General features: G+C 40.7%; 5 protein-coding genes and 3 long non-coding RNA genes across 19 annotated transcripts in view; 4 read left to right on the top strand and 4 right to left on the bottom strand.

The window, feature by feature from the left end:
* Window positions 1-317: 317 nt before the first annotated feature.
* LOC109203029 (uncharacterized) lies at window positions 318-6,173 on the bottom strand. Of its 2 annotated transcripts, XR_003220784.1 has the most exons (4): window positions 5,878-6,173; window positions 3,354-4,533; window positions 3,195-3,246; window positions 318-2,907 (listed from the first exon to the last, which is right to left on the bottom strand). It is a non-coding gene; the product is annotated as an uncharacterized LOC109203029 (long non-coding RNA). The 2 variants fall into 2 exon arrangements; XR_002062997.2 differs by having other exon boundaries at window positions 3,195-4,533.
* Window positions 6,174-7,376: 1,203 nt separating this feature from the next.
* On the bottom strand, window positions 7,377-32,410 carry mrrf (mitochondrial ribosome recycling factor). Its single transcript, XM_003444333.4, has 7 exons — window positions 32,264-32,410; window positions 27,606-27,782; window positions 27,318-27,470; window positions 18,032-18,150; window positions 10,308-10,399; window positions 8,849-9,008; window positions 7,377-8,160 (listed from the first exon to the last, which is right to left on the bottom strand). Exons 2-7 carry the CDS (start codon window positions 27,778-27,780, stop codon window positions 8,083-8,085), a joined length of 777 nt encoding a protein of 258 aa, XP_003444381.1. The 5' UTR covers window positions 27,781-27,782; window positions 32,264-32,410; the 3' UTR covers window positions 7,377-8,082.
* A 97-nt stretch (window positions 32,411-32,507) lies between these two features.
* rbm18 (RNA binding motif protein 18) lies at window positions 32,508-48,108 on the top strand. Of its 6 annotated transcripts, none has more exons than XM_025908646.1 (7): window positions 32,514-32,722; window positions 33,684-33,797; window positions 38,156-38,282; window positions 39,063-39,143; window positions 42,770-42,882; window positions 43,426-43,526; window positions 46,291-48,108. In XM_025908646.1, the coding sequence occupies exons 2-6, from the start codon at window positions 33,691-33,693 to the stop codon at window positions 43,508-43,510; spliced, it is 513 nt and encodes a 170-aa protein (XP_025764431.1). In that variant the 5' UTR covers window positions 32,514-32,722; window positions 33,684-33,690; the 3' UTR covers window positions 43,511-43,526; window positions 46,291-48,108. The 6 variants fall into 6 exon arrangements, 4 of the variants coding, with proteins under 4 accessions (XP_025764431.1, XP_025764430.1, XP_005451385.1 ...); XM_025908645.1 differs by having other exon boundaries at window positions 32,515-32,722; window positions 39,063-39,149; XR_003220783.1 differs by having other exon boundaries at window positions 32,508-32,722; window positions 42,770-43,526; window positions 46,291-46,339.
* On the bottom strand, window positions 36,864-75,223 carry morn5 (MORN repeat containing 5). 2 transcript variants are annotated; one of them, XM_025908647.1, is made up of 6 exons: window positions 75,029-75,223; window positions 74,759-74,906; window positions 71,781-71,892; window positions 71,338-71,469; window positions 63,658-63,750; window positions 36,864-36,937 (listed from the first exon to the last, which is right to left on the bottom strand). In XM_025908647.1, exons 1-6 carry the CDS (start codon window positions 75,073-75,075, stop codon window positions 36,879-36,881), a joined length of 591 nt encoding a protein of 196 aa, XP_025764432.1. In that variant the 5' UTR covers window positions 75,076-75,223; the 3' UTR covers window positions 36,864-36,878. The 2 variants fall into 2 exon arrangements, with proteins under 2 accessions (XP_025764432.1, XP_003444439.2); XM_003444391.5 differs by lacking the exon at window positions 36,864-36,937 and adding an exon at window positions 60,902-61,171.
* On the top strand, window positions 49,120-62,921 carry lhx6a (LIM homeobox 6a). 5 transcript variants are annotated; one of them, XM_005451325.4, is made up of 9 exons: window positions 49,125-49,686; window positions 50,531-50,602; window positions 50,892-51,074; window positions 52,862-52,983; window positions 59,566-59,783; window positions 60,175-60,275; window positions 60,370-60,465; window positions 60,633-60,807; window positions 60,953-62,921. In XM_005451325.4, the coding sequence occupies exons 1-9, from the start codon at window positions 49,609-49,611 to the stop codon at window positions 61,030-61,032; spliced, it is 1,125 nt and encodes a 374-aa protein (XP_005451382.1). In that variant the 5' UTR covers window positions 49,125-49,608; the 3' UTR covers window positions 61,033-62,921. The 5 variants fall into 5 exon arrangements, with proteins under 5 accessions (XP_013126280.1, XP_005451382.1, XP_003444380.1 ...); XM_003444332.5 differs by having other exon boundaries at window positions 49,126-49,686; window positions 59,563-59,783; XM_013270826.3 differs by lacking the exon at window positions 60,953-62,921 and having other exon boundaries at window positions 49,120-49,686; window positions 59,563-59,783; window positions 60,653-60,792.
* Window positions 64,300-68,119, top strand: LOC106098164 (uncharacterized). Its single transcript, XR_001224308.3, has 2 exons — window positions 64,300-64,546; window positions 65,573-68,119. It is a non-coding gene; the product is annotated as an uncharacterized LOC106098164 (long non-coding RNA).
* Window positions 75,224-75,357: 134 nt separating the features above from the next.
* On the top strand, window positions 75,358-83,236 carry ndufa8 (NADH:ubiquinone oxidoreductase subunit A8). The gene is made up of 4 exons (XM_003444331.4): window positions 75,358-75,575; window positions 77,677-77,840; window positions 81,645-81,810; window positions 82,765-83,236. The coding sequence occupies exons 1-4, from the start codon at window positions 75,525-75,527 to the stop codon at window positions 82,900-82,902; spliced, it is 519 nt and encodes a 172-aa protein (XP_003444379.1). The 5' UTR covers window positions 75,358-75,524; the 3' UTR covers window positions 82,903-83,236.
* A 19,814-nt stretch (window positions 83,237-103,050) lies between these two features.
* LOC109202812 (uncharacterized) overlaps window positions 103,051-106,166 on the bottom strand; it is a 13,718-nt gene continuing 10,602 nt past the window's right edge. The window contains exons 2-3 of the long non-coding RNA XR_002062753.2: window positions 104,692-104,798; window positions 103,051-103,228 (exon numbers count right to left, since the gene is read on the bottom strand). This is a non-coding gene — a long non-coding RNA (uncharacterized LOC109202812). The remainder of the gene's footprint in view (window positions 103,229-104,691; window positions 104,799-106,166) is intronic.

The raw sequence follows: 106,166 nt of genomic DNA, 5'->3' as shown, positions 1-106,166 counted from the left end.
GTGAATGGTGTGTTAAAACCAAAAATGTGCTTCCACAAAGAATTTGTTTAACCTCCTAGGACCTGGTGTCCACATATGTGGACATCATATTTTGGATTGTCTCGACCACTATACTAAATTTTGCTCTACAAGGGCCTGATATCCACTTATGAGAACATTATACTGCCACCGTTTTATCGAAATTTAAAACAAATGTCCTCATATGTGGATCTCACTTTTGTCAAAAACAAAAATCTGGTAATTCTTTGTTTTTACATTCATCAGGTCTCAATCAGCCCAAATACCAAAGAGAAATTAAAAATGCATGCCATGAAAGAGTTCGGGTCTTAGGAGGTTAAGGGTGTACATATTTATTTACCAACCAGGTAAAGGATTTCAGTTTTCAGTTGAGTGAAGTTACAGGTCACGATAAAGGTGGAAAAAGTTCTGAACTTACTGATCTTGTTCTCACTTTTTATGCACACACACAAAAACAGACACTTTCTTTAGCCACTGTACACGAGGGCTCCACTAGATGGCGCTATTGCACTTCTCATGCAGGCTCACAGTGAGAGCTGTGGACTTGGTCTGCTACTCAATCCATGAAATTTGATTTACTTGTGTGGCTAATCTGGATTTCAAAAAAAGAAAACGTGAACAAAAGCCAAACAAGCAATATTTGCTGTGATTCTCTCATTGGGAAGGATTTTATAGCTTCCTTTCTTCTGTCTTATCTTCAAAGTGATTTATCCCCTAAGAAACCCCGATGTTTGCCAAAAACGTGCAGAAAGTGAATCAGTTAAAGTCATTGATCAAACCGTTGTCACTGTAAATGTAATAGTCCTGTACTGAACTTCATTTAACAAGGAAAACAGCACATAAAATATCAAAACAGTGGCCAAAAGAGCACATAAATATTACAGTACAGTAACTATTAGACATCTGGTTTTATGCCTTTTTGTTCTAATTGAAAAAAACTTTCTTTGAAATCAAGGTAAAACTATTGATAAGTGATCACTCGCCAGTAATAGTAAAGATCCACTGCTTCATCCAGTTGTCCCAGAAAATTCTCATCACCCGTTCAAAAAAGCCAAACCTTTCCCTGAAACCCAACTCAGCCGCTCTATGCTCCACATCACAACCTCCCTCCACACAACAGACCCACAAACCGCACACACTCAAAACGAGAGTTAACCCCCATCAAAAAGTACGATCTCCTTCATGTGTGCCCCCCTCCCGCACTTCCTCCCTCAGTGTCAACCTCTCAGACCAACAAAGCTTCATCATTTGGTAATTAATATTCTAGGAAAGAGGGGAGCATCAGGAAACAATTATTCAATAATGTATGAATGTAAATGCACACTCCCTCCACACAAAAACACACACATATGCACAAGGGCATATACATCACTGTGATCGAGTCTTCCTCTATTCCAAGATCAGATTACCTTCATACATTTAATACAACTGGAGTGAAAGCAATGAATGTGCTGGCTTGCACACAAACGCTCAGAGATTCAGCTGTGATGGGTGTTCTCGTGCAAAAATCCAGCGCGGAGCACCACGGTTTTAGAAGCTCTCGCAAGCTGATCGGCTTTGTTTGCGAACGTGCATCTTCGTTTATCACAGTAAAGCAGGTCAGTGTACTCAGCACGGTGCGTTCATTCAGACTGTGTACTTTAAATATCAATGCAAACACTGTGAGGAGGTTATAGAATTAAAATCTCATTAAAAGTTTCTCGTGACAATATATTACATGCATGCAGCTCATGAAAGGAATTGATATGAAACACCCCCACGACAGCTCATAGCAGCAAATTATGGGAACGCACAATACACTACTACAGCTTATGCAAGGTTCTGGACAGCAGGGAAGACCAAAGAGCAGATACAAAAAATGGATTGAAAACAAATAATTTAGAAATAGTCTTGAAGTGGTTTGATGTTGCATTTTGTCACACAATCAAATCTCTTTTAAATAGTAGATTCAGTAAAAGATGAGTTTGGAGAACAGTGAAAGGGGTCAACCAGGACACCAGAGCTCAAGTATCAAATTTCTTGGCAGCTAAATGGATGGAGAGGTGGCACTGTGGGTTCAGTCTCATTGCAAATAGGTCACAGGTTTGATCGAGACCTCAGATTTTAAGCCCCGGACGGTTAACCGACACGTACAAGGTCACTTGAGGGATTATTTTTTGCTTCGATTACAGTAGTGGACAGTGACAGGCCTGATGGAGCGAGGTGTGAGTGCTGCTCTCTGATGTGCCGAAAAGCTTTAAAAAGACAAAAAGAAAAGAAAGAAATGAAGATGCCACTGGGGTTGTTGAGGTCCATTCTGAATCCTCACTGGAGTCTGGTCACACAACTCCAGTTAATATCCACACTCTCTGTGCTGGCACTGACCCAGTCTGTTTGGTAATTGGGATCAGATGAGTGGCAGCAAAAGCGAAGCGTCCTGGGTTCCTCCAGGACCCGCGGTAACCTGGAAGCATTTATTTTATGGAAAAGATGTTTAGTTAAAGTGCAGCGCAGCAGCCTACAGCCCGGCCCCTCTAATGACCCTCCAGCTCTCTTGCCCAGGCCTGGAGACAGAGCCCTGTGATGGATATGACTGGTGAAACAGGCGCGCACACACACACACACACGCACACATATGCTTCCAACACTGCGCTATGTGATGGATATGACTGGTGAAAGCTCTGAACACTGCTTCCTGAGTCCTTCACTTCCTTCCTCGCAGGCCTCGGTCAGCCAAGCTGAGCCAGGTTTCACTAGACTAGGGCTGGATTGAGTTGCAGATTAACAGGCTTCCTGTCCAGTCCGTTGGCTGCGTTCATCTGCTTTCCTACCGGTCACTTTTATTGATGACCGAGCAGTGACGTTATTGAGGATGAATGGGTCTCTTCAGGATGGATGAAATGCTGGAGACTGGCCGGGAGTGTGGAGAAAACAGTGTTACCAGCATCTGTTACACTTACACTTTTCCTTTTATCAGCTATTGTCCCTTATCATGAGGATTTACAGAGTACAAACTGGGTTACATTTAGGTAATCAGTAAAATACAGACTAAAATATGTTTTGCAGTTCATTGCAACAGGATTTTTTACTTCTTAAAAATGTCTTAAAACTGCTGAAAAAAATGACAAAATGTAACTTAATGGTCTTAATGACAGATGAGCTACTAAAATAGAGCCTTTTCCAAAGGGATATTTTACCTGCTGTGGATGTAGTACAATATGTTGTTGTACCACAGCTGGCTCTATTAATCTTTAGATTTGAAAATGGAAGAAAAAAAAAAGAGGAAAAAATTATTTATTATAACAGCATTGCTCAAAAAGACGTTTTTTTTCATGCTTTCTATTAAATAAACTGACATATCTAGAAACCAAGTCCATTGCCATTCCCTCCACCATCTCATCACTCCAAGCCTCCAGCACCACCCACCCCACACCTCTCATCCTCTCTCCTTCCCTCTCCCTCTCTCCTGCTGGCAGCCGTTGATTACTCTTGTCTCCTGGGGGAAGGCTTAAACTCCTCAGAGATAGTAATATCGAGGGCACTACTGGCTAGTCACTTCAGATCAGGGCGGGGGGAGGAAATGGCGACGGACATAAAGCTAAATATATAATTCCTCCCATGCCGGTAATCACGATGTCCAGACGATTTGAAATGACAGTTTAACCACTTTAGACTGAGGCACGCTTTGTTCAGATTTGAGAACCGGGAGGTGTGTGTGCGCGCGCAAGTGTGTGTGTGCTGGAACGTCTGGTTGGTCCCTGTGATGGTTGGGGAGCCTCCTCGTGGGTGTAGTAGCTATCCAAAGAGGCCCCGTGTGGTCCTCTCTAAACGCACCGAGGGGGTGGGGCGGCGGCCGTTCCATTGAGTTAAAATGGCTCGCAGACCAGACAGGAGCAATTCTGTGAATGACTGACGTGCCAACAGCTCCGGAAGGAAACACTCTCAATACCCAGTATTGGTTTACGTGATTATTAGGATATCCAGCTTCCTCCTAAAATGGTCGATCATTTCCCTGTTAGAGGCAGCAAGAGCGCCCACCTGGATTAAGCCTGAACGGGGTCCACATGCCACCAGGCGCAACCAGGCCTCACGCCACGCAGCCCACCAATTACACACATAAATATTAATAGGCTAATCTGCGCGGATTCTTTTCCTCAGAGCCTGTTAGTACATCCCTGAAAGGGTCAGAGACACTCTAATTCATTTAAATTTTAAGTTCAATTTGCATATGCAGAGATTTTTTTTTCTTCCAAACAGGCTCTCGTTTCCCCCATCATCACATCGCAAGAGGAGCCTGCATTTTGTATTCATGCTCTGATTGGATCCTTGATGAGATCTTCAGGGTGGCTTCTCACACTCTGGTGCTCTTCACACTCCAGAGGAGATGAGAAGAGAGAGAGAGGAGAAGGAGGAGATGAGAGGTGTGTATGTGGGATCAATCCAATTCTGACTACGTTGAAGTGGTCCGCTCCGTCATCGCCCAACTCCACGTCCTCCTCGTCGGTTTCAGCTGCAGCAGGAGCGCCGCGGCTCGGGCTGTAATCAGAGGCGGCACAGAAGGAAGAGAGCAGGCAGAGAGCCTCCATAGACTCCTGCTCCTTTTTCGAGACATACACGGGCTACACAACACAACAGAATTCATATTACGCTATTGTCACAAGATTCCCTCAACGTGTATGAATAATGCAGGAGACAAATCTGCATGAAAGGTGAGAGAGAAAGAGCACAAGTGTGAGCGCAGGCGAGTCCACACCAAAGCATTTCACATGCACTTCTCAGTCACGCACGCTGGCTTAGCTTTACTTGCACTATATGTGTTTTAAGTCCATGCCCAAGTGCAGTTTAATGCTTCAGGTCCATTTTCCTGTGATTAAAGTAATTGTGTGTTTGGGCTACGAGTTCTGCCAAATGCGAGTGACCTAAAGCTCAATACTGGGCCTGAACACTTCCTGTGTAGACACAGACGGTGGACTGAAGCTGCTGTTCTCGTGCTACGCCAAGAGACTAGAATATATATATTTTTAAAAACAACCTGAAAGTTTTCCCTGCTAATAAACACTTTGACTACTAAAATGCACTTTTAGTTTAATTTGACGCCATTTTGAAATGCCTTTGGGCACGTCGTTAATTTGAAGCATTGTCTACATAAACATTGATTTCATTGGTCACACAGATGCTTGATGTCCAGTCAAATGTCACAAAAATGCTCAAAAACTTCAAGCATTTTGAGACTCTAGATAAGTTTAGTTACAAAAACAAACAGTTTTTCCTCTTGCTAATGAAAGTGTTTAGGTTTTTTTGAATGTCGTGACTCAATCTTATATAATGTCTGTGTAAATGCATGAAACTGTTAGTTAAACATAGTGAATAACTATTAAAATACAGAAGCTAGCTAACATTAGCATAATCACAACTTTTTTTAAAGTATTACTAGCAGCTAAACTTTTAGCTAACAATATATTAAAACTAATTCAGTAAATATAGTGAATACCTGCTGAAATACACAGACGCTGGCTAAGATTATATCTAAAATTATTAATATTATTTTTTTTAAGCAACTAAAATAGCAAGAAAAGAAACATCACTAAAATTGTTAGTCTGCAGTACAAACCTTTCAACCTTTTTACAACTTTCATTCTTTACACAGGAATTCATGAAAGCTAGATTCCAAAAAAATAATAATTTTGCCATCTGTAAGTCAAAAACTCAACTTACATACCAACTAAAACTTAGATTGAAATATCAAAAATTTAACTTTGCGTGGCAAAGTTTTTTTTTGTTTTTTTGTAAATGCAGAAACAATGCTTCCATTGGTTAAAGCAGTAAGCTAATACTCATGGACAGCAGAGACATTTAACAAACAGCACTTGAGAGACTTACAGTAGTATAGATCCGATTATCAGTTTGAATATGAGCGGCCTGTTTTTAGTCCATCAACAGGGCTGTGAGGGTGCAAGAGTTGCAAATAGCTTAGCACCTACAGGCTAACTGTATGTTAGCAAACCTCACGCTTTCTATTATCTGTCATAAAGGCTGTTCATGGATTTTAACTCCTCTGCTGCAGAAATTATTCTTATTTCAGTTGGTTTTGGTCGTTGTTCTTGAAAACCTGTTTTTAATAGTAGACATTTTTAAAAAATGATTTATTTCGGTAAAATGACATTTTTATAAAGGGCGTTGTGAGTAAAAGCAGTGATTTTTGGGTGTGTGTCTGGTTATCTTCGGCACACCAGCCTGGGATAAAAGCCTCGGCTATCAAATCAAACGTTTACTGAACTAATTTAGACTTGTATATTTTTGTGAGGAATCGCCAAAGGACACACCAAAGACACAAAGACAAACCTCCGCCGCTCTCTCGCTCGCACACGAGCGCAGTCTCAAGCACATGCACGCACGTCAAAAGGCGGTGCTAGTAGTGGTAGTAAACATTTGAAAGGAACAGGGGTAATTCACTTGATAAATGTCAACCAAAATGAAGCTATCAGCTGAAAGCAATTTCCTTGTGCTTGCCTGTGTTCTGCGCCAGGGACTTGGGAGATTTTCACCCCTCCATCGATCATGAAGCCTCTGTTTTAGGCCAAGGTACACAATACCCTCAAATTGCTGACATATGGACCTAGAATCACCACAAAAACCTGCCATTTCCACCCCACCCCTCCTCTGTCCCAACCCAGCCACTCCTCTGCTAAACTCTTGTTTATCCAGTGACTCTGGACTGTTTAGGCCATTAAAGAAAAGCCATCGAAGGAGACAGAGCAAATATAATAACATAAAAAAGTCACAACCTCTAACCAGAAACACAGCGTGGCTACCAAAAATGGTTTGTTACCGTTTCTCAATTCATTTTTAATAAGTCTGAAGGCACTCTGATTAAAATGTAACTAGCTGATGCAAAATTGGAGCTCTGTGGTCTCCAATCAACTGTGTAGCTGTAGGACCAAGTGTGTGGGCAAACTTAAAATAAAACCTGTCTGACTTGTGGGCCGCCTGTGACCAGTAGCGGAAGAAGCAAAACAAATCGTGATAAAGATGATGACACCGACCACATAATGGCACGGAAAGCCTGTAGCTGGTGTAAACAGCACATACATGAAAGCAGGGTTTGTGTGTGTGAGTGAGTGTCGCTGGGTTTCTCATTCAAACATATGCTGGTTTCAACAGCTATTGCGCTACAGTTCCCGAGTGCAGCTATTTCAAGGCAAAGGCCAAGTGCACAACATTAAAAGCCTTCTCCTAATGGACAATTGTGGTGCCAGGGCCTAGGGGTCTGTGCACAGGAAAAGTCCATTATCACTCTAACTAATGGAGGAGGGAGCGACTTCAAACATAAAGTGGAGAAAATGAAAAGAAAACAAGAAAGAACAAGATGACGCACATGGTACAAAGCAGCGTTTCTTTAATGGACTCCATCAATAATGTTACGTTCCCAACTTTATTGTGTTTAAAAAAGAGAGTAGCCATATTATCAATCCTCAACATGGACAGAAATTAAAGGCCCCTTTTTCCCCCCTCAAGTGCATTTTCAACAGACTTGGAATCAATGTGAAACAAATGTTTGGCAGCATCTTAATGGTATCTGTTCGGTCGACTCCTACGTCTCTGGAACAAACTCGCTCTCGCTCTTGCCACCAAGACAAACCCGCAGCCAGTTTACATTGAGACGGGTGCGCTTGCTTTTATATAAACAGACAGGCCCTGTGGCAAAGGGTTTGATTAGGAGGAGGCCCACAAATCCCATTAAAAGTCCATTCGTTGCTTTCTCGCTGTTTGTTTGAAGACAGGAAGAGTAACAAGGGAGGAGGGAGGTGACGGGTAGTCTGTTGTCGTTTTTGTACCAGTTTTTGTTTATGCACTTAGGCGGCTAAATGCAGATATCACGACGCAGCAAAAAAAAGGAAAAAAAAGAAGGTGGTCTTACCCAGTGATCTGGGCAGGAACAAGAGCCCAAGATGTGGTTCGAACAAAAACTACCTCCCCAACATGATCCAGTCACTGTCTATTAACAAGATGAAAAAAACAGAAGGATATGTTGCTGCTTTTCAGAGTGTCCTCTGTTCAGAGTGACACAAATAACAAGTTTCACAGTCAGCCTAACAGCTCCTTGGTCTTGGCTGCAAGCTGCTTGTCGATGTCTGCAGCAATGTTGTCTGCCATCTGCTGAATCTGCATAGAGAGAGGGGAGGAACAAACAAAAGTAATGAAAGTTAACGCCTCAGAGAGCAGAGGTCTAATAAGAGGTGGCGTGAAACAGCTACAGAGAAGAATGAGGATGAGCAGAGGGGAGCTCCATTTAGGTGGAGGCTAGTTTCTCATTTTGAGTGTAGTTTTCAAATAAAGAAAATACGATCAATAGTTAACTTCTCAGTGAAGTGGACTTACTACACTTTTCCTTATTTTCTGTAATATGTGCTGTTATAATAGTGCATGCTGATCAGTTCAGAGAGCTGACATCCTTCTATGCTTCTGCTGGTCAAACCTTCTGTTTGCAAGGGGCAGCCAATCAGACAAATGTTTCTTAAAGTGGGAGGGGCTAAAACGAAGAAGATGAACTGAGAGTCTTCACCATGTGCCCGTATAAAAAAAAAATGTTGTGATTGCAACAGCTGGTAAACTCTAACTAGGCACTTCAGTTTGGTGGGGGGGGGTTTGGAGGGAAACAGCGGAGCAACGCATCTCTGAGGAGTTTTTCAAATGTATTTTCTTAGAGTTTTGTGCAGCACAACGACAGTGACTTCTGGTCGTGCTGCATTCAGGGAAACATCTGACAGAGGAAAAACATTTCTATTTGATTTTTTCCTCACCTCAAGCTATACTTTTTTTTTTAAATCTCAGGGAATCCCTTGTCTCCTACCTGTTTTTCTACGAGTCGTATTGTGTCCTCCGAGTGTCCTTCCTTTGCTTTTTTGACCTGTGTGACAGCATTAGAGCGCACTCTCCTCAGTGAGTCTTTAGCCTTGTTGCTGAGCTGTTTGGCAACCTTGGCCAAGTTCTCCCTGTGCTCCCGAGTCACTCTGCAGGGAAACGAGAAAGATGTCAGAAATGAGAGGCAAATCAAAAAAACGAGAGTGCAAAAAAATATATAATTCAAAGTTACAGGAAAAAAAAGGGAGATGGACTAAATACTGAAATGAGACTTCTTGCTGCATGCCAGCAGCTTTGACATCACTTTTGGCGTATGCTGCCATCTGCAAGGCCAACACCAAGCACAAACTGCCTGTTATGCATCTGTATTTACTGTGTTTATTTAAGACGAGATGAAGTCTAATACCAGCTTGGTTTGACCGCATTTAAGCATGAGCTAGGAAGTAATTACTGTGTTTTGTAGAGTACGGTAAGACGGTTTTATTAAAAATATCCTGGAAACAACAACATTTCAGTAAGAGACACTAACAAGCAGTCACAACTTTGTGTGGCACAAGCAAATACACTCTGAAAAACAAAATAATGAAAACTAAGGTCCTCACTTGTGCAGATGTGGACGCTAAGTGCTTATAAGCATGACGTCTGATCCTCTTAGCTCTGACTTGCAGCAACCACCAAACAATCTTCCTGAGAAGATCTCGTGAATGCTCTGACTTTGCATTCACTCTGCATTTGTTAATCACTTAGAAAGTCCTACTTCCCATTTCACTCTCCCTCTTTGTCCTTAATTGGCTTTTTTTCCCCTTGTTTTTTGCCTCAGGGACTATTTGCAAACAATCCAAGTGCGCCGTCTATTTACTGCAAACAATACGGCCTAATTACCGATTCCAAGGCCAATCAAGAAGCGCCTTCTCTTTGGAAATGCAAATGTGGGCTTGGAGCGTGCCGAGACTGATTGCAGGGGGAAAAGCAGTCTGACTCTCGTGTCCCTCCTCTGCCAGAATAACACCTGCTGCTCCACGCGCACACACACACTCATGATAATGCATGCACATAACCACAAGACAGCATTCATGCACCGAGACGCACATGCACGTGTGTATATGTAAAAAAACATACTTTATATACACAGGCAGAGCGGTTTAGTGAGTGAGTGACTGATTGTTTTGTGTCGGGTTGTTTGATTTGGCCGGGGGAAAGAGAAAGAGACTGACCCAACCCTCACGTCGTCACACCGGGGGTCTCTATACATCTACAGGCAAAAGTCAATAAACCTGTCAGTTTAGAGCACGGAGACAAGTGGAGGAGGAAAATAGAGGAATAGCAGAAGAAAAATAAAAGTGAAAGAGAAAAAAAAAAGAAGTGAAAGAAGGAAAGTGCTAAAGGGAGCAAAAGCGTTTTCTGGCCTCCGGCGTGTTTGTCTGCGAGTGCGTCAAAGAGAGACTCACTTGGGAACGGGCACCTTGATGATCGTCCCGTCCACCTCTGGGTTTAAGTTCATGCTGCTCTCTCTGAGGGCACGGGTGGCCGCTGCTGTAACCTGGGGGCACATGCACACAGACACACAGACACACACGCACACACACTGGAGTGAATAAAAAGCAAATCTACAAGTGCAGGTAGTGGCTTAGCTCCAGCTGGCAATCATTAAGGTGTTGTGTGTGGTGTGTGTATGGTGTGTGTGTGTCAGGGAAATCCCATGTAGTGTGGAATTGCCTCGGGCCACTGTCAACACTCGGCCCCGTGGGACAGGACTGAGAGGTTGCAGGGCAGGGTGGTGACCCCTGGTGACCCCACAGGAGAGTCTGCTTGTGGATGATACATCAACACACACACAAACTTTGAGTTTGTGTTCAGTTGTACTTGAAGGTTTTCTGGCAGAATCATTACCACATTATTATCATTATTATTGTCATTATTATTATTATGAGTTATTTATACTTTGCTCGCCTGTGAACATGGGGGGTGTATTTATGTATTGTTGTTTTATTACAATGACACATGTATATATTTATTCACCTTAACAAACAGTAAATGCAAACATGTTTTACATCTGTACATGACACAGACAGGAGCTATAAGATTATGAGATACAGATGTGAAAGACACATAAAGCATGAACTACACAAGTTATATTGAAGTATATGTAGAATGATTACTGTGTATAAAGTGTTTTTTCCTCTTCAGATACACAAAACAAACACTCCTCCCTTAACACTTGTTATGTGTTGCCCTTTACGAGTCCTTACCAAGAAAATAGGAAGTGCTCAACTCTGCTCAGATCAGCTGGATGCTGTGTTTGTTGCAGGGTGCCCTCTGGTGGACAAACTATGCAGCATGAACACTCACAGCATAGTTGAAGGGTGTTTCTCTCGTCTCTGCTTTTTTACGTTTTAGTTTGAAATTTGAATTTTTACTTTTATGAATGCAGATACTGATATCAGCCTGGAGCTATATCAGTCACAGTCTAGAAGTAAGACCCCACCAATGGATCACTTTTTTATAATAATACAACATCCAACTACTGTAAGCTGTAAGCTGTCATCATTATAATGAATTAAGATTGGGGGAGATTAAAAGGAGAGCGCTGTGTGGACACTGGTTGAAGAGTTAGCAGTGCTGCATACACTTAAAACTCAAAATGACATATTAAGACATGTTTACATGTGTAAAACTGAGACATTATTTACCAAGTGAAGCTTAAGTTAAGCAATGACTGCCTAGGACCATAAAGCTACAGTTAAAAGAGTGCATAGACACAATGGAGAGGAACAAAGCCACACTCCTCAAGCTAATGCAACAGCCTCATAACTCTGTTTGCAAAGCGAGCAAATGTGCAATGCATGGGGAGAAAAGAAAAACGCAAAGATTTCCTCCTCTTACTTCAGCCGTCACTAACCCATCCTGCTTTCTCAACAGCTCCTTCTGGCCTCATCCACTGGGGGAAAGAAATGGCAGCAACATTAAAGGAATTTATTTGTGTGCATTAAATTAATTCAAGGGGTTTCTTTTCTTTTGTTAAAGTCATCCGGGAAACAGGCCTCCAGTTGCACTCTTTGAGCGAGGGGTGATAGATTCATCCCATACCTATGTTTGATTGTTCTCAGCATCAAATTCATCACCATTTCCCCTCTCTGACGACCACTCCGGTGGTTACTAAAACCCGAGTGGAATTTCTCTGTGAAGGCTGGGCAGGTTCTGGTTAATATGTTGGAAAGGAAGAGAAATTACACTGAAGTTTCACATCAAACGCTCACGACTTGGTTCAAAGCAAATAGGCGAGGGGAGAGGAATGTGTGTGACGGTCTGTGTGTGTGTTTGTGTGTGTTTAAAAAAACATTTAATGCTTAAACATGGACACACACACACACAGCAAATTGCCTCCGGATCCGAGCGTAGCGGTTAGATGTTGTTCTCTGTATCGTCCCAGCCTGCTCTTAATGAATGAATGGAAAACAATGGCAGGGCCTCTGTAGTTCCTGGTAATGGATAGGCGTCATTATAAGCCTGTTAGCTCCGAGTACTGACGACTCACCTCTGTGTGGTACATGGGTAACACGGGACATGACAGGGTAGCGTGCATGTGGATGAGTGTATCCGTCAGTGTGTGTGTGGTCTGTGGTTTCTAGAGTTTCTGGGAAGGAAAAAAAAAGACTCCGGATTCAGGTGGAAAACTGACTTCACAGATTCGAGGTGTTGATAAATACTTGGATTTGCATGTTGTTTGTATGCTGTGGTTTCACCTGGAGAACAAATGAGCTAAACCACAGCCCTCAGGTGACTGGCTGTGGAAATAGAAGGTGCAGGAAGATATTTAAAAACAGGTTTTTGGTTGGCAAGCTGTACTGGAAAAAAAGAAAAGAAAAAGAAAAGAAAAGAAAAGAAAAGAAAAGAAAAGAAAAGAAAAGAAAAGCTCTTGGATGTCGTGTGCACATATAAAAAAAAGAAGCTTCTTTTAACTTTTTTCACTGAGGCAGATTTTTATCGTTTGGCCTTCACTGCCTCTTCCACCTATTTTATATATAGAAGAAAAGATGTATGCTGTATCTGCTGTCATCACAGCCAGTGTACAGTCACTGTACTTAGGACTTTCCAATGCCCCCAATTAAGGAATCTCTGTTTTATAGAGATGAGAGCAATGAATTATTCTGCCACAGTCACATTAATGTTCAGGAACATTTCTGTAACATAGCACAACAGCAAGCTGTGAAGTTTGTCCACACACTACATAACCAAGGACTTTCAACCACAGACTGCATATAAAATATTTTTGGTGTTTTTGGAGCCGCAAGGGACCATATTTGAGAAGGTAGAGTGCTAATTTATTAGCTAATGCTAGTAAGCCTGATTATTACCCATTGTGGCTCATTCACACTTATTTACACACTTATTTACAGAGTAAAATTAGTATGGCGACCTCTTCTAAACCTCCTAGGAAAACAATTAATGGTTGCCCGGTGATTGCAATGAGTTTTTTGCTGCTGGAGACTGACTCCTAGTAGTTGGGGTGACCAACTGGTTGCCCATGTTTTGAGGGTGTTGCTCATTCACCTCTGACTGCAAGGACTGAGGGATTTATTAAGGTTTGCAAATAACTACAGACTGATCTGAGTCAGTCTGCACCGGCGAGTGCAACTTGTCTGCAACAGGAAACTCGACTCAATATAATCTGGTTATATTCCTACATAGAAGCAAGGTTGCTGAGTGTCATGTTGCAGTTAAATTGCTGTTCTGAAGCAAATGTGGCATGATCTGTGGAGGAATTTCTGAATGAGTATTGTGCTGATGAGGTTCTGGCATCTTTGAGCTTCTGTGTAGAATCTGAATGTAAATGATAATGTGAATTTCTATGTATGCAGACAGCAACAAATTTGCTACAAACAACAACAGATTTGTGATTTTCACTGATTTATCACAGTAGTGTACTGTACTGTACACAGTCCTCACTGATTTATCACAATCCCTGTGTTATCAAACACAGATTACACATAATTGTCGACTGGCCCTGTTCAATCGGAGACTGACAGCAGACCGACTTCATCACTTGACTGTCCTCCGCTTTGAAGACAACAGCTTACTGCGAGTCGTCGTAGGCCTGGTCCCCGTCTTCAAAGTGACTGTGACAAACATGACTGTGAGTTCATTGCTGTGACAGCGTTCTACGGCTTCCCCCTTCTTGTGACTGTAGCATGAAAAAGCTGTGTAAAGTTCAGTGACTCACACTCTACTCGTCATCATTCAGCCCTGTTTAACTGAGCACTCACAGTCTGAGAATCTTCGGATTAGTCACACCTGTGTTTACTGCTACTACTCTGTGTCAACACGGCTTCTGTGAAACACTGACAAGGACCTTTACTGCATTATAAGTGCTTTTACATTTCATTCATAATGTCATTTAAGTACTTTTTGCCAATATAGTTGCATAACTGTGTTGTTGGCACATTTTTTGCATTAATTTTGGCTAAAGTATAAAAGTTTAACCATTCTTAACTCATCCTCCACGGTCATTTCACAGCTTAAAGTACACTTCCTATTATAAACAGCATCCATTAGTTCTGTCTCAACTGCCCTCGACCACAAAAAGTACAAAAGATGGAGGTAGGCTGCGTACAAACTCAGGGGCTGCATTTGGAAGCAGATTATGTTACAGCGACGCAACAAAGGCTGTCCAAATATGCAATTGGAAGAATGCATCAGGTGGATCCTTCGCAGTCCACCCAGATTCACTGCACATTAGTTAATGTAGAGTATTTTTGAAAAAAAAAAAATGACGGTGCAAGTGAACAGTACAGGAATACAGTTTTAAAAGTAAGTGCTGGGTTTTATCTCAGTCAAACATTCAACAGTTCAAAACATTAAAATAAAAAAAAAGAGTGTTAAAATGTTCAATTCTGACACGTTTCAGCCAAGTTATGTGACATGCAGCTCAGGTCCTGCATGCTTTTAAAGCCTTTACTTTAAAACCAAAGAAGTATGCAGCTTCTGTGTGATGCTTGTGGTCACAGACAGACACCCGGTCCTAAAGAAGTCTATGGGAAAATGACCTTTAACCCTGACCTCTATAAAACTGAGATTATTCACTCAAGCACCCATTTCAGGTGATATTTTAGTCATTCTAAGTGTCAGAAAGGAGGATTATCTAGGATACACTCATGCACTGATTGACACGTCATTAGCGATGAGCACTAGACCTGCGAGTCTTAACACCAATACTTATGTCCTTCACACAAACACAGTCAAGGAAAATTCCTAACAACAAAAAAAATACAGTCTATTACAGACAACTGTAAAACTAGAAAACTGGCAGCACGGTGACAGGCTGTTAACACTTTTGAAGGGAGAAAAAAAAAACCAACCACAAAAAAACTTAAACAACCACCAGAAAGATGAAGATTGTTTAGAGGGGTCTTGTTTAGAGACACGGTGGAAGGGAAATGCTTGAGGCAGCAGCTCAGGAATACTGGAGCTCAACGAGTAGAAGGAGTCTCTCTGGGAGGCTCAATGTAAACCTTAAAAAAAGAAAAAACTGAAAAAAAGGAGGCCTGGATGCCAAACTGTAGCGCTCTGGAGAGTCTGACAAAGGAGATGGCAGAGAGAGAGAAAAACTGGAGAAGGAGATGAAGGCTGTGGAGGAACAAAATAAACTGTAGCAAGAAAGAAAGTGCTGGATGAGGTAAAGGAAAAAGTTAAGGTGGCAATCAAAAAACTGAAAGAGGAGGGAAAAAAGCAACTGAAGAAGGTAAAGAAAGACGTGACAGAAGCAAACAGGAAATATGACAAGGGAGAAAGAAAGATGAAAAGACCGAAGCTGAAAGGGGCCAAGAAAAGACTTAATGAAAAGCACAGGGAGCCGGAGGAAGACAAGAAAGAATTGGAGGAAGTGCAAAAGGCAGTGCAAGAGTGGCAGAGAGAAGCAGAAAAAGAAAAAGAAACTTGGTGAGGTAAAACAAGTGGTGGAGGACACAAAACAAGTATTAAAAGGAAGTGCAGAAGGAAACCGAGGGCAAAAAAGTGAACTGGATACAGTCAAACAAGAAATGGAAGATACAAGAAAAAAAGGATAGGCAGTGATGGAAAGAAAGCGGAGGAGGTGAGGAAGAACCTGATGGAGACCAATACGGAGACTGAAGATTGGATCTGATGTGAGGAAAGACAGAAAAGGATGAGAGGAAGCAGCTGAAACACAAAAAATGGGGAGTAGACTCCTCTTCCTTGCCACTTTCTCCTCATTGCCTCCAACCTCCCTCCGTCCCTTTCATCCTCATCTTCTCCCTCCATCAGCCTTCTGCTTTACTGCCTCTTCCTCTCAGCTATGCACAGCAGCTCAGTGATTAGCATTGTGTTACATGTAGTTTATCAGGTAAACTCCATCCCAGTACAAAACAGTAGAATTATAAACTGGTATAAATAATAATTTTAAAAAAAATTAATCAAAAGAAAACAAATACATTTTTATTAAAAATCAGTGAAAGTTTATGCGTGTGTTGGCGTCTCTTAATAAACAGAATACAGTAATTAGACCTCAGCATAGCTGCTGGTTGCTGGGAAAACACGAGTGGTTATGATTCAAGGACTAAAGCGGATTGTTTGTACGAGTTTCTGTTGTTTCCAACCTTCCACTGTGAAAAAGACCAACTTATGACATTATCTGATGATGTCACTGTGATGACAGAACTGAAAAAAAGAGACTGTCGGGGAGTTTAGTTTTACTTTATTTGTTACAATCTTAGACATAACTCCTGAGAATTGAGTCATTCGTTTTTTCATAACACGGTGCCCGAATTTCAGAGCGGTGGTTTCCGCAGGTTGATAATATGGTGGTGGTTGTGGGTGGCGTGGGCAGAGTTTCTCGAAACACCTCATAGGCATTCAGAGTGACTGAAATGGGCCTTTAGAACAAACTATTACCAGAATCGGCCGATCCTCACTTTTCACTCCATCTCTCTCAGGTCTGTTTGAGAGTTCAGACCTGGTCTAAAGGCTTAAACTCAGATTAAGAGCTAGGTATTTAGTTTAAGATTCACCCACAACTAAAGCAAACTGTTTAAAGAAGTGAAATCAGGTCTAAATTTGACTATTTCCTGTTGTGTGCTTCCAGATTATACCAACACTGCTGGGTTTGGTTTTCTAGTTTTTCCTCCACATAAATGACATTTTTGGCATCCATCCAAAGGAGTTTAAACCAGAGCCAAATGGAAAACAAATACATGTTAACTGGGGTTTATTTACACAGACAAAATAGTCAATTTTATTAATAAAATAGTCCTAAACAGTAAGAAATTGCACACATTTCTGTATCTCTGTAGTGAATACGATGATCGTACTTTATTGCTGTGCACAGCCAATCCCCCAAAGGCCCATTATGAGCCAGGAAAACCCTGGTTATGCATATTTCCGTATTGTATCCTGTCTGCTGTGCTTTTCCTCATTCATACATATGTGGAGATATTTTCATTTGCAACATTTTCAGATCATTTTGTTCTTGTTTGTCATTTGCAAGAATAAAGGACTGTGCACATATTTCCATTCAATATTTAATGAGATCAAGGAAAATGTAGCAGACAGCAAAGAAAGTTGAGCATATCGGTCATTAGCGTCTCTGGATATATGACTGTATAGTGACACATGCAAGCACATTCAGCTTTTCCAGACCACCAGAAAGTCTGGCCACCAAAAAATGTGAAAATCTACAAAGCAAAGGAGGCAGCGAAAAGAAGCAAAAAAAGAAAAATAATCCATTCCTTCCTAACCTGGGGGTAAAATGAGGTCATTTCCTATTCTGTGACAACTCACACTAAGACATATCCGCGCTGCAGTACACACATACAGACTTTTGTTGCTATCTTTCACCCCAGAACAAAGGGCTCCCTGAGTGATCAATCAATTAGCATCTGAGACTCAGCGCAGAGAGAGAGAGAGAGGTCAGGTTTCATTTACAGAGTGATGTGAGATTCGAGTTCTGGTCTGGCTTACTTTTCCTTCTGTGAGGAGGACCATCTATCTGTCTGTGCTTGTGATTATTTTTACAAAGCTTAGTTACTGCGCGCTTGTCCTTTTGAGACAAACTGATACCGGTAGGAAGAAATCATAGCTGTGTGTGTGTGTGTGTGTGTGTGTGTGAGAGAGAGTGTGTGTGTGAGTGTGTGTGTGAGTGTGAGAGAGATCGTCTTACTTCAGGGAAGCTGCTCATGTTGACCATAATGAGCTGAGGTGACTTCATGGAGATCTGACCCAGCTGCTTGAGAGGGAACTTCCCATCTTGAGTCGTCACCACAATGTGATCCAGAGCTCCTAAACAAATACAGGTCAATGCAAGTGTTTACTTTCTTCATTTATTTACCTTCATGAACAGTTTAGGCATCATTGTGTTCTCACTGTGTGAACTGCAGCATCCCGATTTTTCCTTTGTATTAGTATTACAGGATTAACTGTTCTACTAGCAGTGTATAAGGCAGATTTAACTTATACATTTAATGTACTTTAATTCTTTTTCTGTCTTAGTGTTGTTTTTAATTATGAAATCCATCTTTCAGCAATAAAATGCGTTACTCAGACATGCATTGACCCCAGATAATTATAGACTCATTGTCATTTTCTTTATAGGAGCCAGACTTTATTGCATTTTTTTAAAAGTAGTATTAAGCAGTAGTTCTCCAGGCACTCTCAATGTCTTTCAGAGTGTCTCTTTGGACATTGGCTGGTTTTTCAATTTTTGAAGACCATAGAATCTGTCATGGTCCCTGTGCCTCGCTGGCCGACCCTCTATTAGGCAATATGTTTGTTTTGGTTTTGCTCTCTCCCTCTCGCTCTCTCTCTTTCGCCGCGGCGATGCTCATTGCGGGCTCCCGCTGCTGGCCCACACACCTGCTCTCATCACCGCACCGGCTGCTGATTCCAGCTGATTGCAGTACTACTTAAGATGGTGGATCTACGCTAGTCTTTGCTGGATCGTTGAGCTATCAGCATCGTTTCTGGAACCCGACTACGAGAGGAGTGAATGGGGAGGAGATTTTCGAGCTTCTGTACAGAGAGTGTGGAGCACTTTTTCCCTGATCCCCGTTCCCCCACGGACGCGGGCGACCTGGACCCCCTTTTCCCTGCACATTGTACAAAGTCACCTGGTGTTGTGTTCACTGTGAATAAACGCACTGTCTTTCACTTAAAGGAAAACCCTGGCCTGCGCCTGAGTCCCTTTCAGAATCCTTGTCAGAATCAATTTTAAAATGTATTTTAGGGCATTTTGTTACTAGCAGAAACACATAATTTGTATAGTTGAAACACAGTTTAACACAGTTTGATGGAAATGAAATAATATTTTAGCACCAACAAGGTAATTCCCAAAGAGCTCTTTGCGGAAAACTTGGCAAATCATGGTTAGGAGAGAGGTACAACAGCCAGCATCCACAGCCATCTTTAAAACACGGTGGAGGCTCCGTCACAGTGTGGGGATGCCTTTAGGTGAGCTGTGTTGGCAGAACCGTCTCAAAATTGCTCCAGCAGCACCTGGAAAGCATCTGATTGCCAGTGGTTCATTTTTCAGCAGTGGCAATGATCCCAAACACACTGTCAATGCAGTGAAAGCATACCTGGATAGAAAAATATACAATTGAATATTGGTCGTGGACTGGCCTCACCACTGCCTGGACCTCAACAGTGTGGGATCATTTTGATACAGAACAAAAGGCAGCCAACATCCAAAGATGAGCTTTGAATTAAACTCAAATGAAATGCCTTAAATGCTGTATTTCCATGTATATTTCAACATGTTTGAGTGAATAACTGCACCTGTTTCCCCATTTTCATAGTAAAATATAAAGAAACAGAGACTGGCTCAAGACTTTTGCACAGCACTGTAGCTGAACATTTTAATAATTCATTTCTGCACACACATGCATTCATATTCACATGCATCCTTATGGCTGTCCTCTTTTCAAAACAGTAACCTAATTATTGCCTCTCTGTGATGCATTTAGAGGAAACCTGTAAATTGTAGCTTTAAAATCAGGTGAAAACGAATCAATCAATAAAACAAAAAAAGCAGCCAGCAGTTACCACCACGAAACAGCCCAGTTGATTACTAACAGAACAGTAACTGTATTTTTGGTTAAAGCCAGGTTAATCATTCATTCTTGCTTCACAGATGGAGGGAAATCTATTTTTAATCACTCCATAAATCAGAAAATACTTTCAAGAGCCATAAAAAAAAAATCAAGTCTTTTACAAACAAAGTAAAATTTGTCTCTTAACGATATATTATCAAACGGTTTCTGTAAAAACCTTCAAAATATAAACAGAGAGAAAAATAAGAGTTTGTAAGTGCCCCTAAATTGGAAGATTTCGGGCTCGGGGTATGAAAAGAAGATCTCTTTTTGATTGTGTCTTCTAAAACCATGTACTGTAACATTCGATTTATCCATTTTAAACCAACATTTGTATTGCAGTGATTTGCACATTTGCTTAACAAGTGAATGATTCCCAGTCTGATCCAGGGAGGAGGCAAACAACGCCTTTGGGCTTGTCTCAGGAGATAGAAGAAAATCTACCAAATCAAACATGCGGAGCGATGCTATGGCGACCACTTACGAGTAGCAAAGCAGCTGCAAGTAGCTTTATATCACTTTAAAAATCAATCAGAGGCTTTTTTTCATTACAACCTTTCTGAAAATATTTGTATGAAAATACAAATGGAGTATTTTATCATTAGATATTAACTGCTTTGGAAGAACGACCAACAGACCAGTTATGGTCCCAAATGTGTATTTTGGAGTATAAGTTATGGAAGCAAAATAGCTCAAATTAAAAAATAAAAATGGCCTGACTATAGAGTTTCACCCTATGTGTTAACACCAGCACTGGCACATAGTTAATAAGATGTTGCTATGGTGTAATGGAATAGATGAGGGGAAATAAATCATTTAGTCCTTTGGACAGATTAACAAATAGACAGAGGAATGTGCAATAGCACAGTAGAAAAATATTAATTTTGAGACCACTGTCAGAGTCTTAAAAGTTTCCAGGATCTATTGTCTCTCCTCATTGTCAACGCCGAACGAAACTAATGCATGTTTGCCAAAACAAGCTGACTTCTGTCCCTCCCTCCCTCTCTGCATCCACCCACCCCTCTCCATCCTCCATCTGGCTAACCTCAGACGCGCTTGCTTCCTTCTTCTCCACCTCTGCCTTACATCACTCCCTCCCGGCTCACCCGGTGGGGGGCTGCGCTGGTGGTGTGTGATTGTGGAAATGTGAGGTGAACCGAAGGTGAGCCAGTGGTGTAGTTTTCTCTAAAAGATCAATTTATCATTTGATTTCAAGGGTTAAAAGAGAGAGACATATCCAATCAAAAAATAAGATACAGCTGCAATGAATTAAAAATAAAAGGTTGGTATGATGTGATAACATGGATATCAGCTGACACGCTGCCTACTTTGCTGCCAATTATACCGTCTCCCTTTTTTACTTTGTCCCTCTGTGTACATGCAGACAGCTCATGCCCATATCTCTGCCTGTCTGACTTTGTTACCTGCGCCTTCACAACGAGCACCAGCACATCTGCAAGTACTTTAAGCAGGCAGGCCGGCAGACAGTCGGTCATTGCTACAAAGATGGATGGTGAGAGGGGGTGGCAGCTGGTTGAGATATTGGATGAAATTTGGCTAAAATGCGCTTTATTTTTTAAACACGTTGAGTTTTAACTATACCAAAAACAGATTTTCAGCTGTATGCTGCGTCTGGGTGTTGGTGTAATTAGGATGCGTACCACATTACGTTGCACTTTTTCCCTCCTTTGTGTCCTGTCAGGCCAAATTCTCCTTTTAAAAAGGTGCTGTTAAAATTTATATCAGCTCCCATCTCCTTCGCCTATCTCAGCGACTGTTTGTCTGAACTGTTGCAAACTTGCTGGCTGTAAGGTCGGTCACCCGAGTAAGCCCAGTGCTTTGAGGTTGTTCGGATGAGCGGTTCTTGCCTTTTGGTAGTTCTCCTTTTCCTGGAGTGACTGCTGCCTGCTCCAGTCAGTTTTTTGAGGAAAGGGGTAAATTGCAAAAGTCTTGAGCCACCTCTCATGGCTTTATATTTTGCTTCCAAGAAGCCAGACTTTATTGTAATTCTTATAAAAGTGATCTTGATCAATAGTTCTCATTTTCTTTGAACAATGACTCATTTTCAGTCCAGTTCCATTTTTTGTACTTATTTAAGTTACTTAACACTGTCCTAAGAATCATTCAAGGATAAATGCCCAACCTAACAAAACACCAATTTTAAATGCACTTTATTGCTAGCAGTGTGTCATAATTTTTCCCATTACTTAAGATGAATTAATGACATTTTGCACCATTTTGTATTTTTGCACCAACGAGATGATTACCAAAGAGTTGCTAACTGAAAACCTGTCATATATTGGCATGGAGCGCTGTGCAGTGTATGCCAAATTACAGCAGAACAGGACTGAATCAATTCTTAGCAACAGTTTTTAATGGGATGCAAATCCAAGTGGGACATTTTTGGTTCAAATTATCATCAATATGTATGAAGGAGGTCAGGAGTAAGCTACAACAGTGAGTGGGTACAGGCATCTATAAAATACAGTGGAGTCTCTGTCATCTTCTGATTGACAGTGGTTAATTTTTCAGCATAACAATGATCCCAAACATACTTTCACTGCAGTAAAAGCACATCTGCACAGAAAACACACACTGGAACACTGTCAGTCATGGATTGCCTCCCCAGAGCTCAGACCTCAATATTATTGAAGCAGCTTGGGATCATCTTGAGAAAGAACAGAATAAAAGGCGAGAACTATTCCTGAGGACTACATAGAGAAATTCTTAGAAAGTGCGACTAAGAGAGTTCAGGCTGTGTTGAAGAATAAAGGTGATTACATCAAATACTGACTTTCAAACTTGTACAAACTGACTTTGGATTTGCAAGTCTCCAATTTTCCTAGTAAAATAACAAAACGAGGGGCGGCTTGAAACTTCTGAACAATAGTGTAAATGGTTTTTGTTTCACATAACAGCAAAGCTGTGGGGTAATAATACTGCATTTGTGTGTGCTGACCGGTGTTCTCATTTACACGTGAAAAGCTTTACTTCTGCTCAGATTGTTGAGGACAAAATGTTGCACTGATTTGAATACAATGAAAGGCAGCACTATGATTGTGTGTAAGTGCTCTGACCTGTGCTCGGTTATGTCTGATTATAAGTGTCCTCATTTGAAGAAATTTACAAATATAGGTGCTGTCGAGAAATGCCAACAGCACAAAAAGGGCGATTACCAACACAAGCCACCATTTTCTGACGCGCTACAAACACTAAATATGTTGGATTAGTGCATTTTTTTGTGCTGCCCTAAATCATACATCGGCTTCTTGGTCATGAAAACTTTGAGACCTCCAGTCCAACCCTAAACTAAACTAAACTAAACTCTGGGGTTTTCCTGCATTTAAATTCTCTTCTGGTCTTCTTCCAAAATAAAATCACCAGGGCTGTGATAAATTAATACTTCAGACCTTTCTTTTTAAAGTGGTTTTATTTTATTTACTCTAGGATAAATATGCTTTTGTTTATCAAATGGCCAGAGGTAAAAGGAAAATGTATATAGCTCTGTTAAGTAAGACTCATTACCTAACTGTATGTGGACTTATGTGCGTAGTCTCAGCACACAGCCACGTTTTCAGCCAGGAAAAACTCGGTAAACCTAATTCTAAAGTTTCCCTAAAACCAAGTCTTCACCCTCAAACAGGCTTTTGAAGGAGTGTGAAAAAAAGCAGGCAGGCCAAAACACTTTTTTTTTTACAAAAACCTGTAAAAATTTTATAAATCTGACGTCCAAAACCGATTCTCACAAAGACAGCTGGACATGTTCTTATTCAGTTTAATTTCTGCAGATCCACGTTCTGAACCAGCTCAATCTCACACACATGCATCCAATGAGTGCATCCTCATAGCCGTCCACTTTCCAAAACGGTAATTTAATGATTTCTCACATGTGATGTGAGCAGCGGGTATCCACATACATCGCAGCTAGGGCGGATTACAATTACCGCAATGAGAGTATATGGTGACTAAAAGCTTAAGAAATGGTGATATCCATGTTTCAGCTAGTTGTTTTTACTCGTCTGCGAGAAACAAGAATGTGAAGTCTACTTTAAACAATGTTTTCTTGGACACGGCACTAGTTTCCAAGTCACATTACCCATCTGCGATGACCATGAGATGGTGGGCGTAGCACTCATCTCCCTCTCTCTGCATTTATCTGTCTGACTTTCTGCTACGTGTTTGCTGCACACATAAGTACAGACTCATGGCAACAAACATCAGTACATACAGTCATGCACTCACTCTCATAAGTTTAATGAGAGCCAGATGAGAGGTTCATGAACAACACACACACACATACGCTCGGACATCTGACGTCATCCCATTCCACCATCTCATCTCTGCTGTCAACTCTAAGTCCTGCTGCCTCCCTGGATTACTGTCCAGCTGGACAGAGGAGAGGGGGATGAATGGACCAGAGGAAAGGAGCGAGGGATATATAGATTAGGGGGAGGGGACACAGGAAGGATGACATAACAGAGGGATTGATGCAAAAAAGGGTAGAAAGGACTGGAAAAAGACAAAGCGATGAAGGGAACTTTTAACTGAAATGCGTTATAAAATTTTAAAAAGGTGGGCTAGGGCCACATAAGAAATTTTAAGTCACAAGACAAAGTATGAAGCTGAGAAGCACTGGAAAATTATAAGACAAAAGTAATAGAGGGAGGGGTCCACACAGAAAATGACTCAGAGCAAAAATCAATTGAGTGATAACCGGATTAGAAAAAAGAAAAGTTGGGAATCTAAAAGGCAAAGCTCGACACTGAAGGGTTAATGATGTTGTATGTGTCTTCATTCTGTGTAAAAAAAAGAAAAGAAAAAGGAATACTACACTAAAAGCAAATCAGATACGTGTGCGGAAGAAAAGTGGAACAAATTCAAGGTAATTTCAGTTTGAAGTCCGATTCAGGCAGCTGCCTCGTCCCCCGGGAGCTTCCATTACACACCCCACCTCTGACTCCCCGAGCGCGCCCCCATTTATTAAAATGCAAAGAGAGAAAAAAAAAAGGCTGCGACCTGGATGTACTTGGGGAAACAGGGGCCAAGGCGGGGTCAAGGTAACATCAAATAGGGATCTCCTTATGCTAAGCCCTTTGGCACCGTGTCCGAGAAAGACTTTGATACAAAAAGTTTAAAAAAGTTAAGAAAAAGGCCCCCTGTTAACTACAGTGCACACTGCGCACACTGTATTTGGACAGTTACCCATTTTTTCCCTCCAGTATGTTAATTCTGAAATGAAATAATGGATACCACATTAAATGTCTTCCTCTGGCATTAATTTAACCCCTAAAAACTCATCTGTCTTCATCATAACTGCAAGCGCAACTTTTTACATTTTAGGATGAAAATTAGCCCCAACCCCCCCTCTCAAAAACATGCCTGCAGCTCACCTAAACACTCTAAGGTTTCAGCTGTAATTCGAGCAGGTTTGCAGAAATCTGAAAAGAACTAAGTGGGAGACGTGATTCTTTTAACAGCTTAGGAACACAAAAGTAAATGGAAAGATGCCCGTGAAGGAAAACAATAATAATAAATGCTTTCGGATGAATCCTTTACACCATTACCAGCTTTGACCCTGAGGCATGAGCAGATGATGTCTATCAACTTCTCCAAGGCTTTAACCGTTTAACTGAATGTTTGACCTTATTTAACCTTGAAGAAGAGGTCATAGTTATTTAGATTATCTATGTATGTATATATATCACTCTCTATAAGCCTCAGTGCTGTTAATAGAAAAAACTTTTAAATAGCTCTTTATAGCATTACTATCATTTTGACCTTCAGATCAAACTATTGGCTTTGAAGGAAGTAAGGGGTCAGAGGTCAAATGTGACATGACATTTTAAATACTTTGTTCTATATATTGATGATACACACCACACATGTAAGACTCATAGTCAATTTTTGGCCAATAAACCATGAAGTTAACTTTGAAGTCTTTGGTGGATACAAGTTCAATTTTAATGGATCGTTAACATGACCCCACTCGACACAAAACCTACAAAGTTTGATCAGAATTCATTCAAAATCTTTCAAACTATCGTGTTGACAGACAGAATGACATGCGCGCGCAAATACTACAAAAACGTAACCTCCCTGGAGGCGGTAAAGATGAGCAGAGGTTTCTCCAACTTGTCATCATCTACAGTACATAATATCGTCAAAAGACTCTCTGTACGGTGACATAATCAAACATTAATATTGGCCGCGTGTGATCTCCGAGCTCTCAGGCAGCGTGGATTACAGACCGATATGATTCTGTCTTTGAAATCAGTGCATGGGCTCTGTCAGAAGAAGCTACATGTGAACGCGATTCAGGAATGCTGCCATCTTCTCTGTGCCAAAGCTCAACAAAGTGGAAAACTGTTCTGTTGTCAGATGAATAAAAATGTGAAATTCTATTTGGAAAACACTGACGCTGGACTACACAGGAGAGGGGCCGTCCAGCTTATTATAAGTACTCAGTTCAAAAGCCGGCATCTCAGATGGTATGGGGGGGTGCAATAAAGCCTACAGAACTGGCAGTGTGCACATCTGGAAAGGTACCATCAATGCTCAATGGTTTTAGAGCAACATGTGCTTCAAGTCAGACAACATATTTCAACCAGTCAACCAGTCAACCAGTCAGCAGCATGGCTTTGTAGCAGAAGGGTGCGGGTGCTGAACTGGCCTGCCTGCACTTCAGAACTTTGACCAGCTGAAAATGAAAATTATGACAAAAAAGACCTGGGACTGCTTAGCTAGAATCTCATATCAGACACAAATGGGACAACATTCCTCTTCCAAAAGTCCAGCAGCTGGACTCCTCAGTCCCCAGATGTTTACAGACTGTTGTTAAAAGAAGAGAGGATGCAATGCAGTTTAAAGCTTTTTTGAGACTTGTTGCTGCAACCAGATCTCAAATTCAAAATAAGACAATATGTTTCTTAAAATGTTAGATTTCCTCAGTTGAACTAGTTGATATTATCTATGTTCTATTTTAAAATGTTCTCTTTGCATTTTGTTTCCTTTCACATTTCACACAGAATCCACATGCCTTTGTGGAATATTCCTCTTTGTGATATCCTTGTTATGTGAGCCACTGGTGAGCTTTTCTGTGCATGAACAAAAGCTGGAAGAGCACACAGCTAAAAGTTTAGCTGCCACGTGTTTAACTGTCTTAATGTTTTCAGTCTGGACTGTACGTACATGGAGTGATGTCTGAACGTTTCTTTTAACTTTAGAGGTAATGCTTTCATGCTTCATCTGCCTTGTTGGTAACCCTTCGTTCTTTGCTTTTAACTTTGTACTGAAACAACGAGGAATGAAAGGCGCAGTCCCAAAAAAAAGAAAGAAAGAAAAGTACGATAAGCTCACTACCTGGCGAGGTTCGGATGCTGAGGTTTCGTGTGAAGTCATCTTTGAGCGAATCGAGAACAGTGGTCATGTCCTCCTTCACTTCATCCAGACTGATGATGTCTTCCACCAGAGATGAATTAATGTTCACCTTCCCTGACTGGCCCTTTGCCTTGGCTTTGAAGATTAAACGAGAAAAAGAAGGAAAAAACAGAGGGAAGAGTGGAGACTCATCTAGATAAATAACACCACATTTGTGCCAGCAGAGTCATGGAAGTTGTACAAGTTAACTTCAGCAATCTCCTCACTGACCTTTGGCCTTTTTGGTGGCGTAGAGCCTGATGCATACAGCAGGAGCAGGGTGGTGGACGGCGTCAGGAGCCAGAAGAGGCCTAAGGCTGACTCTGGATGTGAGCGGAGACCTGACATGTCGCAGCAGGGGCTGACACAGGAGAGGCCGCAGCAAGCTCAGATGATTCAAAGCCATAACTGTCGACACAGAAAAGGGGGGGAAAAAAGAGTTTAAATTAACAAAAAATTTTAAAGTAGATAAATGCTATACAGCTGAGTTTGGAAGGGCAACATGTGATTACATTCGACAGAGCTACAATTCAATCAGAAAAGCAGTTGATAGCACAGCTGGTAATATTAATCAAAATGAGGTAATAGCTCATATCAGCCAGCAGGAGGTAGGCCTTCATCTTCTTCTAACAGTACAGTACTGTAGTCTGTGTGCACCTCAGTAAATGCATGATAATTTCTGACAGAAGTGCAACTAAAACAACATGAATGCAACCTACTAATCTGTCATCTGCTACATTTGCTTTGTAGCATTTCTGTTACGTTCTACATAAATTATTAAAGCATTTAAATCAAATAAAAGGGATTGACTTGCAGATGAATGATCAATATTTGCTCTTTTGTAAGTAAATGAAACCTGTTATTAAGTGAGAGCACATAATGAGATCATAAACTAATGTTTGCTTGATAAACAGCTGATCTGATCAAATTTTTTCCAAATAAAAAGGAGTGTGTTCTGTAACTAATTTTTTTTTCCTGTGAGGTTTATAAGTGATCTTTTACTCTATGTTTCTGACTGTGAACATGCTGTTATGTTACACTATCCGGTAGAGGTTTTTTCAGTCCCTTTGCCACGGTTGTGTAAATTCAAGCACCTAGCCGTGCAGATTGTCTTTACAAATGTTTGTGACAGAATGGATCACTCTAAAGAGCTCGAGCGTGGTGCTGTAACAGGATGCCGCTGTTTCAAAAAGTCACTTTGTGAAAGTTCTTCCCTTGTAGATATTCCACAATCAGCCCTGAGTGGAGTGATATTATTGCAAAATAGAAGCTTTTAAATACCACAGCAACACAGCCAAGGAAGCACGGTGGTTAGCACTGTCGCCTCACAGCAAGAAGATCCTGGGTTTGAATCCAGCTGGGGCCTTTCTTGCATGTTGTTCCTGTGTCTGCACACAGTCTAAAGATGTGCATGGGGTTAGGTTACTAGGTGATTTTAAACTGGTCGTGGGTGTGAAGATGAATGGCCTCAATAACTGTTCATACCTCCTCTGGTATTAGCATCAGCACAAAAACTGTGTGCTTAAAGTGTAATGGAATGGGTTTGTGTAGGTGGCCAACTACTTTTATCCTTATAGTGTATCTAAGTCTTTCTTTTTCCCCACTCTGTACAAACATTGTAAACCTGCCAGGGACTGCAGATGAAAATTAGCCTGTGAGACTAAAGCACATTTACATGAGTCTCAGTGTGCATGTTAATGTGCACGATCCCCTTAAAACATAAAAAAAAGAAATAAACTATTTTCATGAATAATCATGTGCGTGTTTGGGTTGTGAAACAGAGATAAAAGCTTATGAATAAGAAATTCTTGAGAGCAGCTCAAAGATTACTCATCAACTGATCTACTAGTTTATTATTTTTCCTGGTATTCCAAAAAAAAAAGAATCATTTCCACCTGAATTACAGCCCATGCATTTGACCACAGTTTCTCTTGAAGTAGAACAGAGAGGGTTGGTCCTTATAAATCCATCCACACATCACTGTTTTTGTGAAGCTTTCAACTGTCAGCTCTACCACCTACATTACATTCAGTTACACTCTTACACTTAAAAACATGCCATTTCTCATAAATCTGTGGGATAAAGCTAACCATTATCTCAGCCCACGCGCACTCGTCTGGGCATTCCTGAGGTGGGAACCTCCCATTCAAAAAACAACAACAAAAAAAATAACAATATGACAGCAGCCCCTGGTTTTCTATGGACGAATCACACCCCACCTCACAAATAGGCTCTTGACTGTGAACTTTGTCACTGACCCTCAGTGTGCACACACAAGTGCAGAAAAGCACAGAGATATTTAAGCCCCCCAGACACAAACAAGACTCTAAAGCCCGTCTTTCACAGTCAGTGGTTGTGAACAGCGTGCGGTGCACTGCTGCCCGCCTGACATCTTCTATTGTGCCTCGTGTATTTATAGCTGCGACCTGTGAGGGGAAACACACCGTCTGAACAGTCCGAATAGCCAAATTTAACATTTTAAGTCAAAGGCTGTGTCACAGTGAGCTTTAAACAAGCCACTGGGTGTGGTTTGTCTCCAACCAGACATGACACTGACCTCACTGTTTGCCATTATACCTCCAGCTACCACTAATCCCCGGAGTCAATCCAACGCTCACTCCAGATATTAACCAACATCCAAACTTATTCCTGCGGCAATATTTAGGCTACACAGTACACCACCACCTCCAGTACAAGCCCAAAACAGGTATCCACGGCTGGCAGGTTTCCCAGCAAGTATGATGCGACACGCCACAATGTGGCAGAGACGACAGGCCGAGATGCGGGATGGTGACAGATCTCTTTAAGAAGCCAGCCGAGCAGAAAGAGTGAGGCACAGGTGTTCAGTGGGATACTGTAGCCTCACGTCCTGTAGATTTCACACACACGGCAGCAGCTGCAGACACACCCTGCCTCTTCCAGCAGCAGAAACCAGCTGGTGAACCCGCATGCTCTCTCCTTTCGCTCTGCAGCCTGAGCAGCGAACAACACAGCAGAGTATCTGATGATGTTCTGCATGGCTCTGCCTCCTCAAACAATATGTTCATGCTGGGAGCGAAACAAATCATTTTCTTCTCATTACAAAAACCACTGAGCACACCTGGTTTAGTGTGTAACGAATTCCTAAACTTTCCTCAAATGTTCTTTTTTGTCTAATACCAAAAATGCAAAAGATCCCCATATTTTAGAAGCAGGCACCAGACAACACTTCACATTGTTACAGGCTTGAGGATGTGATCAATTCAAACTAATCATTTCATCACATAGTAGCACTGCAGTTTGACTGATAAAACAATCAATCAGCATACTGTGTTGATGGATATGTTTTTAGCATAGCATAATGTAGAAATGATGAAATGGAGACTCATTTCTCTGATTTGTTCCCCCACATCTCTTCCTTCCTTCGTCCTCTGGCCTGTGACCAAGTCTTAGTACCGGGTGTTGAAAGGTGCAGCTGGAGTAGAGAAAAGGTTCTCTGGCAGAGCTTTACTCAACGAAGCAAAAGTGCCACCTTTGCCAAAGTGTTTGTTTTCTTGTTTTTTTTAACCATCATAGTACAAAAACAGCAGTGGCACACAGCTGTTTATTTTGGGTGATTGAACGCGTGACTAAACCTTCTTGTCTTCACACTCTGTGTGCGATTAAAAGGTTTGATATCTTGCCACACTGTCTCATGTTGCTTCCTCCACACACCAACCACCTTTAGTGTCTACAGAGCAAAAGAGAAAATATCCAGTCAGCAGCAGTTCTCTGGTTGAAATTGTCTCGTTGGAGGCCAGAGAATAATGGTCAGACTGCTTCAAGGTGACAGGAAGGTAATAATAACTCTAATAGCTACTAGTTACGACCAAGGTATAAAGAAGAGCTACTAGGATACTAGTAGCTACTAGTTACAACCAAGGTATAAAGAAGGCGTGTTGTGCACCAAGTGCACAAAATGGCGAACACTGTGGGATACAGCAGAAGAAGAACACACTGGGTGCCATTCCTGTCTGCTAAGAACAGGAAAGCGAGGCTAGAATTCACACGAGCTCTCCAAACAGAAGACTAGAAGATGTCTCCTGGTCTGATGAGTCTTGATTTCTGCTGCAGCGTTCAGTTGGTACAGTTAGTTTGGTGTAAACAACACGAAAGCATGCATCAATCCTGCCTCAAATCAACAATGATGATGCAACCCATGGCGCAGTGTCAAATAGCTCAAATAACACCAAAAAGCACTGGTTTCTTGAACATGACAATGGGTTTACTGGACTCAAAGGGCCCCCAATCCAATACAGGCAAGATGAACCTAATAAAGTATCCAGTGAGTCTAAATATGTAAAAACAGGAACTATTGCTGATGTACATGTTTTAATGGACCTTTTCACAGACTTCCTGTTACCCAGCTGGGTATGAAAATGATAATTTTGTAGTTTTCCGACTATAAGAGGACAAACTAGAGCAGTATGACACAGTATCACCCAGTTTTACTGACATCAACAGTAACTTCACAATCAATCAAATCAAACACACAAATCAATAAGAAACGTGCGCCCCAGCCATCTATGGGGCACATCACGTGCGCAACTTAACATGATGTTAAAAATTCATGTGTTTTTATATTACTGTGGACTCAGTCTTGCATACAGCACCAGAATGATTCAGTGCAAATTTCACAGCAGTTGGGAGCTTTCATTCGTATTAATACAAACCCATGCACGTTTAGGTTAACTAACTGTAACACTGTATAGCTGAAGGGTTGAGAAGGTCAGTAAGACTTCTCTCCATTCTTACAGGGGGCAAACTGAACCACACGGTCTAGTGTGTTTAGCACAGTGCTACCTTAATTGCAACAACAACCCAGCAAAATAAAAGCCTCAACTGTAAAGTGCACCAGAACACATACTTACTTCAAAAAGTCTTCACAGAAGCATGTCAGTCTGGGCAAAAACCATCGGGGAAAACGCGTTTGACATCTATTTCGTCATCACCACGAGACTGTATGTTATGGCCACCTGGTAGATGTTCGATAGTCTGTACGGGTTACACCGACTGGGCGGGGTTACCGACTGAGAGGGCACTGGAAGCCTTGTAGGAGAATGATATATATGACACCAAACAGTAACCGAGTGCTCCCATAGGACTCTGCGCATACTCAAACAAACTACGTCATCACCCCGCGCCTTTGTTGTCAGACGGTAGCGAGGTATCGTCAGAGCTAGCTCGCCTAGTCTCTAATATAGAAGGAAAACAGTTTAGGAAATGATTAATTTGACGTTTTGACGCACCAGAATCATCCCGAAGTTGGGATCAGTGGTAAATCAATTCGAAGAATTCGCCAGCGAAGAGGAAGTTTGACAAACAACGAGGTAAACGGAAACTCACTTAGCTAACTGCTACAATCCTTTGCTCTTTTATAACGAAGTCACTGAGAGCTCATCTTCAAAACATATGCTACCACCTGCATAACCGAGTCTGGTTTAACTCTACCCGGGCTGATCTATCCGAAGACGTTCCGCAGTTAAGGAGTAAAATTGTACGGTTTGTTAAACTAAGATTAGCTGCTTAGCTTTTCCCAGATGTGGAGTCGGAGTTTTGCTTTTCAGATGTTTTCAGGAACTAGGTGTTTATTTGACAGTGCGAGGAAGTAACCCACACTACGTCGTTTCCTGATTCTGTTCCTGATTAAGTTAAAACCCCTGTTATGAAACATACATCGGCACAACCTTTGCGCACACATTGCACAAAACAGCTTTAAATTTTAATTTCAGGAAATGAACTGAGTTAGATGAGAAAATCCCCAAATTTCACTGTTTAATTGGACACTTTTCAGAGATTAGATCATTGGCGTGATAGTGGCTATATCGTAGAAAGCATGTTGATGATGAAACTGCCAAGCAGGAGGAAGAAAAAGGTTCGTGGATGTAGGGAAGGAGGACATGCAGAGAGTTGGTGTGACAGAGGAGGATGCTTGGGATAGTGTCAGATGAAGGAAGATGATCAACTGTGGGGTCCAATAAAGGGCAACTGAAAGGCAAAGTGTTGAGACACTTTATGATTTATGTGCAGTTAATGTGGAAGCTGTTTATCCGACGCTTTACTTTTTGACCTATCCTGGATTTTTCCATCTATGAGGATATAATTAGCTGAATATCTGTATTTGGTTGAGCGTGCAGATGTCCAATAGCTGTCCAGGTCTTCTCTGGTAAGTTTCCTTCATGTTCCAGAGATTTCCAGAGGCAAACGCGCAGCTGTTGAGTGTCTGAGCTCCAAGCGAATTCATACTCGTGATAATCAAAAACTCTGCCTTTTGCTTCTTTTATCCCACAGATTCCACATGTCATCGGCAGCAGAGACAGTGGAAAATGCCTCTATTATTTCAGAGAGCACGGCCCATGATGGAAACCGCTTGTGGATAGGAAACATTGATCCCAAAATCACAGAGTAAGTAAAAAAAGTCAGCTTCTGCTTTAACGCAAGCTCATATTTCCTGTTCATTGATCCACCAGATATCACTCTAGATCGTGTGAATTATCTACAACAGTTTAATCCCTTAGTAATGATTGTAGGGGTCTTAGCTCATAGTCAAAGAGCCACTGGGATTACAATAGAGCTGTGCCATTTTTAGGAGTTAAATGTAATGTTTTCAGCCTCAAATGTGCAAAAGCGCCACTTTAATGTGGAGCAACATTTAGTTATGGCTTTTAGTGTGTGATCTGTGGTCACTGTAATAGATGGTATGCATCTGAGGCATTGGTTTTTACCTTCTGACCCATAGAAAGGCAATGTATTGTGTGTCCGTGTATGATTGATTAACTGTGTGCGTAGAGTGTGTGTGTGTGTCACAAGCTGAGACTGAGCAGACAGGGCTGGGTGTGTGAAAGAGAGGCAGTGAGGCGCAGAGACCTGCTCGGCTAAGGAGCAGCCATCATTCCTCAATCACCTGCCCTGTTTACTGTTTCTGTGTCAACCTGGAGCTCTGTGTGTGTGTGTGTGTGTGTGTGTGTGTGTGTATACACAGTTGATGTTTGGGTGGCAGATGGTAGAGGCTTTGACACCTAGAAGAGTCTTGACAGAGCATCACATGCACATCCTTTTTGTTCCTCCTTTTGTCCGGGGTTGTGTTGGCTGCTGAATGCTAAAGACATCCCTGCATATGTTGTGATGAAGAGGAGGCAGTTTTTTGGGGTGAGGGTTGTGTTTGTACGCCTGTGGGGGCTGCTGGAGAATGTACGGGCAGCAGCTCTGGCGGGCGTCTAGACAGGCGTTTCCTTCCCGTTTCCCTGCTCTGCTCTGCTTCTTCTTAAATGGCCCTCTACTTCTCAGTATGGAGGGAAAACAAGAGAAATGCTCAAGGCCCCCCGTTGCTGATTGGGAAGATTAATTAGCTCCGGGATAGCACGCAGTACTCCCTGTGTTTGTCTGGGTGAGCCAAACTCCCTGCAGAGGTGGAAAATAGACCTGAGATGCAAGGTGCTGATGCCACAAGGCAAAATGATTGAACTGAAACAAACTGTTTTCAGCATTTAAAATCAATACAACTTTAAACTGCCCCCAATCTTAATTTATATCATTTTATTACAAAAGATGAGATACGAGTAATTTATTCTGGGAGGGTGAAATTTTATTTCTTTGAGCTTTTTGTGTTTTTCCAAACACGCTTGGATCATTTGAAAATACAAAAGTGTGCAAAAGTCTTAAGCCCCACTTAATTTCTTTATATTTTGCTTCCAATGAGACACACTTTCTTTTTTTTAAGCAGTAGTTCTCCAGGCTTTCTGAAGGTCTTTGAATTCATTTATTTTTGTACGTTGCACCCATTTTCAGTCCAGTCCTTCTATCTGGCCGTCCTCAGAGGAATGTTTTTTGTTTGTTATGAATGAAAACTTGGTATTTTGATTTTGATCCACAATGCAATACCATCTGGAAAACATTTGAATAGCAGCGGCTTCCAAAAAACACTACCAATGCAGTGAAAGCATACCTGGATAGACAAAGACACAGTGGAACACTATCAGTCATGGACTGGCCTCCCCAGAGCTCAGACCTTAACAGTATTTAAGCAGTGTGGGATCATATTTGACAGAGAACAGAACAAAAGGTAGAAACATCCAAAGAAGAGCTTTGAATATCCTTCAGGAAGCCTGGAGAACTATTCCTAAAGACTACTTGTAAAATTGTTGCATTTTTCAGTGCTGGCGTTTAGGTGAGATTTAGTTCTGTTTCAGGTTTTTAGTGCTGTTTTAGGTTGTTCAGGGTAAAATGTTACACGTAATTTGAATACAGTGAAAAGCAGCACTGTGATTTTGTGTGAAGTCCTGTGCGCAGTTCTGTTTGATTATAAGCTTCCCTGTTGAGAGAATTATGAAATTTTCCTACGAGTTCATCTCTTACAATGAAGAGGGAAGAATTTATTCCACACGTGATAATTAAATTGAACTTTTCTGCTTTTCATCCTGTTCATGTATCAACTGGGTTATGGGGAAACTATGATGATGTTTCCCTTTTAAATTTTCAGTAAAAATCCCACAGTTCCTGTCACAGTGCTAGTTATCAGTTGCACGCTCTTTTACTCTTTACAACTGCAGATAGCTGCATTGCCAAAAAGTCAAACCCTAGCTCCTCCTCTCCAAATTCTTCCCTTCTGACCTGCACTTTTCTGGACCGAACCTTTTGCCTTATCTTTTTCTGGACTTGACTCACATCCCCCCGTCCCTTCCTTCCTCTCCTCTTGTTTCCTAACTCTTGTATCTGTCATACCTGGCTTCTCACCTCCTCTCTTCTTTTGCCTTGTGCTGCTCTTCCTACACCTTTCACCTTGCCATCAATATCCCCTCTCTGAACTTTAGTCTCCGTTTGCTCACCTTTCCCTCCCTTTCCTCCCTTTCCTCCCCCTTCTCCTCCCCTCTTCCTCTGGTGGGTTTTACAGCCCCCAGGAGGAGCTCTCCATTGTGGTTTAGCATCCAATAAGGTTCTTAGTGTGTAACCTCTGTTTAAAAATACACATATTCTCAAACGTCCAACTATATAGCTTTTTCAAAGGACATTGAGTGGATTACATTTTTTGTATGTGTTGCATAGTTCACTAATGCACAGTTTTTGTTTACTGAAGTGTAAACAACAACTTAAGTGTAATCTAGGGCTAGATGAGCCACTGTCACATGGGGAGGCTTGCAGGGTGTTGTCTGGGAAAAGCAGAACCTGTCGTCGGTCTAAAGCCCCCCAGGGAGTCGTAGAAGACATTAGTACAACCTGTAGCTTAGAACCTCGCTTCACTCTGAGAATGCCACATCGAGTCCCGTGCACATACACTGCACACTTGCACATTCACATTTTTCTGGTGACACACACACACACACACACACACACACACACACACACACACACACACAAACCACTTGAGGATTAAAAATAACAGGCTCCTAAACAATAAAAGGCTGAAGCATTAATTTCTCTTTAACAGTTATACAAAACACCTGGGGTCACTCGGAGGCCTGGACAGTCACACAAGGCAATGGCACAGAATCAAGAACACAGGAGGGCGTCTGTTGGACTCTTTTCTTCAAGCGTTTCAGTTTTTTCCGCTGTGACAGAAGACAAGAACATGTAAACAAAACAAAAATCAACGAATTGCTAAATACATTTGGCTTCAACTGTTTGTGCATGTGCACGCTCCTTGGGTTGACACAAAATATTAAAGTATACAAATGTGTAACTGTAACCTTTTTTTTTCGGAAACTGCTGATTGAGTTGGTTTGCAAACAGTTACGGATGTTGTCGTCTTTCATACGGTGAGGACTGCTAAAAGCCGTTTTCTTTGCCTTCACTCAGGAACATGAGGAGTTAATTCTGTGGTGGTTTCAGTGACTAATCAGCAGGGTGATGTGTTGTTTCTTGTTGAGGAGTTTTCACAGTGATTCAAACTTGTTCTTGGACCTCAAACAGTTACTATAAATGAGTCCATTGACACTCTTAAAAGAAGTCTGCAACAATTTTGCTAATTGATTTCACCATTTCAGTCATTTTTTGAGCCTGACTCACACAGTTGACCCCAGCATCCCAAATGTGTCAGCATATTGGAACTTAGGATGGACACTTTGTCGTATTTTCTTCTTAACGAAATGGAAAAGCACGTCCTGCTCAGTTTGTGTTGAAAACAATCAATCAGCCCCGGGGTATTTACAGTAGTGTAGCAGCGAATCTAGTCTCCAAGTGACCCTGAACTCATTGCTCTTTTCTGTACTGTCAAAAGAAATGTTTTTTTCCCATGGCTGCAAATTGCTGGTTACATGCGCACGCGCGCACACACACACACCTACAATCTCACAAACACTGCATAGCTCTTCAGTGACCACATATGTATGCTCATTTGTAGTCTTAACATCCCCCAGCAGCGCCGCGCAGTCAGTGGAGGTTGTTTGTGCAGATCTCTGTGCTCAGGGGGGATTTTAAGCTTCCTCTGTTTTATTCCCTCATTGTCCTGCTACTGTATCCTCAGCATTGTCTCAGTAAGAGATTTACTGTCACCGACCTGCCACACCAGCTGGCCTGCTGCTAAAAAGGTGTCAGGGAGAGAAAGCTGTCATTCTCATTAGCCCCAATTGACAGATTTACGGGGGCCAAATACAGCATGGAGTGAGACCCTTTTGCAAAATATCAAAGTCATTTTGTCTTCTTATTTCCTATTTTCTGTCTTTATGGAGCATTTTTTTCTGACACTGTCTCTCTCTCTCGCTCTCTCTCTCAATCTCTCTCTCTTTATATATCCTCCCCTCTCTCTCTCTCTCTCTCTCTCTCGACAGGTATCACCTGGTCAAGTTGTTAGAGAAGTTTGGCAAAGTGAAACAGTTTGACTTCCTGTTTCACAAGTCTGGGCCTTTGGAGGGACAGCCACGAGGCTACTGCTTTGTCAACTTTAGCACTAGGGAGGTACGTGCAACATGTTTATCTGCATATAAATCTCAGTTGAGTTAAAGGGGTTTTTTTATACACTAGTACTTAAACTCAGATGCATGAAATACCAGATTTATTATTTCGAAAACTAAATCCTCGGTTGGCAGGAGTAAAACGTAATCATTTCATTAATATAGGAAAAATATTTGAACTTAAAGATCTGATAAGAAACAGTTTTCATCCACTATGAGTTGGATGTTTTATGAAAACGAAGTCCCAAACTGAGTGTAAAAATGTTCCTTAGATTCAAACTTCATGAGTCAACCTGAAGCAGTGTGCGTGTGTGTCCTGTTGAAGTGGGCTTTATAGGGAGCAGGTTTAGCTTCGCAGGTTGTTTTGGAGCGTGCTGTGGGATTGAGATAAGCATCTAGTTTCACAGCTAGTGTCTATCAGTGGGATATGAAGCCCTCCCAAAAGGATTATACAGAGGAAGTGTGTGTTTATCTTTCACACTCACACACACTTACATGTAGACACGCTTGGATAAAGAACTGCATTAATATAATTTAGCAGCAAAGCCACTTGCACATTTGATTAGACAAAACTGTATTTATTCACACTGCCTCTCATACACGCAGACACACACTCAGACACCTCAGTTATGGCCTTCTGCTGTTATGAGGACTAATGATTTAATCACTCGGATGCAATCATCGAAGCTGATTTTTAATCACGACTTAAAAGCCGCCCCTCTGTCTTTCTCTCTTTTCCTCTTCCTTGTTTTCTCTCTGTGTGTGTTTCTGTGACTACATGCAGGAGGCTGAGAGGGCTATCCAGTGTTTAAATGGGAAGCTAGCTTTGTCCAAGAAGTTGGTTGTGCGCTGGGCACACGCACAGGTGAGGGTAAGTATCACGCTCACTCCCAGCATACAATACTGCTCTGAATGTGGCTGAAATCTTGGGTTTAATCTGTAGATATACAGACTAAATATAAATATTAGATCTGTGCTTTAGAAAAATGTTAGGCTCTCTAATGACCGAAGGGTTTGGAGAAATCACCAAAATATCTTAAGATGAGGGACATTTGTGAAGGCAGAGGTCAATCTGGCTTAGGGTGAAAGATAAAAATGATCCGCCAGTAGTGGTTTTAATTTTAGTGTTTTTGCTGTCGGAGCCAGTTTACAGAGAGCACAGGGATCCCAGCACAACCAGCATGCCTGTCTTTTAACAATAGAAAGCCTACTGGCGAAGGGCGAAAGGATATCCTGTATAGAGACGAATCACGCCCTACACACACACATACACACAAACACATGGTAGAAGGGGGTCAAGGTCAACGCTGCCGCCTTTAAGAGAACACGCTGTGAGATAAATCTGCTCAGATTTACCTAATAACAATTCAGTCAACCGTTCCAAGCAAAAGTAGTAGCTGTTTTTATTCATGCTTCTACAAGTGTTAATTAAAAAAAAAATTCCACTAAAAATGACTTTTAACCACTTAAGTAACAATCTCCCAGCATCTTTGCCACTCGCCTTAGCTCACATGCACTCTGAGTTCTTCCCTTTTTTAAGGTGCGGTACTCTGAAATCAAACATTTCCTTGCATAACTATTGTCCAGTTATGCAAGTCAGTTATGCAGCTTGCATAACTGCTGCATGTAAAAACACTTCCATGCAAGAAGCGTCTCTAGCGTAGGTTATACTAACAGGAGAGCACAGTTAATCTCGTGAATAATTTAGCATACTGTAATGACTGAATATAACCAGGTGAACAGGGTCTGGTTCTTTACTCCTTTTTTATCTTCTTTTTTTAATAATTAGCAGGAAGTGTAGGCTAATATAAATACTTATCTAACTTAATAATTGTTTTATTCTTTTAAAGCTTAAAATAACATATTAACAGTATTTTTCAGGGTCAAGTTGGGGTCATCTTAGATTCGACAGGCCCCAGACTGTAGCGTCAGGTTTGTTAATGTGAGGATTTATATGAATAAACAGGTTTTTGACTCTTTCCCTCTTTGCCCGTCTCTGGAAATGCATGGCAGGCATACAGTAAATGCTGGTTCCTCTCAGTAAATACCATTTTGTGAACATCAGCTCAGGCAGTTAAAACACAGTCTTAGAGAATATATATCTCGCTGTCCTCTCTGCCTCATACGAGACGAACAGAGTCAGAGAAAGTGCACGTTTTTTTTAGGAATTAGTATTTTTAATTATAATTAAATTGTCAGTGGGTTCTAGACTGGGCGTGACCTCGGCTTCCAGCACATGTTGTTGGTATTCTTAAGCTTTGTTCTGTTAAAGTAAGCTAGACACGCGCAACCCCATTTTTCCACCTTGCTGCAGTGTGTTGATGGACAGTCGTGATCATGTGACCCTGCAAACTGTCCAGCTAGACTTGATTGCTATAATTAAAGTTTCACAACAGGGAGTATCTCCGCCTAGCCTGCAGACATGGATTTGCCTCCCTCCTGGCAGAAATGAATTCACACATCATATTATCGTGCCCTTTGTGAAAATAAATTAATATTTCAACCACAGTCATCTTCACATTGTTCATCAATCTGTCCCCCTTCAGAACCTACCTCCACCACATTTTCTTATTGTGAGTTTTAGGTGAGGAAAAGATTAGAGGTTTAAGCATGACCTACGCTGAATGTTCCAAAAAAAGACGGCTCCGCAACGCTCAACATCACCCATCACCTCAGGAGCTTTTTCCTAAGAGCTGTCTCATCATTAAACCTGCGTCTAAAGCATGCAATATGTGCGCTTTTCCCCATTCTTAACCTTTGTTTGATGCATGATTTCAAGGGTTATGTTTCTTATTAGCTACAGAGATTACAATATGGGGTCAATTGCAGATCACAACCAATTCCAGTGAAGCCGCTATGCTGATATTTCAAGTGGACTAGTCTGTGAATTGCGAGTCACTAATTTTTGCAGTCTCGTCTTTATGAGCAATCTTCCACTGATGGAGCCAGCTCAGGTCAAATTAAAAATGAATTATATTTTTGCCAGCCTGTCCTCATTGAGCCCAACCCAGGAGTGATGTGCTGGGATAAGTGAGTCAGAGACAGGCGGTGTTGAAGTTATCCAGTCGTCCAGGCTTACATCTTGACTTTATTTAAAGCTTTGAAATGGAGGGAATTACTCTGATGATCATTTATTTAAGGATGTCCACAATCCTCAGATTTCCAAACCTGCTAATGAAACTGTTAAAGATGGCGTATTTTATACCCATACTTGTATAAGTAAGCTATCTATGATGCATGCCACCTTTGGAAATGAAATGATTTGTGTGGCTAAAAGGGTGCAGTGCTAATTTATCAGCTTATCCTAGTGAGCTTAGCAAGTGCAACACACAAACACACTTATCAGTGTGTGCTTGTGTCAGGGCGCCTGCCGGTGATCGTGACCCTACCTCTAACTGAGTTACCCAGTTGGATGAGTAAAAGAAAATACCCTCACTCGGAGTTGATCTGAGGGTAAACTATCATTTTTTTTAATACCAGGTATGTAAGTTTGCTGCTGCAAAGTGGAGCATTTTAGCATGGGAGTCTTTGGGGTCTCATTCCTTTTTTGAGCCAACCTCAAGTGGCCACGAGAGGAACTGCGGTTTCGTACACTTCTTGGCTTTATTTGTTTGTACTCCGTGTTGTGTAATATGCTTTTAATTTTAAAATATCAAGTTGTTTTAAAAGTAATCTATTACATTAAAGCATCATGTATGCATTAGTTACTCGTTTGAGTTTGTTTGCTTTACCAGAAGCAATAAACGGTTTTCATTTAGTTTGTGCATGTTGATTATTCATCCTGAGCGTGTGAAGTCTTCTTAGTATATTGAGTTTACTTCATGATATTTCCAGCACCTCCTCAACTATATTACCACCCGGTTGGGTGAACTTGTTACTTGTTACAATGTAAAAGTTATTGGTGTCATATTGTAAGGTGATACATCCAACACTGAATGAATGTACAAAACAAAAGTTTAACTAAATTGGCTATGCATTTCTCACTTGTCAGCCAATTATAGTGCAGTAATTTAGATATATAGATTTATTAACCTAATTTAAAATGCTATCTCCTGAAAAACATAAATTTAACAACTCAAATGTAGCTTTATTTGCAGGTTGTGAAGTGTTTTCAGATTCAGTATGCTCTTATTGGCTGCATTCAGATCTCTATGCATTCCAGCCACATGCTTTTAGGAATAGGTGGAAGGGAAGGGTCCTGGCTGGTTGCATGGTCATTGTTTTTACTCTTATTCTTGGCTATACATGTTGTTTATTTCATGGGACTGTATGTAGGAATGTGTGTGTGTGTGTTCTCTGCTGCATTTATGTAACTTCATGTAATGTCATGTGAGTCTGTCTCGCTTCTACCAGCTGAACTTTGCCAGATGGTTTCCCAACATACTGCACTCGGAAACTGCTGCGCCAAGCACTGGAGCTTTTCATTACCCATCATGTGACTGTTACTTTGTTCAGTTTTTCTTTTTTCTTTCTTTTTTTTTTTCTCCACAGGTTTCAGTTTTGGCTGTTGGAGATGTTTGGAAGGTGGTTTTGAAAGGAATGAGTGCACGCGTTGGTTGTTGCTCATCAGCTGGTCCCCCTTTTATCCTCGATCATCCCTTAGGGTGTGATTACAAGCCGGACGTGCTTGCTTGCTGCTTGGTTACTGTCTGTTTGACCGGAAACAAACAAGATCAATACTGTAGTTTAGTAATGTTCATATTTGTGGGAGAAAACTGGAGCTGACTTCAGAGACCTGCTGTTAGTATTTATTAGGAGGCCTGTTGTTTTCTAAATATCTGCCTTATTTTATTTGGTTCAAACTTAGACCTAAAATGTATCTCAGAGGTGAAATGCTGTTAAACTGATATTAATGATTAGGAATTGTTTGTCTTTTTAGAAAGATAAAGTTTGATTGATGTGTAATGTGAGCTGTAATCTGTATCACAGTCCAGGATGAGTGCTGGATGTGTATAGGACATATTCAGCGTCTTCCACTGACTGTCTACTTCCTTGTATCTCGTGTATCTTCTGCCATTACTTGCTCTACTTGTTATTTTACTCCTTCTGTTTATCTCTTTCCATCTGTCTGTCCATACACGTTTCCATCATTGTTTGTGTGGGTCTTTTTTTGTTTGTTTGTTTTTGCCCACGTATGTTGTTTACAGAGGTTTGAAGGTTTCCGTAATGACAAGACGATGCCTCCCAGCCTGGAACCGTCGTGCAGCGGTTCAACAGAGGATGGATCCATAACAACCAACCACCTCAGGTTGGCATCAACTGCAGACACACACGCACACATTTACGATTTCTGCTGTTGTATCAGGTTTTGTTTTCCTGTGAGTGTGTTGAGCTGAAGCCCTGAACTTTGGTATTTGAATGGAGTTTAATTGGTGTCTAATCTGTCGGCATCCAATGCAAAGATGAGCCAGTGGGCATCAAATTGCCTTCTTCTTTCTCTACCTGTCAGTCTTGCTTAAACCTAAGAAAGAATTTCTAGCAGTGAGAATGCTGCTGAAGTTTACCGTCTCCTACTACAAGAGAGAGCTCCAACTACTAAAACCTGAGCCTCATAAAATTTGCCTTCAAAATACAGACATCTAAAGATACTGATCTGTGATTGAATTGGATTAAGTTGGCATGTACTCATGCAGTCTATATTTGACTAAATGTGATTAATCGGTGAAGATCGCTAATCTGGTGCTATCTCCTTCAATGTAAATTCACTTTAACTGTTTACATTCAGAGTCTAGCGAAAAACTCATAGATCTGAAACAGAAATTCAGATATTTCTGTTTATCTATTAACTTTTATGTAGGATTGTAACCAGTTGGCAACCAGTTGAGTCGTGTCCCCAACTGCAAAGAGACCAATTGCAGACGAGTTGCAACTGACACCTGTGTGATGGCAACGTTATAAATTAAACAGCAGTTATTTGCAAACCTTCTCCAATCTGTCTGAGAGTGACTGCAGTCAGTCCGAATCAGACTGCGATTGTTTGGAGGCTGGTTGCCTTCCACCAGGTGACCTGTGCAGTGATCGAAAGTGGGCACCCATAGGTTAGGGTGTTGAATGCTTAAGCTCTGGGTGGCCAGTTGGTTGTTATAACTACTTGCAGGGGGGTCACTGAATGGAAAAAAAAAAGTAACTGCAATCAAAAATAAACACTTTATTTTTTCCATTCATTCTTTTCCACTCATCCAACTTTGTGGGGGCTGGAGAAACCCATGAAGCTTTTCACCCACCCTGGGAGTGTAACCTTTTGTTACATCTATGATCATGTCTATCTTCTGACATACTGTAACCTTAATTAACCAAGCCAGCACAAATACATGAAAAATAGGAGTTTCAGACATATTTTGGTTCTTGGACCTCATACGGGCCTAATGTTATCCCAAGAGCTGTTCTCTTTCTTTTAGTGTAAAGAAGTCCAAGTACCTTCTGAAAACATTCACATTTAATGAAAGATCCATTTTAAAAACAGTCTGAGATGTCTTAAGAAGAAAGAAAGAGCTATTTCAACAATGTTCCTCAGTTTTTCCACATTCAGTTGGTCTGCTGTAATTATACTCGCATTACAATTTTACAGATCAAAGTGGATCTTAAAAAAAGGCACAAAACTCACATGTGGAGTAGCTTGGAACTAAACAACAATAGTATTTTGCTCATTTATGATTGAAACGAAATCTAGAAAAAAGTTTAGCTATCCTCACAGCTCCACCTCTCCAGGAAGAGCAGTGCAGTTTGTTAAAGAAAAGGAGTTATTATTAGCTCCTCAGCCATTCTGATACTTTGCAAAGCTGTCCAGCAGGCTGGATTTGACCCTTTGCCAGGATGCATGTCTGACACCTCTGCTATAAAACATTCTTCACGGTACTCAACTGTGGTGCTGAAATTATTGAAAGACCACATTGGCTCCAAAGACATCAATGGAAGTGTTGAAATTCTGTCCGACTCCAAAGTATTCCATTATAGCAGCCCCATTTGCAGCCCTTATTCCCGTATACACACTTGCAGGTCAACCAATTAAATAAATAAAGCACTGTTAAGTCACTCTGTGGTGTTTTCGCGTCCTACTGAGGTACTCCAGCCTAGATTCACAGCATATATTTTATGCAGGCTCCTCGGTGAGTATGCATCCCACTGGCAACCAAAAAAAGGCAACTCTTGGACTTTAACCTGAACTATGATATTTTCCTTTACTTTTTTTGGGCCTTTTTAGCCTTTATTTTGATAGGATGTTGAAGAGAAGACACTCAGCAATTGGCCTCACGGTGGATTCACCTCACCATTGTGAGCTAAAGCAGTGCGCTGATCAATGGTCTTTTCCTTAACATAAAAAATAGTTTTAGGGGGATTAATAATGCATTTACAGCATATTTAAAATAAGACAAATGGAGTGTAAAAACGGTCAAATGTCAAATTAGGTTCCCCGGAGTGAGCAGACTCACTGAGCAGAGTGTTTTTTACCCTTTAAATGTGGAAGCTGTTAATTTTGTGTAAATATGTGACAAGTCGTGGTTGGAAAAAAAAAAAAGAAGGCATTTCATGTTGGTGTGCAGGAACCTCTCAGGTATTTGCTGCAAACCTGAAAGTAACTCTCTCCACACAGCACAAGAGAGGAAATATACACTATAGCCCTCTTTTTTCCCTGATGGCCCCTCTATTGTTTTCCTCTCCAGTTTTTCTTTTTTTTTTTTTTAGCTACTTCTCGCACATACTCATTCCCTCATTTCCCCACCGCCTCCCCACAAGCACTGCAATTTTTCCCCACAATCTTATCTCCTCTGCTTCTCCAAATTCTGTTTCACCATTTAAATAAAAGTAGTCCTCTGTTTCACTGTGTTCATTCTTCTGTATTTTTTTTAAACCTGTCCACCCCCTCTCTCACTAAGACTGCTATTACCTCCTCTTTCTGTCCCCCACAGTCTGTCCATCAGTCCTATTTGTCCCTCACCCTCAGTATCAACACTAGTATTTCCCCCCCAGCCTCGCTGCTAACACCTCCTCTCATTTTTTCCTTCTTCCTCCAGCACGAGTGCTAAGATCCGCGCCATCGAAGCCAAGCTCCAGATGATGGAGGAGAATCCAGACGATAGCTACTCAGGCCCGTCTGCCTACGTTTACAACAAGCCGCCGGAGAGGAAACGCTGGGAGCCCTACTCTAAATCACATCACAGCAACCAGAGCAGGCCCCGCAAGTTCAGGAGATGACCCATCCTCCCACTTATTCTATCCCCAGTCACCCACACCTTCCCCTCCAATCCCCAAGCCAGCGTCTACACCTCAGCCCCCACCTCCACACAAACAGTTTCCACACTCAGTACTTTCGACTGTCCAATGTGGGGAAAATAAAAGCTCTCGAAGGTGAACCCTGACTGTTAAGGAGTAACCACAGCCATCATGGACGGGCACCCAAAGTGGGGTTTGGTTTTTTTTGAGTTATTTCAGGTCTCAGAATCATCGGCCATTATTTAGCTGGACATGTGACCTAAACCTGGCTGCCGTGCAGGTCGGGCCCCTCGTCGGCCTGCCTCGTCACGATTTGCAGCAATTGAACACAGTTGAAAGTGTTAAGCGGTGTAAATGCTGCTTCTCGTTTTGTTTTGAACACATCTTCTAACTTCCAGATCACATTATTTAATTAAGGGATATGTTTCTTTTGGAGGGAGGGTCGGGCTTCGGTTTGACCTAATTGGTTACTATTAATGGAGTGTAAAAATAATAAGCCACAAGCCGCTCAGCGACTCTCACTGGAGTTTCAGTGTTTTAGTGTGTGTGTGCGTGTGTGTGCGTGTGTGTGCGGGCGCGCTTGATTTCTCCCCCCTCTGTTCTTTTTTAAAAAATTTGTTTTGTTTTTTGTTTCTTTTCTTGGATCTAATTTTATACGACTGTTTTTGATGACTTTTGCGTAGCATTTAGATCCATCCCTGGTCGCATTCTTGTTTTTTAAAATTCTCAATTAAAGGTAAATAATCACCTCGCTCCTGTGTTTTTCATGTTGAAGGTGTTCTTTGTTGCCATTAAAATATTTTGTTTCTATTGCCCAAAAACTCCCTCTCTTCACCACATGTAACCCTTTCGTTTTGGGGTTTTTTGTTTGTTTGTTTTTTTTGTTTTGTTTTTTTGTGGAAAATCAGCCATCATGGATCAAATCATTTATTTAAGTACCAGAAAGAGCATCTATGTAACAACATTATCTACAATAACCATATAGTCTTAGCTATTGTAGCCTATTGAGGCTCACTTTTCCCACTCTGATATGATGAATATTAAGTAGTTTACTATTTTTGTGCAGTTCCTGTAAATACTTGCAATACTTTGTAGGCCTTTTTGTAAGACTGATTAATGTGGACACATTTTCTTTATTATAAACTGCGGGGGTTTTTTCATTAGCTGTCATATTGGACATTTTTTTATTGCAGTTTGAGGCTCTTATGATTTTTTTTTTTTTTTTTAATAAAGAAAAAAAAGAGACGAAATCCTGATGAGACTGTAAACTGGATTTAATTGGCTGATGGATGAATTTGCCGGCCAAATGGCCTATTCTGTGTTTTTGTGAGATTACCAAGTAGGAACTGTTGGTCTACAGCTCGCAGCGGACTAATTATTGGAGAAGACGGAAGAGCACAATTTCGTGCAGACCGATGGACCAAATCCTACCTCTTGACATCACTCAGCTCTTCGTGGGATTTGTTTGTTGCTGTAAAATCATTCATGCGGCTGCAGAACATTTGTGAAATCCATTACAGCATTTTTTTTATTCTATTTTTATTTTATTTTATTTATTTATTTTATTTTCCTTGCCTGTAATTATCTGTTTTCAATAAAAGGCCCACTGGATAAATATATCCTTTTTAGTTCATGGATACACATTCGGGTGTATTTTTTTTCCTTTTTTTAAAAGCTTGGATCATTTTGATGGAATAATTCCTGAAGTGTAGATTTACAGATAATCGTGGATCCGCTGTGGAAAGTGGGATGATTGACATATCGATCTAAACTATTGTGGGCTCAAACATATCCTGTAATTATAAAGCTCAGCCTTTTGTTTAATGGCTCCCTGAGTTTCTGTCAGCGTTTAGATTCAGTTACATCAGCTCCTATAGTTTATTTATTTATGCATATGTCTTTATACTATGTTAAGGAGTTACATTAAAAACAAACAAACACATTAATCTGTGGATTTAAACGTAGCCCCAGCTGTGAATGAAAGATCTGTAAATCGTGAATATTTGCCCTACTAATATATGTTAAATATACACCTTTTACCTTATTACTTACACATCGAATTTATTCTTATTTTTTAATGTAGGAATTTTAACTTCAACCAGTTTTATTTTATAAATACATGATGCCTTAAATCGCAATATTTATGTTCTTTAAATAAGTGCAAGCATAGCGACAAGTGGCATAAAATTATCCAAAATATTAACGGATGATTCAAAATATAGAATCATGGACTTGAACTAAATTCAGTCTCAAAATTGTCTTCTGTGTTTTTAATAATGACTATTTTTTCTTTTTTATAAATTAGTAATAAGAATATACATATGGTTTTATCCGCATATGCACAACAATCAGCGTTTATATAACAAAAACTTTGGTTTTCACGCGCAAACTTGTGCGTTAATTGCCGCATTGTTGTCCGCGGTCAACGCCAGCTGTATGTTTCCAGTAGCAAATAAATGACAATCATATAAACAACTATAATTTTCTTTTTTCCCCCTCTGCTGCTATAAATGTCTGAGATATCAAACATCCACCAGCAGAGCTTTGAGGAATCAGAACTATTCCAAACTGCGCGTCCAGCCTTCTCACGCACATGAAACTCTTTCCTCGCCCTCCCCCTTCTTTAACTATAAGGCAGGCCAGAGTCTCGCACAAACTTTCACTGCAGCTCTGCAGAGACACTCAGGTTCTCCGCTCGCCTGTGCAGCCCCGCAAGTCTCTGCTGAACTTCAAGAGCTTTTCTTTTGGGGGGGAGTTTTTACGAGGCGCCTCGACTTGATTCACTTCCTGTGGTCGGACCCCCGATCAGAAAAGGAAAAGAGAGAAGAAGACGACAGAGAGAGAGGGAAACGTAAGAAATCTGTTGTGAGGAGCAGCAAGCAAAACTCTCCGGCGCTGCGTGGCTGCATCACTGCCGTGACAGACCGTGTTCGTGTTTTAAAGAGAGACATTTTTAAAAAAAACAAAAGTGCGCGCCACAGTTCATTCATGGTACGGATATAACTGTTTTTTCCCCATCTTTTACTTTTTTGTTTTCTTTTTCTTTTCTTTTTTCACGCCCATCGCCGACTATTCTCCTGATCCCAGACTCTGGAAACACTGCGAGACTCCAGGGGTTCATGTACTGGAAAAATGAAGTGTTGTCCCCTCTTTCAGAGGGAAATAAAATTCTGTCCGAAGGAATCCCAACAAAGCAGGTACTGACACTCTGGAAACGCAATATTTGGGCCTTTTTAAAAATGGTTTAAAATGACTCCACTTGCAGCTAGTCAAATGTGCAGTGCGGATGCTATACTAGGCTCTAGTTTTACTGTGGGATATTTTCAACATGCCAGTTTCTCCTCTCACTGAACGGGACGGACGGCAGAAGCGCGCAGTTTATTCGGCAGCCCCCCGGGGCGGGGATCGTGCGGGGATTTTGTTTTTTGTCTCTCCGTGATCTCACAAGAATCATGTTTCGTGTGTGTGTGTGGAGATCAGCTGCACGCGCTTCTTCTGCGTATGAATGGCGTGATTTGCTGTCCGTGAGCCTCTCGAGCGCTGCCAATTCGCGTGAAGAGAATTAGATTTTAATTACAGCCATTAAAAATCAAATTTGCAATTCTTTGGGTGACCCGTTGCCTTTCCCCCCCCCTGATTGACAGTTGAAATTGACACTCCGTGTCCCTCTTATCCCCCCAGCGTTTCAACTATTTGTAATTACAGGTAGTCCCCCCCACCCCCCACACACACCCACACCCCACTCCCCATCCTCCAGTCTCGTGTCCTGGATTGCGAAGAAAATGCTATTATTCTGAGAGGCATGGGTTAAGGGCAGGGGGAACAAATCAATCCAATTTGAGATAGCTTCATTAAAACACTGCCTTTTGTTACAGGGGGGCTTTTAAACAGGTTTAACCGGGGGTTTATTGTCAGGTCTACTTATATAGGAGTAACCTCGGAGAGCTGTCCGCAAATGTACCCCGAGGATTGCTCGGCTCAACTGATGATGAGACGGAGAAAGTGATGAAGACCTGCCGCTCACTGATCGTTTTCTTGTAGGTGATCTCCACCGAGCACCAGAGCACACCGGGAGCCTCGCGCTGCAGTGTGGACTCTAAGCACGCGCCAATGGTGAGAGCTTTATTGCCCGTTTATGCTTTAAAACATATATGTTTAAAAAAAAAGGCTCTTTCAGTGCGCCGATAGCGTGCAGCGGATGACCGTTTGGCCCACGCGCATTCACGCTGGCGAAACGGGATCACAGATCAGGTTAAATTTGTGAATTATGCGCGCACTGCAGTGCAAATACATGGTAAAAAAAAAAATGGCGACATCTGAAAACTGTCAGTGCTCTGATGAGGATGATCGGTGTGTGTGTGTGTGTGTGTCAGTGCTGAGCTCTGCTGATGCCCTCTTGCAGTCTCACTCGGACGGAGAATCCCAGCGGTCCAACATGGAGCGGGAGGACACCCGCTCTTCCCCCAGCACTCCGTCCACCCCCTCCGTGTGCTCGCCGACCTCCACCACCAGCTCGGTGCCGTCAACCGGGAAGAACCTGTGCGCCAGCTGCGGTCTGGAGATCCTGGACAGATACTTGCTGAAGGTGAGAGGACTTTTTGTTTTCCTTTTTACATTAACAGACAGAAATAGTTCGTCTACACAAGGCAATCGGGAGCTAATGAAGTAGGATGCTGTGCTGACTCTGCTCTTATTTTTGGATATGGCAGGCCCGCCGTAAGTTTGCACGGAATTTAACGCAATTTGGAGATTTGAAGGCAAAACAAATAAATAAATAAATAAATAAATACAACTTCAAACTGAAAACAGACGAAAAGAAGAAAAAGAAAAAAAAAAAGGTTGCAATGATATTTGAAGCAGCTGCCTGACTTACTTAAAACTTTTATTATCTTGTAGCCAACTCGGAAAACAGGAAAAGACACAAGAGGCGATTTGTTTCTAAATCTCAGCGATGTTATCGCCACCGTAACATTTCAGGAAACAGAGATTAAACGGCGCTCTGTGTTTGAGAGACCGCAGACAGTCACAACAGGAATGTTTTGGTTCTTTTGCTGTTTCACAGCCAGGACGCCCTGCTTTTGTCGCGTGCGCTCGTGTGTTTCCAACCCCAAACAATCTTCACTAGTGCGCGCGTGGCCGTGTGTGTGTGTGTGTGTGTGTGTCAGGAAATGTGAAGATCATTAGTTCGTTATCTGCCTACTTTGTTCTCCATCCGCGGGACAGATAAGGCAAAGGAGGTTTTTTTATTTAAATATTTAATATCTGGGCTTAAATTAAATGTTTAGGCTATTATAATAAATTAGTCACACTGAAATTTTTATTTTATTTTATTGTATTTTTCATGTCCAGATCTATTAGTTTATCTGCAATTATCTGCAATAATCTATTGAAGGCATTTTGTCTATACATGTTGTAAATTCTCTGGATAGATTTAATTTATACGATCTCAAAAACTAAACAATTAAAATCTTTTGTGTGCAACAATTGTTTGTCTTCTTTATTTAGCCTGTTGTTTAAAAAAAAATATTTTTCTCATGATGTTAAATGTCGGGACTGATTATTTAACACTGTATTCAAAATAATAATTAAAAAAACTCAAATTCATCAACGAAAAATATATCTATTAGGGCAAATAATAATAATAAATACTAATAATCATTTAAAGTTACAGATATAAATATAAATATAACATTAAGGCAAGTGTTTTTGGCAGCCTCCTTTAACTCTCTCAGTATGAATAAATAGACAAGCCGGATGGCTTTGCTGCCTGTAAGCTTGCAAAAGTATATTTTTTTAAATTTGTTTTGACCTTTTTTAAATTATTGATTTCCTAAAAGATTATAATGCTGTTTAACGAATAAAAAAATCGCCCAGTCACAGAAAATAGCGGTTGATGCCTTAATATTTCATATAATATTTTAATTGCCAATAAAATATGTTTTAGGACAAAAACAAACAAGAAAAAAAAAACCTCCTAAAAAGCATATTACTAAACTACACGAACGTCTGTGATAAGCTGCACGCCTTAGTTTCAGCATTATATTCATAAATGGCTCAAAACTGTGAGGGTTTTTTTATTATTATTATTTAGAGTTTTTTGCATTTTATTTATTCAGTTAGAATAGTGAGTACAAATAAATTTTAAAAAATAGTTTAAAAAAAAAACTTTATTTATATCTCTCATAAACATTCAAAATAAGCTCACGATCGGTCGGATTTGCGCAGGCGCGTTCATAACGCATGCTGCTGCATCACGTCAGTGTTCCACAGTGTGACAGAGTCATTACTCACCACAGCAGACACCCTAAGTCCTTAATGCGGCCTTATATCATCAGTTTGTGTGTGTTTGACACGCTTGGTGTCTCTTTGCAGGTGAACAACCTGATTTGGCACGTGCGCTGTCTGGAGTGCTCAGTGTGCAGGACGTCACTACGTCAGCACAGCAGCTGCTACATCAAAAACAAAGAGATCTTCTGTAAAATGGATTATTTCAGGTAGGGTAAGTTTATGGCCGTGTTTTCAAAATACCACGTCCGCCCCTCTGCCAGCACAGCTCTCTCTCTCTCTCTGTCGCACACACGTGCACGCACTCACACACGCACGCTTAACCTTTGAAACGTATGCATGTGGGTTGCCTCATGTGTTCTTGAAAGGCCTTTTCAAAACCTGAAAGTGTGTAACAAAATAAAAGCTTTTGCCTACAGAGAAGGGCTGAAAGATTCACAGTTTTGTTATGGCTATCCAAAAAACGCGACATTTTCAGCAGCTAGGCCTATAAAAGGAAAAACACTGGAGTGCTGCACTCTGGGAAAATTTCCCTAAAGTGTTTAAAATGTTGTGGCTGTGTAGGTTTTACGCTATTTAAAGAAAAACGCATTTGACCTTGTTCTGACCAGCTTCTCTTTACCGCTTCGATCATATCAGATCTTAAAAGGCAAATTAAAGTTAGCACACTTTACTTTCTTTTCGCTTATTTATGCATTTCCAGTGCACTGTGCCAGACTGGCTGGGCGTGTTTTTGTGTTTTGCAACTGCCCGATCATTGGATCCTTTCTCCAGCATTTAGTGCCTAAAAGCTGGTGAAATCATTTTCTCATGACGCAGTCTTGAATGAGGTACAAAATTAACACACCACGTGCCACGATGCGCGCGGATAACAGTTTTAACACCCTGACGGGGACACGTGATGTAAACGGAAATTAGCGGAAATGCCAGTTTGAGTGTGTAGCTGTCCGGATTTAGTCGGTCCCTATAGACAAACAGAGCTTAAGTGCAAAAAAGGAAATGCCTAATATCTATTCTATTCTATAATAAAAGGATATGTCTCATTTTAAAAAGCAAATATAATTTCAATTAGTGAATCAAGCCTAATAACAATAATAATAAAACCCCCAATAGCGATTGTTAAGTAAACCTAAAAAATGAAATATCTCTGTCACTGTCAAGAAAGATAACAAAGAGGTATGATAATATATCTAAAATAATACAAAATAAAATTGTTTACAGTCTGTATAGAACATGCCATGAATGCATAGGCAAATTTTGTACAATTTTATTACAATACAAGCTGGACTAAGAAAACCTGTCTGTTGTTTTGACTCAGATTTCTGCTCCCTTTTTGTGTGTTTTTGTGAGTGCCAAAAAGCAAGAGGAAAGTATAAAAATGTGTGCAGGCCTGTGTGTGTGTGGTAGTACAGGGTTAAAAGGGGTTCACAGCAGCATCAGTATGGTAAATTTCTGTTCAGTAGCCTGGAGCTGGTGTATTAATCGTATGGACACGTGTGCCAATTTGTGCTTACCGCTCTGTGTGTGTGTGTGTGTGTGTGTGTGTGTGTATGTGTGTGTGTGTGAGTGCATGGAGCTGCAAGTGAGCCTTGGTGTTTGTCTGATCAAAATCTGACACCAAGTCACTGCTCTGAGGTTTATAATCACCAGCAATTAGTTGTCCCCCCCACCCCAGACCCTCAGGTCTCCAGACCAGCAATTAGACCGCCCCGAGTGCCTGGTCAGCATGTAACTCGTGTGAATGTGGCTTATGTCCAAACTGAAAACACACCCTGAGACAGATACCTGCACAAGGACAAACATGTAATAAGAAACATAAAAACACAAATGTGAAACTTTTAAATGGGCATTAGCAGAAATGCCCAATGCACACACCTGCACACATAATCCACCTACTCACACACACACACTGCTCACCAACACACACAGATCTCTATTTATTTATGCATGTCTAGCAGCTGCCAGTCATTTTGCTCCTTTTTCCCCCAAAATGGAGACTTTTGTGTTTGCTCTGCCGCACCATAATATTTTACCAACCCACCTCTTTTACCCACCCACCCAATGCTCCCTCAGAATTTACCTCCACACTGCTCACTGCTCGCTGAGAGACTCAGAAATGCTTTTTAAATGTGGACGCTTAAATACGTCATAGTATCAGATCTCAGATGGTAATGAATAAAACAGTTTAAGCTCTCTTACAGTCAAAGAGTTTTAAGCGCTTGATTGTTTTAAACTATATTGTCACTTGTTGGTAGAGTTGTCTTTCATCAGATTGCTTCTCTTTCTCCTCTGTGCGCCAACGAATTAAAACAGAGAAAACCTCGGCAATGTTGCGTCATCCCATCATCGGAGAAGTGCAACACTGCGGCAGTTATTATTTCTTTTAATCATCAAGGCATCTGACAAATATTTAGTCACTTACTCTTTAGTGTTTTAAAGGCCAGAAAGTGGCGACAAATGTACATAATCAGACGCCGAAGACCTCAATAATATAATATAATCTCTTTTCAGAATTACTGCAGTATTTTAGCCTCAAATATTAAAAACCATTTGTCATTATTGTGCTAATTTAGTTTTCTTTGCTCTGTAGTGGTTGATTTCTGGGTAAAAATGAAATTCGTTTGTTTGTATAATGAGGGTCACTTAGGGCCTCTTTCTGGTTAATTTGGTCATAGATGTAGTTAAGTGGCATTTTTAAACCTATATGGTTGTTAATTAATTATTTAAATGCACAGAAATAAGAAAATATTTAATTCATAGAAACTGGGGGTCTAAATTAAACTGTCACATAAACTGACACATTTCCCCCTAAAATAAAACTTATTATTACTCTTGTTATTTTTCCTAATTTTGTTTAAAACGTTTTTTAATAAATAGTGTGAATGAAAAGGGTTTTTCTGCACAGATGTTTTATATGAAAAAACATAGTTATTTTCACAAAATGCAAAGCAACTAATTTCCTAAATTTAGAAGTTTAAAAACTGGTCAAAAGACCTAAACTGCTCCATAAAACACAGTTTACCTCACATTTGTCGTCTATCTGCTGTACAGAACTATGACTCTAAAGACAGAGATGACAAGCATAGTCATAAAAGAGTTCATAATGCAGATACGCAGATTAAAAACTACTGCAAGAAAAGAATAGTGAGTATGGTTACAATATGTGGACGAAATCCCTCTTTTGCACAATAACATCAGTAGTTTTGGATTCGATGTCCTAATAAGTCACTCTGAGAATGTGATGCTATTTTAAAAAATGCTGCATTGAAGCTTTGCTGCAGGGCTGGGGCCTGTGCAATGGTTACTTCTGTAAATATAAACTGTAATCTGGGTTTAGGCCAGATTTAAACTAGGCTAAACACCGCTGCAAGTCCAGATCCTTTGGACTGCTTTCAAACCTCTGGAGATATTTCCTCATCTGTGTCAGCCTCTCATCTGGCTTTGGACTGACAGCTGCTTTAATGGGGCGTAATAGCAGGAAATCAGAGTGGGTTTCCCTCCATATACGTGTGTATGTGTATGCAGAGGTTGGGTGGGGGCGATGTCAGCGTTATAGGGGTGCAGGACAGAGCCCCCGCTGTGCCTCTCAAACCCATGTCAGGCCTCGGGGGCTTGCTTTCTCTCTCTCTCTCTCCCTCAAACACACACACATACGCAAACCATTTCTTTATCAGCCTCCTCCCCTCGCCTCCTTGCAGCCCTCCCTCGCCTCGCCCCATAGAAACCCCATCCGCGTCCGTGAGCTGCAGGCCACACAGGAAGTTGCCCTAATCAGGGGCACCCTGTGACACTGACACTGTAACCAGAGTCCACGTATGTAATGAACTTCGTGGGTGAGATGTGAGCACATGTGGATGTGTGCACGTCTCTTTGTGCGTGTGTGTGCTTGAATTTTTATCTTTTTTTTTGCAATAATAATTATTCATCAACCACCCACCTCTGGTTAGCTGATTAGGTCTCCATAGCAACAAAGGAGAGCAGCAGCTACAGAGATTTTTATCAAGAAGCGAATGAATTAAAATTATAATAAGACATCTGTGACACACAGTGTTACGCTGCTCGGTTAAAGCGCTGCACTAGATTATTCATGCCGAAAATCAGATTGGCTGTTGCAAAGAAAACTGCCCGTATTCCTAGTTACTGCAGGCTAAAAGAGCAGCGGATGAGAGTGTCAAGGACTTGTATTTTCTGCAGGGTTTATCCATAAAACCCTGATCTATTAAAACCTGTTAAAAGATGTAAAGCATATGAAACATTTCCCCTCTTTTTCTCAGCTCAGAATCCTGTCAGCCTAATGTGAACCTCTCGCACACAAACCGCACAGCCTCTCTCAGGACAAATCTAATAGAGATTAGCATGTTCTCAGAGCACATCATAAATAATCCAAAAAACGTGTACCTCCTCAGGCCCCTCTTTCAGCAGCAGGTGAATTACCGTATAAAAAAACCAGTAAGAATTAGACAGAATAAGGGGAGCAAATAGGAGAAGTCTGAGGGGGAAAGGAAGTTTTGCGGTGAGTGATATAAGGGCTGCGAGGATTGACACGGATCCAAAATAAACATCAAGTTTTTGGTGCAAAGGGAGAATAAGATACAGAAAAAGTATGGGTGCAGAAGTAGGAGGGAAGGGAGGAAGACAGAAGAGGAGGAGGGGGTTAAAACAAGGGATGGTTTGCAGCTTTTTCTGGGTTCTGTCTCGGACCATGAAACTGACAAGCTGTCATGCTGCATTAGCTGGAACGTTCCACAATGTTTTCCTCTTTACTGTAGAAACAGGCCCGACTTCTCTGTAACAGTCTGAAAGGATACCGTACAGTGAGCCGCGCAGTCCATTTGTCTCCCGGAGCGGCTTTAATGGCGCATAAGAGGTTGTTTGGTTAAATCTGAACATATCAGAGACAACTTAAGCCCTTAGTGGGTGCCATGCCAGCCAATTTTCCTTGAAGGTCATCACAAGGACTCACTGTTACAGTCGCACCGCTTTTTTCTCCCTTGAAGAATACTATTTTTTGCATTTGTTGTGATATTCTATATAATTTGTTGACCCGTGATGATAAAAACTAGGCTGACCTTCAAACAGTAGTCGCCTAATGACGCCCCATAAATAGTCTGCACCACACTACATGCATAAAAGTGACTTCTGGCAAACAAGCTCATGCACATAAGGAGGGTTACAAGCTTGTGAGATGTCAGGGCCTTAGTATGCTTTCATCCTAGATAGAGTGGACTTGAGTGCACGCATACGCTGCCAAACCCACTCACTTGGCAGCCCTTGTGCTCCTCTGCACCCCAAGCTCTCTTTGCTCGCTCTCTCCGCCGCTGACGCTCTCCACTTTGCCATTTCCCCCCAGCCCTACGACTCCCTGTCTCAGTCACTTACGTCCTCTCTCTCTCTCTCTCCATGACTGTTCTTTTCCGGCTCCCTGCCCTCCGCCAGCTCCACTGACCTCTGACTCTAAATATGGCTCATGTTTGTGGCTGTGTATGGAGCAGCGAGCGAAATATCGGGGTGAGCACGGCTGATGAACGTACACAAATCCGGCTGTACAGTGCAGCACACTGCGCATGTTTACCCCCACCCCCTTCCCTGCCAGTTTTACCCTTGAAGAAGCACTTTCTTTCAGGCTGCTTACAAATCTGGCCTCCTCCAGCAGAATTGGCAGCTGCCGACCCCAACAATGGCTCTTAACATAACCATAACCATCTCCAACCTAAAGCGTTTGATACCCATTAAAACCCATAATGGGTCCTTCAAATGAGGCGCTTAATATCTTTTTATTCTTGTGCAAAACAGGGAACATCTATAATATTTCTGTTGCAATAAAATGGAGATTTATTTGGATACTCCACGGACCCAGCTGCTCAGTAAACACAATCTCGCGAAGGGATATGAGATATTCGACATTTTTCCCCTAAACAAGTATCATCTGTATTGCCTAAGTCTGATATATCTTATTTCATAAGGCACAAGTGCTGCAGCTCAATTTGACTCATTTCTACACACATATTACTAATGCACTAATAAATTTGAAAATACTTTTTTAATATTTGGGATTTACATTTTTTCTTTTTAAAAGAATGGCCACCGACATATGGGATAGGATGGCCTTTTCATGGGATTAGTCATAAATCTACAGCAGCCTTTATTTCTTCTTTGACCACCGTGTCCCGTTTTATCCCCCTCATTTAAAACAGTTAAACTAAGCAGATGTTCAGCTATCTTATTTCTTGTTAATGAGGAATTGTCTTGAAGCATTTCTAGCCTTACATCTTTGATCCTCTTTCTCTCTCCCACCGACCACCCATCCGTAACAGCAAGTCAGGTGGTTTGGGTTTATTCACCGCCAACCTCGCTGTTGCTATCAGTTACAGCGAAGGCGATCTAGAATGATGTCATCTGGGTTTTACTTCATCTTCCACTGTGTTTAAAGCCAACCTGGCTTATGTGTGTTTTTGTGTGTGTGTATATATGTGTCAGGGGCTTCATGCATCAGTCAGGAAATTGCAGGTGTTGGTTTGTTTGCATTCAAGGCTCAGCTTGCAGCCGCACTCAGGAGTCTTTTCTGAAAGCCATATCCTCCTCCTCCAAGGTTTCCTTTAAAGCTTCTGAGCTTTGCCAGAAATAAAAAAAAAATTCATGTCAAACTTGACTTCAAGAAAATATTCTCAAAGAAAATGAAGTCACTGTGTATGTTTCATTTTCTGTTCTGCAACAATTTTATCTTTCCAAAGTGTCTTTTTTTACCCATCATTCCTCATTCTGCTGCTCTCTCCTTCTCCCCCTCACAGTAGGTTTGGTACTAAGTGTGCCCGCTGTGGGCGGCAGATATACGCCAGCGACTGGGTGCGGCGTGCAAGGGGAAACGCATACCACTTGGCATGTTTTGCCTGCTACTCGTGTAAGAGGCAGCTGTCCACGGGAGAAGAGTTTGGTTTGGTGGAGGAGAAGGTCTTGTGCCGAATCCACTACGACACCATGGTGGAGAACCTCAAACGAGCAGCTGAGAGCGGTGAGTGGTTGGGTAGATGACAAGATATATCTGAAGCTGTGCTTTTCAGCAAATTTATTGTCTGGTTGAATCATTCCTTGTCGTAACTATTTCAAATGATTGATATCTGTTAATTTTCTGAAACCGGAAATACCTACAGAATTAGCATGCTATGCTGCAAGAGCTCAAAAGTAGGCCACGGCTCTCAAATTTGGGTCCCTGCTGGGGCATCAAAACTCCCGAGGTCCCTTTCTGATAAATTTTTCATGTCCTGTAGACTGATAAATAAATGACTATAGATGTCAGGAGACATAGAGTGTCACAGGATGTCTCCTGACATCTATAGTCACTTTATTTATCACTGAACTATTATCTGACTTGTCTCTGGCATGTGTGTGTGTGTGTTTTTTAGGCAATGGCATCACATTAGAGGGAGCAGTTCCAACAGAACAAGACAGTCAACCCAAACCGGCCAAAAGAGCACGGACATCTTTCACCGCAGAACAGCTGCAGGTGAGAAACGCACTCAGCAACACCGAAGTGCACGACGTTGATTTACTGTGCCAAAGCCCTGACATGGTGCCTAATATTTTGTCTCATTGTGCAGATCATGCAGGCACAGTTTGCTCAGGACAACAATCCGGATGCCCAGACGCTACAGAAACTAGCCGACATGACAGGGCTAAGCAGAAGAGTCATACAGGTGAGCAGTGTGTATAAAAAGCATGAATGGATGACGTCAATATAATAAAATGTTAAAATGCTAAACTAACGAAACACATTCTTACAGTTGTTTTAAATACATGCCACTGAAAAAACAAACTTTAAGAATATAGCCACATGATGTCTGGTTACATTGCATCTTCATAGGTGTGGTTTCAAAACTGCAGAGCAAGACATAAAAAGCACACGCCCCAGCACAGCGGGGCTCCTCAAGGTCATCCTCAGTCCAGGATACCCTCATCTCTGCCCGATGAGCTGCATTACTCTCCGTTTGGCAGTCCCGAGCGAGCGCGCATGGTGGCCCTTCATGGGTACATTGACAGTGAGTTATGATTTACTGTGGTGTAAATAGGCACATCATCTTTAGTATCTGTTTTGACTTTTTAAAGTATGGAAGCTTTGTAAGACACACATTTTGCTTTTTTTTTTTTTTTAATCTTGTGTGTTTTTTATGATTTGCTCCCCAGGTCATCCCTTCTCTGTCCTGACCTCTCAGAGTCTCTCTCATCAGGCCATGTCGCTGCCTCAGCTCCCCCTCAGTCGCTAGTTCTCCGACATGGCCCTTATGACCCCTGACCTCCCGATCCCAACCCCTGATCTAACATCAGTGATGTCTCCTGAACCAACTCAAAGGTCATCCAGGAGTCAGCGTGGAGAAGAGACAAATATTGCAGGAGCCTTGTCCACTGAAACCAGAAAAAAAGAGAAATGGATGAACGAGATAAAAGCTAAAAACCATCTGTGATTATGTTCTTTTCTGGGGATAGGACTTCCAAAAATGACTTTGAAGCGTTTATCATTAAACTCACAGACTATGTTTCACACGGACCCTTTTGCTTCACGTGTACAGCATCCTCCACTCTACTCAGAGCCACCTAATGTGGAGGTGAAGGGAGCTTTAAAGGGATAAACTGAGCAAGGAATCTTCTTGAAGTGCTGTCAAAACACGGAGAGAAATTTAAAGGGGAACTATCTTTGTGGCCCAAAGGCCACAGTAGACCACATTAGAGGTAAGGCTCCTGGCTCTTTTCTCTCTAAGCAACCATGAAGGAATCTAAATATAACAGAAATCTTTGATTGTTGAAATACTTTTTATTTCGGAATGACATATTGACTTTATGACGTCTCAGAAAAACCAGAAACTTCCTCCTTCCTTTCCCACCGAACTGAGGTGCAGAATTAGAGACAAGAAAAATATTACGTGCCTTATCTTTTCCAAAGTGATATTTCTCACTAAACATTTAACTGTTATTACGCAGGAAAAATTATGAGACTCCTAAATCTTCAACTGGCAGAAAAATCACAAACTAATTAACAGACTCTGTTGTAGCATTTTGTCTGTTTACCATTAAATGAAGCTGCAAAGGACAACATTGGAGACATTGGAGAGAGTTTGCAGACTTTAAACTATCACAGTCCTGTTTAAAGAGGAAAGTCTGAGATGACCATACAAGTCAAACTTCACATTCCTGCAAAATCAGACCACATTTCCAGATTTTCCCACAGGTGTAATGTTACTAATTTATAATTTATAAGGTTGCTTGTTCAGCCTCTCTGTGTGTGTGTGTGTTCCACACAAGCAGGGAATATTGTATTGGTACAATATGGACAGTATAAAAACGACTGGGTTTGTACATATTAAGATGTGTGTGTGTCTGTGTGTGTGAATGTGTGAGTATTGGCAGGGGTATAGAGTGTGCATTTGTATTTTAGTTTCATGGCCATAGTGTGAAGAACAGGATCCAACAAGACCTCAATGTCCTTGTATTTATTGAGATGGTAAATCCCTGTAAAGCACTTTTTCCCCCATTTGAAATGTTTTTTTTTGTTTGTTTGTTTTGTTTAAAAAAAAACATGAAATGAAACAAAAAAGTTTATTTGATAGACTGTGCATCATAAATGTTTTGTGTAATAAAATGCAATAAAATAGAATGTGATATTTTTTTGGTGGCTTTGGATCATTTCTGAGGATAAACTAGCAAAGCAATTATTCACGTTTAATTTTCCAAAACATGTCAGCTGCGAAGCACAGACAAGCGTGTAAGACGATTAAATCGGGCTCAGATGGAATGAAGTTTCAAATGGTAAATATACAAATAAAATCCATAAATATAAAGTAACTCTGTGTTCCATGTGTATTTTTTTTAAGTCAGGCATTGTGTTTTGCTGTAACTTCACTTCGTGTGTGTTTACTTTAGCATTTGTGCTCAATTTAGTGGTTAACAGTGTACATCCTCGTGTGTGTGTGTGTGTGTGTGTGTGCTGGGTCTGCATTTTTGTGCAAGACAAAGAGTGCATTATGGGAAATTTCCCCTGCTCTCAAGGGTGTTCATTCATTATTAATTTTATTTGATATTTTTTTTAATCTGCTAATGGGGGGTTTATGGCGATATGTTGAAGAGTAATTTAATGAGTGCCTGACATTCGCCCAGCAGATCAAAGCCTTGTCAATGTTACCTGCTAATTTCCTATCTTTGGCAAATTACCTCAGTTTGTAGTTTAATACACTCACTTTTGAATGCCTGCTAAAATCTTTCATTTAGGCATGAAAAAAAAACCCCTGCAAAATAAGCACCAAAACCCCTCAAAACCAACCCTCACACATGAATGGCACATTTGTGTTACACCAAGAATCTGTGGTGTTTTGCACATCATTAATTCACTGTAAACAAGTCAATTCTTATTACAGGGATGGGAAATGTGTTGTTAGATAAAGTTAGAATAACAGAGTTGTTTGGGCAGCATGTATAAAGACTGTTTAACCCAGTTGGAAACTGATTGCCTGTCCTAATTCTTCTGGGTGTGAGATGTAGATCTGAAATAATACAGTATGGCAATCAAAATCAAATAATAAAACTGGATATATTCTGTGCTGCCTGTAAACTGATTGTAAATGTATTTCCCAGATTCTTTCCATTCCTCTAGCTCCCTCTCTGTAATGCATACAGTATTATGGAAATTAAGATGAATGCACTGAAAGGTGGCTGTTGCACCTCCCAGAATACATAGGCCACAGCAGCAATGTGGGGGGAAAATAAAACGAGATGATATAAAAGCATGGACTTGATAATTTACTTTTCAGTCGTTAATGCAAAATGTAATACAAGACAGAAATTCCCTATAGCTCGGTTTTAATAAATAACAAGCTAAAAGTTAACATTGTTCTCCTCACATCTGGCTGCAGCTGATTTTTCCGGCTCAGCGCCACAAACCTCATCCCAAGCCTTCCGACAAGTCCGCACAATCCACTCATGCTCCTGGTCATCTGGTGGAAAGATCCAAAGGGAAATTATTACAATTTGTATCTTTTTATTCTTCTTTTTATTCCAGATAAAAGTGAACCATTTAACCATTCTTTTGACCTACACTCTAATAATACAGATTTAATCGTATGAAGGCGCACAGCAAGAAGCATTTTTGGTTGAAGTCGCTTAAAACGTTTAAATCAAAAACCTAACAGCAAGCATTATCACACCGCAGGTCGCACTGAGTGCGAGGCAGCACCGCTGAAGGGCCATTTAAGTCTCGGTTAAATCTGTCAAAGCAAGATAAGCCCGACAATTAGCAGAAAATAACTTCTCAGAGCCACTTCAGACACCAATAAATAATAACCCCCACACACAAAAAATGGACGCCAATTTTTTTCCTTTCTTCTTCTTCTTCTTTTTTTAACCGAAACGACTGCCAGAGGAGATGATAATAAACCAGTTTTTCGTTGTTAAAAACTGAAACGAGTAGCTAATTGCAGGGGAAGTCGGCTTTTCTCTCTGGAGCGCGCGCAGCTGCACGCACTTGAGCGGCTCGCGGGCCTCACCCCCAGGTTCCACCGCGCGCGGGGTTCCATTGTACAGAGGAGCAGGTCTGCAGCTCTCCCGCTGATTGTGTGTAATTGCCGGCCGAGGGCGTCAACACTAACAGCCTCTTCAAGTGCGAAACGGCCTCTCCCCTCATTCTCTGCCTCTCCTTTTCTACCTGCTCTGATCGGGAGGTCAATTGAACGCGACGGACACGCGGGCAGCTGCCGCCGCGGATCTTTGTAACGCATTTTGTTAGCGGAAAAGGTAATTACGGCAGCTCACACATAACTGAGCGGCCACGAGACTGACCTCAATTAACCACCAACCCCCCCAAAACCTTCCTTAATGATAATTAGATTGGGGGGCATTTTCATATTTGCTGCAATTCCGCTCTCTTCAGTGTTGGCAGCGTTTATCTCTGGATTTAAGTCACGTGTAATTGGCACCTAAAGTTAGCTGAGGGCACAGGTGGCTGGCGTATTTACGTGTGAGAACAGCACTTTTTTGTGATTTTTAAATTTAGCAGTTTTGACGGTGGTAATTATCAGGCAGGATGGGTATAACTGCAGTGAAATCCCGGGGGGGGAGTAATTATAAGAGGGAAAAGCAACACAACAATAACAGAATGCAAACAAAATTATCAAACAGTTTTCTGGTCGACTAACAACCTGCATGGAGAACCTTTATGTGAGTGTGTGAGAGGAGGGGAGTGTGTGGAAGCGATAATGGCACCTTGTTAAAGTCTGTTTATCTTAATCCTCAAAATACACTCAGAGAGAAAAGTGTTTCCTTCCAGCCTAATGGCAGTGGTGTAACACACATACATACATACATACATACATACATACATACATATACATGCACACAAAGATATACAGGATGGCTTGACTACAAAAGCAAAAATCGGTTTTCTTATAGCACAGTGGTTGCATAGGAGATTAACAAGGTTCTGCTGGATTTCATAATGAAGTAAATCCAGAATTTGGATAATATTCACAGGAACTCTGTGACTCACTGACAAACGACCTGACCCTTCACCGGTGCGATCGGTGGAGCACACTTTGTGGTTTCTAAGCAGAGGCTCTACAGTGGAAATCAACTAAATGAACACTTAGACAAACATTCAAACATACATGAATAAGTCATCTGTCTCCAATTTTAATGTGGTTTTGTGTCTTGATGACACACACATACAACATGAAACAGCGATGGTTTTACAATTTCTAGCTTTAAATGTATTAATCCGTCTGCCACGGCTCGCAAGATTAACGCACAAATCCTGTTTTATAGGAAAAGCAGCGTGAGGATATGTTGCACTCCCCAGCAGCCCGGCTGATTTTTATCTGTCTGTGAAACACCTCGGCTGGAAGGGGACAAAGGGAGGGGCCGCACTTTGGTCACCAGAGAGGTGTTTTCCTTGGCAGTGGAATGTGTTCGGTGTGCAGCTTGCTCTGTGCAGAGTCTCAACTGGAAGCGGTTATTCCAGAAACAGGAAAACGCTCCAAATAATATGGCAACACATGGCCCCTTCTGAAGCTGCCTGTTGCCAAGACAGAATGCAGTATTCACAACTGATTGTGTGTGTGTTTGTTTGCAGTTATAACAGAACGTATTCAGGCACTCGCCAGTGGAGATTTCAAGCGCAGATGTGACCTATGCATCCCTCATTCTTTTTAAATTACAGTTTCACAGAGTGATGCAAAATGTCTTAGTACCTTCAAACTTTTAGCAGCAATCTTCATCAGCGATGGCTAATTAAAGTACTAATGTATGTCCCTGGAAGTCTGCAGGAAAGCAGATTAAAAATAGCCGTGCGAGCTGTTTGTATTTAAAAATATTTAGTCTGTTGATTGTGTGATTTGGACTTAAAATTTAACAGTAATCATTTCCCCGTGTTGCAGTCTGTTGGTTTTAATTAAGCTGCGCTTGTTTGTGACACAGTGAGGGTGGAAAGGCACAACTGTTGTAACGATCTCATCATAATGAAAATAGAAATTATTAAAAAAAACTCAAACAGCTTCAGAACTGCAGTCTAAATTGTACAAACTAAAATCTATAGTGTTGTTTGTTTGTCACCTACAGGCTATCTGGTTCTTTTAAACTGGATTAGAAAATCTCAACTGATTTAGTGAAATCACTCTTAAAGTTAGAGCACAAAGGTGCTACCGCTATCTGCTGCTTGACATGTACTATACTCTTATTTTCCTTTGGTGTATTCTCCAGGTGAGCAATAAGTAACCTACTGCACAACCTACAAACTGCTGTGGGACTTAAGAAGAGGTAGTAAAACCAGAAACAAAATCTGTGATAGGTGAATGTGTATTTTGAATCACTTTCAATAACTGCACAGTGCACACTTCCTTTTTTCCTGTCCTCTGTTCATATCAGGAGGTAGCTTTGTATCCAAGTGACCTGTCTGACTCCTGCTCGAGACCCTTTTCCAAACTCCCTTCTTCCAGTGTCATCCCACCAAAAACAATGATTGCGCGGAGCTGTGCCAGTCTTTGAAATGCCTCTCGAATCCTAACGAGAAATTATTTTAACTGAGGCTATGAAATCACTAACTTTAGATATTTAAAAAAAAAAAAAAAGACAATTCTTTGCTTGATCTGAATCACAAAACTAATTTAGCAGACAATTTAGGACAGATTAGCTTTTCAAGACTGTATGACCTTAAATGAAGTAACAAACAGCAGCCAAGAACAACACACTGACTTCATGCGTCAGTGTGTTGGAGGAGGGCACTTATCGTCTATCGGTTAAAAAGATCATTCCCTCGGCTTGCAGAGTCATTTTGGTCAATGATTAAAGTGAATATTTGTAATGGGTTTTGTGGAATTAACTGAGCAGACCACTTGGATTCAGAAAAAGGGGGTCATCCATTACTGTTGTCACTGTTTGATTTGCAACTATTTGGCGTTGGCATTTATCCAGAGTAACTCATGTTTGAGGAGTGGTTTAGGGTTCGGTGCTGGGCTTGAGTAAACTTGAATATAAGGAACAAATTCCCAATCGTTCTATTAATGGCCAGCATCCTCTTTCATGAAATACATCTGTATCTGTATCTGAGGCTTATAAAGCAAAAGAGTACAGTAGTTGAGAATGAGTGTGGACAGCCAGTGTATTTGGAGATTGTAAACAGACTGTATATAAAAGATGGAAGCGCATTAGCTTTGCACTCTTTCTAATGGCCAGCAGAGGGCATTAGGAATGACCTCGGTAAACATTTTTCTGAGAGGTTCGCAGTCTCAGTCGCTGGTTTCTTATTGGACACAGCATTTTGTAAATTATGATCAGCATCAGCCAAAAGGAGGAGAAAACAAGGTGTTTTAGAGTAACAATGACCTTTGATTTCTTTTTTTCTGGTTCCAAAACACACTTATCGTGAGGCTTTACAAATGGACTTTGCTAACCAAAAAGTACAAACAGCTTGGCTACAGCCGTCTTAACACACAACGTATAGTTCTAACTCACTCTTGAATCCTCTTCCCTGTAGCTATTTTGTATTTTGTGTCCACTCCCACCACTTTCCATTATCACTATCACTCTACATGGTCCGTTTTTGACAAATCCCTCCATACATACAGGCGCTGACAAGAAAGTGCTTTGACTCCAAAAATAATCTAAAACCTCTTGGGGAAAATTATCAACAGATCCTATTGTTTTGCTGCTTGGCGCTGTTCCAAGAAGGACTGTTTGTCCAAGTGTGCAACGGCTTCTTTGCAGAAGGTCCGATTTGGCGTGTAAGGAAAGTTTAGTCGGATATTTCCAAGCAGCAACATGTGGTTCTTAGGGGGTAAAAATAATAATTTTTGCACCTTAAAAACAAAACAAAAATAACATGAGACTTTGTCTTCATTGGCTCAATTTTTCCCCACAGCGACATGGGGATCTCCCTCCTCTTACTTGCTGCATGCAAACTTCTCCACTGGGAGGGCGGGCCTTCCCTGTGCCCCATCATCCCCACAGTCCTCATCCTGGGCGGAAACCACGAGGCAATAAATTCAGTCTTCACACCCACTCTGACAAATATGCCTTCACCTCCCAGGGTTGAAAAATAAATCCATACAGGATACGGAGACATTCTTCTCAAGAATTGTATACCAAGACAAAAGGGAGAGTACACATAAGCATAAAGAGTGTATGTAACAGCATTCGCCACATACACAACACATCACTCCACACAAACTGCACATGAACACTGCAAAGGGGAAAAAAGAGGCACAAATCCATTAAACAGTTCCTGTTTGACTTCATATTTATCTAAATCAAAACAGAGTCGGAGTATTGTTGGAAAGTTTTCGGTTCCTCTTCTTTTTCATCTCAACTTCCAAACTCCCCCCCCTCAAAAAAAATCTTTCCTTCTTATCCTCCCTTATTCTTTTCCCCATATCTCTCTTTCTTCATCACTCTGGAGATCAATACCAGAACTATAATGATGATGAACAACTCGCATTAAGGAAAGGATCGCGAACCAAATTTTTGTCTTCTTACACATACCGATGACATCTGGCGAGGATGTGGATCTGTTTCATTCTCTCTCTACACATATGTAAATGAGGTTTGTGTACCGGTGGAACTAATCTGCATTGTGTTGCAAGTAGCTCATCTAAATACAAATATCCTGCCCCGAAATACATTAATACCTCAGGGAGCTCGTGAGTCACCTCGTAACTTGTGCCAGGAATCATTTCTTAAGACTTGTTTGTGATTTCTAAAGAGGAAAAACAGTCAATCGGATTCAAACACAAAATAAAGCAGATTTGAAAATGGTTAGATAAGAAGCCAGACATTGAAGCTGGACTCTGTCTTATTTAACAATGAAAGAATGCCAGAAAACACTGACTTGTAGGCTTTCGGCAATTAAAACCAGTGTTACAAGAGTTTTGCAGGAGTTTGTCAAGACATTGCAGAGCACATGTTCAGAGAACGGACTGCAAACCCTACAGGCTTGATAGCAGCTCTGAAAAAAGTTTGTGATTCCAATAGGATAAAGCCTACTAAGGCCTGAATAAAGGTGCACAGTTATCTATGTGGGAGCTGAGATATTTATCCAGATCAGATTGTTGGATCGACTGGGAAGCCACCTGACGACAGCTTGATGTTGTCAGCCCTGGAAACATGACACTGACTATACGTCTTACATTTTCTAGTGATGAAAAATCATGGCAGGGAGACACGACAAAGAGAGGATGTCACAATTTGGAACACCCGACAGACTGCGTTCACTTTGAATCAAGACTTCCAGTCTGGGCACTCGTTCAGTGGAAAAATGTGTCTTCAATTTTCCACTTTTGACAAATAACAAAAGAGGAAAAAAAGAAAATGCTGTAGCCTATAGAGACTTGCCTATCAGATGAAATGCAACAGTGATCTGCCATCAGATAATGCAAGGATAATCCATTAATGTCACTCCATGGGTTCAGTCTTATCAAGACCTTTCCATATGGCCACACTGTATACTTTGAGAGTTGTAGTTATTAAATATGATGAAAGAAAAAGGGTCCTAGAAGAGCTCTAGTAAAGCAAATCCTTCACCGATGCCGATGCCATAACTCACGTTTTTAAAGTGAGTCACTGGTGGATTTTTCCTTTGATCAGATCCACCTTTCCACCATGTCTTGCTTGCCTGAAATATTTGTGTAATCTCGCTGATGGACATACTGTGCAGGCAGATGCACAGAAGAGAACGTATAAAACTCTGAAAGAGGAACTGTTTGAAAGTAGCTTCAATAGAGTTTAATGAAGCTTAGCAAAAGTTCAATCAGAAAGACTAATGCTTAAACAGTTTACATTCTCTCTCTCACCATGTCTCACATGGGTACACCGGGGCCATTTCTCCTTCCATTTACATCAGCAGCTCTCAAACGTCTTCTAGAGCGGCCCACTTCAAAAGCTAAAAAAGTTCACCTACACCCCATACCCTACTTTTTACTTTTTTTAATCAATCAAGCTTGTGCAATAGTATCAGAAAAGTCTTGTTTGTGAAATTCAGCTGGTGTCACATGATATTTTTCACACAATTGCCCACCTCCCACCTGGGGTAGCACCGCGATAGTCTTGCAGCAGTCTTCTGCTCCTGTCAGCGGTCATTTCAGCATCCCATTAGTGCAACCCTTTTCCTCGCCTCACGCTTTACATCACCGCCAGTGTTCACGGTTGTTGTCCTTCCAACTAAGTTCATCACATCCGTCCAGATTCTTTAGCATCACTCTTCAGCCCTGCTCCACCGCTCCCTCCATCAGGGAATATTTGTGCACAGCTCATTCCATCAGTAGCCTCTTAAATATTACGTTACAGTAAAACCTGATCACCAGAGACTCCTCACCTGTGCACCTCACGCCAAATCAATCAATCAATCATTTAACCTCTCAGCCTTGTTTTTGACTTGATTCCCTCCTGTTTGAATTCAGCGACGCGTGTTCTCAGTCAAAAAAACAGTGTTCACAAATGCACACAGAACCATCTCGTGAGTAAATACTTGCTTTCTTCTATGATCCAAGCATGAGTTTAAACATAGGTGCAAAACTTATATTTGTACATACAGATGCTGCAAATTTGAAGCTGAGGTTAAATTAATTACATGATTACTGGAATTAATATTGTTTCTAGTTATGGTCAGTAGTAGAAACAAATGGACATACTTTATTAGGTCACTGAATAAATATATTTTAACATAAAGCAATCCATCACTGACAGGTGCTTTACTGGACGTAACACTTTGTGTACATAATTTGAAATGGAAATTTTGTGTTTGCGCTTGACTTTAATCTTTCTAATTTACCTTGGCGCAACAGGCCACGGTGCCTGGATATTGCTCAATAGTGGACAGGGCCAGTTTGGCAACAAAACAAGTGGAAAAATATGCACAAAACCGCAGCACCGTAAGCACTGAAAGAGGAGGATTTTGGTGTGAAAATACAGATAATTCTGCTTCTTGTGTGGATTAGGGGTACAAGCTACAAAGTATCCACTAGTATATAACAAAGAATTAATATGAATGAACACACCTCTCCTAATGGTTAGCGAGCTTTACTCTAACAGTTCGTTCTCACCTGCGCTCCTGAGAAACCTGCCGGTGTAGGCTGTGACTACTCTGGTGCTGGGGTTATAAAAACCATCTCCACAGTCATAACATCCATCAGGAATGGCTCGTGGAGGATGTAAATCTGTTATCTGAGATTTTCCTGTATGAATAGATGGAATTATTATGATTTGACTGAGGAATGACTTAGAGGTAAAACCATCTATTTGTTAGGCCAGTGATGAACACAGACTCTGGCTCATGAAGCAGGATGACAGAACTGCCTGCATAACTTTGCTAGGTAAAACAGGCACCGAAATAGAAACAGCTGTTCAGATAAAACTCACAGTTTACAAATTATCCAGCACTGAGAGGAAGCTTTCAGCCAAACAATACAGAGACTTGGCTTGTACACTATATGCTCATCATTCCTTGTGTGTTTGTTTAGGAGTGGTCTAGAAAATAAGATCCAACCTGCAGGTCTGAGGCCATTGCACCTCTCAGTGTAGAAGCGCCTGTCATAGCCATCGCAGTAGTTCCAGTCCTTCTCCTGGTACTGCAGTCCATCTGCAAAGGTAAATGTCCCCTGGTGTGGAAGCACACACAGACCTGTGAAGTATCCTTATAATTAAGTCTGCTTAATAAAAACCACCAACCAGTGATATCTTACAAATAGAAAGTGAGGGTTTTCATTGCCAGGAAGCTGTAATATCTGTATCCTCCACAATCCCAGTGCACTGTTAGTGAAAGAAATGTAACGGGTGCTTCTCAAATCACTGAAAAACCCAAGATAATGCACAGATCTCACTGATGACAGTTATCGTAGGGAATATTCCGGCAAACTTTGCTGTATGTAAGGTCTGGGTCTGGGTTATTCTGCATACCCCAGGCCTGGTTTCTGGAAAGATGAGTTGAAGCTGCGGTTTTCAAATGTCAGTTTTGAGTTCTCTGAGAACCCAGAAGAATTTAAATTTCCCTCCATTGTCTTTCGATTGACGCAGAGCTCTCAGTGATGAATATCTCCAAACCTCAGCAGATAAAACCAAAGCTGTCTGCACAGATACATATCTCAAGGAGAAAGTGGAAAAATATGCCTTTTGGTATTTTGGGTGAACTTTATTTATCCTCAAGGGATGATGCAAGAAAGGCACTGTTTGTTGTTTGTGCTTTGTTGCTCTGTATGCTCCTCTTTTCTGCCTCTTTTCTCCCTCAATCCCCCCCCAACCAGTCACAGCAGATGGCGGCAGACGGCCGCCTGTTTTTTTTGTTTGTTTTTTTGTTTGTTTTTTACAGCATTACACTTTCCAGTCATTTTTTAGCTATATATTTTTTTTCATTTGTTGTTCCATGCTTTCCTAATTTTTCCCAATAAAAATATCCTTATAACTGTCGAAATCTTCCAAAAAATACACACATTTTCTTTCAGCGCATAAGGAGAGTTAGATACTCTGGATAGTTTTAATTAGAGTTTAACTAGAGTTCAACTGTTATAGTGATATTTTTAAGACCAATATTAATACTGATATTTGGTGATTTACAAATCTGATATTGCAACATATCAGCGGATATTTTTTTCCTTTCAGACACACATAACATAAACAGACTTCCCTGGCGTTTATTATGTATAGTTATTTATTTAGTTGTTTACGTTCTACATGACTCGATTGAAGCTTTTTGAGCCACTCGAAAAAATATTTTAAGCCATTCATAAGCAGTGTTGGTCAAGTTACTTGAAAACAGTAATTAGTTACTAATTACTGATTACTTCAGCAAGAAAATAATCCCGTTACTTTACTGATGACTTATTTTCAAAAGTAATTAGTTACTTTATTACTTAGTTACTTTTTAAAAACATGATACACAACCTGAATACGTAATAAAGCAATAGAAATGTAATCAAATGAAAAAGTCTCTTTTTAAAATTTGTTTTATTAGTTTTAACCTTTTAACTTTATGCACATCGCATCTTGCAAAAAATAAATTATATGCAACAGTCTTTGACTTTGAAGAAATTTGTTTAACATTTAAACCTATTTTCTGCATATTCCAGCATATAAAATAATTTTTTGTGTTTACACTCACTCTTTCAAATAGATGCAAGTAAAACACAGCAAAAAATAAATAAAATCAAAGATTCAGCTGTCGTTCTTAAATCTATTTTCACTTTTTTAGCAGAAATGGGGCTGTCAGAGGTTTGCCAGGTGCCGCAGCTGTCATGTCAGTGGGGGGATCCGGGGCTTTCTCTGTGAATTTCACATTCATGGCAGCATCCTAGATAATTGCTCAGATTTGAAGTTTAATTTTTTGCTGTAGAAAGAAGTTTTCCTCACATGCAGAGTTTACAGTGGAGTTTATGTTTTTGTCACTTTTAAAGGAATAAAACTTGAAGTAATGTAAGTACTTCCAAGCTTTAATGCTGCATGGTCGTACTCTCTCCTGCACTCCATACTATCCATTGTTGATCTACACACGTCTTTTTCTGCCACAGATGTCGCATGCTCCTAAGACATTGTCATGAGAAACTCTCACAAACAAAATCACGGTTTAGTAACGCAGTAACGTAGCCTGCTTACGGGAAAGTAACAGTAATCTAATTACTGTATTGCAATAGTAATCCCTTACTTTACTCATTACTTGAAAAAAGTAATCGGATACAAGTAACGTGTTACTTGTAACACAAGGATAACTGTAAGGTCAAACAGGAATGTCACCTAAGATAAAGCTTGCAATCTACTACAATAAGGAAATCAAAACAGGAACCCAGAAATCCAACAAACACAGAGATCATAACGGGAAACACCTGAAATAACAATAAAGCTCCACAGAAGCCCAAACTAACAAGCTCAAATATATTCACAAGGAATTCAAAATCCCCAAAACAACAAAAAGCTAAGACCTTGACATTTAGTCTATCTAAGTCATATTCAGAGTACATCTCTGAAACCAGCACTAGGTGTGTAACCAATAAATCTGCTCCACTGAAGTGCACCATTATCTCATGTCAGTGAGCCGATAGGGATCCAGGAACAGCAGCTTTGATTAATGCTGTCAACTATACGGCATATGTATGGGTCGTAACGCTGCATGTAGGTAAGTTGCAGGTCTTTCACTGGCACTAAAAGCAGGTGCTGGGTTGTCTGGGCCAAGGTTTGTCATGGTTAAGAGCTACTATCATTTCAAATGAACCGCAACAGCAGTGATGATAATAATTGTAGTGATTGCTATCGCGGTGAGGTCCATGAAAGTTTACTTCAGAGCAGGAGAGGCTAAAGATCCTACCGGAAAAAAAGGCAAGCCTAATTACTACGATAATAACTGTGAGTGATTGCTAAAAGGGACCAGATGTAATATCAGATAATATCAGCTATAACCAATGTGAAACACACACAGTCATGCATGTGGCTGCAAACAGTCTGACATGAAGGGATGGAGACGCATACAAAACTGTTCACCTGTTTGGCTATGCCGTTTTCCCAGGTGCTCTCATATTTACTTCCATTTGGAAAGTACAGTACTCCTTTGCCATGGAACATTCCATCTTTCATCTCTCCCACATATCTTGTACTTGTAGGGAAGGTGTACTCTCCTTCACCTTCCATCCTGAAGCAGAGAAAAAACACACTGTTTTATGAACTGTGTTTGAGCATTCGAGCACACACAAACACACGCACACATGCAAACACTGTGTCTGTGGGTCTTTTTCACAACTACGGACAAACTACCTGCCAAATTTTGTTGCCCCATTGTAACTGCTTCCGATGTGCTCCATTAACACAATGTCCTGCTTTCTACGTAGGGTGAAAAAAGCACACAAAGTCGATCTAAAAACTCTAAAAACTGAAAACTGCAGTGAAGTGGTATACTGTTACCATGGCAATGACGCAACAATACGACTGTTCGACAAGTTAATGGTTTCTACTCATCTTAAGAAAACATTTTTCATAGTTTGTTGGATTTATTCTTTTTTAAATAAAATATAATAAAGGGTCAATCCAATTTTATTTTTTTGAAAATGTCTTTTTTCAGTGCGCATGCGCCTCCGCGTCGCTCTGTGAATTGCGTCATCAGAGCGCGGCCACTAGCTGACAGTAGCAGGGGAAGTTAACTGACCTTCTTTACGGCCTCGTCGCTCGCACTAGAGTCTGACGAGGACCTTGAATGTTTTTCACCAGCGGTATTTGAGCTTCTTGATTTCTTTAACTGCACAGCTACACAGTCATGCCCACAAAGCTGGACGTCCCCACCCTGCAGGAGCTGAAGGTGGACGAGGTGAGCGGCCATTATTGTTTAGCATGAATGAAGAAGACGGGACAAGCCAGCTAAGTAGCTAGCTGAAGGGCTAGCTGCTGTACGGTTCATTTGAAAAGCTGTAGACTTTACTTGCTAAGATAGTTAAATTATATTGATGAATGCTATACATATGTGAGTGAATATTTACTATATCACAGGAAGGCGGTAAATATTTCGGCGCCTTTATGATAACTATTTTTAACAACAATATATGGCGTTAACTTCTTGAGTCTTTTAAGTTTAGCAAATGTGCATTCAGAATGTACATTTGCACTCGTGGTTATACCTGTCAGGGTGAAAAGAGCTTACGATTCCATTCGGTTCTCAGACCAGTTTGTTGTAGCAGTGGTATTTGACACATTGAACTTGTCCTTGGAAGTCAGGTGATAGCTGTCAGCAGCAGCAGCCTGTGCCTGTCCAACAATAATAGCACCGATGATAAAATAAACGAGCCTGCACCAATAAATGAGATCTGTCCTAACATCGGGCACTTTATCAAGCTTTTGCTGAAGCATACTCTTTCAGCTTGTGAGACAAACTTTCTTTAAGTACAGTAAGAATTTTGTTAAATACATGGCAAGACCCCTGCAGATATTTTAAAGAGAACATGAAGAGCAGAATATAGTGTATATACATATATTTATATGTTGTAGAAATGCACCAACATGTTGACCTTGTTGAAAGATTTTGATATTAATATTTGATACAGATAGTAAAATTCACTTGTATAACAAGTAGTGGCTGAACAGGGTCAGACAGAAGCAATGCTTGTATGTCTGACCTGCATTCGTATTGTTAAAGCTGCCTTACCCCCCAAAAGAGAAGACACAAAGAAAACAACAACTATATCATTAACTTATGTAGCCCTCAGAAATATTGTTGTAGATAATATAAATAATTTAAATGTAAATAATTTTTAATGTCATTGTTACTACATAATTCAACACCAGCAACAGAGATATTATTATTTAATCTCATTTTTTTCTTTTACTTTAGCTTTTTGTATATTTAAATCCTGAAAATCTCGTGAATAATATTTACACTCCTGTTTCATTTGTGAACAATTGATTTCACCTTAAACATTATTTGCATCATTTTTCAAAAATAAACCAATCATTACATTTCATAATGTGTCAAATGACATCAATGGCAAACAGTGGTTGATGTCTGTTTTTTTTTTTCTCACATTAATTTTGTGCTGGCTAAATGTTTACAAATGGAGGGTGACGTGGAGATTAAAAAAGTTAATAAATAAATAATAAATATGCAAGTGTTTTCCTTTGATAAAATGGAAATGCAAAACAAGTAGATGCATGCGTTGGCTATAGCTAAAGTTTTATGATAACACTGACCATGCTTCAATTTTACCACGGGGGCAGTCCTAGTAAAATATTCAGATTTTAAAAAAGCCAGAATTTGTGGGCTAAGATGGTCATTCTCATGTTAGAATTTGTACTTCTGTGTAGAGTTTTGCTTCATAATGCATTTATTTATTGTATAGTTTGTGTTTCTTATTGGACAAAAATAAACAGTCAACAGTTCAGACGCTCAAGGACATGTTTTCACAGCAGAAACTCTAACATGTTGAGCGTGCCTGCTCTTCATGAGATAATAATGCATATAGCAGCTATAAATTAAATCACATTAGTAGTGATCACTACAAGGCATGGTTGTAATGGGAATACAAAGTAGCAACACAGCTCTTTCTTTATGTCATATCATGCTGTTTTTTCTTTATTAACTGATCAATACAAGGTTGATTTACAGTTGCTACTGGGCACTGCATCCAGGTTTTTGTTTGTTTTTTTAAACACAGCCCATCTAGAGAGAGACATTGCAAATAAACTTTGGCTTCACTGTGGTCTGTCTTATGTTTCATGTTGATATACCAAAATAAAACTAGTACTAAGTGCTACCTTAAAATACACTGTTGTTGAATTGGTGCTATATACATAAAATTGAAGTGAACTAAAGTGTGTCTCATGAAAACACCAATTGCGTAATTGTTATTTGTTAGTGTCTCTGGTAATTATGTTCCTTTTTCATTCTAATTGTCTTCCATGTGTTGCTATCTGTGCAGATAAAAGTGTCCTCTTCGGTACTGAAGGCTGCTGCCCACCATTATGGCTCCCAATGTGACAAACCCAACAAAGAGTTCATGCTCTGCCGCTGGGAGGAGAAGGATCCCCGGAAGTGCCTAGAGGAAGGGAGAAAAGTCAATGAGTGTGCACTCAACTTCTTCAGGTAGTAGTTTGGTGCCATATAGTTCTGGTGTGAATGGATACAATATCTGAAAGTGAACACTGAAAGCAGGAGACTATATATAAACAGGACCGGATTGATGAGGCCTTAGATGTATTGTCTGAGCAGTCTGAATGGTGAAAGGATGAGCTTTGTCATTTCTGCAAGAATAACATTTTTCCTTATGCCTTGGCTTGACGTTGTCATGATATTTGACAGAAAGGCGATACTTTGGTGATTAGGCAGAGTAATTATATTTTTAGAGCTGAGGGCTGCTGCGTTGTTGTCATCTGCAAAAGTGAACAGTGTGCTTGTGGTCAGAGAGTGATTGAAAATGTGGCTTGACTTTGGAGCCAGCTGAAAGTGCAGACTGTGGGAGTCCATGTGAAACTCTGGTCAGAAGAAGTTTGTGGTCAGATACTTTTGCATTTCTTGGTGATGGGCATGTGGGTAAGAGAATGTGTTCTGAGGTTTCAAATGCTGCTCTTGGACAGTTGTTCCTTCAGAGTTCAAAGTTGTTGAGCTTACAGAAGACTGCAGAGTTGGGAAGTTTCATATTCTGTATCTTCTACTGCTAATAAGCTTTTCAATCTTTTGACTTTTGGTTAAAATAAATTATTAACATAACGGAGTAAACTTTCTGGTAAAGTTGAATATGTGACTTAAAAGTAGTGCAAGGGAAGAAAAAGGTGGTGATAATCAGGTTTCCCTTTCTAGCCCTAGGGCTAGTAGTGAAGTAGACAGAGAAGCTGATCCTGGTGCAAAAAAGGGGCTGATGCTTATATGGGGTATTCCATGTTGAATTTGAATGCATGGTGCCTCTCACCTAATGACTCAAAGCACCACTGGTGAGAGTTTGCAGTGTTAGTGATGGCTGATATAGCCTCAAATTTATATCATGATATTTCTAAAAAATTTACAGAAATTATTTTTTGGTGGGGAAAAATAATGAACATTTTATTGATGCTGAGAATTTATAGGTAAATCATGTCCCTTTTCTGGCTTCTTCCTGGTCTTCTTTTCCAATGAACTGTCAGTGCTACTGTCATTGATGACACACTTCCTAATTATCAGCAGAATCAATCAGCAGCATCACTGTTATAAAGCAATAAGAGTGACACCACACAAGTCATCCGTAATCTTTTTTTTCCCTGCATACTTTAAGCATAAAAATACAGTTTAACACTTTAACAATAACTAAAGTAACTTGAACTCTGTAACTCTTCAGGAGTTGCACAACAGTGTCACACAGTAAAACTATACCAAAAACATATTTTCAACTTGAATTTCTGAACTTTGGATCGAGCTTTTAGCCATCTGCTTGTTTTTCCATCATGTAACCACATCAGTAATCTCCAGCCTCTGTTTGCTCTTCCTGCCATATGGAGTGTAACTAGTGAGTGTTCCAGCGACACTCGGTGGAGTCATTTGTTTGCATTTAAGTTGCACCTCATCAGCTGCTTGTATCTCCTCCTTCATAGCACGGTTGTACTTGACAATGTGCTTCTGCCTCAATTGGCGAAACGTGTTAGTTTCCACCTTTGGCAGGAACAGGAAAGAACTGTTGGAGTTTGTTGAGGTAGCTGCCTTTTAGGTATTAAATCATCATGGGAGGCTGATGCTTGGCTTTCGGACACGGCCGGGCTGATCCTGTTGTTGTGCACTAGGGAACATAAATTCATGGCGTTGCTATAGCAATGATATTGTGATATGACATTTTTTATTTCACATAAAAATTTATATGGATCTTATCCAAGGACCAGGGGACGATAAGTGGTTTACAAAAATCAATATGCAAACAATGTTTTTGTGTTTTCCAGACAAAGGGAGGAAATGCTGCCAGTGTATTAAAGCAGCTAAAAGTGCAGCATGAGATCTGTTAAATAAATTAATTAATTAAAAAGATTTTAATGACAAAATCCAAAGTATGTCATCCTGAAATCCATGCTACCATTTGGTTTGAGACTGTGTGCGTTGCTGTTGTCAAATCGGTTTTGCCTGAAATGTTTGCAGTGGCTAATATGAAATGCTAATTTAATGTATGTGAAACATAACTGGGTGATTCAGCATCTCGATCATGACATCACCCAGGTTCAGGAACTAGAGCAGGTCATTTACTGATCAGAAGGTCGGTGGTTCAGTATGACAATTATCCAAAGTACATCCTAATGTAAGATGGGGGAAGATGAGTGCTCAGCCTGTGCAGTAAGTTATGGGAAGAAACCTTTAAGGGTACATCTTTTTGTATTTTGCTGGTTGATTTGTGCAGTGACATTTTTAATGAGATCAGTACGAGTCTCAATAGATATTTTATCAAAATGTCAGTTTCTTCAACTTTAGGGTTGTTGCCGGATACGTTGAAGAGTTATTTTCCATTGTGTAATTTGTGATTATCACACAGCCACTTGCCCTTTTGCATCATTTGTATCGTCCTGTTGAGTCACTATTTATTTCTGCAAAGCTTTTTATTTATCATGTTCTCTTTACTTATTGATCAATATATTGATTTTGACTTTATAAAAATCAGTTCCAGATTTTTGTTTCTCTGTTCTCTGGGTTACTCAGCCTCTTCTCTAAATTCTCCAAAAACATAAGAATAAATTATCAACTTGAGCTCATTAAGTGTGATGTAGAAAACACTCCAGTAATTTTCTCCCTCTTTAGTAAAAAAAGTGGCCGATTTAGAACATGAATAAGAAAATTACCCATGAAGCGTATTGTGTCCATAAAACTTTGTGGTCTGGCCTTTTTCACTTTTAAGTGGAGTGTCTGTGTTTACTGAAAAGTTTTATTCTGAGCTTTGGTTATGTTGTGACGCCTGTGCAGTAACTGAGGTGCTTTTGTGAGAGAAAAACCTGCAATTATGATAATGAAGATAGATTTGAGAAAAGTTGTAATTGCACCAGGGGCCTGTTTTGATTCTCTGGTGTTTCTGGCAACTGCCAGCCACCTTTAGGTGTTCTTGTTATAGAAAACCAGCCCATAGCAATCAGATTCAATCAACAAGTGACCGCTCACAAGCAGAGTAACCATACGCTGATATAAGTTCCTAAATACATTTGGTTTCTTGAATTTGAGCAGCTCTGTCCATTAAACTCTCAAATCATTGACTTCTATAATATGCATTCTTTTGAAAATCCCACTATTGTCAGCACCAGTATCGTACAACTAGGCATCGAAACATCAAAATTACCTGCCTAATATTGTGTAGGTACCCCTCATCCCCCACCAAAACAACTCTCAGCCGTTGCTGTATTGATGGGATCTCTGGATGGTGTCCTGTAGGTTGGCAGTAAATCCTTTTGGGTCCTGTAGGATGTGGAGAGGAGCCTCTGTGCATCTGACTTAGTTTGCTTCCTCCAAACTTCCCAGATTGGGATCTAGGAACTCTGGAGGTCAGGCCAGTGGCTTAGGCTTTTTGTGCTTATCGAATCATTTGTGAGCAGTTTTTGCACTCTGACATGGCACATTGCCCACAGGGTGGAGGCCACTGCTGTTGGGGAGTGCTTTCACTTTTTGGAGGGTGGAGGTGTTAGCAGTGGGTGTGGTGCATGGGTGGTGTCCGTCAAAGTGCTAGTCACATGAATGCTGGGATCATTTCCCAGAGAACATCGCATTTAAAAAATACGGTCAATATTATGAAATTCATCTCTGTGGTTTTAATGTTTAAATAATGGATGATGGATAAAAATTCATTATATTTTAAGAGAAAGATTTCCACTTCATGCATTGCAGATTCAGTCTGTATGAGGATTAATCCTACTCCTGCATGTTATGATGTCTGTCTGTCTGCACTGCGCCTTTTAGGCAAATCAAGGGGAATTGTGCCGAGTCCTTCACGGAGTACTGGACCTGCCTGGATTACTCAAACTTGGCAGAACTCCGTCACTGCCGTAAACAGCAGCACGCTTTCGACAGCTGCGTCCTTGAGAAACTGGGATGGGAGAGACCTGACTTGGGAGATCTGTCTAAGGTGAGACTGGTGAGGGATTAACTTGTGCATTTGCAATGTGAGTACTGTAGCTCAGTTGATGGGCTCTATTCATGTTGATTGTGGGGTATGTATGATTGCATCTTATGCAGTCTCATTCAGCTACAGTTCTGAGCAGGCAAATAGTTTTATGCTGCTTTGTTTTTTTTCCTCTTTCCATAAAACCGACATTTTTAAGGGGCTTGTATAACACTGGCAATCACTAATTTAGGTATCAGCAATCAAAACGGAGCCAAAAAGCGATGCCAACAATAGATTATTAGACATTTATTTATGTAGTCTTTTAAAAGAACTTCTGCAAAAAAAAACCAAAAAAAAAACCTGGGAGCGTTTGAATGGTTGTAATCAACTTTCTGGCTGTCTTTCATTTGTTAGACAGAGATATTGTGCACTGACTCAAACATGTGAACAGGCAAAGAAAAGAACAAAAATGTGACTTTGTAAAACTGTGAAAAATGTTCTGGTTTAATGTGCATCTGGACTGAGTTTCTGGCTGCTTATATATTTAAAACAGATTCCATTTTTGTTACTCATTTTGGAGAACTTAAATTAGCAAACTGCTTTTTGTAAGAAAGGTTAGGAGGCAAACGGTGTGAAGGTGGGACAAAACGGGGGAAAGTCTGGGCGATTTGGGGGGAAACAAAGACGTGCAGGGATATAAATCATGACAAAGGATGAGATGCTCAGTGAAAGGCTAAGGAAATGTTCAGGGCTTCAGCTGTTGACAACTTGTATGGTTTCATTTTAGCATGGACCTATTATGCAGTTAAAGCATAATCTCTTGTCAGAGATTGGCACAGGGCATGTGCTATATTGTTTCATAATAACTGCCATGTTTGACATCAGTGTGTCAATTAATATTTGAGTGATTCTTCAGTGTGTTTATACTGTGTATGTCTGAGAACTTATGGTTTGTGTGTTGCTTTTCTTTCTTAGGTCACCAAAGTGGCGACCTCGCGGCCCCTGCCAGAGAACCCCTACCACTCTAGACCTCGTCCAGAGCCCAACCAAACCATCGAGGGCAAACTGGAGCCTGCCAAACATGGCAGCAGGTTATTTTTCTGGAACTGGTGAGGCAGCTCTGGAAAATCAGTCACCCTCCAAAGCCATGGGCTCTGTCCAAAAACAGCTAGGCTTCTTGTGACTGTTGATACTTCTAAGATAGTTCTAGGGTTTGAATTTCTCAGCTGCAAACACGAGCATTAAGGATGCTGGATTTGGACAGGGTTCATGCCTGAACAGTCATTTTTTTTTGCAGCTGTACTTCAAACATTGTCCAATAGTTTGATTAAGGAACAAAGTCCATGAGTCCATACAGCTTTCAGACCACCTCTGTAAATGTAAAAAAGTGAACAAAAGCAACATACTGTTATTATTGTTGTCCGAAAATAAAGAAATAAATTATAAAGGAGCTTTCTGGTTTTTTTTTTTTGTTTTTGTTTTTTTTTTTTTTTTAAATATTTATTTCAATGCTCAGTTAATATTACTAATGTGTTTTAACATCTTAAACATTTCTGAATTTAAAAAATATATATATTTAGGAGCTGCACATCTGTGTTTTGTCAGAGTGATTCAAGGCGAGGTTAAAGGTCAGGGTTCAGGGTCACTACCTGCAGCCAGAGAGCGCTGCTGCTGCTTCCTCGTTTTCTCTCGGCTCACTTCCTGCCTCTGACCTGGACTGGAAGAAGACCAGAAGGGTAATTTTCAGAGATGCACGGTGAAGTGTGTTTATTGCTGCCGGCGCACGTGTTCATGACCTTGAGTGGAAGGAGGTGAGAAGCCTATTGAAAGTGGCCCACTGGTCTGTGGAACATGGAAGACTGTGCCAATGTACACACACGTGTGCTCACGTATCACTGGGATGTTGTCCAGGATCCAAGCTTCTCTGCAGTGTGCTGAGGGAGACCGGTTGAAGACAATTTACTGTAAGGGCTCAGAGTTTGTCTCAGCCCACATAGCTACTGTTTAAAATCTGTACTGGCAGTAGCAGTCGCAATTTGGTCCATTCCAAACATGAGACGAGTCTCTGACCTCTGCCATGTGGGTGACTTCAGTGGGGAAAATGGTAACATAAAATTTGACATCTTTCTCATACTCAGAAGCAGAGATGTGGCCCTGGGGTTTTTATGTATGATTAAAATCCACTTTTTTTATGGTGCAAAAACAAAGCGAGTTAACAAAGGATAGTTTTCTGCTGACGGTCTCTGAGAATATATATAAAAGTACACATGCTTGTTTTTGTTTATACTAGATGGAGCATTGATAGCCTTATTTCTTCTTTGCATGTTCTCAGCAATTTTCCCACAAGTTACATTTTATCCTACACACAACAATTTCAGCAGTGCACAGTAGGACCCTATTTCCAAAAACAATCATATTCTTTCTTTGTGTACAGAAACACTGAATGCAGTCATGTAAAAAATAAAAATCCCTTGCACACCCCCCACCAAAACATTTAATGATGGTTTTATACAAGCTAGCTTGTGATCTTTGTTGAACTGCCTATTGAAAAGGGTGAGATACTTTAAAGAAATGACACTTAACTGACATTATTTGGTCATTTTCAGAATGATCTGTTTTCTTGCTTATTGAGAACAGTTTTCCAGGGGGCTTGGAAAAAGTAAGTCAAATTCATAAGCTTAGAATCAAAGATTCTAGATTGGGGTTTCCTCCAGGCAAGCAGTGGCAGGCACTACAAGCTCTTACTTAAACTTCAGACATCTACAGTCTGCCTTCCCTTTTGACGTTGAAGTGTGTGATGCTATCATGCCAAAAGCTAGGCATCTTTTTCTAAACGATTCTAAATGTATGATCTTTCTAACATACATTTAGATTAAGATCTCCAATTATTTGCAATTAACAGTTTCCATGTACGAACTATCAAAGTCAGTTTTGCCATATAAACAGGATGAAATAGTTCCCCTTTGGCCAACAGTGTGCAAACGAGATGAATAAAGACTCAAATGTAAGGATATAAAAAAGATAAAGAATGCAAGAATTATTAAAGACTACATGCAGTATTGCAGGGAAAAGAAAATATAGGAGACTGGAACTTCAATAATGATGACTTGAGTGACTAAAAGTGTATTCAGAACTGGCTTAGCACATCATTTAATGCAAAAGGAAATCTTCAATATTTGTCATGATCTTATTCAAGCGCCTGGAGGAAACTCTTGTGATTGTTTCTGTGTAAGTACATGCATTAGGTGTTGCAGGAAAAGCGAAACTAGAGTTTCTAAATAATGTGCTTTGGACAGATGGATGTTAGAGTTTTGTCCGCAGTGACGTTAGACCAGCTCGATGCAGACCGTAGGCGATTTTTCAGGGGAAGAACCTCAAATCAACTACGAAGCATGGTGGTGAAAATGTTATGGTTTGGGGTCGCTTTGTTGCCTAACTGACTGGGCAGAGTGCATTTACAGATTTGACTATGAATTGTGCATCATATCAAAGAGTGCTGTTTGAAAGCTGAAGTTGAACCAGACAGGGACATTTCAACAGGGTAATTATCCAGATCGCATTAGGAAATCCACCAAGGAATGTCCCAAAAAGAAGAGTTGGCAGATCCACTGTGGAAAGGCCTAAGCAGAACCCAGATTGGCATTTTAGGGGAACATGGGAGGATTTGAAATGTCCACTAAACTCACAAACATCTTGGAGAATCTAACATGTTGATAGTTTCCTTGTGGATGAGTTCTGATACGCTGATACCTTTAACTGAAGGTCCCGTTTAAAGGCGGATCTGATATCTACTTGTCCAAATATTCTTAAAAAAGCTACAATTTTCCATAAGATGTTTTTACTTTATCAAATGACTGTATGCGCAAACATGACTGTGCGTGTCTCTGCGTTTCTATAGGGCGTCACTGACTTTAGCTGCAGAAATCCCCTTCGCGAGGTGTGGTCTGGCACTGCGGCTTGCACAGGAAACGTCTGACAGACCATCTTCTGACCTGGACGGCGGGACAAAGGGAGGAGGGAAGAAGGGATACAAAAAGGAAAGGAGGTGTAGATACAGGGAAACACGAAGGAGAAACAGGAGGTTGCAAGTGATAAATTAGGGATGGAGGGGAAGAGATAGGTGCAAGAGAGATGAGAGAAGAAAAAGAAATAAAAATCAGTTAAAGGGAGGCAAGAAATTAAGGGAAACATGAAGTGGGAGGAAAAAAAGGGAGATCCAGAAAGGGCAAGGTGGCAAACGACTTGAAAACAGACAGACGGAGCAGGGGCTTGGAGGTTGTTCGGTGGCTGACGGTGAGGCCCCAGGGCTCGTGGCAGGCCTGTCTACATGCGACTTGCAGGAAGCAGAGGGTCATCGTTGTTTGACACAGCACCGCCACAGGAAACGGGCTCTGGCACAGGAAAGAAATACAATACAGGGCTTTCATAAAGCTACAGCCCGCCTGGGAGCTCAGTGTGCTAAAATACTCAAACAACCTGGCTTGTTCAGAAGACATGACTGTCACTGTATTCCTGCTGTCGAGTGTCAGGTTTAACACGCAAGATGGATATATGAAAAAGGACGAGGACGTTTTCAAACAGGCCAACATCTATTTTCTGCAAAAAAACCAATAAGATAACAAATGTATAAAGACTGATAAGTCAAGAGATATGTGAATTATTTTCCAAAAATTTAATTTCCTTTCTCTGTGGTACATTAGCAAGTTGCAAACCTTTGCGTCAGTAACCCTCCAAAGTACTTATCTTGCTTGATACATCTGCTACATCAGTGCCGTTAAGAGCCCCCAACATGTGGGTGCACTTCACTGGACAAACTGAAATGTAGGTGTGTTTGATTTGTTTATGTTGGTGCACCTTTCTTGCTATTTGGCCCTGTGATCTTTTAGACGGTACATGTTGTCGAGTGCTGCTTTCATGTGTCCTCTTATCCCCCTCGTACTGCACAGGGGGCTTTGAACTAGCATGCAGGTTGCAGTATAAAACACCCACCCACCAGGTCACAAGTACCACCACCACATTCACAACCACAACTCGGGGGGATTACTAATCTGAGAGCATCAAAGGGGTAAATTTCCCGGGAAACACGCACATACATGCACTTGCAGACATTGTTATTTTTAATAACTGTGTTTTCTGAGAGGAGCTATGCAGGCAGCTTTACATGAGAATAAGATCTTAGTACCGGTAAGTGAGGGCTGTTGGGTTTGTTTCTGCAACCTTCAAGTCTTTAAGGGCCATCAAGGGTGAAGATTTCAGCTGCAAAATAATTCATTTGTTTTGAGGTGAAAAAGGATTTTCCCCCTTCCAGATTTCTTATTTTCGGTCATATTTGTTATGCTTCAGATCATCACACAAATTTTAATATTTGTTGCATAAATACAAATACAAAACACAGTTCTTAAATGATGATTTTATTTATTAAAAGGAAATAAACCTACCTGGCTCAACTTGTGAACAAGTCTTTGCCTCCTAAACCAAATCACTGGTCGTGCCACCTTTGGCAGCAAGAACTGCAATTAAGCATTTGTGATAACTGGCAATGCGTCTTTTACATGGCTGAGCAGGAATTTTGGTCCACTCTTCTTTGCAGAACTGTCTTAATTAACCCGAGTGAACTTGAGCTTCATGTACAAACTGATGTCCAGACATTCTCCTTCAGGATTTTTTTGGAGAGAGCAGAATTCATGCGTCCATCAACTACGTCAAGTCGTCCAGGTCCTGTAGCAGCGAAGCAGCCCCAGCTCGTCAAACTACCACCACCATGTTTGACTGTTCTTTTTATTGAATGCTGTGTAATTTTACTCCAGAGGTAACAGGACTCAAAAATTCCAAGAAGTTTAACTTTGGTCTCATGAGTGCACAGAATACTTTGCCAAAGGTCTTTGGGATCTTCAGAATGTTTTTTTTCCTTTGTTTTTTTGACAAATATGTGCAATATCGGCAATGTTTTTCACCTTGGAGCTGTGCTGTGGATGCCGTTTTAGTCTCATTCTTATTGTTGAATCATGAACTCTGACTGAAACTTAGGTAAGTGGTGTATTTAGTTGTTTTTCAGGGTTTTTTTTTAACCTTCTAGACGAGTCGTTGATGCTCTCCCGGAGTAATTTTCGTAGGCCGGTCACTGCTGGGTTCACCACTGTTCCAAGTTCTTCTTCGTTTGTAAATAATGACTCTCATGGTGGTTCACTGAGTGTCAAAGTCTTAGAAATGACTTTGTACTGCAAACCTTTCCCGACTGATAGATGTCAATGACTTTGTCACACAGGGCCAAGTAGGTTTGGAAATCTTTTATCTTTTAAATAAATAAAGTCATCATTTAAAAACTGCATTTTGTAATTACCTGGGTTTTTGCTTTCTTAAAATTCTTTGACACAGCTTCCAGCAATAAACGTAAACATACATTTAGATTATATTCCATATTTCACATACATCAGTGATAAAAAAGGATACAGGATGGACATAGCTTATTTTTCTGAAAAGTGAAGTCGGTGGGAAAGTTGCATTAAGCCTATTAGCGAATGAGATGTGGTTACTAGGGGTTGCCAGCATTGCACTGCAATATTTTACATATCAATATTTTATTAACATAGGGACACCTAACCCTAACCCTAAACTGGAAATACAACGTTTTTAATACTGGATTAATAAAATTAATTACCTTTTAACTCTACCAGTAGATGCTATTAAGTTTTTCTAGTGAGTGCAGCAGAGGTGACGTGAGGTCAGTGTATGGAAGGAAGAAAGATGGAGGCTTTGGAGAAAGAAATTTGAAAAAAGTGCTGTCCAGGTTTAAATCACAAACCTGTGGGACAAATGAGATGGACATGTTGCGTGGGATTTGCAAGAAGTGTCATATGAAAGTAACCTTTACACTAAAAAAATGAAGGTTTATCTCGCGTCCTACCATCCTAAGCTAACGTTAGCCAGTCACAGCAAAGCTAACGTTAAATCAACCGAGAAACCAACCAACTTAGCTTGACAAAGCTACCTTACAATTGAGTGAAAATAACAATCCATCAACTGCATTTAGGCAAATTTAATAAAATGTTGTGGAAAATACTTTTTTTCCCACTGGAACAATCGAATGCAGGTATGTGACAGCTGCACGAGCACAACCGTACCCGAGCTAACGTAAACCTGAGCAAAGCCTGAGCACAGCAGGAAGAGCTGCGTTAAATTGTGACATGTGAACAGACTGTTCGTTCATTTCTCACAGAAAACTAGAGACTAAATACTTTTAATAGTATCATACCCCACACATTTTTGCTGCCACTTAAGTTAAACTCTGAACAGTTGAACAGTTCACTTTCTCAGGTTTACCACAGGTTTCAGTAACAGTGTTGGTCACTGTGTGTGTGTTTGATAATCCCATTTTGAAGAAATAAAAATTACTGAAGTGAGACGAACAGAACAAAGTTTACATAATTTTCACCTGAAAAGGGTAATACATTGCAATATGTCACAATCATGTAGACACCATGCAAAAACCAAGCCGCTCCAGAATTTTAGTTTTGTATATTAAAATTTTCCTCTAAGTAGACTCTAAATAGAAGCCACATTTCTGTCTTTATTTTCTATGAATGTTTAATGTGAAGATATCAGGTGTCTATTCCACAAATAATTGTGGTTTAGTGACTATTATGTATAATAGATAGTCACTTGTAGCACATTCATAAACGATTACGCTCTGATAAAATCTCCACAAGGCTTTCAAGAAACTGACACTTCATCACAGTCCACACCGTGTTATCGCCACAGTCTAAAGATGGAAAAGTCTGCAGGATCACCAAAGGTGACTGTCCAGATTCCACCTGTAGGAGTTTGTGGCTGTGCTAAGCACGGTGGTTTTACCCTCATATTGTTGTGCTGGATGAGGATTTAGGGAAAAATAGTGCAGTGGTTAATTGCAGTTTATTCATCAAAAACTGTTCAGTAAACTACATTATTCAGACATACTTTTGAGAAATATTTGCAGACAGTGACCTAAAGACATTGGAAATAATTGTCATTGCTTTGCTGTTTTTGTGCACAGTCCTCATCTTTCACATGCTTCATCACATATGTCGTTACAATACTCTGCATTAAATTGCTATAGTATTGTACTGTGAGTTAAGTATCATCATAAGGTGATTCCCACCTCTGTTGCTTTCACAGACCCCACCTGGCTCGATTTCAGTGAACCAATATGGTGATAAATGCTCAGCTCAAAGCTCTTAGAGGTGATGTCATAGAAGCTTCATTCATCTGTTATACATTTTATGGGATTACATAGTTTTAGCACATACAGCATAGTGAACTTCATGCCATGTGTAGATGATAGTTAAACATAAGTGAACCCATGCAACATTATTCTGTGGAAGAAGAGAGCAGTCTTTTGTTTAGTCCAGCCATAACTTTCCATGTCGTATTTACAGGTGGATGTTGATGAATTTGGAAGTGTGTATCGACTAATTAGTTTGCTAAATTGTCCACTTCTTGTCCTACGTCAACTTTTAATGGGCTTGTCACATTATCTTCATGCACTCTTTGATATGACACAGACCTCTGCTCTCGAGGTGGAACGGACTGATACATCAAACTTAGGAGAACTGCAGATTTCAAAACATTACACATAATCATCACATAATCAGTTAAAGTAAAAACATTCATGGGAGAAGCTTTAAATAGCATCTGATTAATCTTTATTTCTGTAGGATAGATGGATACATGATCATTGCCCCCTGCTTCACACAGCAGTCACCATTAAGTGCCATGCTTAAGGGAAATTTAACAGACTGCAGTTAAAAATGAGCGTAGGTCCTCGCAGTTCAAACCTGTGCGGTGACGGGACGATGACCATGACTTGTGTTTTGCATTCCAGCGCGACACGCTTCGCAGCAGCTCTTTCACACTGCAGTTTTGCCTCTGAATGCCACGCTTAAGATAACATTTAGCAGATTTTTAAGGTTTCACTCGAGATGTTAGTCAGTCGGAGACAAGACGGAGCAGGACAGCCTGCGCTTCACAGCACGCTAATGAAACTCAGTCACACACATCTGAACACATTTGAACGAATACACTGAAAAAAGAAAGAAAGAAGCACGCATGCGTGCACATTAACAGTAGCAGCAAAAAAACGTCCCAATGTTTCTGCCTTACGATTAAATCTTCAGGACACAGCTGACTTTTTCGTCTTTGAGGATTTATGGTAATTACAAAGGACAAGGTTCTTTCTCCAAGCAGGATTTAAATGACTGCCAAAAACGAAGAGGGATTTTCTGAAGGCTCAAATAACTCTCGAGTCTGTTTATTCGTCGTGTTTAAAAATAAAACTCCAACCATTTCTTTTGGCTTCGTGTTTACTCTGTGGTATCTGAGCAAATGGACTAATGTGAACTATGTGATGAAATGAGATGTCAAAATGACAGCCCAGCCTGTTGTCACACAGCTTAACACTCAAGAAGCTGTGGTCGGGGAGCCATACATAACTGTTTATTTTTCTGCAGGTGTGTGTGTGTGTGTTCATACGTGCATGCATGGGTGTGTTTGTGTATATGTAAGTGCATGATGGATATAAAGTGCTAGCAGCCTCATGTGTTTGGGTGTTTGTGCATTTGTACATGTATGTGCTGTTGGTCATAAATGTGTGTGTGTGTGTGTGTGTTGCTGCAGCTCCTTCTGGGCTGGCTTGTGTTTATCTTGGCCCGATCCCAGACCTTCATCACTTCTCTGCTGATAGCTCCATTCCTCCATCCCTCTGTCCCTCCGGCTATTTACAAGTCTACCGCAGACTGCTTTTCCCTGCGTGCCAACATCCAATCCTTTTTATACCCTCTCCTCTCCTCTCCATGCTGTCGTCATTTGCTCTGTCTCATATTTTTTTGTGTCCCAACGTCTGTCTGAAAAGAAGGAAGAAAAAAAAAACCCCCTTCTCTTCTCTCGCTGTCAGCCAAAATAGATCGAATGATGGCCAAGTGTGTGTCCATCTCCACCCTTTCCTCATTCTTTCCTTTGTGTTATTGGTTGTTCGTGTTTTGATTTGTGTTGCGCTGGAGCACAGTTTTATGAATAAAAGTGACGACAGTGCGATGAAAGTGTGACAGCTCTCCAAATGAAACTCAAACAGACTTCAGCTGTGATTAATTCAGTCGGTTACACCTGTGCTCTTCCGACTGTCATGTCAGAATCTCTTGGGTGAAATGGACAGTTTTTAACGGACTGTATTAAAATTAAATCTCACGGAGTCCTTAAATCTGCCCCTGATGAGAATCACTGTTTGTAGTTTTCTGTAGTATGTTTTACTTTGAGGTAAGCTGGGAGTTGTAGTCTGATTTGTGAACTCTTTAGGCGTTAAAAGGAGTTGTGGGACACTCACGTTTTACTGCGAGAAGGTTGTATTTTGATGTAACACATCCTTTCACTGAAGTGACCTAATGTCGTGACTAAAACAAATATGAGGCAATATTTTAACATGTGGCACGCTTACATAAAAAGTCTACACAAAGACTGAAGCTGAAGCAAATTTGTGCTGGATGACCAAATATTTCAGCTCCGGTGACAAATTTACTTGACGCCTTGTCGTGAAAGTGTGTAAACTGAGAGCTTCACGTGGACTGTGGGTTCTCCTGACAGCGTATCAATAAGACATAGAAAACAAGCCAATTATGTTGTTGTTTGTGGACAGCTAGTGTGATATTATTAAACAACAAAAACAGGTGAGGGCATAGAGACAAGTTTGAAAACCATAATCCTGATAAGATCTGAAAAGGCTGCTGTTGCTAAATTCTGGTTGTTGCTCTTTGGAAGGAAGTAGTTTTGCTATTTGCTGGTGTGAAAGTTTCTGGGTGGTGAAATGGGTGTTGCAAGTATGCAACATAAATCTTTGAATGTTTGTTTTCATGTGGTATTTGGTTGGGTTCAGTCAGCAGAAATAGATGATTTAGTTTTACCCACTAAAACTAAACGTGGTTAGGTGGAGGTAAAAAATATATAAAAGAATGTAAAGATAGCTTGGTTATGTTTATGGGTCCGAATTGCTTGGTTAGTTTTTGGAAAAGATCACGGTTTGGGTTAAAAAGTATATTTTCAACCTGAGATTTTGCATGCACTTCTATTTACAGCCACTAGAGGTCTCCTACATTATCTATGTCTGTTTATCACTGCAGTTAATAACAGCCTGCTGAGTCAGCTAGGAGGTAGTGCCGCGCAACTACTGCTGGTATGTATGCGATTGGCGACAACTGATACTGACCATTGCATTTGAATGGAGTGGTTCCTCACTTTCTTTCAAATCTTGGTATGACTACAGTAATACCCACCAACCAAACATGACCCAAAACCACCTCGGAGGCGCTTTGCCCTTGTCAGCTCTTATTGACTGCTTGCTGACAGCACCACGGCATCAAAGGGACTTTTACTGAAACTCATACACACACAGTTATGATCTTGCTAGTAGGCAAAGCTGTCTCATTCCCATGGATTTCCCTGGGAAGTCGCCCTAATTCTGTTGTGCTTGCGGTTTCTGCAAGGTATACTGCAGCATTCCTCTGCCGTGTGTTCATCTAAACAGAGCTAGTTAAAAAAGACGCGCAGCGGCTCGGGCTACACAGTTGTGGCAGGGCTCCTGTGGGTGGTTCCTATCTGACAGAGGGCTCAGAAAGTCTTGGGTTTCCTACGCATGTCAAGATAGGTTAGCTGTTCCCAGTGTCGGTCCACTCTGAGGCCCCGGTGGGCTATCAGTCACAGTGGGTCCTCCCTTCTCTCTTTCCCCGCATCCACGCCCTCCTCCCACACACCACCTCGCCTGCTCTGACGCACAGGCAGTCCTCTGGCTGTCATTCTAAGTTTACTTGTCACTTTTCGATGTCTCTTCGCCCTTACGCTCCCCTCTGTCTCAGTCTTTGTTTTCCACTAAGATCACAATGTGTCAAAATACAGTCTTGACACATCATCTTCACTTTGCACTTGCATTAAAGCAGACTCCTGCTGTGATCTAACACTCTGCACTTTGCTGTCGGGTAGATTTCGAAGACACTAATTCATGTTTTGTTTTCCCAGAAACATCATCTTTGCATATTGTGCAGCCCAAGCAGTTTTTGAGAGGAGTTTATCTGGTTAATTGAGTTGAAATTTCTCCAAGCACAGAGATAAAAGCTAAAAACTAAACACCAGCTTTATTCACCGTCTTCTCTGCGGTGTCATCTTATTTGAGACATCACCAGGAAGCGAAAGGAGACAGCCCAGTCCTGCTATCCCACCTGTCCGCGCATCAACTCATAAATAATCACACCACTTCCAGGTTTTCCTAGCTCGTTAGCATCCCGTGCTACACAAGCTTACAACACTGTTGCTTAATTGTGAATGCAGGCAGTTTGTGAGTCAAAACTAAAATAACTTTATGCAAAGGAAAAATAAACTGACAGGGATTTTTCCTGAGAGGAAACCTTTAGTTTACTATATGACATGTTTCTTAATAGTGCTAAAGTGTTCAGTGTTCTTTAAATAAACAATGTGGAGTTTTGCATAGTGGGGCATGAAAGAATGCAGGAGTCTCACTGCCCCCTCGCACACATGTCAGCAATTTGGCTGCCTTGTGTATTTTGGATGTTGAAAAAAAAAAGGAACATTTCAAAGTAAACGAAAGAAGGAAAGTCTTATCCGCCTGGCAGCTGCGCTCCGGACCAAATTGCTTTCAGCTGATGCGCTGCAGCTCAAACTTGCTTGGGTAATGTCAAGTGATGCATTGCAATACTGAGAAAACAACACAGACAAAAAATAAATAAGGAAAAAGAAACGCTGGAAAGTTCCACTGCTTATTCAGGCAGAGCCCAGAAACGCCCAACATGCAGACACGCTTGTGAACAATTTTGTTTTCCGTGTTTAATTTTTTCCTTGTTAAAAAAAAAATTAATTAATTTGTATTTAGTGATCTCGAGTAGAAACATTAGAAGTGCTGCCCTTACCCAGTGCAAATAGAAGGATATAAATACATATCTGAACAAGAGCGGGGGCACAGTTTTTCTTTGTCAGTGAACAATGACAAAGAAATCAAATATCAACTTTTGCACATGAAAACTACATTCAGAAATTAAATATAGTTTAAAATAACCACAAGAATAAAATCAACGGATCAAGTTTTGCATTCGCCTCAAACACACATTGCAGAACTGGACATGATGATGATGATAATGTAATCGACCTCAAATGCAGCACATTGTGTAACTCCATGCTGGCATCTCTACCTGCTCGACAAACAAAGACTAGATTCCAGCACAAACTAACAAACGGGCAAACAAATTAAAGGGAGAATTAAGCATCATGCAAGATGTGCTCTTTCTGCACGCTGGCATGTTTTGCAAAGATGCACAAATATTACATCTTCCAGCACATCAATAAAACCCTCAAATCAAAAATGCACTGAAAATACACATTGGATTTCGATATTTTACTCCCAAACGAAAACAAACACACAGAGACACACAGAGAATAAATCAAATGATATTTTGGAGATTTTAAAGCTAACAGCTGGAGATCATTGAATTTTCCATGTTAGGGGTCATTTGTAGTGCAAGCTCGATTGTTTTTGGCAGTTTACCCCATCTGTGAATTGAAGACTTTATTTTCTATATTTTATGGAAGTGTAACGTTTTTGTTTTATTTTTCTGAGTAAAAGTTAAAATTCCAGTTTAGTGTACTTTTGGATACATTTATCAGTTTGCCTTTGATGACGTGTAGGAGGAATGATTTATTTTAAAAAAATGTTTGATAGTAACAGTAAATATTACCCACTGTTTAAAGACAATGTTAAAGAGCAAATTCATTCATTTATGCACAACTTTATCTTTTTAAAAAAAAAACCTTATGTAAAATTCTAAGTGCTACACTTACTGTTTCACTGTTGTATTCATAATTACAGTGAATCACACATGTCTGGGTATTTATTTATCATACATAATAAATACTACTTAATAATTATGTATTTATTTGCATTCATGTATAAATAGAACTGAAATATTTTTAGATATGAAATCAGTATTTTTAATGTATTTGCACATTTTTGCACTTTGATAACATGTTTACACTTATCACAGTTATATTTTGTCTTTACCATCTTATTCAGGGAAAATAGGGTTTCAGATTTTTTAGTAGTGTTTTAAGCAATTAGATTTTTTTTATTTTAAAGTGGAAAAATCACGTATGTAGAGAAGAACAGGGACTGATGGGAAAGACTGAGTTGCTTACAAACAGCTTGACCTAGAGACACTGACATTATCCATTCAGTAACAAATACCACTGTGGGTGTGGAGCTTGACTCTCTGATGGCAGGGCCAGAAAGAAAGAAATCTAGTCCAAGTCAGGAACAGCACTGGGAATCCTCCCCACACCCTCTCCATGGTGTGTTGGACAGTTAGAGGAGCACGATCAGCAACCACAGGAAATTATTCCTAATACCTGTGACCATCAAATTTTACAACTCCCTATAACACCTGGACTATTTAGACTTGCCACAGCTTGTATATGTTGTACACAGTATTTTTTTTGTATTGTTGGCTTTTCATTATTATGTTATATATATATGCGCTATTTTGTTCTTTTTTATCTTTCATTCTTTGTTTTAACATGTTAAATTGCACCTTGAATGGGGCACCTTAAACACATTTTTATATATAAGGTTTATAATTTTCCAGCTTCGTATTTTTAATCTTTGATTTTATAATTGATCGTCTGTAACCAAGCAACCCAAAAATCCAGACTTTTTTTCCCTGTCTGTCTGTCAGCGGAAACAACTTTGGATTTTTACCATTTTTAATTTGTAACATGAAAGACATGAAACATTGACACTATCCGTGGATATCTGGTTCATCTCAGCACTCTAGCCCTGACAAAATATTTCCCCCATTGAGAGTCACCACCCAAACACATCCTTGACTCTTTGTGCAAATAACAAATCACTTAAAAAAAGTGGGGGGGGGGGTTTGGAAACCTTGGTCCTAGTAAACCAAACCAAGCAGATCGGTCTGAGCTATGTTGTGTGACAAGAACACAGCAGGTTCACTTGCTCTCTCACAGCCCCGGCTCTGTTTACATTCTCCTGGAACGGGGATCTGGAAGTGTTTGGCTCGGCTCTGCACTCACTGGGAACTATCAGACAATTCACATTTTAAACTATTTTGATATCAGCTCTGTAGAGAGTTGCTGTTTCCCTGAGAACACGACCTGCCTCTGGGCTCTGGGGCCTGCTACACCGCCAGAAGAATAAACAGTAAGACCGAGAGCGAGAGAGGAGGGCGGGGAAAAAACAGAGAGGCTGATGGGAAGAGAGAGAGTGCGCACTGTGGATATATTTCTATAGAAAAAAACCCAAATATTAAAAAAATATAATCTTGTGGATGGAGACAACAAAGAACTCAGTTGTGAGAATGAGTCTAGTGTGAATACAACATGCAGATATTGCTGACTTATTAAAAAAAACACAGAATTAGCTTTATAGAAGTTTTCTGTTGAGTAGCCGGTTCTTATGTTGAGGTTAAAGGTGATGGAGTAAGAGGGGAAACCTTCAGCCTGTGTTAATTAGGTAAGTAGTTGTGCTTTAGCCTGCACATACATCGCCCAAAGCAGTTTGTGGATATGTTTATGTGCACCTATAGCAGGGGGAAAAAATAACAGAGGGCAGTCACCACCATCACCAGTGAAAAAAAGTATCTCAGGATAAATCATGTCAACGGATGGGGCACTGTAATGTGTAATGTGTGGTTACACTGAATGAAATGTAATGAGTTCTTCTAAAAGTGTGACTGAATAAAACTGGAAACATCTGGGACAATGTAAAGCTAGCAGACTATAAAAGAATAATATGAAAATGTTACATAACTCTCTGAGGTCTAGGTCATATGCCCAACACAGCCCCATGTATAGGGCTAAACCAAAATCTCTGCTGGAAAAAAATGGACTAGCTTTTAAACTGTGGCAGAGGTTCTTTGTTCCCTGACTACCAAAACTTTAGGGAACAATTTCAAAAAAGCAATAATTGTCGGATAGGTTTAAGCCTAAGGACATACTACTGGCACTTTATTTAAATATTTCCATTTCCTGCCAATACAGAGTATACTTTTATTCCATTATTATTCCATATTTGACATTTCTGAGAGAACTATTATGTATTTTATTCCACTTGACAGCTGGAGGTTCTAAATCCTTTGAAGATTAAGTTTTATAAATCTTATAATAGCCACACATTAAAAAATGTAAATTAAATAACCTGCAGTGGTGAACCTATTTTAAACTATATCATTTACATTTAAAATGTTCAATACGTTTATATAATAAAATGCAGACATAAGAGCGTTGGCACAGAATAAACCATGGTTTTTAAAAGTAAAGAGTATATAAGTTTACTTAGACCAGCTACAGGATTAAGGATGTGGATTTATAACACAGATTCCATCATATATATCTCATCTGGTGCTTTTCTGCCTAATAAGTAAAGCCCCTTTTCATGCATTTAATACGTGATGATGACATTAAGCTGTTTCTTAAACTGTTTAGTACTATGTTCTTTGATTGTATGGTGCTGGTACAACCTTATTGTGCCAGAGGCTTCTTCCTGTTAAAAGGAAGTTTTGCCTTCCCACCGACTGTTGTTTTTTTTAATAACATAGGATCTTTACCTTGCAATGTTAAGCAGCTTATGAACTGAACTAAAAAATAACATGACATAACTCAATGATATAATAGTTATTAATAATGATCAATATAATAATGATAACTTTGAGGCACTGAACATTTTTATAGTCTTTATTACGCTAATGACATGGATTTACTTAAAACACAGAAATGCTTTAAATATACTTGAGTGAAACAATAGGTAGGTAACTATTATATCTGTCATTGTCTGACAGTTTCAGGAACAAATTAACTTGCTTATTCCTGTGCAGCTGTGTTTTGTTGTCCCAGATGTTGAGGCATTCTCCCCCTTACAACACTGCATAATTTAAAAAATGAATAACGAACCAGAAATCCAGGCAGGAACTGTCTGCGTCGAAGTGCCTGTGTTTCCTTAAACGCTATTAAAGCTGACACACACATTGCTAATTGTAAGTCAGCAGTGTGGCTCATATGTGTCACTTGTTTCCTTTGAAACTGTGATTTACAGTGTTTGCTGTAATTTCATGTGACAGACTGAACAAAAAACAAATGCCACAAGCTGTTTTATAAAGTGTTTGTGTTGCTTTCTTTGCCTTTTGTCTTTCCCATTTCAGCACTTCAGAATAAGTAGGCCTACTTAAAACAACCTTCGAACCAATCAGCAACCCCAACTTCTCCCCTTCAGGTTTGAATGACCTATTAGCCAAATGTGTTTATTCAGTGTTTAGTCACTATTACCCTCGGTATGATCCCTGCACTAAAGGGCTAATGGCTGAAAATTTCCCCCCAGCCTGACTTCAACGTAAAATAATTGATCGCATGTGAGCGCAACTGGCACGCGTTCCCTCTTGTTTTCCTAAAGAGGTGATATCATGCGGTCGGGCTGCTTGTTCGTCACCAAGATAGTGTGATTGCTTCCGGTACTGCAGAAAGAAAGATGGGAGATGGATGAGAGGGCAATGTGGTTCTCAGTGAGGATTTACTGCTGCAGTAAATCACGCATCAAATTATTTGGTGTTATCGTTTAAAGGCCGGCAAGCACACAAAAAAAGCCCCTTTGGAGCAAAGCCAAAGTCAGAACATGATTTGTTTTGCAAGCTGTGTTTTAAATGCTCCGTCATTACATCGGCAGGAAATTGTCCTTCATCAAAAAACAAACTTAGCAGCTGAGTTTGTAGTTTTTATCTTCTGAAGATAAAATTTCAGCTGCAAGGATTTATTGTTGGGTTTTTTTCTGAAACTTAATGTCAGATAAAGAGTTAGCCAGTCAGATCTTCCCTTTTTAAAGGTAATTATTAAAATTTTTGTTTTAGCCTAGGTTATCTATTTATTTATTTCTGTCCCCATTCAGCCAGATATTCCTTCAGTGGTTCTTCTGGTTATATCCCCTGGTTAACATCTGGCCTATCCTTTATCAGTAGGGATTATAGTGATGCAATTATAAAGTAGACTTACTTTGCACTTTTAGTGAAGTTAGAAGTTATAAATGTGTGTGTTTTGTGGTAAACCCCAGATATCGTGTAGATATGTATGTGTTTGTATTTGCGATTATTTATTGTGTACATCCCATGTAGTACAACCCAAAGTGTGGCTGTGTCCACAAAGTGAAGGGACATGTGTGTCAGTGTGCCTTGGCTGCCAGTTTGTGTTTGTCTGTATGCTGGTGTGTGTGTGTGTGTGTGTCCTGTATGTTACATTTACCTAAACTGCTGCTCTCTCGTTTTCCTGCTTCATTTTGACAAATTTGCGTTTCCAGGAAGTCTCTGAGGTCAGTGCAGCATCTGTTGCTACTTAGGTCCATGATGCAGTCGTGAGCACTGGCGTGCACACACACAGACACTCATGCACGCACACACACACAACACACACATACGTGATGCAGGACCTGCCCTGTATGGGTTACTGAGGAGCTGAGAGCCAATCAGACATAAAGGCGTGTTTAAAGTTCCTAAAGTGACGTTAAAGAAAAGTCCATGACTAGACGTTCAGGTAAGATGCGATGTGATGTGTGCTAAACCTTTAGAAAATAATTTAAGCATTATGGCCTTTAAAATAATAGATGTGTCTAATGCTTATTGCATGTAATATTTAAAATGATGTAATGTGAGTGTCGTGGCACATGGCTGCACTCTGAGAGTGGTTTAGCTTTTCTTCCCCCTGTTGCCAAGTGCTTGCTCATAGTGGATCATTGAATTTATTTATATTTTGGTTAATACTGTGCAGTCTTTACCTTACAAAACGATAAAAGCTGTTTGACTTTATGCTCCTCTGCATTTGTGTGTTTCTTCTTTTGATATTAGATCACTGATATGCAGACAGTAGTGCTTTTCTCTGACTTCACCGAGCAAACACTACAGCCTGATAGTTACACCGACCACATTGGTCTGTCCTTGGCTGCCCACCGCATTAGCTCTTCACCTTCGACTGTTTAACTCTGTCAGTTTTCATTCCCTTTCATTCACGTCTCTTTGCCCCAAACCATATTCATGCCCAAACAAGGCCTGATCCCATCAAAAATGAAGCTTCAGCATACATCAGTGAAAACCCTCTGATATTTCAGCAATGCCACAGCAGTAGAAGTGCATAAGAAGATTATGCCAATTTTGCTTCCATGGTTTCTGGAACGAGATCGAGAAGACACTGGGTAGTAAGATGAGAGAAGCCAGACGTGTAGAAAAACTCTGCAAGTTTCTTTTCTTGGTTTGGGCTGAAGCCACAAGAACTGGGCTTCACAGCCAAGTCTCTGAGCCGAACCGAGGTAACCTCAGTGGGTTAAACAGAACCCAGAACTGCAGATTGCAGACCTCTGTCTCTCTTTGTACAGGGGCCGGGATACCAGCTGAACCTCAAGTTTGTTTTTAGAATTTGTGCAATGAAGAGAGGTACAGATTAAAATACACATATTTAAATAGATTGTAGTAATAGATCACACGACTAAAGTTAATGCACAACAGACAGCATTCAGTGCCTTTCTGTAAGCACCATCTTTAGGTTTTCAACATATGCTTTGGAGGCTGCACAGAAAAAAATGCATCAGATAGCAACTTTGATGACATTTTCAATGAAACATTATTTCTTTTTCATGTTCAAATCGTGCAAAAGAAGTCTCCGGGGGCTCCTACTGGATATTGAACCGATAGACTGAGTGATTAGAATTGATCGTTCTCTTTCTTTAAGAAATGCCATTGTTTAATTTTGTGAAATTGGTCATTTATTTTCTTGTTGGGCATTAGAAGAGAAGAAATCACTTTCATGTTTTATGCTAGATGTTGTTTTAAGAGCTTGGACCCACGCTCACTATAAAACTATAGAAGTAGTTGTTGTTTTTGGGGTAGGATTACGTGTTGGACTATCACTTCCACAGGGGGAGGACGTCTCATTTACTATTTTTTTGTGTGCTGATTGAAAAATTAGACATTGTAGCAGTGATGAGGGGGGCAGGCAGTGCAGCAGGGCAAGGTTGCCACGGCAACTTCATCTGATCATGTAATTATTTGAAAAAAATGCATCGCTTCCCAAGTCTTCAAATGACACACAGGTTGCTGTGTCCATACATTGGGGTTGGAGTTAGACTGTAAAGGAAAGATAGAAGTAACCACCATGTAGTAGCAGCCGCGTGTGAATGTCGGTCTTCAGCAGAGGGAACTAACAAGTTCTGCTTTGCTAGATGATGTCATCTGGTTGTTAGGTGATGACATCTCAAATCTGCTTCTGGGTCCAAGTTCCTGTGCGTTGTTTGTTGTGTTTTGATCATGTGTAATGCCTCGTATCTTGTTTTATTTAATATAAATAAGCCTCTAAAAATAATTAGTGCTCACTTTAGGCTTCTCTACTACTATTAAAATAGGTTATTATTTATTAAAATAAATAACCTTGCTTCCTATCAATTTTCCCATGCTAAATTAACAGTTTTTAGACTCTTCTTTCTTAGCTGCTTTTGCACTGCTTCAGTGAGCTGTGACTGCTGCTTCTACACTCCACACACACATGCAGGGCACGCTAAGATGTTCGGATGTTGCCCTGCAGGTGATGGACTCACCGTGGCCTGCCATGTTAACAGGCTAGACGTGTTCAAGGATTGAGGACCACCCAACTGCAGCTTCTCTCCACAAAATTCAACCAGATGTTTAATGAAGGCCAGTGTATGTGTAAGGATGGTGTGTGTGTGTGTGTACTGTATGAGTGTGTGTGTGTAATCATTTTCACCTGTGTGCTGATACAACCCCTGTGCGGAGGCTAATGGATGCAGGCTAGCTACACTGTTTCTGCCTGTCTCTCTCCCCTTTGTCTTGCTTCCTTCCCGTCACATTTCTGCAGCTCTTACATCGCCTCACCCTTCACTTTTCCTTTTCTCGTGTCCAAGACTTTCTTTTTACTATTTGCACCATTTTGATACCCCCCTACCGCTGTGGCTTACATGAGGAATTAATTTTCATATTCCACTTCCCTTTCTTCCAAAATCCTCCTCAACTGACAGCCCTCCTCCTTCCCTTCCCTCCCCTCCCCTCCGCCCTCTCCTCCCCTTCATCCCTCTAGCCCTACCTTACAGCTGTTGTTTTGGATTAGTCAAATGGCTCCTGTCAGATCCAGTGATCCTTTTCCTTTGCCACCCACAGAGCTGCACTGCACTGTCTGCTCGCTGCCTTTTCTGTCTCCTCCTCGCCGTGTCTTTCCCGTGCACGTGCACGCAAACCACACTGATGTCTCTGACAGGTGCGTGTCAAGGTGTCTTTGTGGGCAGAGCTGTGAGTTCGCCGTGGTTTCTTTCCTTTCAGGTCCAGCAAAGCGTGACGGTGCTGGCATACCACTCACACCTCTTAACAAAAAAACAAAACAAAAAAAGGTTTGTTGTTCTAAACCGGACAAGAAGCTTAACCAGGGTAAATTCCCGACGGCTTCCCTCTCTGGAATTCACCTTACTTTTCAACTACTGCTCGATTCCTCTTTGAGTTCTTTCTTACAACCAACATTATTTTCTTTTTCCTTTTTTTTTGGTCTAATTTTGACAGCTGTAGGTCTGGTCATCCACGCTGGCTGAGGCAGACTGACACTAAAAGGCGTTTTGACATGATGATGGTGAGAGTAATAGTGTTATTTCAGTCGTTTGGAGAGAAAGGGGAGCCAGTGTGTGCGCAGAGTCCGGCTGCAATAGCGCAAGCAAAGATATGCATCGAAGCAGAAATGGGAGAGGTGCTATATAATAATTTGACAGATTCACGTCAAATCAATTATGTTGTTTCAGCGAGCGAAGAGACAGTGCCCCTTAGTTTTCAGTTTCAGTGACACGGCACCTGGGTGGCGTGCAAGGATTGCAAATGTATTGGCGTCAATGAAAGAGTGGTAGAAATGTGTGTGTTTTAGATTGTATGACATTTAAATGTTTAGAAGGTATCCTTTTTTATTTAAAATTCTGTGCAAAACATTGGGTTTTGATGAAGCTTGCAGCCAAAAAGAACATTTGTAGGATGCTGGAGAACTGTAGGCTGGTTTGAGACTGTGTCAGTAGCCACCTGAAGAGATGGAGGTGCTGATGTAGGAGTGGGATGTCTAGTGAAGTATATGTATGACTTTTTATGTCATTGTTTTACATTAAATTCACCGTTTGCACCTTCACCTTTAGCGCTTTGAATTCAACTTTAATAATTAACATAGATGTCAAATGCTCACTAGCTTTGTGGCTTTCTTTACTGTATTGCACCTCTTATGCAAACAAGCAAATCAAAAAATCAAAAGCCAATCGTGGTTCATTGTTTATGGCCTCTGTATGCTGATCTGGCTGTTACAAGATTAATTGCTCTTGGGGGAATGAATGCTGTGTTGATTTTTCCCCCCTCAAAATACATTAAAACCTTCTTCAAAAGTCTAGTATTCTTTGAATTAGGCCACTGTTTCCTTTGTTTCACGCTGCACGCATCAAACATGGTAGCTGTTAACTCTTTATGACTATATAAATACAGTATCAATCACACACACACGCTTACGCACACAAAGATTGATGTGGTGGCTTTAATCAGCTGAATGTTTCTGTGCCAGGGAGGGCATTACAGTCCAGTTAGCCGACTCTATTATAATGCCATCAGATCCTTACTTGTGCGATAGAGGTGCATTTGTCTGCGTTACAAAGACTGACACTCTAGTTTTTTTCCCCGCAAACGTAAGCTGTCTCGACATAAGAACGAAAAATTTGTTAACTCAAAAACTGAACTATTTCCTTTTTCTTTGTTGTGTTCTTACACATAGATTTGCTAACAGTTAAACCTGGCCTCCTTCCTTCTTTACCTCGTCTTGGCCTCGTCTTTCCATCCTTCTGGTTTCTCTCCATCAGTTACCCCACGTTGCCCTCCAGCTGAGGGCAAGACTGACCTCCTCTTACTCACAGGCTTCCTCTGCAAGACAATGGCAGGGCAAAGGAGGTGTGTGTACAGAAAGTTAGCAAATGAATGCATGAAGGTGTAATATTAGTGATCAATACTGTGTAACTTTTTCTTTTTACTAGTGGTGGAGAGGTATTTTAAATATCTTTGCATGCATGTAATTGGGTTATTTAGGGTGATTAAGAGGTGTGATTTTACTTATAAATTACTTAAATGTTATTGAATGTGTGTGTGTGCGTGAACATGCAGATTTATGATGCAGGAAACAGCAACTGTGTCACTGTAAAACAATAGAAGATTCACGGCGCTACTGCAAACACACACACGTGCACTCTTTTGGCACTTGTCCTCAGACCCCTGTGCGTCTACGGCAAGGAACTCCCTTCCTGCTGCATTGCTGGAAGAAACGCACACACTGAGTGACACATCCCTCTGGACTCACAAGTCATCCGGATAGAGCTTCATACATCCTTTTTTCCAAAGTGGGTACAGAAAAAAAAGAAAAAAGAAATAAAGCACAGGGGAGACAACAGAGACAGGATACAGGATATAAAAGTGTGATGTATGTCAGCGTGCCATGTGTTAGATTTATGAAGCTGCGAGGGGGGCAAAAAAGAGAAAAGTGTGTCAGGTGTGTGTGCACCGCTCGTACATCAGCTCGCTCGCCTCACGTGTCACGTGCAGCCATATTGCAATCACTGCATTATTGTTGCAAAGAAAATGATAGATTCCCAGGGTGGCTTGTACTAGCCTATAGCCTGCCCGCTGTGTGTAATCGTCATGAGACAATGGCCTTGAGTGCCAGTGTTCACTTATAATAAGCTTTCTTTCATGTAACCCTTCCCCCCTCTGTTTCGATGGAGGCACTGAAGGCCCTCTTCAGACGGTCAAAGATGTTGCAGCCACTGTCCCCCTTCCCCCTGTGAATAGAGACAGTCAGCCAGAGATAAAGGTGATCGAGAATACAAGAGATTATGGTTGTTTCATTGAGCTTTTCCTCCAGTTCTCTTTCACAATGCAATAACAGTCAATCACCTGCATAAAGAAGCCTAAATATAGGGTTTAAGACTTGTTACACCACTACCCACAGCCTTGGCTTATAATTGAAACTTTTCCATTCTTTTTTTTCCCCAAATGCTTTGGCTGCCGAGGGGAGATTGGCAGCTCTGAGTGGCCAGCAGATGAAGCGGCTGGCGCGGTAATGAATAGAACGCTGATTGCAGGATCCCCAAGATGCAAATTACCATGCCTGCCACCCCTGACGACCGGCAATTACCGGGCCGCCGCGGCGGACGCCTCGTGCATATTCATTGCACCCGCTGGGCATATTGATCAACAACTTACTTCAAGCAAGAAGCACTGAAATGTATCATGTCGCTC

This window comes from Oreochromis niloticus, linkage group LG7 (genome assembly GCF_001858045.2).
Source record: "Oreochromis niloticus isolate F11D_XX linkage group LG7, O_niloticus_UMD_NMBU, whole genome shotgun sequence".
Taxonomy (NCBI): domain Eukaryota; kingdom Metazoa; phylum Chordata; class Actinopteri; order Cichliformes; family Cichlidae; genus Oreochromis; species Oreochromis niloticus.
The sequence above is the reverse complement of the archived record's forward strand: the minus strand, read 5'-3'. Positions and strand labels throughout refer to the sequence as shown.

Excerpts from the sequence above, each read along its gene's own strand:
- mrrf (XM_003444333.4), bottom strand. The coding sequence starts at position 27,780 with ATGGCTTTGAATCATCTGAGCTTGCTGCGGCCTCTCCTGTGTCAGCCC. Across the intron at positions 27,471-27,605 it reads CGCCACCAAAAAGGCCAAAG|CCAAGGCAAAGGGCCAGTCA; the intron begins GTCAGTGAGGAG and ends TAATCTTCAAAG. Across the intron at positions 10,400-18,031 it reads ACATGAGCAGCTTCCCTGAA|GTTACAGCAGCGGCCACCCG; the intron begins GTAAGACGATCT and ends ATGTGCCCCCAG.
- rbm18 (XM_005451328.4), top strand. The coding sequence starts at position 33,691 with ATGTCATCGGCAGCAGAGACAGTGGAAAATGCCTCTATTATTTCAGAG. Across the intron at positions 38,283-39,062 it reads TCAACTTTAGCACTAGGGAG|GAGGCTGAGAGGGCTATCCA; the intron begins GTACGTGCAACA and ends GACTACATGCAG. Across the intron at positions 39,150-43,425 it reads GGGCACACGCACAGGTGAGG|AGGTTTGAAGGTTTCCGTAA; the intron begins GTAAGTATCACG and ends TGTTGTTTACAG.
- lhx6a (XM_003444332.5), top strand. The coding sequence starts at position 49,609 with ATGTACTGGAAAAATGAAGTGTTGTCCCCTCTTTCAGAGGGAAATAAA. Across the intron at positions 52,984-59,562 it reads TGTAAAATGGATTATTTCAG|TAGGTTTGGTACTAAGTGTG; the intron begins GTAGGGTAAGTT and ends TCCCCCTCACAG. Across the intron at positions 60,466-60,632 it reads TAAGCAGAAGAGTCATACAG|GTGTGGTTTCAAAACTGCAG; the intron begins GTGAGCAGTGTG and ends GCATCTTCATAG.
- morn5 (XM_025908647.1), bottom strand. The coding sequence starts at position 75,075 with ATGGAGCACATCGGAAGCAGTTACAATGGGGCAACAAAATTTGGCAG. Across the intron at positions 71,893-74,758 it reads AAAACGGCATAGCCAAACAG|GGGACATTTACCTTTGCAGA; the intron begins GTGAACAGTTTT and ends CTTCCACACCAG. Across the intron at positions 71,470-71,780 it reads CAATGGCCTCAGACCTGCAG|GAAAATCTCAGATAACAGAT; the intron begins GTTGGATCTTAT and ends CTATTCATACAG.
- ndufa8 (XM_003444331.4), top strand. The coding sequence starts at position 75,525 with ATGCCCACAAAGCTGGACGTCCCCACCCTGCAGGAGCTGAAGGTGGAC. Across the intron at positions 75,576-77,676 it reads AGGAGCTGAAGGTGGACGAG|ATAAAAGTGTCCTCTTCGGT; the intron begins GTGAGCGGCCAT and ends CTATCTGTGCAG. Across the intron at positions 77,841-81,644 it reads TGTGCACTCAACTTCTTCAG|GCAAATCAAGGGGAATTGTG; the intron begins GTAGTAGTTTGG and ends TGCGCCTTTTAG.